Here is a 142,522-nt window from a genome sequence, read left to right as displayed (position 1 = left end):
CTTCCACTCATCTGAGCCCTTTGTGCTTTCAACATGATGAATACGTTTCAGTAGTGCTGTCCTGCAGAACAAACAAGAGAATTAAAATAAATCTGGTGTATTGTTGTAAACAATGACCTGTTTCTGGTAGTCACTCCTCAAACCTCATAAACAGTTGTTTCTCCCTCAGCAGCTGCTGTGTTCTTAATAACTTGCGACAATAAGATGATCAATTTAGTAGAAAATATCTTGACAAAATTTTTTATAAAAAAATGTCATATTTGATGGATTTGCTTCAGTTTTTTCACCATAATTACAATTTTTGCATTAAGTAATCTTGACTTTATTTTGAAAATCGAAACAACTAGATTTCACTTTCACTTTTGCTCAGAATATCAGTAACATGTTTAAATGGCTAAGAGCATTTCTTTCTTGCATATTTGACGTTAAACGTCTAGAAACTCACAGAATCACATATTTTTCCAGCTCCTCTAGAGAAGTCAACAGTTCTTGGAGTAGATCAGTTGTTGGGTCGCTCATGGTTGGTGGATCATCTGGAACTAAAAACAAAATGTTTAATCTGACAACAAAATCATTTTACAATGAGAAAACACCGAAGTTCTAGAATTAACCAGTTTTTAAATTTTTTTTATTTTAACCTACATTTCTGATAGCTGTCCTTCCACTAAATAAGAGAAACTCTGTATGACTGAGCAAATTTGTCTGATATAAAATAAGATTCTGACACTTCAGAATAAATTTATTGCTAAATATTTAATAATAATATTGTGAGTTATTTAGAGCAAAGCTTCAGTTTGTCCTACCTGTTGCAGGTGAAATTGATGCAGTCATCTAACAGGTAAAAGACCAGCAGCCTTATTTATAAACCTTTAATCATATGACATCATGGGCGACACGCCTCAACGAGAAACAAACAAATAAGTGAAAGAGAAACTTCACAGCAAAAATCCCCTGAGACTCCAGTCTGTGACTATCAAGGTTTTAAAGGTTATTGACCTCAAAAATACCAGAGTTCATCCAACACTGAGCAGAAAAACCTGCTCATCCTGCAGCAGGATCTGCTCTGAGATGCTGCATCTGGGAGAAACTCAGCAAACAGAAATAATCATTAGCTTTTGTTTAGTGTATCTGTTTTATTTTTATCTCTGTCCTCTTCACATTATGCCGAGTTATAATGGAGTTTTATTCGAGGTAATCACGATAAAACCATCTTGCATATCAACAATAGATATGAAAACACACCCCTGTCCTGGTTTGGCAGGAATCTGCAGGACTTTCTAACAGCGTCTGATTCTTCCTGTAAATCAGCTGATTTACTGTAACTCAGCAGCTCTCCACATGTTTTACATGAAAACAGCAGAAACACGGCAGCTGCTTCACAGGCTCCTGGTAGCCTTTCTTTTAAATGTGCAAACCCTGAACTGATGCATGAATCAGTAAATATAAAGATTATGTTAAAGTGTGAACCAAGAAATACTTTAGACATGAGAGCCACAGAGGAGAAACACAGGACAGAACAACATGTCTGTCAGGTTATAGATTTTTAATTTGTGATTCTTCCTGTAACTTATTGTATTGTGACTAATTTCTTATATTATTCATCTCAGTCTCAGATTCTCTTCAGTTTTTATTTCTCCCATTTTACTGTTTCTATAAAACTGATGTGTTGCTTTCCTTCAGTAAGAGCTTCAGAGTTTGACTCGTCCTCTCTCTCTTTATGATGTCCAGCTATTTGGGAAGAGAAAACTGATTTTTAATCATTCACATTTCTCCATCAGCCATTGTGGGTGTTAAACACCAAACTAATTTATAAGTAAGTAATTTACAGAGCTCAATCTATGGCTCTGATCATCCAAACACCATGTTCTGTACATAGACAGAACATGTCTGACATCATCTTCCAGCAGGTGTTGAGGACAATCTGTCAGCTGATTGGTTAGAACAACAGTTGCTCTGGTATATTATGGACTGAACATAGTTCTGCTCTCCTGACTCTGATTAGACTGACCCTAGTAACACATAACTACTGAAATCTGATTGGATGAAAGTTTGCTGTTCCACACAGGCAGGTATGGGAAGCAGCGCAGTCGAGAGAAATGTTGCAAAAAACCAGTAGATTATTGAAAGTAAATTAAAAACATTTACTTGAACCAACATGAGAATGTAGGTTGTAAATATGTTATTGGTTCTGATTGTATTTAGTTGTGTGAAGAAAGTCTTGCAGGCCCTGAGAGCCAAAAACTGCTGGGAGACGAATTCAGTCTGGGATCCATAATGATTGATTTTGTTCTTTTGATTTTGAACAATTGAAGTTTTGCTTTCTGGAGGAACCAGTCTGTGGAAAAAAATGGTTATTATGGTCAATAAATTCTCCTTTGTTTACTTTGTTTTCAACAGTTTCTGTGCATCTTATGCAAACCCACTAACCTCTTTAAATATTTATTTTATCCCTTTTTTTGTAAATTATCTGAATCTTAGTCTAAAGTAAAGTTCTTAAGGAGATGCTGGTTTGGCTTCTGGTTAACCTGATAAACTAAGTTATTCAACTCTGAGTTTATCCTGCAGCAGCTTCATTTATACTCTGACAGCAACATTTTCAACAGGAAACCAGAATCTGTGCTGCAGTAAATCTCTGAGTTTACTGTGCAAAGAAAAGCTGCAGATTAAAATGTTTCTCTGAAATTGAATCTGTTCAGTAATCAGTCTAAATAATCTGAATTCACATCAGTGGTTTTCAAGAGAACTTTCAAGTCAAGTTTACACTTTTGAAAAACAAAGAATCTTTATAACATCATGTCTGCTGTTATATAAAGTGATTAAAATCAAATAAATGCAAATTATGAATCAATAACTCATCTTATACACAAACAATACAGCAGTTAGTTATTTAAATAATTATTTGAGTTGATAAAAACGGGAAATAACAGAACCTGAACCTGGACCACAGATTCAGGATCCTAACCTGCAGTAACATTTCAGTCAAAAACATGGGAACAATAATTTTTCTTTCAATGAAACAAAAGAGAGGAGATATTGGAGCATTTAGGCTCGATCACATATTTGAGTTTTATAATCCCTGAGGAGTTTTGTCTTCACTAGTTATTGTTCAGAGATGTTGAAAGACGTCTGGAGCTGAAAGCTGTTGGTCCGTCCAACCTGGAGCTTTTTCTGCCCCAAACGACTTATTTTATCTTTAATATTCTGCTAACAGCTTAAGATGTGGGGTGAACATTTCATGCCTGTTTCATCTGCAGTCCAGGCGTACTGCCGCTCCAGGTAACACCTGTCAAACTTCTGTCCAACAGAACTGCAGCCCAGACAGGCGTCCAGGTGGACGGTGGCTCTGAACCTGGACTGGAGCAGAACCAGAGACAGGGCCAAGGTGACCACAGAGAACGGGACACTGTCTGATTCTTTTCCTGGGAGGATGAAGGGAATGACGATCCGGTTTCTCCCAACAGGACCGTGTTGTTTGGTGAGAGACTCAAAGTTCTTCCAAACACCATCATCTGGTCGTAGAGGACTAACTGAGATGTTTGGGATCATCTGGTCTCCTGCCTGCCTCATTGAGTTCCAGCGGTCCGGTAGTTTCACAGGTCGATGTTTTTCATCAGGAACTGTACATCCATCCTCCTTGGAGCAGAAAAAGACTCTGTGCTGAGGCTTCAGTTTTCCTGTGGCGATGGCGTACGTTAGCTGTGCGCCGTAAGAGTCACAGTTCCAGGGAGCGTAGAGAACCACGTCCCTGATGGAGGCCAGAGGCAGCAGGCAGCTGGCTGGGATCATGAAGTCTCTGATTGATCCATGAGCCACTAAGGTGATGTCCACAGTGTCACTGTGGTCCTTCTTCTCCTCCTCATCTATGTGTTTTTTGAAGAAGTTGAAAAGATCCACCAGCTTTGGGATGGTGTTTTTATTCAGCAACTTCAGGGCCTTTCGATTGGCGCAATTCTCCTCTGCAAGCTTCATCAGCCTGTTCTTCTCGTCTCTGTGGACAAACGTCAAGAACAGGTATTTGTTGTGATCACAGTATTCACAGAACATGTTCAGACCACAGCTAACCATGTGATGAAGGGAGAAAACCAGGCTGCAGAGAGAAGCAGACCCTCAGACTGTGGCAGGCAAATTCATGCAATATCTGGAGAAATAGTTGCTTAGAGCCTCCAAATTATCAAAGCTTGTTTAGTAAGTTTTGGGCTCTGACTTCCTGACAACCGTTGCTTCGGTCTTCTAGTTCTCATAGTCTTGGGCTGGTCTGGGAGGTTCAGACTGACTCTTAGTGGCTTCCAGAGGTTCTCTTGCCCCCCTGACTGAGGTGGCTACTCTGGATGGACACCCCCTGGTGTCGTCGGGAAGCTTTGAGGGATCCAAGGTGTGAGACAGATGCATGTGGATCTTACATGCACAAGGGGAGAGTCTGGAAGAGACCCACCTTGCTTTGCTCAGTCCTTCCCTAATTAAGAAGCTTTTATCTTTTTCCTAAAACATGATTCAGGTGGGATTTTGTTCTAAACTGAATGAGATCCACAGATTTTAGCTCAATCTGCTACATCCCTCTGTGAGCTGGATGACATGGAGGGGTCCTGTGGGATAGTTAAAGTAAAGCTTCAGTTAGTCTTACCTGCTGTTGAATGAAGAGCTGTGCTTCATCGGATCAGGTAAGACCTGAAGCTCTGAGATCTTATCGCTGATCACCTGGTGACGTACCTGTTTGTTTCTATATTGAAACTGTGAAAGAGAAACCAAATGGAAGTCCCTGGGAAATCCCAAGACAAGGGGAAGGTTTCTCAGTCTAACGTTGGATTACAGTAAACATTATATAACCTGAGAATAAAAGCCAGGACTTTCTGCAGCCGTCACTATTTTACTTAAAATAAAAACACAGCAAACCAGTTAAATTACCTGCTGGGTGTTATGATGTAGTTTTAACTTTATGCTTCAGACTGAGGGAGGATCAAGGAAATCAGATTAAAATCATCCTACATAGAACAATTGTTATCAAATCCATCAAATTCCTGCAGACCTTTGTCATAATAGCAGATTATTTCTGTAAATCAGTTGATTTATTGTCACTGAGCTGCGCTTCACATAATTAATGTGTAGAAATAACAAACTGGAGTCAAAATAAAAAATGCTGCTGCACTGCCATGAACAAATTTCTGCTGATGTGTTTTAAGTCAATGTTTAACTATGACCAAGCAGCAGAGAAAACAACCTAAAATCGCCTTTTAAAGGAGATAAAAATATTTTTAAAAAGACTCAAAGTAACAATTTATCCATCCATCCATCCATCCTTCTTTCCTCCCTCACGTCCTCCCTCTGTTCATCCGGGGTCGGGTCGCGGGGGCAGCAGCTTCAGAAGGGAGGCCCAGACTTCCCTCTCCTTAGCCACTTCTTCCAGCTCCTCCAGGAATCCCAAGGCGTTCCCAGGCCAGCCGAGAGACATAGTCCCTCCAGCGTGTCCTGGGTCTTCCCCGAGGCCTCCTCCCAGTGGGACGTGACCGGAACTCCTCACCAGGGAGGCGTCCAGGAGGCATCCTTACCAGATGCCCGAGTCACCTCAACTGGCTCCTCTCGACGTGGAGGAGCAGCGGCTCTACTCTGAGTCATGCTCTTCTAACCAGTCTTCCTGCCTGTGAAACACCTGCAGATGGTCCTGTTTTATCCACCTTTGTTAAACTGAAGTGAGTCACTGTTGCGTAAACACATGTAACATCTTTATGATTATATTTCATTTTATTGGGTAGAATAACGTGTTAAGATAATTATTACTCAGTCTAATGTATTTTGATGACAAGACCCAACACAGCAGAATATTACACAGTAGAAATGCTGGAGAGACAAAGTTTATTAAATAATACCACAGAAGAATAAGAAATAGAGGGGAAGAACTGAAACTTAGTCACATTTCCTAAACATGCAGTAGTTGTTGCAATATTAAAAATAATAAAGAAGCTTGTTGTTAACCAGATCCCTGTGACCCCAAGCCGAGTGTCTCCCCATTCCCTCTGCATCCCAACACATGAGTGCTAATCTAAATTAGCTGCCTTACAGTCCTGGACTGTTTATAAAATGTCTCTGTAAAGGGAGAAACCACACAAAGTGTCTGCAAGATGCAAGATTTCTCATTTATTGACAGGAATTACAGCATATAAATAGTGGCACAAAGTCTCTCCCTTTCCCAAATGTGTGATTGGTTTATAATCTATTAGCAAATCACAAACAATTGTCTAATAAGATTCAACACAGCATCACATGAGAGTCTGTTGACTTTCTGACATTAGAGATTGGGCTGATGAAAACGGCTTTCTGCAGCATTTCTGCAGCTGTGATGCGTGAAAATGTTGCTTTATTGGCTTCAATAAACCAACATGTGAAGCCACTAAACCAACATTTTTAATGCTCCACTTGTCTCGGTATATATAGTGTGATATGAGAACATTTGATATAATTTTAATACAGACTAATAACTATAAAACCCAGAGATCTGGTACCTGAGGGAGGAGTTTCATGTAGATATTATAATTTCATTACATGTAGATTGACAGATCATATTTTTAACTAAATAAATTGCTAATAAAACATCTTCATAATCTTATCTCTATGCTACACTGAAGATGTTATCAGAACATTCCATTCTAGTCCCATCAATAGCGTAGGAGTACTGCTTCTCCAGATATTCTCTGTCAAACTTCTGTCCAATAGAATGGTCAGTCAGACAGGCATTTAGGTGGACGGTGGCTCTGAACCTGGACTGGAGCAGAACCAGAGACAGGGCCAAGGTGACCACAGAAAACGGGACACTGTCTGATTCTTTTCCTGGGAGAATGAAGGGAATGACGATCCGGTTTCTCCCAACAGGACCATGTTGTTTGGTGAGAGACTCAAAGTTCTTCCAAACACCATCATCTGGTCGTAGAGGACTAACTGAGATGTTTGGGATCATCTGGTCTCCTGCCTGCCTCATTGAGTTCCAGCGGTTTGGTAGTTTCACGGGTCGATGTTTTTCATCAGGAACTGGACATCCATCCTTCTTGTAGCAGTAGAAAACTCTGTGTTGAGGCTTCAGTCGTCCTGTGGCGATGGCATACGCTAAACCACTGGTGACACAGTTCCAGGGAGCGTAAAGAACCACGTCCCTGATGGAGGCCAGAGGCAGCAGGCAGCTGGCTGGGATCATGAAATCTCCGATTGATCCATGAGCCATGAAGGTGATGTCCACAGTGTCACTGTGGTTCTTCTTCTCCTCCTCATCTATGTGTTTCTTAAAGAAGTTGAACATCTCCACCAGTTTGGTGAAGGAGTTTTCTCTCAGCCACTTCAAAACGACTGGATTCAAACAATTTCTCTCTGCGAGCCTCATCAATCGGCTCTTTTCTTCTGAGCTCTTTGTTCTTTGTGAAAATTGAACACCTCTGTAGATGTTCCGCCTGTAGAAAGAAAATGATGAACATTTAGTCAGAATATGTGTCTGTTGCCTCCTTACTGTCACTATAAAGCAGCAGATATATTCCTATCTTTGCCAGATCATAATACAGTGGACTGATTCTTCCCTCAGTCTGTAAAAACAATAGTTATCATAACAATTTGAACAAATCTATATTCTCCCACTAGCTCAGATTATGATAAGTAATACCATTAGCTACCATAACTGTACAGATGGTCTGCAGCTCGGCGATGTCACCATCCAATCACTGAACAAACAGAACAGATAAATGTGCCACAACTTTCTCCAGATGACCAGAAACAAAACTAAAGTTATTTGGACCTAAAGATGAACGATCTATAGAGCTTCAGTTATTACAGCTGGAAACTAGAGATCAGGATGAACTTTGACCTGAACCTTTAAATCAAGGCTAAAATCCCACCTGTCTAGAGACACCTTGTTTAATAATAACTGGAACATTGATTAATTCAGGCCTTCATTCCTACATTTGATGATTTTGATGATGATATTTGACAACATATCTGGTTACTGTGTTGTTTTTAACAAAGTTAAACTTCCTTGTTGCTGAAATGTTCTGCAAATAGATTTGACTTCTTCATTTTAATGCATTGACCAAAACAAATACATGAAACTAATATTATTACTCATAAGAGCATTCTGCAGCAGAATTAGATGCTACTCAGTAATTTCTCATTAAACATTTGCCATCAGGAAACTCACAGCATCAGACTCTGTCTTTCCAGCCGTAGAGAAACCAGTCTGTGGAGTAGGTCACTTTTCAGGTCACTCATGGTTGGTGGATCAACAGGAACTAAAAATTAAACTATTAACCTGCAGAAGAAACAAAATCATTTCACAATAAGAAAATACTGAAGTTCTGTTTTTTTTAGTTTTGACCTAAATTCCCACATTTCTGTCAGCTGTAAGAATTTCTACTCAGTAACAGAAACTATCTATGACTGAACAACTTTGTCTCTAGTATAAGAACCAGATTCTGTTAGTTCAGAATAAATTACTACTAATATTTCACAGTAATACTGTTAATTTATTAGAGCAAAGTTTGTCCTACCTGTTGCAGGTGAAACTGATGCAAACATCTAACTGGTGAAGAACCAGCAGCCTTATTTTTAAACCTTGAATCATTACATCATGGGCGACACGCCTCTAAGACAAACAATAAGTAAAAGAAAATCTTCAGAGCCAAAATCCCCAACCAAACTGCACCTTTATTTCACCAGGAAAATCCCTCTGAGATTAAAGATCTATTTTCCAAGATAAGTCTGGCCAAAACTGGCAGAATCACACAGAAGTTATAAAGGCTTTAAAGTTTATTGACCATAATAAAAACCAGAGTCCAACCAAAACTGAGCAGAAAAATCTACTTATCATGCAGCAGGATCTGCTGTGTGAAGCAGCCATGGAGTAAAATCTGGTAGAAACTCAGAAAATAGAAATAAACATGTGATCTGAAACATGAATCCAGAATTTCTTTAACAGCAGATTGGGTTTAGTGCATCCGATGTTTCTCTTTGTCTTCTCACGTCACACTGAGTTATTTATTCACTGAAACCAGATTAGAATCACCACACAGACAAACAGGTGAAATGAAAACACCTCTGAACTGGTTTGGCTCAGGAATCTCTGCCAATCAGCTGATTCTTCCTGTAAATCGCCTGAGTTACATGAAACCAGCTGATTTACTATAAGTCCACAGCTCTTCTTGTGTTTTACATGAATTTAAATCCTGCAGTTGCTTCACATGTACCTGGTTGGCTCTACTTTAAAGGTGCAAACCCTGAACTGATGCATGAATCAGAGTAAATATTCAGTTTCTGTAAAGACTGAAGAAACGTCTGAACATTTAGAAGGAAAATACCAAGAAATACTGAAGACTTGTGAGCTGTAGATTCAATTCAGTTCATTTTATTTGTGTAGCACCAATTCATAACACATAGTGTCTTAATACATTTTACAAAAAAAATTATACATACATACAATTTGATCCTAATTATCAAAAAGTACAGAAAAAAACAAGAATGACAGAGTATCATTTCAGTGAAGAGAAACAATAAGGAATAAATCATTGTCACTAATAAAAACTGCATTTCTGCATATAGAAGTGATGTCTGCATAATCAAAACAACCGTAAACAAATAAAGCCAAACATATAAATATAACCAATCATCTGCAGCTTATGCAGTTTGTTGCCTGTTGCTGTAAATTAAATGACTTAATGCAAATCAGCTGAATTTTCTGATTATTTGATGTCCTGAATTTGAGTTTTGAATCTGTTTTGATTGGATTCAGTTAAACTGTTATTTGCTTTAATGTAAATGTGACTGATGCTGATTGTATTCATTATGACTAAATAAATAAAATAAGCTGAAGGTAAATTTCCTTTGCAGTCTAAGACCACTAGATGGCAGTGCAGTTTATAGAAGCTGAACAGAAAGTGGAATAATATGAATCTGATGAATATTTTCTATTATTGATAAAATAAAACCCGTTGAGATGGACCCAAAGCTTTAGACCAATACATCTACTTCATAAAACCAGAGATGTTCTGGTTTTATTGATATTTTCTCAGGACCCATTTTGTCTCAGAGTTCAACCGAACATGGCTTTGAAAGATTTGGCCAGCCTCTCATGTACTGTTTCTGCACTGCTTTCTTTTCTTCTGAAGAACTTTATCACTGAAGATATTATAGATTGGAACGTGGAGGCCAACATCTTCTCAGCTGAGGTCATTCCTGTGAAGTCGATGGTGCAGGCGTACTGCTGCTTCAGAGCTTCTTCATCCAGATTCATTCTTCTAGATAGTTTCCCCAGACAGACGGTGAGGTGGAGCGTGGCCTGAAACCTGGAGAACATGAGCACCAGCGACAGAGCCAAGGTGACCACAGGGAGAGGGATATCATCATCATCATCATCTTGTTCTGGGAGGATCAATGGGATGAGGATGTGGTTTCTTCCAGGGTTGCCATGTCTGCTTTCTAGCATTTCAAATTTCTCCCAGACTCCATCCTTAGGTGTTTTCAAAGGAGACACGATGATGTTGGGAATCTTTTGATTTCCAGCTTTCTTCATGGAGTTCCACCCATCAGGGAGACGTTTGGGCCGATGCCCGTTATCTGGAACCTTGCAGCCACGACCAGGTGAGCAGTAAAACTGTCTGTGGACAGGTTGAATCTTCCCTGTGGCGATGCCGTACGCTGCGGTAGCTTCAAGGTTGCAGTTCCAGGGCGAGTACAGGACAACGTCGGAGACGGTGGGCAGAGGCAGCAGGCAGCTGGCTGGCATCATGGAGTCAGTGATCGCTCCATGAGCCACAAAGCTGATGTCAACTTCGTTGCTGTGGTTCTTCTCCTCTTCCTCATCTAGCTTTTCCTTCAGGAACTGGAACATGTCCACCAGCTTGGAGAAGATCTTAGACTCTGTGTTTTCCCTGAGCCACTTCCTAATGGATTCATCTTTGCAGGTATCCTGTGCAAACGTCAGCAGAGTTTGACAGTCGTCACTGCTCTTGCTTTTGGTTTCAATGGAGCGTTTAACCTTAGCCAACCTACGGAAGATCGATCTGGAAGAGAAAACGCCAATCAGAACACAGTTAAAGGTTATGAATGTGACCTTTTTAACAACAGATTGTGGTAACTGTATTTCTTGTCAGATCTGATCAAAACGTTTTACACATTGGATGATTACATGTTGATATTGAGTCAAAAGCAAAGTGTGGGAATCATGTCTAGTTAACAGGACAAGATTTTTATGTCATTTTCCCCCTTGATTTTCCTTTTCTGACAATCTTAGTGATTCCCCGATTATCGGGATGACTCTTAAGTATCATCCCTCTTATTAAGAGATATTCCTGCTGTGTTTCATCCAACCCTTGTGTCTAAATGGCCGTTTTGGTCTAATTTTGAATTTACCCTTATATTTTCACCATAAAAACTATTTTCATTTCCTTGTTTGGTATCATTATTTTTAGCACAACCTAAGCTTCATGGTTTTACAGTGTTTGTTTCATTTTGACAAAATGCATTATACCACTGGATGAAAAAAACACAACAACAAAATCTAAGTAAAAAAAAAAATCATGATATTTGTACTAGGCACCAGCAACCCTCCCGACCCCACTGAGGGACAAGGGTGAAAGAAAATGGATGGATGGATATTTGTACTATAACATTCAAAAAAAAATATTGATTGAATCGTTTTTACAGCCTAAAATGAAACTTTCTTTTGTACATTTTAAGAATTTGTGTACAAACATAGCCAAAAACTAATTAGTATACATATTTTTACAGCACATTGCGGGCAATTTCCCAGGCGTCTTTTTTTTTTCATAATTTCCACGTGGTTTGCATTGAAGTCCGCCCGGTTACGAGTCACACAAAATGGCCGACAATGCTTTCTGATTGGTTGCTTCAGACATGTGGTACGTTTGAGGACATCGGGAAAATAGACTTCATGTTGCATTCATTCACTTTTTGATCATGAAACATAACTTATTGCAGTACATATTTGGACCACAAGGGTGCGCAAACACGATCGAACATATTTCTGGTTTTATCTGAAAGTAAATATAAAACAAAATCAACATAAAAACACTACTTTTAAAGTTAGAAGTCTCTAATGTCCGACAAAATTGAGCTAAACACTTCTCACGTGGCCTTTTTTTTTTTTTTTTTTTTTGAGTGGCTGAGGAGTTTTTGCCAGCTCCAGAGCGGGCGTCGACTTATAAGGGAGTGTTTCTCAAACTGTGGGCTCCTGGCGCCCCCTGTGGTCCAAAAGGTACTGCATGTAAACAACCGATTATTTTACGTGACATGAGCTCAGATTGTAATTCATGCTGTTAGTTTACCAAAGGATTGTGTTTAAAAATAATAATAATGGATGAAAGTGGCTTAAGACCTGGTCCCTCAATATACTGGTGGGAAGGAAACATGACTTGTTCGCATGAAGATGTTTACTGGCATGAATATGTTGTGTTTTTGCAGGAGCAATTTCAAGTGAGGAGGTCAATGTGAGTTTGTTACATGGGTTAAGTGGTCTTCAGTCTGAAACGGTTTGAGAAACACTGATGGAGTTATCTGTAAAAGTTCAGATTATGATCATCCAACAAATTAGTTTATTTCCATTATTTTAGTTTAGTGAGATGTTTCATCATTCAGACTTACTGAATGTTTTTCAGGTCGGTTTCCATCTGGTCAGAAGCGATCCGTATGTCCACAGCGTTCTTCCTCAGACTCTGACTGGCTTCAGTCTTACAGTTATTCACATCGATACAGTTGATCACCAGCTCAGGAACTGAAAATGCCAACCCAACCACTCCTGCTCCAACCTGGGAAAGGCAAAAACAAGCAAAGGAAATTAAAAAAGAGTTGATCAAAGGTCCTGCCATGTGGAAGCAGAGGCAGCTTTACTGGTCAAGATTTTGGCACAAACAGGGTCACATAAGTCACAGCCAAATAATATCCGGTAACTAAAAAATATATATTAGCATAATCTTTATTAACATCATAGTACTGAGCAGAAATGTCCAAGTTTTTTTCTCTCAAATTTATGAGTTCAAGTTCAAAATGTATGCTTTTTCCAGCAATTCTTTTGACTAGAAGTCAGTTTCTTGGAAGTTTTTTCTAAAACGTTTCAGAGTTTTTTGGTGGAACTTCTTTCTTTTTTCTGTCTTCAATGGCCTTACGCCGTCACACCACATCTGGATATTTCATATATTTAGTGAGCAGTCTGAGCTACTCACTAGAGATGTACCGATCAGGTTTTTTCCTGCCGATTCCGATCACCCATGAAGGCCGATCACCGATACCGATCACATTATTTTTATTATTTTTATCATAAACACTACCGATTACATTATGTGGAAAAAGGAACCATGAATTCACCTTAATTTAGACAAAAACTTATTTTTGATAACTTTTTCCAAGAAAAAAACAAAACAGGCATTGTGCAAATTGTCCTGCTATCAATGATACTATCTTTAACAGACTGAAAACATATGGAGGCTCTGAAGAGGCTAAATAATGCAAAGAGCCAAAATAAAACCTCTCAACATTGCCAAAAATATTCAAGTATAAAACTTAACATTCAAAGGAAAATACAGGATCCATTACAATAAACAATCCAGAGTTACTGAATGAAAACTTCCTGTTAGCATGGCGGCTAGCTGATTACTGCTAGTTCTGAGTGGCTGTTTCTGACTGAGCGGAGTAATTATGCAGAGCAGGGAGGAGATCGATTACTTTTTCAGAGATTTTCTGTCTCATGTTAGGACAGCGAAAGTTTTAATACATATGTAAAATGTATTCCTTTAGGTTAGATGCTGCAGCTTTAAGCAGAGGTTCGGTGTGAGAGTCACTACCAGGTGGAGCAGAAGCGGCGCTCCGTCTGTGAAATATTACTACCTGTAGCGTAGCAGCGGTTCAACAGCGAGAGCAGAACCAGCGTCTTACATCGCAGCTCCAAGACTTAAATAAGTTTGCGGGTTATTTGTTTAGCTTTCTGACCGTCATGCTAATCCGGGTGAGTGTTTGTAGCTGTGCGCTGCTTTACCTGCTATCTGATCCTCCATATGTATTTTTTACTGCAGTGAACCTCGATGTAGCCAAACTCCGTCAAATATGACATTGTTTTTATGTCGTATTAGTTTCGTCGTGTTGATGCATTTTGACCTGCTTCAATTTTCCGCCACAGCACGCAAACGTCCCCATTCACTCAGTGCGTTATAGTTCCACATCGCTTAGGATTTGTTGCTGCGCGTTTGTGCAGTGAAGGAAAGAGGAGACCAGCTGCACAGGCAGGCTGAGAAATGAGATGCAGGTGATCGGTATGTGTGATCGGCAATAAGAGACCGTGATCGACGATAACCGATCAAACACTTTTGCACGGAAATCGGTCGATTATGATCGGTGACCGATCGATCAGCACACCTCTACTACTCACCTGTCCGACTGCTTTGCCTGCAGCTTTTGCTCCCATGGACGCTGCCAGCTCTGGAAGTCCTTTTGACACCAAACTCTTCCCAGACTTTCTTGCTGCGATCATCGCAAACTTGGAAGCTAAAGAAATCCCAAGAAGAGCAAAATCTGCCTCCTTATCACTGATCAGTGTTTTGGAGAAACCAGACATCATGCTCTGCAGACTCATCCTGGTGTTCAGCATCAGTCCCTCTCGTTTGGCCATGGCCCTCATGATCCTTTCTACAACGTAATCTTCTGGAGAAAGTTTCTCAAAGGACGAAGCCTCTTTTTCCCTCCGCTCTCCTTCCTCCTTCAACGTTCCCATCAGTTTCTCAATCCCCTTTTCGAGATTCTCAATCTTCTCACCGATCTGTTTGGCTTCCTTCATGTTTAGGCTCGCCACAGTGATGTCCACAACGTCTGAGGTCAGGTTAGTGCCCAGACCGAGGCCGGAGGCCACGGCTCCAGCCGTGAACAGGAACGGGATCGCAGCTCCTCCAGTGACGAGGGCTGATATACCAGAAACTGTCATGGCTGCCGCTCCTCCTACAGACACTGAGCTGCCTACAACTTTGCTGATGTTGCAACCTTTCTTGGTTTCCTCCAGCTCAGTGGCCAGTTTGTCAAACTTCTCTGCACCTTCTTTCTGCAGCTTCACCCACTTGAAGATTTTATCTATCAGCATGTCGGCTTCATCCATGGTGGGATCCATGTGATTTTCCTGAAAAAAGGTTCAAGTTTAGTCACTAATTACATTAAAGCAACATCTGACTGCTGAACTCTCACCTTTTCCAAGCAAAAATTAGAAGCAGAGAGCGACTTGAAGGAGCTGAAGTTCAGATCTCCTCTATTCCTGAGTGATTCAGAAATACGTAGAACATTTTGATTTTACCAAACTGACTGAATAAATAACTAATGTTGCATTGAGGACATTATAGAAAGAAAAGAAAAATAAGTTAATTTCTGCCAAAAAAAAAACTGAAACATTTTTGGATTACTCTCAGAAATTTTCTAGAAAAAAGTGGAAATTTTCCACTTTTCAAACTCAGAAATTTCCAGGTTTCTTCCAGAACATTTCTGAGATTAATCTCAAAATTTCTATTTTTCAATTTTTTTACTTTTTGAACTCAGAAATTTTGTTTAACATTCAGAAAATTTCTCAGATTAATTTAAAAAAAATACTCATATTTGTCATGCAAATTTTTGGACTTTTCGAGGTGCTCAGAATTTTTATTTTTTTTGAAAAATTCAGAAATTAATCCCAAAATTTTTAAAAAAAATTTCATGCTAATTTTTGACTTTTTGAGCTCAGTAATGTTCTTGTTTTTTTCTTTAAAACATTGCTGAGATTTTTCTTGAAAGTTCTGAGTTTTTGTTTTCTCATTTCTTTTCTATCCACATTGTCCTAAGACATTGTTGTAAATAACATATAAATGCATGTAAAATGAAGATTCCAGTGTCTCACCTGTTCTGTTGAAATGTGAAAAGACTCCTGTCAAAGCTCAGCTTTTTATTGAAAGGAAGTTTATTGCCTGTTTCTCTGTTCTGATTGGCTGATTTAAAGACAGTCATTCAGAAAGTGAAAGTGTTTCTTATCCTGCTGACCCAAACTGATAAACTTTTGAGCTGACCTCAAACAACCTTTAACATCAGATCAGAACCAGGAGTCAGTCATAGTTCATGCAGGAAATTGAAAACTACTGTAAACGTCTTGATTTGTGAACTCAGACAGATTTTTGTCCTGATCTTCAGCTACCCTGGAAAAAGTTTGTAACAAAGACAAAGTTGAGGAAGAGGCGGTTTAGTCTGAAATCTTGATCCACCCATTAATCCTTAAGAAATAACAAACTGCATTTGTTCCCTGACATCTTCAGGTTTCACCACACAAGATGTGATCAAAGTTATGTGGATTTCACTTAAAATAATTTTTAAAAATCCTGCACAAAGGGAGATTTCTCTTGCAAAAAAGAAAGTAAACTCAACGAAAGCAGCAATTAAACTTCCCGTCTTATCAGCTATAAAGTATATCTTGGTTTTCTATGAAGCAACAGATTTATTGTCGGGCTGATGATGAAATAACTGGACCAGTTCCATTTATAAAAATAAACCTGTTCAGATTGTTCATAACATCCTGCTTTAAGTTTAACTCCAGTTGTTTCAGTACAGAGACCATCATTATCAGTCAGTTTCCTGGCTTTTTGGTTCAGTAAATATGGGAGGCTGTTTGTGACGTTACATTCACAAATTAAACTACAAATCAACACCACAAAAATTGTTTTGTTAACCTGTCACATAAGACAACATAGGACATAATTTTTCTATGTTAATGTCATTCATACATCTATAAATGTTGCCATTTTAAATAAAAAATTTAATTAACAAGCTAAACATTTAGTTTACAAATTAAATATTTAGCTAAACATTTAGTTAGCAAGCTAAATATTTAGTTTGAAGCCAAGTGTTGAGTTAGCAAGCTCAATATTTAGCTTGCTAACTACTAAATGTTTAACTGAGGTAAATATTTAATTTATAAGCTAAATAATTATCTTAATATTTAACTTAATAACAAAATAGCAAGCTAAATGTTATCCAAGTCAATATTGAGCTTTTTTAATTAAGTAGCAAGCCAATATGTAGAAAAGTATTTAGTCAGCAAGGTAAACATTTAGCTTGCCAACTAAATAGCAAGCTAAATGTGTTGCTAAATGTGTTGCTAAGTGTGACAGTTATGAATGAAAACTAAATAATATGGAGAAAATGGGACTGAAAGATGAACCTCCATATTTTTCTTATGACATTCTAAGCAGCCCAATCCAAGTATTTGCAGTGTTTCTGGGCCAAATGTGGGCGAACATGACATGATTGATCAACAAAGTGATACCAGAGGCAATTTGGTGACACACCCATAGCAGCATATTGTCTCTGCAACAAGGCCGCTGGTTTAAAGGCTAAAGATCATCTCATTGGAGGAGATCTTCTAATGCAGCAACTGTAACAACTGTTTTAGCTTATAAATCAGTTGTTACAGTTGAGGTTTGATACTTTGATAAATTACAAAACCTTCTGACAAACTGAACTTATTTAAATATTAAGATATTTTTGCAAAACCCTGAGGTTTCTAACTGATTTAGAAGATGAATTATTCATTGTTTCATGTTTAAACTCGATACATCTTCAACATTATTGAGTTTTTGTTACTGTGCAGCAGATTCTAGAAATAATTTTTTCTCTAAAACATTTTAAAAACTAGTTTAAAACTAAATAATTTACTAAATCTATACCTTTTTTTAGTATATTTGTACTATATTTGTAGTTAATATCTTCACTCAGATTTGGGTGTAATTTCTCTATCAGTCACTAGATGGCGCTGCAATGATTCAGAACTGATTCATCCATCAGCGCAGGGCTCATCTGATTGGCTGGTTTGCAGCCACGTTTCACAATGTTTCAATTCATTTTCAAAAATCCTTTATCACCAAGTAAAATTAAATGTTTTTGAAATTCATTTCATCTAAGTATCTTCAGGGAATCGTTGTGGATGATGATGCTGCGTGCAGGAAGGTTCTCCAGTAGCAGTCAGTCTTGCAGTGAATCTGGAGAGGCCTCTGACTGAAGATTGTTCCTGAATGACAAGATTATGCTAACAGAGAAGTTAGACCAGAAGAGAGAAGAGTCAAGAAGTTATTAAATTTTAATTTATCTGCAGGTAAGAATTTACAAAAATATGAAACTCATCAGGATTATTTTATTAAACCTTCTTAATGTTTCAAACTTTAAAAACTGAAGCAAAAACAACTTCCAGGTTTTATGTTCAGCTTCAGCAGCAATTCTTTAAATAAGGCACAGATGAGCTGCTGCTGTAACTTCAACCTGATGAGAAACTGAACCAGCAGCAAATAAATATCAACTTATTAATATTTATAAACAAGAGTTTGAGGAAAAATGTCACCATGGTGAAGCTTAGCAATAAAAATAAGGATAAAAAATGTAATAAAACAGGTTTAAAGCTGCCATCATGCCTGGAGCCTTCGTCACGTCCAGTTAGCTTCCAGTTTTTCTGAATCCTTTAAATATGTTCATGATGCTGAACGTATCGACCCGGTTTGGACCTGAAGGATCAGATCTGAAACCATCGGGTTGAATCTGCATGAAGCTCCGTTTCCTCCTGAGGAGCTGAAATGTGTCTGCAGCTCTGATGGTCTTCAGGTTCTTCAGCAGCTCCTCTCACTGTAAGGCAAAGGTCAGGGGTCAGGTATGGATCCTAAATCAGAAGGTGTTCATGTTCTCCATCAGCAATAACATTATAGACAAACAAACTTGGAATCATGTCAGAAAGTCTTTAAGTAGGACCTGCAGTTATTTCAGAGTTTAATTTTAAACTGTTTAAATGTCTTTAAAAAAACTTTTTTTCATAACTTTGTTCTCAAATTGGACACATGAGCTGACCAATCAGAGACAAGCATTTAAACTGCTCTGAAAATCTCTTAAGTAAACGTTAAACTTTTCTTTATTTTATTTTAGGTTTTCTGCAGGTTTCACCAACTCAAACTTAAGACTTTTTAAGACCATTATGAATGAAATTTAAGACCCGACAAAACGGTACAAAAGAAAATAGCATATTTTCTATAGTAACGGTGCTAATCTTTTTTTAAACAGAATGCACAAAGCATTGTATGGGTTAAAAACAGAAGTGAGTCAGTGATGAAGGCCAACGTCATCCAGTCAACTTGCAAAAAGTTACCAAACTACCAAGAGTTTATAGACAGCTAGTTAGCGGTAGCTGCAACGCCTCGAGTTGCTAACAGAATGAAAATACCTCAAACGTTTGCTTTACAGAAAAGTCCTACGAGGAAAATCAACATCATGGAAAATAACAGTTACTTGCAGCCCTGTGTTTCACACAGTAGAGCTGCAGACCTTCGGTTTTGGGAGTGGAGGTTCTCTGCTCACCATGCAGCTGTGTCCTGGAGCGAACGTCACTCCTTTCAGAACTCTGTCCTGAGATCCACTGCTGCTGCCGCTCACTGAGTTCTTCCTCATGATGCCTGAACACAAAACGGACCCGTTTCAGAAACCGATACTCTGTGTGCACAGTGCAGTGAGCTCATCTACCTGAAGGGGGCAGTATGTCCCGTCTCTGCAGGCTGTTTCTGCGAGGCAGGGTGTAGTTTGCTGGTTTGGAGAGACGGCGGTGGCGGTGTTTCAACATGGCCGCCGGAGGGATAATGCTGGGGGGCGGGGCTTTACCTTTCTGTCGATAGAGCTCCTCAATTTCTCGCTTCTGACTCACCTGCAGGCTCTGCACCTGCCCCAGGTGTCTGTGAGGAGGAGAGAGAGGATAGTTCACAGTAAACAGGCAAGCATTGTGAGATTTGGCGACACCTGCTGGCCAAACTCAAAACACTGGTCTTTATATGTCAGTAAGGTGTGATGGATTTGATTTTCCAGCTATTTGTAGAGCAAAAGATGATCACCGATCACCCAGTCACCTGTGACGAAGCTCCATTAGCTCCTCCCACATCTCCTCGCCCTCTGATTCGTCAGAACTGTAGGTGGCAGAGCGGCTCCTCGATTGGCTGCTGCCTGACCCCTCCCACAGACCGACGCTCAGCCTGCGGCTCCCCATCGTCTTCTGCTCCTGACCAGACAGGCTGTCGTAGTTACCAGGAGGGGAGATGGTGACTGTGGGGTTGCTGCCCTCTGATTGGCTTGTCTCTGTACTGCTTCCTGTGTGCTCTGGTGGATTTTTATTGGATGGAGTCGCGGACTGGGTGGTGTTGTCTTGAGTGGATGGTCCTTGATGACTGACAGAGGGATTTCCTGAAGAGGGTGACACCTGGAAGCGTCCAACTATGAAACCTGGTTCCTTTACTGTGAGAGAAGAAAAGAAGAGAAGATACCTTTGACTAACTGAGTGATAATTTCATTTTCAGCAAGTTCATCCCAAAGAGAGTAGAAATACCGACAAAACAATAAAGCCATGGTTCCAACACAGAAAAGTACAGCGGAAGAACAGAGGAAGAGAATGTCTCCCGGGTGCTTTCCTTTCCTTTGGAGGTTTTTTGGGGACGTCCTATAAGGAGGAGACCCTGGGGGGAAACCAGAACATCCTGTCTGGTCTGGGAACAACTGGACTCTCCGAATGAGAGGCATGTCTGGTTTCCTTTCTGAACATGTTACCTCCTCAACCCAGTTAGATAAGTGGAGGTGAACAGCGAGAGCAATGGAAAGGAAAACTCTGGGAGATGTAAAAATACATGATAAAGAAAACTTTTTTTCTGTTGTCATCAGTGTTGCTGGCTCTCTGGGCTTTCTCCTGTTAATGAAAAAATCTTGAGAATTTTCTTTGTCTTACAAATCAGAAAAGTAAATTTTACCTTTCAGGGAGGGAGACATTCTTCCTGATGGAGAAACAGGAGGGGACACCTAAAATAAAGTAAAAAATATCAAGTTTAATCAACGTGGTACATGAGTGAAGATGACCAACACAACTCAGCTGTAAGGACTTTTGGTCTAAACGTTACAACCATTTAAAAATATGATTTAATTTAACTGATCATAGACAACGATACGATCATGAGAAACTACAAGGCATTGAGTCACTGCCTTGTCATTGACCTGCTTGCTATTTGTGTTTGTGTATTGTGAAACAACACAGACTGGTGAATTGTAGCTGATGAACTTATAGTTCACTGAGCACAGGACGGATTCCCAGGGCTAAACTGATGTGACTTCTCTAACCAACGAGGCATGGAGAGACGGATGTATGGCTTGTTTTCTATAAACAGACATCAATGTGTTGATGAACTGCCACTGTTTGGGTTTAGTGTTTGAAAGTGATCACAGTCTCATTGGCCTGTAACCTACACCAGCCCCCAACAGGACAGAGACAAGAAATTCCTGGACCGATCAGGTATTCCTTGAGGTCAATGTGGGTGAGACATGTAAATCCACTGATCATAAAACAGATTAAAAACAAACATTTGATGTCTATAGGCCTCACCATTTTGCGAGGAGTTGATGTATGAGGAGATGATGTGGAGGAAGAAGTTGATGAGTCTGAGAACACTTCTCTGAGATTGGATCTACTGGTCAGACTGGGAGAAGAGGATGTGCCTGAACCTGCGAACCAGTACGATGAATGTTCAGTGTCTGATCAGCTGTGACTGAAGTCATTAAATCCACCAGGTACTCACCGTGAGGGGGTGAGGGTAAGTCAGCTTTATGGACAGAGCTGTTGAGCTGTGATGAAGGAATGAGAGGTTAGCACAAAACAAGATCAAAACCCAGTAACCCCAAAACTGATCATCACACCTCATAGTCCATAATACTCAGTTTGATTTGGGATCAAAATGTGTTACATTTTCAGCTTTTGCATTTTACTTTCACACCGAACTGTCTAACAAACCAATCTTGTTCCCCCCTTCGCCTGTGGGGGCGCTGCACCAGGAGCCACTGAAGGAAATGACAATGACATGAGTGGAACTTCCTCCTTCATAAAATGTAAACAACAACGGAGTACTGGCAAATTTTAGCAGTTGTAGGATTTCTCTTTTGTCATTGGCTAATTCTCTCACTAGCATTAGACTCTCGTGTTTGTTTTGGTTGTATTTACCCAGAATGCCCTATGCTACAGTTCATTTCCTGCTTTTGAACTGGTCTTCGGTCCACTTGGCCACACCAGAGTTCACTTCAACTGAACCGAGACGTAGTTTGTAGGTCTGACAGTTTGCTTTTTTGGTCTGCATTAGCATAATGCAGACCAAAATGCAGACCACCACATTTTCAAGGCAAATGACCTGGAGATCAAATAAAGTGGATTAAACAAGGCGGTGTTAATTAGTCTTAGTCTTACCTGAGGTGTTTCTGGGATTCTGTTGGGTGACGCTCCCTGCTCACTGTCCCTAATTGAGCCAGTCCGAGGTCTTGGTGGGGAGTATGTTTGTTGTATGGTGAAGGAATTGGAAAATGAGCCTTGGTTTTGATGATGGCGACCAGAGCTCAAAGATGGAGACCCAGAGGAAGAGAGGGGGTTTGGGGGGTTTGTGAATGGAGGAGATAGAGGTGGAGTGTGGGGGTATAAGCCCTGATTGGGGGCCCCAGATTGGGGCAAGAGGGACTGAGCCACACTCATTGCCACAGAGATGACGTTAGCTAGGGAAAAGTAAGGTTGGTCTGGGGAGGGCCATTGGGGAGGGTTGGGTGCTGATGGAGTAGAGGTGGGGGTGAAAAGGGAAGGGTTGCTTTGCACCCGGGGCAGTCGGGAGATGGGGGACATGTTTGGGAAGGAGGCAGTGTAAGTGGAATAGGGGTGAGTCTGGAGTTGATATTGAGCAGCACGTGGGAGATGAGGTTGGGGCGCCGAGTTGGAGTCTGGGTGGGGGTAGTGGAGGGAGGACTGAGGGTTCTGATAGGAGGAAGCTGGAGAGAGGAACATAAATGACATTTAGTTTGAAAAAAGGTAAACATCTTAGTAATTCACATGTTACCACCAGGTGGTGCTGTGCATCATATCAATAGTGGTTTCAATTTAGAAAACATGCAACAGAAGACACTTAGGTTGGATACCAACCAAAGTGTTTCAACAGTAGCCCAAAATGAAAATGATTACAGCCATGTTAGTCTGTAAATATGTTCTATTCAGAACTCCTCAAGTTGAATTTTAGCTTGTTCAGATTCTGTTAAAAATTTCCTATTAAGCACCTTTTACCATCAAATTATTCATCAGTTAATCCAAAAAATAGTCAACAGATCAACCCTACACTGCATTGATGTTAAAATTGTGACAACTAATCAAGCATATAAGTAGATATCCATGATCCCTACCAGCTGGTTAGACGATGTGAAGGTATTATGTAAAACACGACATCATGTCGTACCTGATGGAGTCTGAAAAGACTGTGACCTCAGCGGCCTGACGAGGGGTGTGGCCTCGGTGTCGATGCGGAAATCCACAGCTTTCAAAGGTGAGGGGTCACTGTTATCAATATCTGACAGGAAGAGACAACAAATGAATGAGTCAGAGATGCATCACATCAAAGTAGACCTGAGGTTCAAACCACCAGACTGACTTCACAGTGCAAATGTTGGTACTTACCAGTTAAAGAGGACGAGGACAGAGTCCTGGACAGGCCCTTTATTGCCTCGTTTAACTGTAAAGATTAAAGAACTCAGTAATCAGAGTATAATTCAATAAAATTACTGAAACCATGGAGTCTGACTCAGATGATTTTATACTGTAACTGTTTCATGAAAAGCTGCACCAGTTTAAACAATTAGAGGATTCAACTGTTTAACCAAAGGAGGGCAGAACTGAATCAGTTTTAGGCAAAATATTGCAGAACTAAACACAAAGATTCACACAAAAACATAAAGACAGAACCCTAAATAACCTATTTGACAGTTTAAAAGCAAAAAAAAAGTTTGATTTTTGGAGTTGGTTATCAGAAGAAAACCTTTTAGGGGTGAAATGAGGCACACCTGTGATTCGGGCAACACAGACGCAGTCAAGCTGGGCAACCTGTTGGCGCCTCCCGGATGCTGCTGATGCATCATTAACTCCGCCCTCTTTATGATTTCATACATGCGTAGAATAAACCCCTCCCTCTCTGATGGCAGGATGAAGTCTCTGTGCAGCTGAAAGTAAAGAGTTGGTTGATGTTGATGGAGGACAAGCTGGAGGAGAATGCTCAATGCTGATTGGTTGTCTCCTCACCATCACCGAGGCGATGTCCTCTGGATTGTCTCCGTCCAGGTCGAACTTAAAGGTCACCATCTTGTTGTTGTGAGTCTGCAGCTGACACTCCACCACTCGGTCCACCTTGTCGGACACCTGCATGCACCAAACACACACCAGCTGCGTTTGCATCAACCATAAAATTGCATAATTGGAATTGGAAACACATACATTTTTTTTAAACTCATGGTTTTCCTGAGGCGGGTTTTGACCAAATCTAAATTGGTTTATTTCCCAAAACTGCAATGGAAACACTATTTTTACATCACCCGAGTCACATGATCATCAGTCGGATCTTACTACTGGCGGAAACGCCAAAGAAGACAACAACAGGAAGTAGTAGGAGAATAACGATTTGTTTTTTTTAAACTTTAGTTTTTATTGCAAATTTCTTAAAACTGTTTCTTTCTGAAAAGTCGCTTTAGTTTTGTCTTATTTCAAGTGTATTAAGAAATAAAACTAGACCAAAAATACTTGGTATGATTTTGTGTTTTTGCAGTGTTGTAACTGTTTGCCATGTTTTTTAATAACTTATCATGGGATAAGTTTTACTTCTTAATTAATGGAAACACAGCAATTGTGAAATTGTGTTTTTCTACATCAGTAGGATATCGACAAGCCGTTTGTTGCCGTTTGTAATAGCAGCTCGGCTTTCGCCCGGGACGGGTCGACTCACCCCGAAGATCCTCAGCCGGGCTCTGGCTCTTCGCCTGGACTGCTTCATTGCTTCTCTCTTCGCTGCTTCCTGCTTGCTCCGATCTGATGGACCATCGTTGCCGTCACTCAGGCTGGACGTTATGTCAGAGGAGTAGCTGTAAACAGAAAACACAGATTTTAAAGTAGAACATATTGGAACAAAGGAGGCTGGTTGTTGTATCCTGTGTGTTACCTGTCGACAGGTGAGGAGAAGCCGCAGCTTGAATCAGTGGGATGTTTTTCCGAACTTTGGGAAACAGCAATGCTCTGCAGAACACAGTTTCAATTAGAGCTGAGACTAACAATTATTTTAATTATTGATTATTCTGTTTAAAAAATTGGCATAGAATGCACATTTTACATGTAATCCTTTTTTATATAAAATATTAGAAATATAATAAAAGTTGCAAATAATTTGATTGCTTTTTAAAATCAGAAAATAAACATTTTCTTGCCTAAGATTTACCAAAGGATGCATCTGTAGGTAAAAAAAAACTTCTAACATCAACATGTGGAAAACACATTGCTTTATTTAACATCAGTACAGTGAAGAGCTTAATAATGATTAATGATATGATGCAAAAGATGCTTACTAGGAGATTTATTTGCACAATCTGAACCAGGAGATTGTAAAGAAGATCTGAACATATTTAGTTTTTTTAATTTTAAATGAAATTTTCTGCATAGTTAGGCTTAATTACTACTCTGAATATATTATTCTTTCAGCAAATTGCTCTTTTTTTAAGTCTGTATACTCCAGTTAACAATAATAATCGATTTATCTGATCAATTATTTCAGCTTTTCAGATTTTAGAGATGTAAGTATTTTATAGACTTATTTAAATTAATCCCTGTGATGATTTTGTTGTTGTTGTTGTTTGGACTGAAGCAACTAAAGTAAATTGTATCTGTTTTTCTCCTGCTGACCTTTGGGAAGCGCAACACCGGGAAGGGCGGAGCTTTGGACGGCGTCCGTCGTAAAGGAGGCGGGGTCCCTGGATTGGGGGCGGAGCTTAACGAAGGAGGTGGAGCCTCAGGAGCCGCTGTAGGGGTGTTGAAGAAGATTCCTGTCTCACAGTCAGCTGCCATAAGAAGACGCAGTTATTAAGTTGACCAAGCCATCGTCCAATCAGACGTTGAAACACGTAATTAAATGTACTGACAGGCAGCTGAGGAGTGAGACGCGGGTCTGGTTGTCTTGTCTTGGTCCTCGTCTCCATCTTCTTCCGTTTTGTTGGACAGGACGCTGATCCCAGAATCTGCCGGGCTGCTGCTCGCCACCAGCATCCCTGCTGGGCTGGGTGCCGGGGGCGGGGCTTGTATGTCAGCAGGAACATCATTCTGTGAGTTTATTGGACGAGAGTTAAGGCTCCCACGGACTCGGTGTATTTCACTACGTGGAAGTTTGAGCAAACTTTCATTTTTAGGTACGTGTTCTCCGTGTCGCACAGAAAACTGCTCAGCAGAAAACAGTGTTAAAATCAAACTGCTGGCGCCCTCTTGTGGACTTAATTATGTCAGATTGTCAACAACGTTGTATGAGACATAAAATTTAAAGACTTGTGCATATAAGGACTTTCCAAAGCAGTAATTAGATTAAAGTTACTTATTCACGTCAATGTGTGTTACTATTTCTGTCATCATCCTTTGTTTAAAAGAAAAAAATGTATTAGTGATTTTCTTGTGTCACAGTGATGTGACAAGTCACCTTTTCAGTAATAAGACAACGTTGACCTTTGGTGGATGGAAGGGCGGATGTGCGGCGCCAGGTAAAGTAGCTAAGTTACTTGTTAAAAGATAAATCAGTAATCAGTAGTCGGATTACTATATCAAGGTAATTGTGGCTGAATTTGAAGGAAGTAAAGAAATTTGTTTTGAGAAATGTAGGAAATCAGTATCCTTGACAATGTAATCAATGGGGACAGTAAAGGTGGAGTCTGCGTGGATCACTGAATACACGAAGTTCGGCCGAGTTTGTGGGAGTCTGTAGGCTAAAACTTCATAACAAAATTAGACAATGAACAAACTCAATAAATTAAATAATAAACAAAATTTAATTTGTAAATAAAATGTAATTTGTTGCTTCAGACTCACCTGACTCGCCACCCTTCCAGAAGCAGACGCATTCAAAGCGGATGCAGGCTTCTGATTGGACAGTTTGGACTGATCGGGGGCGGGCTCAGTCGCCTTCCTGTTAACAACAGCTTTAAGGTTGTTCAGAGCTTCCTCCAGCAGGCGGCGCTTTTTGTCCCTCTGCTGCTTTATGGCAGTCACTCGGTTTCTGATCGCCTTGGCGATCACCTTGTAGTCGGCCTTACACACAAACCCCAGGATCACCTGAGGGACAAAGACGGACAGGTGAGTCCAGCCGGCAGCGGGCTCTTTGATGATGTCACCAGCGTGGCGATGAGGCTACCATCTCCTGGGCGACCTCTTCAGGGACGTCTTTGTACAGCTCAAAAAGGAACTCAATGGCATTGTTGTCTTTGTATTTGCCCAGAAGTTTCTTCTTGTCTTCCACCCTGAGCCAGAGCTTCAGCGCCGCCTTTGCACCATCATCTTCCTCAGCGAGCTCCACATAGTAACCCGTCTTTTCCTGGAAGAACCGGTGCCCCAGCAGATCCTGAACCATAAACCTACCAAACAAATCAACCGTCAGTAGGTCGTTCACTGACCCACATTGATGAGAGACACAAGTGAATCATATGAAAACAATTCAGACACAGTTATATTTTAAAGCTTCTAGCGTAAAAAAATGTTAGTTTGCTTTAATCGAACTCTAGTTTTCTTATCTACAAAGTTTGGTTCATTTGGGGAGGTGTGGATGTTTAATCGAACACACCATGACTGAGTTTTCCCAACTGACCTCTCGCTGCTGTTGGTTTGGATGCAGCCCTCGATTATCTCTTTCAGCTCCTGGTTTTGTACGTTAGAAAAATTATCCGGCTTGATTCCCTGGAGGACAGACGGTGGGTCAAACACGGAAACACAACAGGAAGTGTGCAGGTGTGAGGTGGACATGGCCTTACGTTGGTGACTTTGCGGTAGATCTGGGCTGCGTTTTGACACTCGGAATACGGATACTCTGAAGTTGCCATCTCCAGCATGCACATACCGAAGGCGTAAACGTCCACGGCCTCGTCATACTTCTCCTCATACATCTCAGGAGCCATAAACTCAGGAGTTCCTGAACGCACCACGAGTCACAGTGTGAGACACTCAAACAGACCCCTTTCCTCCCGTCATCCTGAGTAGATGCTTCTTACCAATGACGCTCTTGGCGAACGAGGCCTTCTTGAGCGTCGCGAGGCCCAGGTCCCCAATCTTGACCGAGGCGGTGGGTCCGTTGATGAAGACGTTGTCGCATTTAAGGTCTCGGTGGAGAATGGGTGGCGAGCGCGAGTGCAGGAAGTGGAGACCTTTCAGGATTTGCAGGCTCCATCTCTGCAGCAGCTTCAGCTTCATCGGGCGGAACCGGCGCACGTACCTGGATGGTTTAAAGGAAAACACGCAACAAGGAGGGTCATGTACAGGATACTCTCTGGTGCCAGACAGTGTTAGGGAGTGAAAAAGGGGCAAATACATCTCACAGACAGTTGGAGGTTCTGTAAGAATTGTGTGAATATGGAACTTGTGTGAAATGCCATGTTGGCCCAAATAAAGCAGACAGAAACGGCATCCGGTGTGATGATTTTTGTTTGCTGCTTTTTAACATAATTGGTGCCCAACGTGGGACGTATTTATACTCAGATCTGACCATGTCAGTGTGTGTAGAGTTCTGCACCAGTCCAGACTGTGGTTTGGTTGACACCGATCTCTTGGCTTGCTTCATACCGGACTTCATGCTATCCACAGCTGGAACATTTCAACTGTTATTTTCTCATCTTTCCAAACTCCTTCCTGACTTTCCAAGTCAGATTGACCCACTATGTTTGACAGTTTTTCTGAATCCAAACATGGGAAAAATGTCTCATTATGATTGAAATAATCTGGTAGAACTACCAATATTAAGGAATTATTAACTTATCTTGCTGAAAAGTTGCTTGTAAGTTAGTTTTGTCTTATTTTGTCAAAATACTAGGTAGGATTTTACGTTTTTGTTTTTATGAGAGATACAGGTTGTTGTGGTCTGTTTTCCTCACGTTTTGAGCGTCCCAGACGTCATGAGCTCCGTCACCAGGATGATGCACTTAGCGGACTTCCATGAGTCGTAGAACCTCACGATGTTGGGATGCTGCAGGACTTTGAGCATCTCCACTTCCTCGCTGAAGCGCTGGCGCTCGGATCTGCTCAGACGGTGAGTCTGTGGAGCGTGAACACATGAACACCTTCAGCCGTTCACCTTGTGAGAGAGAAACCTGCGCCCTGAAGGACGCCGAGCCCACACAGAGCTGCTGCTAATGAACTGCTGACATGGCAACACAAACGCCTCCCTTTGCTGCCAAACTCGATTTTCTGTTTGTTTATTTATGATCCGGTGCTTCCTGTGTCTGAGTTCTGACTTCAGGCTCACAAGGTTGGTAACTAGATCACAGGACAGCAACCAGGAAAATGAAATTTAATCATTTTTAACACTTTAATACTTTTGATATTTATTTAATTAATTAAATACATCAATACATACATTTGAAAAGCAGATTTAATAAATTTACTTAATAAATAAAATTATATAAATACATAAATAAATACAAGAATTTAAATGATCAAATTTTTAAAAAATTTATAATTAATTGAATAAATATATATCAGAAATTAAATTAAATGTTATACATTTATTTAGTCAATTACATTTTGTAATAAATATTTAAAAAACATTTAAATTTGATGTTTAATTAAATTGAAAAATAAAATGTAATACATTTGTTATTTACTTAATCAAATTAAACTATAAAAAGACATCAATAGAATTGGTGTTAAATAAAATTAAATATGTTATGGTATTTATTAAATTAAGATATATAAATAGATACATTTGATATCGAAAAAAAACTTCATAAATTACTTCACTTTAATTTAGTTTTACCCACGGCAACTATGGGAAATGTGAGTACAGTAAACAAAATCAATAAATGTATAAAAATATATTTAAATGTAAAATTTAAAGCCTAAGTTTGCTGTATTTGTCTTCTTATTTTGTTTTTAGAATATCATTTATTTTTTTATTTCTCTCTGATTTTATGCTGCTTATTTAAACAACCTGTAGATTTAAACAGAAAAAAGTCCCATTAAGACACAAAACACAAAAAATAGCAACATGTCGGACGTGTTTCTGCACCAAACAAACAGATGGGAAGGCAGAACGTGTGTGTGTGTGTGTGTGTGTGTGTGTGTGTGTGTGTGTGTGTGTGTGTGTGTGTGTGTGTGTGTGTGTGTGTGTGTGTGTGTGTGTTATCACCAGTATCCAGCCGCCGTGCGCTGACTCAGATACTGTGTATGTTTCAACAAACTGCTGACTCATGCTACATCACGTATGTGTGTCTGCAGCCTGCAGTGAGGAGCTGAAGGAGATCAAACCGACCCAGAAACATGTTTTACCTCCATGTTTCTGGATGCTTGAAACGACGTGAAGGGGAAAAACTCCAATCCAGCTGGGTTTGATGGGACAACGTGTAACAGTGAACATAAAAAAATTAGAATATTGCGTAAAAGTGCAACATTTCTTCCCAGTCATTTTAAAAAGTGAAGATAATGTAGAATCGCCAAGCATAGAGAGAGATATCTAACTCATTTGTTTCTTGTTATTTTGATGATCAGCTAATACAAAATGAAAAAATTATAAAACTTAAAAGATCACGTATCACCTTCTAATCAGCTAATTAACTCAAAACTCTTGCAAAGATTTCCTGAGCCTTTAAACACTTTTCACAAGGAGGAGAAGTCATAAAACGTTATTGCTAAAGGAGCTGGTTGTTCACAAAGTTCTGTATCCAAGCATATTAGCAGAAAGTTGAGTGGAAGGAAGAAATGTGATTCCACTATTTTTGCTTCCATTTAGGTGGTGCCCTCTTCTGAATTGAACTAGTTTTAATGTAATAAACCATTAATTGACAATTAATAGTAAGATGGTTAATTGGTTGCATCTCTGTGTGGTTCTGATCCATCAGTCCTTGTTGACACTTGTAGTTCTGATAAACTACATTCATCCGGATCAGACAACCAGTGAAGATGCTGTAGATAGAAAAACAAAGAGGTGTACATTTCTGCCAAAAATCCAGAAATTTTGAAATTATTCTGAGAAGATTTGTAGAAGAAAAAGTTTGAAGAAAACTTGGAATTTAAAAAGTTGAAAAGTTTTGAAAACTACTCCAACCAGCCCAAATTTTTTGAAACTCGGAAACTGAAATTTCCGATTTTTTACAGCAAATTTCTGAAATTGATCTAAAAATCTCAGAGATTTTGTCTTGCAAAGTTTCAGATTTTTGAACTAAGAAATTTTCGGTTTCTTTTTTTTTTTTAGAAAATTTCTGAGATTAATCTAAAAATTTCTGAGTTTTTTTTTCTAGCAAAGTTTCAACTTTTTGAACTCAAAAATTTCTGATCTCTGATACAAATTTCTGATTTTTTTGGCAGAACTTTCTCTTTTTTCTCCCCGTCCCCGTCGCCACGGTAACCGGACTCCCTGACCCCGTGACCCGGTGGTTACCTGCAGCTCGCACCAGGCCACCTCCACCGTCTTCTCCGTGTCCAGGCCTTTGTAAACCGTCTTGAAGGAACCTCGTCCGATCTCGATGTTGAATTTCAGGAATCGCCCGTTGGGAGACGATCCCACCGCCTCCGTCTCCTCCTCGTCGCGCGCCTCCTGCTTCTGCCGTTGCCATGGCAACTCCTCCCTGGTGGAGTCGGACAGCGTGACGCCGGACTCCTCGGCCGAGTCCCAGCCGATGCTCAGCCCCGCGGCGGTTTTGTCCCCGGCGTCTGATTGGCTGGCATCTTCATCTTCATCTTCCTCGGTTCTCTTCTTCGCGTCGCTCTCAGGTGTCGACGTCATCGCGGCCCACCTGGGGTCTGATTTAAGGTGTGATTGTGACGTCATGAAAGGTGGGCGGAGCTTCAATAACCTATAAATAAAGAAAGCATGCAAATTTTTCACAATTAACACGTAATGTGTTGGTTAATTTCCCCCATAAACATGTTAAACAAAAGTTTTATTATATCAAATAAATGTTTATATTTAAAGGTTGTTAATATTAGTATTTAAATTTCTATTATTTTCACATTTAAACTGAAAACAAAGACAATCAAATAAGCATTTATAGAGCTGTTTTAAAATATAAATATATATACGTTTCGCCAAAAAACTCACTAAGTTGGAATTTTTTGTAGATTCAGAGGTTGAAAATGTTCTACTTTTGAACATTTTTGGGATTCAAAAGCCAAAAAGGTGGGCTTTTAAGAGTTTGTCACCTGACATAAAGGGGTGTTGTGAGTTTTATTTACTTTGTTTTTAGTATATATTTTTGTTTATTTACTTTTCCAGTTATTTTCTCAACTGATTTCACTTGAAACACTTTTTATCCTTCTTTATGCCAAAACATTAAACTCTGAGTTTGTTCCTCCAACTGCAGCAGACCCAGAATCTGATTATTCCTAAACTTTAGATTTCTGAAGTTATTATGAGTTTGGTGTAAATAATCTTAATATTTGTGTTGTACTCACTGTGTTTGTCCGCTTTGATCAGCTTCAGACCGGAACCGGTAAATCCAGCGCACCTGGCGGACCTTTAAAGTTCTGGCTCAGGTTCGGTTCCTATCTGAGTCCAGATCCTCCTCCTCCTGTTCTGCTCCTTCTGTGATGTCATAGCCTGACATCCGCGCGCGCTATCAGCTCAGAGCAGACTGCACGAGCTGGAAGGAAGCCCCGCCCACCGGACACCTGGCTGAAAAAGAAATGGGTCACGTGACTTGTCAGAAACGAATCAATCAATTATCTGCTTTCTATTTATTTATGTTTTTATTTTGGTCAGAAGCATGTTTCTGTGTTTTCTTGTGTGTGTGTGTCTGTCATATTTGAATTAAAGTGAAAATTCTTATTTTCTTTTTCCTGTAAAAATACTACATTAATTATACAGAAACTACACTTTTACAGAACATTCCTTAGAAATAAGTACATAAATAAATACTTCTTTTTAAGTATTTGTTATCTGATATATATTTTGCATTTTAATTTTCGTCACAAGTTTGTTTTAATATTTTTTGTGTCATATATGGATTTTGTATTATTTATTGAAAGTAAAAATTAAACTTTGACACCGCATTACTGTGTGGGATTTTAGGAGTTTGTCACCTGAATTACTAATAAAGGTGTCTTGGGAGTTTTATTTATTTTCTGTTTTTTATTAGATATTTTAGTGTATTTACTTTTCCAGCTTTTTATTCTAATGCAGAATATAACCAATATTGTTTAAATTAAATTTATTACTAATGTTAACCTTTACAGATTTGTAACAACAAAAAAGTCAGTAACTAAAAGATTTAAACAGGTTCTTTAACAAATCCTGCTCCTAACAGATCTTCAGCCAAAAGCTAAAGGCAAAACAAAACAAAAACAAAAAAACAATGACGTGCAAACTATATATTTTATTAATTAAGGCAAATTTTATTTCCGCAAAATAAAAATAAAAAACAACCACAACCTGCATTCTTTCTGTATTTATTGTTGATTCTGTTATTCTGATTCGTGCTGTAATGTTGCCCTCTGTCCACCAGAGGGCAACATTTTCTTAACTCCACAGTTTCATTAATTTAATTTTTGAATTTTTATTTTAATTATTTTCTACTCAAACATGTAGGTGATGCATTTTACCATGTTTTGAAGAATTCCGTGAATGAATCAATACATTTATTTATTTATTTATTTATTTATTTATTTATTTATTTATTTATTTATTTATTTATTTATTTATTTATTTATTTATTTGTTTGTCAAATCTCCGTCTGTTGCTGCAGTTCTCAGCTCTGTCCTCCGCTGCAACGACTGTGAGTATGAACAACCTCCTCTCTTTTGTTAGTCTATTTATTTAGTTTTTTTATTATTTATAATGTTTATTGTTTAATATACTTTAAGATGTTAGCAAATGTGTTTGTTTTAACTATAAGCTTAATGAATGATGTCCAATCTTTAATATAGTTCATGATCTGTTTTTCCTGTCAATTTTCATAATAAGAATAATAATAAACAACCTGATAATTTGAAAGAAACCCAGTTAAAGTGTTTTGTGGATAAAATCAGAGAATAAACAGGCAAATTGTGTTTTAAATGAAGAGATCTACTTTATGTTAATATTTTTTTTCCCTCCTTGAAGCAGTAAACCTTTGATCTTTAATCCCAGCAGGAGGATTAAACAGATTTTCTCCTCATTAATCCGTTTCTTATCTTCATCTTTCCACCTTTATCCCTTTGTCCTGTCGTTCTTCCTCCTCTTCTTCTCTGTTTAATTTCCTGTCTTGTTGCTGTGACGTCATACGCAACAGGCAGATGTAATCAGTGATAAATGATAATCCATTCTGTTGCTCGGGGAAGTCAGAGAATCGCGTCATTTTACGTCATGTCCCGCTGTTTGATGCTCCTCCTTTTGATCCATTCATCATCCCTCCAGCGGGTGGCGCTGTGGCGCCGGGGGAACCGAGTGTCTTCCATCAACGCCTGTCAGCAGAAGGAGGCGCCGGACGGAGGACTGATGGTTCGCTGCAGCGGACTCCGACTGACCCAGGTCCGTCTGCTGGTTCCAGTTTAACCGATAGATTCTCTGGTTGAGTTTTTAAAATGTCAGATTGATCAAACTCGTCTTTTATCGCGATATTTTCAATCAATCAATCAACCAATCAATCAATCAATCAATCAATCAATCAATCAATCAATCAATCAATCAATCAATCTGATTTTATTTGTGTAGCACATTTCAGCAGCAAGGCATTTCAAGGTGCTTTACATAATTAAAAAACTAAATATAAACAGCATGTGACATTGAATAACAGTAAGAAAGAGAAAGAGATTTTGGAAAAAGAAAAAAGATAAAAAAAGAAAGAAGATAAAAACATACTTTTGTTACAGATTTTAAGCACCTGTCGTTGCCGGACTCCGCCGTCCTTACCACAAAATAGTACCATTTTGTAATGGTACTATGTAATGACGACAAAAAAAATGAATAAAACTGTTTTTTATTACGTTTTTAGGTAACCGTGTGGCTCTGACTGCATTCATAGCCCTACAAACACAAATATTGTTCTTGGAAAAACATTCCGATTTGAAACAGACATTTTCAGGACGCCAGTTACTTAAAAAGTGATACATTTTTGCTAAACTGCACATGCATTTAATCGTATTTTTAATTTTGATATTTATTCAGAGAGTTGGGAACAACAGCTACATTTACTCCTAAAAATGTACTTTTAGACATATTTTTACTACGCTGCTCTTATCATAAAGTATCACTACTCTTACTTGAGTAAAATTTCTGGATACAAGCTTGTTTTAACAAAAAAAAAAAACATAAAACACCAGACTCAGACACACGTCTAGTTTTTCTTAAAGTTTTATAATTTTTATATTGAAAGAAATTGATTTGGAAAAAGCTTCTTTTAGCTGATTTTTTCTTACAGTTAAGTAATTTCTTTTAATTATCTTTTATTTTGGTCCATCTGGTTTTTAAATATACATATAACTTATAAGTACTTGAGTAAACTTGTACCAAATACTTTTGTACTTTTATTGAGTAATTTTTTAGGCGGCTGCTTTTTACTTTTACTCAACTAAAAACATGTTGAAGTGGTAAAACGTTTTGGCTCCTCTGTATTTATTAAGGCTCCCATGAAACAAACAGTGGAAAAAATAGTAAAATGTAACATTTTTGATCACACTGGCAATTTTGATTCTTCGTTTACCAGTAAATGAAATTTGTGTTGACAACAATAAATCAGAATCCTTGTTGTGATAATATATTTTTCATAATAAATGATAAACGATACGATAAAAGCTCAGTTGTGTTTGTCTCTCCAGATTCCTGCCGGTCTGTCCAACCACACAACCCGCCTGTTTCTGAATAAGAACCGGCTCAGCTCTCTGTCGGCGTTCTGCTTCTCGGACCTGTTCCTGCTGGATGAACTTGACCTCTCACACAACCAGGTCCGGCCAAAATTAGCTTATTCTCAACAAACAGAAACACAAAACTAATATTATTGTCAATTATTTGTTTTTTTACCCAACAACAATAAATTAGTCATTGTGATGAAACCAGCATCACTATGATTTTAGCCTTAGTTTTTAAAGTTATTTAACTTCTTTTGCCTATTATTGGTCTATACAATGTTTATAAAACAGGAATTTTCTGTTGAAGACTTTGTTGTGTTTAGCCAAGTATAATGAATAAATGTGTTCGGTTGTGTTTCTGATGTTTGTCGAAGGAAATGTAAATAATCATTATTTTGAACAAGTAAAATTAAAAGCACATATATATATATATATATATATATATATATATATATATATATATATATATATATATATATATATATATATATATATATATATATATATATATGGATAAGAAAGACTTTCCCCCCTCCACCAATCACAGCCGCTCTGTGAGGAAAAACCCGCCTGATAAAAGACACTTTGCGGCCGCATTTGCGCAGAATCGCGGTGCCGCGGCTGCGCAAATGATCCATTTTCTGGATCGTTTGTAGTAAGTTCGGTTATTGAAGTAATCTGAAAACAATGCTGCTTGTGTTTACTGCTGCTGTGTGTCAGTCTTGTCTCAGTCAAGCACTTAAATCTTTTTTTCGCGCTACATCATGGAAAGAGTGGAAGTATTCAGTGAGTGGCGGAGTCCTTCTCAGCCTCAGAGCCTCTAAAACATGTAAACTTTCACTTTTCCCCCTTTAAATTAGACTTTATTTCTCTGAGCTGCACACAGCTGGTGACACCTAGCAACGGTTGCTGAGGTGACGCAACGTTCTTGGATGGAATCTGGTCCTTTATGACATCACAGAGTTTTCTGAGTATTTTGTCTTTCCTTCTGCCACTTTCTTTGTGAGAGACAGTTGAAGTTTGGTGAGAGACTGAGATAGTTTGCGATTTAAACAAAATTTGCTTTACCTTCAGTTACAAATCCAAGAAGCTATGAGCCACTTAAAGAATCCAAAGCCTCTTGCATTACCGGCTTTAACCGGGAATATGATCACACCGATGATGGAAGAGTTTCTTTTGTCCTTTTCATTGAATCGGATAATGGATTTGGCCATGGGGAAACCTGATTGTGACACAAAGTCCAGCTTGAAGGATCTGCTGTTGAAGTTACTGGATAAATGTTACACTTTTATTCTCTGCAATATCCCTAAACAGGACATCAGATCCCAAGATGTGGACACGATCTTGGGCAATGCGCTCCTAACATCATTTTCAGACATCTTTTCGATTACAGGGAAGATTCATCCCATGAGCTTTGACATTTTCAATGAGTTGTTCATTAAATATGTCAAAGAATCGTTGAGCTCTGTCTGCTCCACGCACGATCCTGATACTTCTGTGGTCTGCCACTTGTCTTGGTCGGAGGCCGTGGATTCCATCTTTCCACATGCACTCCAGCTGATAGAGGAATTATCACTGATTTACTTTGAAGAAAATAGTGAGACAGAACCAGAATTTGCTGAATACCTGCAACGGAGAAACGACCACCCAGGTGCCGGCTCTGATGTTGGTAATGTCCAAGCTGTGGAGAAATTTCCAAGCCCTGAGAAATTAGACTCTGAGGAGGCAACGGATGAGACGTGTGACAGAAATCTTGTTTCTGAAAATCAGGAATCAGACTTGAAGATGGTGGATGAATTCATTTTGGAGGAACTTTCAAAGACCGCGAAAGCAAATGATTTGATCTCTAATGAGAGGGAATCAGATTTAAAGATGGTTGATGAATTTATTTTGGAGGAACTTTCAAAGACCACTAATGAGAGGGAATCAGATCTAAAGATGGTGGAGGAATTTATTTCTCAGGAGTTTTCAGATCCCAGTTTAGAGATCTCAGATGATTCATTGGATGCTCTTCCACCAGCTGAAAACCGAGGGTCCAGAGATGAAGAGGCTTCTGTTGTGCTATCGGAAGAGGCACCAGCTGAAAACCCAGGGTCCAGAGATGAAGAGGCTTCTGTTGTGCCTCTTCCTATAGCACAACAACAGAACGAAGCAGCTGGAGTCAAAATGAAGAACCACCTTCAAAATGACGGAAAAGATCAATGCGAGGGAGTTTCACCAGCACCAGGACATAAAGAAACAAGAGTTTCATCAGTAGAAAACGTTGTTTCCACTGAGCAGCATCTCTCAGAGGAATCAACCCTCTCAAAAGGGAGACAGTTAGTTGATGCAGAGCTGGAGTCAGTGGTTACCACAGAGCTTGAGGAACCGCTGCCAGTGAGCTCAGACGCAGAAAAGGAGGAGCAGCAGTCATCCATCATGCTGCTTGTTAATACCATCGTTACCAAGGCCCTAACAAAATCTAGGATAACCTGCAAGTACAAACACCTCCAAAAAATCACAGAGAGGTTGTCTGAGAAAATCTGGGCCCAGGTCAAGGAGCAAGACCTGAAGATTATTCAAAGTAAACTGGACAGTCTCAGCAAAGACATTCTGAGAGAAGTCACCAAAAAGATAGGCTGCTCAAGAAAAGACATTTTCTTACTGTTGGGCTTAAACAACTCCGTGGTAGATGAGACATTAATTTCTATTTGTAAAGAAAAAATAGTAAAAAAAGCCAAGAAACCCAACCTCATCAAACGTTTCTGGACCTCTATAGGCAAGACTTTCAAGTCCCTATAGATAATTTTCTTATTTTTATCCCATCCATAATACAAATGTATGTTGGTGTTTACTGTTTCCCCTGAGACAGACTGGCGACCTGTTATGTAGCGACTTGTTATGTTTTTCTCATTTGCACAATATTTTGGTCAATTCAAACACAAAGGGTTCAATTGTTAGGGGCTGCACAGTGGCACAGTTGTCTTGCAGCAAGAAGGTCCTGAGTTTCATGCGTGGGTTCTCTCCGGGTGCTCCGGCTTCCTCCCACAGTAAAAAAAAAAAAGCCTGTCAGGTTAATTGGTCTGTATAAATTCTCAGTGTGTGTGTGTGGACATTTGTCCAGACTGTCTCTGTGTTGCCCAGAGACAGACTGGTGACCTGTTATTATATAAATCTAATTTGCCCAATTTTTTGGTCAATTCAAACAAAAAGGGTTCAATTGTTAGGGGCTGCACAGTGATGCAGTAGAAAGAGCTGCTGCATTGCAGCAAGAAGGTCATGGGTTCAAATCCTGGGCCGGTGTATTTCTGCATGGAGTTTGCATGCGTGGGTTCTCTCCGGGTGCTCCGGCTTCCTCCCACAGTAAAAGAAAAAGCCTGTCACATTAATTGGTCTGTATAAATTCTCAGTGTGTGTGTGTGTGTGTGTGTGTGTGTGTGTGTGTTTGTCCAGTCTGTCTCTGTGTATAACCAGCAGAGCAGGAGTTTAAAATAAACTAATCAACCACCGCTGTGTTCAGGGAGGCTTATTAATAATTGGAAAATAATATCAAATATATATACTTTTCTACTTATGTATATAAATAAACTGGCTGAAATATTTGCCAGCTACTATGAAAGTGTGTATATATATACACTGCTCAAAAAAATAAAGGGAACACTTAAACAACACAATATAACTCCAAGTAAATCAAACTTCTGTGAAATCAAACTGTCCACTTAGGAAGCAACACTGATTGACCCGACGAGGGTCCCTGTTGTCAATCAGTGCTGCTTCCTAAGTGGACAGTTTGATTTCACAGAAGTTTGATTTACTTGGAGTTATATTGTGTTGTTTAAGTGTTCCCTTTATTTTTTTGAGCAGTATACTTATGTATATAAATGAACTGGCTGAAATATTTGCCAGCTACTATGAAAGTATATATATATATATATATATATATATATATATATATATATATATATATATATATATATATATATATATATATATATATATATATATATATATATATATATATATATCATTTTCATAATAAAACAAATTTATTATGAAAATAATTAAACATAAAATAAATACATTTCTATACACAGTTTGAAAAGGAAAATTTTATTAAATCCGATCCCCAGTTGCCTCATCTAAATCTGCTCCACATTATACAAATTTACACATAATGTGAAATAAAAATGAAATAAAAATAACATTTTATTTAAAAATGGTAGTGAAACATATGTAGCTAGCATTTTCTGTTCAAAAAGATATAAACTTGCCATCGTAATCTAATCCTAAAACAGTTACTGCAGTCAGGGGTCAACCAAAATTTTTCCAAGGGCCATAAATGGCCCCTGGGCCACACTTTGGACATCCCTGTACTACCTAGTAAGTAAGAAAAACAAACAAAACAATAAAAAAAGGAAAGAACATTTCAGAAGGGCTTTTTTTTTGCCCAGAGGGAGAAAATGACAGGTGCTCTAGCACCACCTAGTGTCCACCTGTGCATCCTGCCTCCCAGTGAACCAGTAAAGCCCAGAGTCACCCACTTCCTGTTTCCTGTCCCAGCTCTCCTCTCTTGAACCCGGGTGTTTCTCCGGCCTGGCGTCGTCTCTCCGGTTCCTGGACCTCTCCACCAACCGGCTCACCACATTGGACCCGGCGGTTCTGGGTGGACTGCAGGTCCAAGCCAACCTGAGCCAGAACCCGTGGCACTGCGACTGCAGCATGCAGGTGGGCCTCAGGGTGGCGCTGGTACCAGACACACTGCAAAAACACAAAACCTTACCAAGTTTTTCTGGTCTCTTAGTTCACTTGAAATAAAACAAAACTAACTTGCAAAAAACTTTTCAGCCAGAAATGTGAGTTTATTTTAAGCCAATAATTCCTTAATATTGATTAAAAAAAACTTATTCTATTGGCAGATTAATTCACTTAACATTGTTAAAATAACTCGTTAAAAGTGAAATAATCTGCCAATGGAATAAATACTTTTATAAAATAAAAAGTAAGGAATTAAGGACTTAAAATAAGTTCTGAAAAGTTACTTGTAAGTTATTTTTGTCGTACTTCAACTGTACTGAGATATTAGAACTAGACAAAAAACTTGGTAAGATTTAGTGTTTTTGCAGTGAGGGACATGTTGATGACTTCCTGTCTCTGTCCAGGTGTCCATAACTCAGCTGGACATGGACAAGTCCTCTCTGGAGAAAGTCATCTGTGAGACTTCGGACCTCCCGAACCTCGGTACGTTGAGTCCGCCTGGTTCCTCGCGACCAAAACTTCCGGACCTGCTTCTGGTTGTAACCGTGTGTGTTTCAGGAGCTACTGGGCTGCCACTGGTCTTACTGGTGCAGGACTGGGACCTGTGTCAGTCCGTGAGGAGAACCACCGACTTCCTGACGTTGATCACCATGCTCCTCTGGTTCATCATGCTCCTTTCCTACCTGATCCACTACATCCGTCATAACAAGGTGGTGGCCCGACGACACATGGAGTACCTGAGGTTCCTGGAGAGCCGGGACCCATGGAGACCCCAATGACCCCAGATGACCCCGGATGACCCAAGAACCCTCAGCAAACCACCTGAAAGGCCTTTAAAGCTAAAGTTTGTAACTTTTATAAAGAAGATTTGTTAAAACTGTCACCATGTTGTGACTGTTATGAGACAGATAATTTGTGAAAAGATTCATCTCTATCCACTTATGAAGAAATGAACTGCTTCCGACCAAAAACAACCAATCAGAGCCAGGAGGAGGGTCTTAGTGCTGTCAATCACCTCATGTATTTACAGAGAAGAAAAGACTCACTGTTACAGGAAAACCGTTTATCCGTTGTCATCTGTGGCTACGCTAACTAGCTTTAGTATTCACGCTAGCAGAGAGCAAAGGGGAAGAGTTGAGAGGTGATTGACAGCGCTAAGACCCGCCTCCTGGCTCTGATTGGCTGTTTCTGGTTAGCACTGGGAGATGGCAGAAGAGCTCTAATTTTTTCACAGATTAACTCTCACATTATACAGTCACAACTTAAAGACAGTTTCAACAAATATGTTAAAAATGATTTATAAAAGTTACATTCTGCAGCTTTAAACCTGATTCAAAATTATTCTTTCTGATCCAAAGAAAGAATAATTTCTTTGGATCATTCCAAAGAAATTATCCAAAGAATAATTTCTATCCGGATTTTTCACGACTGTCTGAACAGTTTAGTTCTGATTTGTTCACAGAAAAAACTACATGAGATGTGTTCCACTTCCAGAAGTTTTCCGTTCACACAGAAGTTTGATTGTGATCTCATTTAATTAGTAACACGAACAACCACGCAAAAAAAAAAATATAAGGATTTTTTTAAAAATTATAAAAAAATTGAAAATGAGCATCAAGAGCCGCTGTGGGAATGTAGGTAAAGCTATGATTCATGCAGAACCTTTTAGAGCCATAAAACCACAGGTCAAAGGTCAAGGACTTACCAGCAGTTAATCCCTAGCAGTTCCGTTTATTGGATGTTTTTTATAGAACCTCCTCACCAAGGATGTTAATGATGATGACAACAAACCTACAACTCTGAAAGTCTTTCCTTGCACACATCATCCTTTCAGAGCTCAACCTGTGAACTGTATACGTGCTGTTTCCATGGTAACTGCCTCCTAGCTCAGGGTTTACAGCCCCCTGACTCAGTCTGCGTCTGTTCACCTAATTTATGTGCTAAAAATGTCAAATAAATCCTGTAAAGTCAGTGCAGGTTGGGTTCTTTGTGTCTTCGAGTCGGATTTCTGTTACCGACCTGAGCTGAAGTCGACATTTAAATGATTTGGGTTTAATTCATCCAAAATGAGTGTGTTTGTGTTGTACAAATGACTAAAACTGGTAAATATGAGTGAAACCAGACCAGAGGCTGCTGAAAGCATTGTTTTCCATTTGTTTCCTCAGAATAATTTTAACTTTCGTCACTGGAGAGAACGAGGTTTTATAAAAGAATCTTAAGATCCACTTTTTTACTTCTTGCTTTTATTGAGATTGTATTTTTTATTTGGACAGAATCCAATTTATTTAGTATTAATTTTGAAAACTTTAAAAATCTATTGAAAATGTGGTTATCATTATTATTAATAATATTCCATTATTTCAGATAATCTCTAAAATAGACATTTTAAAATAATTTGTTGTATAATAGTGAAGAATTCTTATTAATCTTATTGTATTCCTCATCTAGAGCCCTGACATAAAAGGTGAGATTTACCAATAATAATTCTCTAATAATAATTAGATAATTAATCATCCTTTTTTCTAATATGTAAAATTTGGTTTGTTTGTTTCTAATCTGCACTTGTGAATAAAATCAAATACTAATTAAAATTAGTTTACTAATCAAAAAATATATTATTTATTCAAAGTAAAATCATCAACGTTATGTATTTTCACCGGCTCTGTTGCTTGTGACTGAGCGAAGCAGGATCGAGTCATCTGGGATCGACTGCCTCCGCCTGCTGTTTTCTCTCCACCATCAACTGCTCTGGTCTGCAGAGTGAATACTGTCCAGTCATTGTGAGGATCAGCTTCAGCTGCTCCGAACATCGAACCCCTCGGAACCGCACAGTTCGGCCCAAACACAGTATGAAGGAGACAGCGGCCAAGCGAAGAGACAAGGCTGGCGGTCGGGACCGGGACAAGTCTAACAAGGAACCCAAAGAGCCGAAGGAGGTGAAGTCCGCGATGGCGGCCGCGGAGCCGCAGGACGTAGAGATGCCGGAGGAGGAGACTACTAACGCGGTTAAGCTGCCCAAGGAGCAGGACAGCCTCACACTAGAGGGTAAACCTGGGTCTGATGTTCGGGAAGAACCAGGGGAACCAGTCCGGTACTGAAGTCACTGTGATTCAGGACGCTTTACTGGAGTTGTTAGCTTTAGCCTGTTAGCATAAGACCAACTACTGCTAGATGCCGTAAAACAGCAGAAGGGGACGTAAAATCCTCCAAAAGGCTGTTTATTTTACGTTGAACAGATCAGAACCAGTACAGAAGTACTTCATGGCCTGACCCAAACAGTTTTGGAGTGCAGCTGGTAAACAGTGAGACAACAGAAAAGAAACATTTCAGTGTTTTGGCCTCAGGACAGAGTTGGATGCTAATGTTGCTTCTGCTGCCGAATCATTGTTTATCAAGGTATCAAATCTCCTGAAGAACTGTTTACGGTTCTGCTGGGACCGGTCACTCCAGAATGGACCAGTTTAAGTCCATTTTTGTGGTCCGTTTGTCTTCAGATCCTGGAAAATTCAGTGATCAGAGATTAAAATGCAACTTTTAGGTGAAATCCACGATGTTCCTGTTGTGAAAGGCTCACAGAACCGGACCTGTCATGGTTTGGATCTGACCGAACCAGATGCAGTGTCCCAGTCCAGTTAGGAGATTTCTACTTACCTACAGCTCCGTGTTCCTCTGAAGTCCTGCGTCCTGGACCCGGTGCACATTTTATGACTCAACTGGGGTTGATAAAAAAAAACAACTTAATTCTCATTTTGTATTTATTCTCGTGATTTTACGACTTTATTCCTTTAATATTATGACTTTGTTCTCGTAATTTTATGTCTCTAGTGTTGTAACGTTTTCATTATAATTTTATGACTTTATTCTTGTAATTAAAACCAAAAATCTCTTAGAGTGGACTTTGTCATAAGTTAAGATTAAGGCCACTGAAAAAAAAAATCTTTATTTTTCCTAATATTTTGTCTTTTTTTCTCACAGTTTTGACATGAACTCAAAATTCTTTTGATCTCAGAAGCTTAAATTCAGAGAGAAAATAATATATTTTTTTTCCAATTCTCTTCTGTAAAATTGTCCATTGTGGATTTTAAATCTGTTTGCTTTTGGTTGAGCATCAATTCCATAATATATAATTATTTTTCAATGCTTAAACTAGTTTACACTTTTTGTCTCTTTTTTCTTCTTCTATATTTTATGTCTTAATGAGCCTCCGACTCGTTCGGCTCTGGGAATCTGCGCTGACTGGACTTGTGTTCAGAGTCGGATGTTTGTGAAGCTGTCAGTGATCTGAGCTCCTCCCCCATCTTCATCCTCTCCTCCTCTTCCTCAGACATCAAGGAGCATGTGAAGCAGATCGAGAAGGCCGTGTCGGGGAAGGAGCCGCGCTTCGTCCTGAGGGCCCTGCGCGCGCTGCCGTCCACCAGCCGCCGCCTCAACACCGTCGTCCTCCAGAAAGCACTCACCGGCTTCTTCACCAGCAACACCTCCACCAGAGACTTCCTGCTGGGCTTCCTGGAGGAGGTGAGTCGCTCTGATCCGTTAACGTCCGGATTCCTGCTCACACAGTAGCCGGTGTTTTCACTGAGCCGTCCTCCGTTTGTGTCTCAGCCCATGGAGACGGGCGACGGAGACATCCAGTTCCGCCCGCGGACGGGGAAAGCGGCGTCGGCTCCTCTGCTGCCGGAGGTGGAGGCGTACCTGCAGCTGCTGCTGGTCGTCCACCTGACCAACAGCAAGAGGTACACCGAGGTGAGGAACACACACTGCTACTGGACCGGACCTCTAAATCATGAATAGATTATTGATTATGGGCTCGGATTTTCAGATTTTGAAAAGAAATGTTTGAAAATTATGCTTGTCAGCCAAATAACTTTATTTTATAAATTAGTCCGTTTGTTTTTGAAGATTACATTTTTATAAAAACTCTACAACAAAATACAACGATCGGATTTAGTTTGGCCTTTTTGGAACAAAAACAAAGTCAATGACATTCTGAATATTTCCAGAATAAAGTTGTAATTTTATGAAAACTCAAACAGAAAAATAAAAAAAATATTATTCAAGATTTTTTCTTATTTTTGTGTTGTGATTTTAAGACGTTAATTTGGTAAAATTGCGTCTTTATTCTGCTAATATTATAACATTTTTGTAATTTCTCAAAAATTCTAATTGTGTGGCTCACAGAAGGGTTGATTTTAATTAAAAGTGACTTTTTGAAAATATTTTGTTATTTAACATTTTTATTTAGAAAAGAAAGATAAAGAAAAAACATAAAATAACATTGGAAATCAGAAAAAAATAATCAGATTTTTTTTTTAGCCATGTCTCTCAGCCTGTGCAGAACCTGTTGGTCTCTCTGACCCTCCGTGACCCCTGTGACCTCTGTGACCTTGACTGCTGCTGTTCTGGTTTCAGGCCCAGAAGGTTTCTGATGAACTGATGCAGAAAGTCAGCTCCAAGAACCGCAGAGCTCTGGACCTGGTCGTAGCCAAATGTTACTATTATCACGCCCGAGTGTACGAGTTCCTGAACCAGCTCGACACCATCCGCAGGTACACACACACACACACACACACACACACACACACACACTTCAGTGCAGATGCAGTCCAGACCGCCTGGTTTGAGACATAAAAGTTTCTTATATTGGTTTAAGTCAGGAGTTATTGTGAATGAACTGTTTTAAATCTAAATAACAGCAGGAACCATAAAGTCTTTAAACTCCAGAACCAGACATGAGGAGACGTTTCCTCTGGGTTTGAACTTTTAAATTTACTCCTCTGTCCTCTTAAGGTTGTCGTGTTTTACAACCTTAACAGATAAAAACAAGATTAACATTTTTTAAAAATGTCAATATGCTGACTTTTTTTTCTGATTAAAGTCAGAAATTAAAATGAAAAAGATTCAAATTCTGAGGAAAAGTTGGAATTGTAAGATTAAACTTTTAAAATGGTTTGAATTGAGATAAAAAATTTGAGATTAAAGTCAGAATAATGACATTAAAATTGAGAAAAAAGTCAAAATTCTCAAAATTCTTCAAAAATATTCTGTTCTGACATGATAAAATTATAATTATGAGAATTATGATAAAATCTGAATTAAGCAATTAAAGTTAGAATTTTGAGAAAAACATTTTATTTTTTCCAGTGCCAATAATCCTCTTTCTCATAAATGTCATTTAAGGTGGCATTAGAACGTCATGTGACCTTGTGCCTCTGTAATCCCAGCTTCCTGCACACCCGGTTGCGCACGGCGACGCTGCGGCACGACGCCGACGGCCAGGCGGTGCTGCTCAACCTGCTGCTGAGGAACTACCTGCACTTCAACCTGTACGACCAGGCCGAGAAGCTCGTGTCCAAGTCCGTGTTCCCAGAGCTCGCCAACAACAACGAGTGGGCGCGCTACCTCTACTACACAGGTGGGACACGCACCTGCAGGGGGGCGGGGCCAGTGGGGCTGCAGAGGGCTCACCTGTGTGTCATGTGACCCCTGCAGGTCGGATCAAAGCCATCCAGCTGGAATACTCAGAGGCCCGCAGGACTCTGACCAACGCTCTGAGGAAAGCTCCGCAACACACTGCAGTGGGCTTCAAGCAGACCGTACGAACACACACACACACACACCAAGAGACACCAACAAACACTGATAATCAGAACCTCCAAGGATCGGTCCGTTCCACAAAAACTTCATTTGAAGCTGTGTTCCCCAGTTTAACCAGCAGGGGGAGCTGTTATGTTAGATGCTGCAAGGCCTTAAAACATTTTATTTTTTCCAGTGCCAATAATCCTCTTTCTCATAAATGTCATTTAAGGTGGCATTAGAACGTCATGTGACCTTGTGCCTCTGTAATCCCAGCTTCCTGCACACCCGGTTGCGCACGGCGACGCTGCGGCACGACGCCGACGGCCAGGCGGTGCTGCTCAACCTGCTGCTGAGGAACTACCTGCACTTCAACCTGTACGACCAGGCCGAGAAGCTCGTGTCCAAGTCCGTGTTCCCAGAGCTCGCCAACAACAACGAGTGGGCGCGCTACCTCTACTACACAGGTGGGACACACACCTGCAGGGGGGCGGGCCAGTGGGCTGCACAGGGCTCACCTGTGTGTCATGTGACCCCTGCAGGTCGGATCAAAGCCATCCAGCTGGAATACTCAGAGGCCCGCAGGACTCTGACCAACGCTCTGAGGAAAGCTCCGCAACACACTGCAGTGGGCTTCAAGCAGACCGTACGAACACACACACACACACACACACACACACACACACCAAGAGACACCAACAAACACTGATAATCAGAACCTCCAAGGATCGGTCCGTTCCACAAAAACTTCATTTGAAGCTGTGTTCCCCAGTTTAACCAGCAGGGGGAGCTGTTATGTTAGATGCTGCAAGGCCTTAACCTCTTACCCCCTAAGGGGGTATAAATAAATTTCCGCCTGACAAAAACACACAAAAGTAAATCACTTATAGCCTCACAGCTATTAGATTTAATAAGAAACTTTTGGTACCTCTGTAAAGGTAAGATGTCATAGAATGGTTTTCTGGTGTCAGCACCATTGTAGCTTTGACCCTGCCTGAAATATTAGGGACAAAATACAAAATATTTTGCATTTTTTTTAACCTCGCCAAAATTTTCTTTGAAATAAACATTGAAAACACTACCAAAATATAATTAGTAACAAGAAAAAGTAGTACAAACTTATAAATCTAAATGTTGTGTAAAAGTATACCAAATTGGGACTCAATCAGATGAATCATATTTATTTTAGAATGGTATTAGTGAGAAATTTCTTAGTCGGAGAGGCCATTTTGTCACATTTATCCAAAATGTCACCAACTGTGCCAATGTGTTTTTTACATCAATACTGGGGGTTTGTTAAAATTAAATAGCTTATTACCACCTAATGACACTTTCTACATTAATATAACCATTGGTCATGACATTACCCCATTTATATGCAAAATGTACCATGTGCACAGTGTAATATGTATAATAATGATGATGTGAAAGCTCTTTCTTTGACTCCAAATAGAAAACTTTTATTGAAACAAGATAAAACAGTCAAAAATACTTTTTGAATAATTTAAAAGAGCAAATAAACAATTTTGAAAATCCACCACCACCATCACCACCAAAAAATGGACATCTTACCTCAAAGAAGGTGAAGAATCATGAGGGTGGGGGAGGTGGGGGAGGTTCAGCGTCACCCGAGCTTGATGGTTCGGCTTCCACTCGACTATAAATAAAAATAAAGTATTTGAAGAATTAGAGGTTTATTACAAAGTAATGAACCAAAGTAAACATGAAATCCTTACTAGTAAAATAAAACATATTTTAGTAAAACATAAATAAACAAATAACCACGTGGTTTTACTTCCTGCCGTTATTACAAGCATATAATCACTGAAATAAATAAATAAATAGAACCAAAACATCAAATATATTGTGTGAAATTGCGGCGGAAAACTTACACAACACCGAGATCAAGTCTGTCTGCTGTGTCCTGCTCTTCCTCTTCCTCCTCGTCCGAATCCCACCAGCTATCAGAAGAATCTTCCAGCTCAAATCGCTCCGAAATAGTTCTTCCAGCGCCTCCACATCGGACACTTTCCTCCCGCCATTGAGAGAATTTTTCCAAGATTTAGCTCCACTCCTAGCAAATCGAAAAACCGTTGTTGTTCAAAGCCTCTAAATCGTCAAGTTTCTGCTGCTATGATCGATTTATCATAAATAAATCAAAACTGAACTCACGGAACCGAGATAACTCCACGTGCTCAGACTCCGTATACCACACATGCTTACGCACGGAGAACGCTTGGAGAGCGCAAGAATTACGCATTCATTTAGATGGGGTTCCGGAAAATACGTTATGATTTTGCGTAGCCGAATCTTGTGCCATACTCTGAGAGTCTTTCCACTCTCACGTGAAGCCATAAAATGGCCGTGATGATCAGCTGATCGGGTGTTTTCCAGCAGTTGCGTCATCGCCCGAGGACCTTTAATCTCATCAGCTGTTTTTAAATAGCTCTAAAATCTTAACATTTGGGCAAAACCTTTATGCGGAATAGTTTTTGAAAGATTAAAGCCTCTTTTAGCGGATAATAATAAAAAAAAAAATTTAAAGGCACACGGAGCCTTTGTTTACAGAGCGAGTCGAGGTCACATGGCAGCTGGAACCCTCGGAGGGTCCGTCGGGCTTAACAGGTTAAGACACTGGAAAATCCTTGAGTTTTCATCAGGTGTTTTTCAAGGTGTGCAGAGCGTTTGATATTCAATCAGTTCAAACTAAAGTTTGATTTAAAAAAGCCAAAATTTCCAAAACATTTACAGATATTTTCATAAACCAAATAGAAAGAGAGGCATATTTTTTCTCATTGTCTGACTTTAAATCAGATTAAACTTTTCTTGCTTTTCGGTTTGTTTGAATTCCAAAATTAAAATTAATCATGATTAACTGATTTTTGAAATAATTGTCTACTAATTTTTCATTTTATTTCTAATATTTTATAAAGTGAATGAAAAGTCTGCAGAATTTGACCAATTTTTAAAATTCAATAAATCACTATTTCTATTTGTTAAATGCCAGAAACATAACTAGAATGTGTTTTAAATATATTTTAATAAAACTTTCCTTGTATTTTTGTATTTAAACATTTAATTTAAATATTAGTAATTTCTCTGAACATGATTAGTTTGAATTGTTTCAATGTAATAAATATTTATTGTTTCTAATGGCTCATTTACTTTTTGATCTGTGTAGTTAAAATAAAGATTAGCTTATAATTCATATATTAAACATTAACATTTTTGATTTTCATAGATTTTTTTTTTATTATTAATGTTTTGCTGAAAGTACAAGGTGTGTGTGAGACATTTCAAAACATTAAAGTTTCATATATGAACACTTCACCCAGAATGTGGAATACAAATCAAAAGATATTATTAATGACGGTAATAAATAATATAATTTAACAGTGAATCGAAACTCTGTTTTTATTTAATTTGTGTTTTTATCTCCAAATTGTGGCATTGAAAACATGAAAACGTAACATGATTGAAAAGTGTGTGATTTTTACTGTGGGTAAATGTTTGGGTCCGGTTCTGGTTCTGTTTGGGTCCGGTTCTGATGGGCCGGTCTCTGTTTCAGGTCCACAAGCTGCTGATCGTGGTGGAGCTGCTGCTGGGAGAAATCCCTGACAGACTGCAGTTCAGGCAGCCGTCGCTCAAACGCTCCCTGATGCCGTACTTCCTGCTGACCCAGGGTCAGTACACACACACACACACACACACACACACACACACACACACACACACACACACGCTGCTTTCAGTTCCCCATCAGAACCAGTACCAGGCTGTTGTTAATGACTGAATCAGCGTTAAACAGAACGATGTAACGTTACGTCTGAGCCTTGGAACTGGACTTCCGGTTTCAGTTCCCGATCAGAACCGCGGCTCCATTCCAGGGTCCGGTTCTGAAACAGGATGTTACATCAGTGTGGTGATGTAACATCGTACATCTGAGCTGCAGCAAAACCTGAAATCTGAATGTCAGATGCGTTAAAACATTTCGTAAGAGGAACGAATCGGTTCAGCTGGATTCCCTCAGTGGGGAGTTTATGAATTAGTGTCGGAATGTAAATTATCATAAAATGTAGAAAAGTTTTGGTCGTTTTTTTAAACAGGTTGGTGCAAAATTACAGGAGGAAAACGTAAAAATACAAGCAGCAGAGAAAAAGTCGACACAAACTCTGACTAAAGTGGATAGAAGATGAAAAATGTAGCAAATTTATGGTTGTAAAAAATAAGAATATTAAACTTGGGATGATGATTTGAGGTCACACATGCAGAAATCGGCTTTAAGAGGAGAATAAACTGAAAAATCTGACCAGTTTCTTCTCCAAGGAAACGTCTGGAGCTACAACTGAGAGCGGAGCAGAGAAACGGCTGATGGGAATTCATAAAAAATTACAGTACAGATTCTATAATTGATTTCCAGAAGAGGGCAGAGTAACTAGAAACTGTAGTCAAGAGAACTACTTCAGCAAATCAATAATTGATCAAATTATCAACCATTTAATATTTAAAATTACATCATCAGACTGACCAAAATGTAAAGTTAAGTGGAAATTCATTTTCTTTCAATAAAAAAATTTGTGTGTGTGTGTCTGATGTGTGTGTGTGTCTGATGTGTGTGTCTGATGTGTGTTTTCCCTCAGCGGTGAGAACCGGGAACCTGGCCAAGTTCAACCAGGTGTTGGAGCAGTTTGGAGAGAAGTTCCAGGCGGACGGGACGTACACGCTCATCATCCGACTGCGACACAACGTCATCAAGACCGGTGAGCCAATCACAGGCCTCCGCTGCTCCCAGCCAATCAGAGCTCTCCAAAGTGTGACGAAAAAATTTGAAAACGTACCTTGAAAAGTGCTTGAGTTTTACTGTGTGTGTGTGTGTGTGTGTGTGTGTGTGTGTGTTCAGGTGTTCGGATGATCAGCCTGTCATACTCTCGGATCTCTCTCGCTGACATCGCTCAGAAGCTGCAGCTCGACAGTCCCGAGGACGCAGAGTTCATCGTTGCCAAGGTAACTGGGATAAAAATGACTCTTAAAGGGGCGGTATTCTGTAAAATTAACCTTTTGTAGCTTTCTACATCACATAAAGTCATTCCCTCGTTAGAAACATACCTGGAGGTAGTGTTGCTTTGATGATTTTCATGTTCCATCTCCATGGCAACCATTCAGTCAGCTCCTTCAGACTAGCCAGCAGCAATTAGCAAAAACCTGCTGAGCTGAAACGCTGGTAAAAACGTTGCTAAAGGGTTAACAGAGGAGCCATGTTGTCTTGGCTTCCTGAAGGTGGAGTTTCAGAAAGAGCAGGAGCTTCTTAAAGAGACGGGCATTAAATTACAAAATCAAATCATTTTTATAACACCTGGTTTTGCTATAAAATATACCTGGAAGAAATAACCGCCCCTTAAAGGTGAGGCTGCTTTAATTGGACCGTTTTGCGCAGGCGATCCGTGACGGCGTGATTGAGGCGAGCATCAACCACGAGAAGGGCTTCGTCCAATCAAAGGAGACGATGGACATCTACGGAACCAGAGAGCCTCAGCTGGCGTTCCACCAGAGGATTTCCTTCTGCCTCGACATCCACAACATGTCTGTGAAGGTAATCCAGAGGTTCCTCCTGGCTGAAGCCAATCTGAGGAAACTGATCAGCTGCAGCTCCGGATCTGACTCTCTGTCTCCCCCTGCAGGCCATGAGGTTTCCTCCTAAAGCGTACAACAAGGACCTGGAGTCGGCAGAGGTAACGCAGCTTCACTGTTATGTAAAATCAACATTTTAGAGCTTAACATTAGTGATTGGCATTTATTGTATCGTTTTTTGTTTACTGTGATACATTTCTTATATAAGATTTAAATATACCGTCGATGCTATAAATTTAATTGATGTTGAAAAACTCTTGAAATTTTATTTTTACAAATTTTCCTCCAGTTTTTCGCATCAATAAAAAGCAATAAATTAGAAAATATGATTAAATGCAGTTATTGTTTGCAGTTTAGTAATAAAAGTCACACTTCTTTATGTAATTGGTGTTTTGATTCATTTTTAGAACATAAACCTTGTAAAATAATTGAAACATTAACGGTTAAAATGTGTAAACGACTGATTTCAATCTGTCTCCGTTTCTCTCTGTGGTGCGTTCAGGAGCGTCGGGAACGGGAGCAGCAGGATCTGGAGTTCGCCAAAGAAATGGCCGAAGACGACGACGACAGCTTCCCATGAGCCTCTCTGCTGACTTTCTGTTCAAACAGGAAGTAGTTGTGTGTTAACAGATCACTTATTACCCACAATCCCCTCTGTTCCCTCCCTGTTTTCTGTGTTGCAGCTTTAAACTCTGCTGCCGTTTCTTGTTCCTGACACAAATAAATCCTGTTTTTGTTTAATCTGCTGCTTGTGCTCTTTACTGAGCGCGCTCAGAAACAGTGAGAAGGCCGAACCACCAGGGGGCGCTGCAGAAAGAGAAACTGAAAGCATGATTAGTCAGAACTTGAGGTCAGAGACGAGTAATGCTGCTGCAGACGGATCATCGTGTCGAATCAAACCAGCACACGATGAACACGCATGACGAAAAGATCATGTCAGAACAGGACCAGCAGGAACCCGAACCAAAAGTTCAGAGATAAAAATCAGAACAAGACGGTCGCAGTCAGACGGAACCAGATGGATCACCTTCTGGATTTAAAACCAGAAATAATGAGAAGAATCACAGTTCTGGAAGAAAAATGTTTAAATAAATGAGGAAACGGAGAAGCTGGATTAATTATGACGTGTCAAACTCGAGGTCCAGGGGCCAAATCTGGTTCACCACTGTTTTTTAAGCGGCCCTCCAGACTCTGGGGGAACACATAAAAAACTTTTAAGCCAACAGTGTTTTTTGTTTTTAAATACGTTTTTTTCAGCTATTTTTTTTTTACTTTTTCATACACAAGTCAAAAAGAAAACAAAAAAATAAACACAATACTGAAAAAAAAAAGTACAGAAATAAATACTGAGGTGGCCAGAGTACCCAAAACTGACTCTAACAGTAACACTATTTCAACATATTTTTACTCAGGTAAAAAGTAACCATCCAAGAAATGGCTCTTACTTGAATAAAATTTCTGTATTTTCTACACACTGTAAAACAAAACTTTTAACCAAAAGTTCACCAGACACAGACACACAGCTGCAGTTTCTGTTAAAGTTTCATAAAATTTTCATTTAAAGAAACTGATCGGAAACTGAGTTCCACTGGGGTTGCTAGGTGACGGACAGAACTCTGCCGTGGTTGCTAGGTAACGGGCCATGACTGCTGATTTGCTACATCCTGGAAGTTTTCGAAACGGCTCATTTTCACCAACAAACATGAATTTATAGCCGAAAAACGGCTGGGTGTTTTTTTTAAAAGTTGTTTTTAGAAGCAGCCGTGATATGGAAGTACAAAAACGTGATTTTTTTTTTTCCCACTTTGAGCTATGTGAGGGGGTAAATACTTTTTCAGCACTCTACTGTATTGTCTGGGATCTGAACCAACTAGTTACATTTACAGCTTTTTTTTTTTTAAAGAAATGTACTTTTAGGAGTATTTTTTTATTATCTTGCACTTTTTACTTTTACTTGAGTCATTTCTTGGACAACAACTTTTTATTTCTACTCAAGTAAAAGTATGTTGAAGTAGCTCTACTTTTCCCTCTGAGCTTAAATAAGCAGATGGTTCTGGTTCTGCAGGTTCTGGTGCGTTTCATGTTTTAATCGGCGTGAAAGAGAAACAACATGTTGAGCCCAGTCTGAAACAGAAGAAGCTTCCAGGAATCTTGTCTACTAATAACTTGAACTTTTCCTCCCTGGATCCTGGAGCCCAAACACCTCCAGGATCCAGATCCTGGCCCGGATCCAGTCGTCTCACATTAACCACGTCTGGTTCTGGACCGGCTGAACTTTCTTGTAAAACGTAGCTGTGAGTCAGCTGATCACTTCCAGGATCCAGGTGACGGTGGGAACTTCCTACCTTTTTTTCTCTAAAAGGCTGAAGAAAATCCTAAAATTAGGAAATTCCTGTTGTGCCAAATCCAAATGATTTCTCACGTCTCTTCTCAAATTATATAAAAATGTGAAATAATTATTAACATCTTCCAAGAGCTAAGAAAGTTCCTCAGACTTTATTTTGTTTCAGAGGTTTTGAGTTGACAGAATATTTGTTTTTATTAATGTGTTTATTAAAAAGTTCTGTGGGAAGATTTCATTTAATCTCTGGCCGTTCTAATAAAACTCCAAAATTAGTTGGATTTTCTAAAAATTAAATAATTTTTGGGACCTGGAGGAAAGAAAAGAGACATGAAACGTGACTGAATGTAAAAATATCATTTTTTAAAAACAAAACTATTTCTTTCCCACTTTTCACGAGGAACTCTGCCACTTCTTCTTATCCGTAAAATATATGGTTAAAAAACAAGATCTGTATCATATGATAAACAAACTGAAAATCCCGTAAAACCCCCGTTTTTCATTTTCATGTCATATTTTACTGCTGGTTTGTTTTTATGTTCCTGTTTTTGATGTTTCGTTTCTTTCACTTCTGGAAGCAGCTGGTGCCGGTTTTAGTTTTCAGATTGTTAGTGTATCAATATCAGATACACTATTTGTTGATTATGCGGTTAATAATAAAAAAAACTATTTGGCTTGCTAACTAAATAATAGCGAGGAAGCTAAATATTGAATTTGAAATTAAAATAAATGTTTAGAAATTAAGTTTTCAGTCTGAGGCTAAATATTTAGTTATCAAGCTAATGATTTAGTTTGAAAGATATATTTAGTATGAAGCTAAATATTTAGTTAGTAAGCTAAAATTTTTATTTTACACTAAGTGTAAATATTTATACTAAATAAGTCTTTAGTAATCCACATAATACGTATAGTATGAGGCTAAATATTTAGTTATTTTTATTCTAAAAATGCTTAAGCCAAAACATTTAATATGGAGTTAAATATTTAGTTTGATGCTAAATATACATTAATATAGTATATAATGTAATACTACATTAAATACGAGTAACATAAATACAATATTTAGTTGATACAAAATATTTAGTACCCCAGCTAAATATTTAGTTTCACTAAGTATTTAAAAATCCAGCTAAATATTTAGTTATCAAACTAAAAAATAGTTTAAAGCAAAACATGTAGTACAAGGTGAAATATTTAGTTTGACAACAAATATAAATAGATAGCAAGCTAAATATTTATTTTGAAACTAAAAATTTAGTTGATAATATATATTTAGTATAAATATGAGTATCATAAATATAATATTTAGTGATCAAGTTAAATAATTAGTTTAAACCAAAACATTTAGTATGAGGCTAAATATTTAGTTAGCCAGAAAAATAAGTAAAATTTAATAGAAATTTCCTTTATTGTCCCATAAAGTGAATATTTCTGTGCAACAGCAGCAAACGGCAATTAAAAGCAAAAAGACAGAATATAAATGATAGAAAAACAGAATAAATAGTGAAACCCAGTACAGTCAGAGCAACATTTCGACATACAGTGTAAACTAAATAATGAAGTCCAGTCCAAGGGAATGTGCAACTGGTTCATAATGGTCACTGTGCAGAGAAACCAGTGAAGGACGTAAACACTTACTGGGTTTATTGTAACTGTAACGCTCCTTTGAGAAGCTTAAAATCTCCTGTTTTCCTCAGAAACTTTTACTGTAAACGCAATAAAACCAGAAGGAAATGATGGGATTTCATTTCTCCGACTCAGGATTAACGGATCAGCTGGAATCAGCGTCGAGAAGGAAACGATCCGAGTTTCCTGCTGACTCACAGGCTTCCAGAATTACTTAAAGAGCGACACACATGATGACACACAGGAAGAAAAAGCACAGTCACAATAAAAACACGCCCAGCTTGATACTCAAACACGCCTTCGGTACATTTCCACGGGTTCACCTGCAGGAAGTGAGGCGCCTGGATGGAGGTCCAGGTTCGTCCTCTGAAACTCCTGCAGTCAGGATGATGCAGCCTGCAGGGTTCCCCCTGTACAGGAGCAGCTAAGATGGAAAACACTCAAATAATTCACTTTTATGACGCAAAACCTCTATTTTCACATTTACTGAATAATTAAACCTGCAGAAGAAGGCAAATTAAATGAAAACACAAAATATTGAAGTAAGATAAAACTAACTTAAACTTTTCTGCAAGATGCAAGAGCTTGTTTCAAGTCAATAATTCATTAAAATGAATAAAAATGTTTTACTATAAGTGAAATAATCAGCCATTGGAACTTGGGCTCTCATTTAAAGTAAACTAAGATGTTTGCACAAATAACCAGACAAAAATACTTTTTGTGGTTTTGCAGTGTAATCTGATATATTAACAAGATATTGTAAATCTTTTTGATTCTCCACCTTCTTCAAATTAAGCAAAAATAAATGTTTGTGCAACAAAAATTGTCATTTTTGTTGCTCTCATTTTTTACAAATATTAATGATTCCAGGTCCTTCATGTTTACAAAATCAAAAGAAATATGGTGCCAGTCAACTCTGACACATTTGTGCTGTTTTCATTTTAAGATTTAAAAAAAGTTCAAAAGTCATCATAAATTAATTTAACCCTTTCCCCAGACAAAATATATAAATACATTTTTACATTCTTGTGCAGCTACAGTTTTTGCAGAACAGTCGATTGATACCAGATTTGCATGATTTTTGTAAATTATGCAAAATCAAACAAAACAATTCACAAATTTTGTAATTTGCACAAATGCTTTTTTTTTTCTTTTTTACACAAATTTACCAATTTTTTTTGTACATTTTGTAATTTTTGTAAGGAGGGAGGCTGGTTCACCTGCATGACTTCTGGAAACATTTATTGGTGTATTTATTATTAGCAGTTGAAGTTATGACTAACTAACTAACTAACTAACTAACTAACTAACTAACAACCAGACAGTGGCACAAATGAAATAAATAAATAAAATATAGAAAAATTATTGATAATAAAAAAATGAAATAAATTAAAAAGGATAATAATTAATAAAAAACAGTAACAAAGGAAAGTTGCACAAACAGCAGCACCAACTACAATAATACATTAATTAAAAAAACTTTTTAAAAAAAATAGCGGCACAGATGTCTCATTGTCTCATGTCAGTTTTGTTTAATTTGAAAAGGGTGCGGTGGATAATTTGACCTGAATACTCAGAAGTGCCTCCCAGAAAAGGTGCGCGGTCACGTGGTTTACCTAAAAGCTCCCTCCCTGCGCGGGTCTCCGTGCGCGTGCACAGCTGTGACGCATCCAGGGATTCAGAGACTTCGTAACTTCGGGCTTACTGCATGACTCTCCGTCCCCGTCAATGGGAAACCCCGCGGCGAAGCAGAGCGCAGATAAAAGGTCCAAACTGGTCCAAATGGAAGCTGAAAGACAAACTCCGGAGCTGCGCAGCGGACACGCACTGACACACGCACACGCACAGCCACCCTGACAGACATGGACACCTGGACAGGTAGGTCCACACCTGGAGAACATGCCGGCCACAGAGCTGTCAGGACTAGCAGAGACAGCCGCTGGTTCTGGACTCAGCTTGTATGGGAGGCTGGTGGTGTCAAAATAAGGAAATACAAAGTAAAAATGTTAATTGAATTAAAGCCTTAAAAGTGATTAATTGGTGGTTTATTAGCATTAAGTCAGATTTTGGGCTGAAATAAACAGTTTCCAGATATTTTCTGGGTACATTTGTATTTATTTAGCCAAAAACTGAAAGATTAGCAAATGTTAAAGAATTGAACGTCATCCCTCTGTCTTCAGCTTCGCTTGGAGTTCAAGTGGAACAAGAAGTTAAATTAGAAATGATCTAAAGTAGGGGTGGACAATCCTTTTCCTGGAGGACCGGTGTCCTGCAACTCTTAGACGTCTCCCTGCTCCAACACACTTGAATCCAACAGCTGAATCACCACCTAAGTCAAGTTCTCTGTTAACGACCTCATTATTTGACTCAGGTGTGTTGAAGTATTTATACATCTAAAAGTTGCAGGAGACCGCCCCGGAGGCCTGGAGTTGCCCACCCGTGATCTAAGAGATCCAAGAGTTTTTGGTCAGAATATACAAAAATACAGAAATTCAAATTCAAAGTTTAAGAATTTCCCTAAGGGAAATTAAATAAAATGTTAAAGGGAAAAGACAGAAAGATGAAAATACAGAAAATGTTTTGTGTAAAAGTTGTAATGACTAATGAAAATTGTCACAAAATTTCCAAATGATTTTGAAATCATTCACAAATTTAGCAAATTATTTGCTAAATTTGCTAAATGAATTCAGCTAAATTTGCAAATTTAGCAAAAAACCTTTTGCACAAACTCATCTAAAAATCAACTGAAATTAGATATCTTACACCCAGAATCAAATAAGTCTGCATTTCAGTTTCAGTTTCAGTTCTGGTTTCTCATTTTTATTTTTGTAGTCTTATTCCTAGATACATTTGGCACTAACCTACGGAGTTACTTTGTTTCTTTCCTTCAGTTATCATCCTGAAGTACTTCCTCTTTGCATCTTTGGTCCAATCGGCTCCGGTCGGCTTGCCATCCAACCTGCCGCCTGCGTTCAGAGAAACGGCCGTGGAGGCCAAGACGCTCGGCGACAAAATCCTCAAGGACATTTCTGCAGCGCACGCTGCCACAGTCAAGGTAGAAACAATCGGTTTGGTTGGTCCAGATTGGTTGGTGTTTTCTTCTTCTCCTTTGGTTTTTAACGCGCTCCTGTCCTCCTCAGGCTTTCAGCCTGGATTCGCCAGCATCCAGCCTGCAGTTGATGGGAGCGTCGATGAGAATCCAGCCCTCTCCTGTAATGAAGGCGCCGTCTGAGGATTTTCCCCTGGTCAGTCTAAGGTCGGGTGGGTCGGGTGGGTTGGGTCTGTTGGGCGGTTCCGTGTTCTGACTGCAGGATTTCAGTCCTTCAGTCTGGGAGTTCAGGCTCTTGTAAAGGTTTCTCATTGGGTGTTAATGGGGAAAAAAGGTAAAATTTCTGTGTATTCAGATCCTCAGGCTTGTTGAGTTGTAGTCAGAATTTTGTCTGATTCTAAGAAAAGCCTTTGGGATGTTCTTTGGTTTAAGTGGCTCTTCACAGCCTTTGAGGCAGTTTGCACAAAGACTCTGTTCTTGACGGTTCAGAGAGTTTGACATCTCTGAGAATTTGATGTCTGAATGATGAAATGGTTCCATAAATCTAAATCTGCGACTTGTTGAGTGAGTCTTCATGTTTGTTCTCTTGTGGTTTGGTTTTGTGTTTGGTTTCTTTGTGGATGTGTTGGTTTAAAATAGTTTGAGGCTAACTAACAGCATTTTACGAGGTTTTAGGAATCCTAGAGGTAGCCAGGGTTGGGACTTGCCTCTTCTTCTTTCTTGGTTAATTATTAGACAATGAGTCATTTTTTTGTTTGAGGAATTTTGTAGTTGAGCTCCTGGTATAAAGAGAAACATTAAGGATCATAATACGGTGAATCTTTGTGTTTCATTTAGTTTCTGTCAGGTTTTGGTTACAGTGGTTCAGTGGTTTTAAGGTTGGGGGAAACTTGAAACTGCTACTTCGCATGTTACTCACCAGCTTGTTGCTAGGTAACCAGAGAGCGAGTGAGGCTAAGCTAGCCACCAAGTTAGCTTAGCTGACCATGAGGGGTTGAGATTTAAGCCTTTCCTCTGCCTACCTTCCCCAGAATGCAGTGCGGTTTTTGTTCAGTGAAACTATTGAATATTGTATTGGATGTATTTTCTATTGATCAAATGTCTATTGCGTTAGATATCGTTATTGTTTAATTGCCCAGCCTTAAAGTAGAGGTTCAGATGGTCCGTAGGAAGATTTACAGTGAATAAAAGTGAGATTTCTGAATCCTAAAAGCTTTTATTAATCAGTAATTACCTTAGATTATTTTTGTTATTATGGTGTTAATGCATGAAGTTGAGCCTTGTGTTTCCTGGAGGTTTTATGGGACATTGAAGGTTTTTGAGCAAAAAAATAACATCTTACCAAGTATTTTGGTCTATTTCCTTGTGTAGATATGCCAGTAAACTTTAAATAAAACAACGCTAACTTACAAGCAACTTTTCAGAAAAATATATGAGCTTGTTTTGAGTAAATAATTTCTTAATATTGATGTAAAAATGCTGGTATGTATTTTTAACCAATATTACAGAAATGTTAGTTTTCTTTTATTTCAAGTTTTCTAAGATATTTGAACTGGAAACAAGACCAAAAACAACTGTTTAGGTTTTGTTTTTGTCAGTGTTCATGTTTGTGAATATTTCCGCTCTAAACTTCTGTAGGAGTTTCATCATATTTTTGTTTGTCGCCCCCTACAGGAGAAATGTGTTAGCCACATGCTAGCAGGTGTTCAGATGTACCAGAACCTGCTGGAGGTTCTGTCCAGCAAAGTGATCGGTCTGGATGACCTGAGAGCGGACCTGCGCGACCTGCTCAACCACATCAACAAGGTAAAGCCTCGCATCATGTGACCGACCGCCATGTGACCAACCGTAGTCTGATTGGCTAACAGCTGTCTGCTTGTTGCAGCTAAAGGAGGTGGCGCAACTTACGGCGGACGCTTCGGATCAGAACCTGAGCACGGACCTGGCCTCTCACCTGCAGGACAGCCACAACGTCCAGGTGGCCCTCCAACTGACGCTGACTCAGCTGCGCTCCTTCTGCCGTGACCTGAACCGGACCTTCAGATTCCTCTCCACCAACAGGCCCTGAGCTGCAGCTGCACACTAAGCCCCGCCCACCTGGGACGACTCGATAGCTGTGCTTCCATTGACTATAAAATTGCACAATTTCACATTTTGAAATATTTTCACTTATTTTGAAAAAACTTGTTTTTTGATAAAAACGTTGGCGCCAGGATGAGGCATCAAAATTAGTTTATTTTGCAAACCTGTAGTCACACAAGTCACATGACCAACAGCAGGATGTTACCGCTGGTGGAAACCGTGAAGAAGACGATGACAGGAAGTAGTTCATGGCGCTGAATGTTTTTAAATAACTTACAGCGTGAGCAAACGTATTCATGTGTAATTTTAACTGCATTTCTTAACATGTTTTTGTGATTATTAGCTGAATTTCAATAACAATTCTGCACAAAACTTTTAAAATATTACGCTAATGTAAAAAAAAAAACACTTTGAAATTAAATAAGTATAGGAACAACAGGCCTTCACAGCGCTTTGCTGCTCGGGTCTCATGAAAATCACACATGAATAAGGTTGTTCACCAGATAAGTCATTAAAAAAAGATGCAGCATCGTCATCCTCCAACAACTTCCTGTTGTCTTCTTCGTATTTTCCGAAAGTAGTAACATCCTGTTGTTGATCACGACTCCTGTGACTCAAGCTAATTTTGCAAACTGCATTAACTTTTGATGCAGCTGAAAACCCCAAAATCCTAGCAGTAAAACTTTATCAAAGAATTTAAGTTTTTCCGAAATTATCCAAATTTATTTTTGCAATTCCAATTTTTCTACACTCGGTGAAGGCACAGCTACAGACAAAGTTTTGTGCACATCAGAGCTCAATCAGAACGGACTGAAGGATCCGGTGCGGTTTGGTTCTGCTAGATAAAGACCCTACCCGGTTATCGGACCATCTACGCTGAATCAGATCCAGAAGAATCCTGAAGCTCGGCGTCTGTCCCGACATGTCGGGCCGCTCCACATGTCGAGAATTAGCAGGAATGCGAGCGCTGCTGCAGGGACAAACGTGTTTACAAACCTTCTAAGAAGCCAGAAAGAACTGACTGAGATTCGATGGGGGTTCTGCAGGTCCGGACCCGCTCGGCGCTCGGAGGAATCTCTCCTTCTGCTGTTTATCGGCCTCATTAGCGGAAAAGCTGCAGACTGACGGCAAGCAGTTTGATGAATGTTGAAGTTTCTTGTCACCTGATGCTGAAACGGATCAGAGTTTATCTTTTGTTACTGCAGAGACAATCGGATCAACCACATCTTACGTTTGTTTACTTACAGTTACTGTAAACAACCTCCGGACTACACGAGCATGATGCTGCCACCTGCCTGCAAAATGAGAAACATTTTTTACTCCCCCGCCACCAAAATATCAATTTTTGTATGAAAACATTCATCACCTTCAAACAACTGAGATCCAGATGTAATGTCCTGTTTATCAACATGCTTTTATTCTGAAGCAGCAGCAGGAAGTGAAAGTATTAGGATCTCTTTTTTTATGTTTTCAAGGTAACAGAGACTTCATTTCTGAAAATCCTGTTGACTCCAGTCACCAAAAGAAGCCTTTATTTGTTATTTATCAACTGCAGATGATTTATGTTGTTTTTTATTTATTTATTGATATTTATTAGGTATTTATTGATGTATTTATTGACATCACTGACGGGTTGTTGGATGTTTTAATCGTTATTTATTTATTTGAGTCGGACTGAATCCAGGTCAGACGGCTGGTTAGAGGTCACTGAGGGCGAGAGAGCCTGACATCAAACACTGATGATGTCATCACTTCCTCATGTCCTCACCTGACCTCAGGAATTTTATCAAGACTTCAAAATAAAATCATTTTGTTTTTAAAAAAAAAAATTGATTATTGATTGTTTTTATATTTGGAATAAATTTTGATCCAATTTTGGAGAAATTGAGATGAATAAAACCATATAAAATCAACTTTTTAAAAATGTTCTTCCCTCATCAAAAACAAACCTGGTTGCTTTGATTCTTTTCTGCATGTTTCAAAAATCCTTGAATCTCACGTTTCCCCTTCAGACTAGCGGCAGCAGCAGTTAGAAAACACATGGTGTAACTGTGCTGAGCTCTTATGAATGGTTGTAAATGGCATAATGAGGAGCATTGGTGGATTGAATGATGTCAGAAAGAGTGGAGCTTCTTAAAGAGACAGCAGCCCAATTTCAGGTCCTCAAGTTGCGAAGTTAAATTTAATTTCAGTTGTTTGTAATGCAGAGTTGGGTCGAAACTAGTTACATTTACTTGAGTAACTTAAAAAATATTTAAAAAAAAACATCTCTAAAAACTCTGCTGTACTTTTCATTTTATTTGAGTAACTTATTAAATATCGTTGCTACTCTTATTTAAGTAAAATTACTGGATTCTCTACTTACTGTAAATTACAAAAATTCACCAGACACATATGCAGTTTTTGTTAAAGTTTCATAAGTTTTCTTTTGAAAGAAATTGTTTCAATATATTTATTTTATTCATAATTATTTCCATTTTGGTTTCTAAAATGCTCAAATTTCCTGATAACTTTATATTTTGGTCCGTCTGATGCTGTAATTTTTAATGTTAAATGATTTATGTTTCATTCAGTTACTCAGCACTTTAGTCGCCTTTTTACCAAATAGTATTTTTTTTACTTCTGAGTAATTTCTTTGATGGCTACTTTTTACTTTTACTTTAGTAAAAACATGTTTATGTAGAGATACTCTTACTTGATTTCAATCCATTTTTACACACTCTGCTCTCCTCTGTTGATAAATACAACATTTTTATAATAACTGAGGGCAACAGTTACTCGATTGTGTTTGGAAAATATGTAACACCGCCCCTTTAATACACCTTTTCTGTAAAAACTACGTTAGATCCTGAAAATAATAGGAAAGTGATATTAATTAATTTAAACACGTTTCTGTCCTGCTCAAGTCCAGCCAGCAGAGGGCGCTGCTGCTGCAAAAACCGCGTAGGGATCCTGATAAGGAAGAAAACAAGGTGACACTGCAGAGGTTTTTATCTCTGAGATAAACTAAAACATTCAGGTTTTGGATCAGAAAGTCTGATGTCAGCATCCTGAAATGATTTAGAAAGAAAAGATGAGAAACCTGAAATAATAGTTATTATGATTTATTAATGTTTTCTATTGTTTTTATGTATTTTTATTTTTAGCCTCAAAGCCTAAGAATCAGCTGTTTTTCTGATATATTTCATAATGTTTTTCAGTCTCATCATCCTCTGCTGTCTTTGTCCATCCCTCCATCTCCTCCATCCAATCCTCTTCCTCCTCTTCCTCCTCCTCCTCCTCCTGCTGTCCTTGGAGCTGCTGTTTCGGGTCCAGGCTGCAGTGTTCTGCTGAGTAGCGGTGAAACAGCACTCGCTTGTCAGCAGACAGCTCTCAGCTGAGTCCCAGAGCCCCTCAGGAGGGAAACTACGGCTCCCAGAATCCTCCGCTGCAGCCCCAAAGTCGGTGCAGATCCGAGAGGAACCCCAGAGCAACTCTGGGAGACGTGGTCCGACTCCATCAGCTGCTCCCGGAGGCAGAGGGAGGAGAGGCTGACGTGCCATGACAACAGTCGGAGGGAGACGCGCTGAGAGGTGAGACCATCTGTTTGTTTCTCTTTCTGTGTCTCTTCATCGTCCTCCGTCCCTCCTGTCTGCTGTCCAACCTGTCCAACCCTCTGCGTCTGTCTGACGGCCTGTCTTACAGCCGGGAACATTGTGTGTTTGTCTCAGAACTGCAGAGACAGTGTGCGTGCGTGCGTGCGTGCGTGTGTGTGTGTGTGTGTGTGTGTGTGTGTGTGTGTGTGTGTTAAAACATCTCCACCCAGCCTGTAGTATCTCCCAGACCTCCTGAGATGATGCAGCAAACAGGAAAACACAAAAATCACAGAAATGAAAGGAAAGACGTTTGAACACCATCTGCTACAGCGGTGTTCAACCTGTGGTCCGGGGCCTTTTGTGGACCCTGAACTGATCTTGTGTGGTCCAGCGTTTTATTTAAATTTGTATTTATTGCTGACAAATTAAAATCTTAAAATAGAAAATATTGGCAACAGTACCGAGTATTTAGAATCTGAGCTTTTTCTTGTCACAATAACAGATTTTACTGGACGATAAATCTTCCCAGAACTTATTGCGATAAACAATAACATCGTTTATGTCAATAAACGATAATATCTATATGGTTGGTGATAAAGCCAACCACATAGTTGACTTTATCACCAACTATATGGTGATAAAGCAACAACACATAATCAAATATCAATCAAACATTTAGCACTGGAACTGGAAGACATTTTAAAAATTCAGAATAAATAAATAAAACAACATTTTGTTTCAGTTAATTGAGACCAAAGCAGCAGACTGAAGACTTTATTTCTACCAATAATCTCCCAGTTATTGGTAGAAAGAGAGAAAACCAATAAACCATGTAAATGTAAATAACTTTGTTTTAATTTATGATACGATTTATTGATTTATTGCGACAGGCCTACTTGTATCCAGATCTTAATCAATGTATTAAACTTGTTTTAAGTTTCAATACTGGTGAATTAATTTCTGCTTTTATTGATCACAATGAACAATTTTTATTTTTATTTTCAATCAACACCTTTTAAAATTTGCAAGTTATATTCCTTCCTTTTAATGAGGCAAATATGAAAAACAGTTTTATAAATAATTACACATTCCTTTACAAAAATGTAACTATTTTACTAATTTAATTAAAATATTGCAACTTTGTTGATGAGTTATAGAAAAAGTGAGTATTTTGTTTCTTAAAGCGTCTTTTTTCCCCTTATTTTTAGTCTTTTTAACTTGAAAATTTTGACAAACATGACAAAAAGTTTGGACACCCCTGATCTACTGCGGCTCATATTCTGGTTTCTCTCTCCTCATCTCAGTATTTGATGACATTTTTGACTCTTATTGAGTTCCCAGCAGGAGCTGCAGCAGAATCTGAGTAAACTTCATCCATGGTCAAGTTTATGGCTGCAGCCAAGGATTCATTTAGTCATCGATTCTTCTATTTTGATGATTATTGGTAAAAACATTGGCACAATCTGTACATTTTTCATTTATACACTTAAATTTGTTTTATTCAATATTACAAATGCATTAAAATATGAAAGTAAGTAATTTGGTTCATTTTTAAATCAGAAAATAAAAAATTTACTTACAATGCAGTAACATCATCCTTTTGCAGCAAAGGATGCATCTGCAACAAAAAAATCTAATACGTGAAAAGGTCAACTTAACATCACTGTTGGACTGATTTGGTAATTTGAGATTAATCAACTGATAATTGGAGATTATCAGGTGATCAATATGATTTTTGTTTTTCTGAATTTGAATCAGGTGAAACTAAAACTGAGGAAGATATTCACAAATATATTTTCATCTTAAGTGCAAAATTTATATAATTTTGATTTAATTACTGCTGTATGTTGTTTTTTCAGCAAATGTACTGCAGTTAATAATTTATTGATTATGATTATTGCCTATTCTTTTAATAATAGATTCATTACAATTAATCAGATTAATCTTTGTGAAATGCCCTTTTTTAGCTTTATATTGTGTTATAATGTAATTCCCTTGTCAAAAACATACATAGAGTCTTACTTTGATTCTCTTTGCATGTTTGAGGAATTCTTGAATCTCATTAAGCTCCTTCAGACTAGCAGCAGCAATTAGCAAACACCTGGTGGAGCTGTGCATCTGTTGAGCTCATAGTACAAACTACGTCTTAGTTCAACGCTCCTAAGAACAATAATACAGGATTAATGGTGAAACATTGTTGTTTTAGTGATGTGCTGAATTTGGCGTGTCAGAAACAGCAGGAGTTTCTTAAAGAGACAGAGACCCAATTTCTAGGTGTCAAATTACAAAGTCAAATTTCTTTTAAGTCAGCAGAAACCAAAATCGATGATCATAAAATGTCACTTTGTCTCTGAAAAACACATCTTTAAGACATTTTTTCTGTAAAAACTAGATTAGATGCTTTTGCTCTGGAGATTTTCTCTATTAGGGAGTCATCTTTCAGAGCAGAACCCTGCAGATATTGACCCAGACGAGCGTTTCCTGCGTGGAACATCAGGTTTTACCAGAGCAGGACGAAGTGGGTCAGTAGCATCAGCTGAGAGACGCCGTCTCCCTGCTGACTTCTTGCCTCAGGACTTTGTGTGTCTTCACACAGCAGCCGTGTGTTTCAGCCGAATCCTTAACGAGGCTGTGCAGAGGTCAACTGCTCTGGGAGTTTGGAGGAGGAAGAGGAGGAGGAGGAAGAGGGAAGCTGAATGTTTCCTGTGGACCAGCTGGTCGTTGTGGCGCCTTATTTATCATGTCAGGCTTTGATAAACGCCTGATATTGCCTTTATGATGCAGTTTGGATCAGAAACATGACAGAAATGGGGAAGCTGAGTGTTGACGTGTGACATCATCAGATCCAGGGTTGAAGCTGCTGGTCAGTTTCAGGGCAAAGATCAGATTCTGGTGGAACAGGATGAAGACGGACATTCTGGAGTGAGAAAACCTGAAGAACAACGCTCCTCCTCATGCTGTTATTAAAGTATTACACTGAGCAGTGGTTTGTGTGACGAGCTCAGCAGACTCTCGGTTCCACCAGGTGTTTGCTAATTGCTGCTGCCGCTAGTCTGAAGGAGCTCCGTTTAGGTTGAGGTGTTCAGACACCCCTGAATGGCTGCCACAGGAGATTCAAGGATTCCTCAAACATGCATGAAAGAATCAAAGCAACACTCCAGGTTTTTGGAAATTATAACATGATCTAAAGCTAAAAAAAGGTTAATTTTACAAAACACCTCCCCTTTAAAAACTATCAGGCAAAGTTAAATCAAAACTGTCCCAGTGCAGATCAGATGGTCATAGAATGTTTCTTAGCCGTAACATAAACTAGCATGCATTAGCAGCTTGAGCAGCAGAGATAATATGTGTTTGATGCTGTTTGACATTTTGTCCCTTCTGTCCCACCGTCCTCTGTCTGTCTCCTGTCTCTGAGCAGATAATCACAGAGCCATGTCTGCAGGCCTGGAGGACACAGACAACGTGTTCGGTGAGCCTCACAGAACCACTAATGGACTCATTTACACGTTAATGATGATTATGCGCCTCGTTCGGAGCACACCAGCACCCCCTGCTGGTCATTATTAGGCAGTGATGATTTATCTACATGAAATAACTGAACAGGAAGAACTCAGCAGCTGGTAAAGTCAAAGAAATCACTTGAAAACATCTAAAAGTCTGCAGGATTCTGCTTTCCTTCTCTTCCTCGTTCTTTGTTCTCCAACATTGCCTCGTTTTCCTCCCCCACCCTCCGGTCCATCCATCCATCATCCCTCCATCCTCTGTTTCATTAAATCTCCATCTTCTCTCTCTCCGTCGCCTCATTTTACTGCCCGACACATCTTCCCTTCCTCCCCCATCAAGTTTACCTCCCCCATCCGTCTTCCCCCCTGGGAAATAAACCTCCCATCAGCTCAGTGTGTGTGTGTGTGTGTGTGTGTGCGTGTGTGTGCGTGTGTGTGTGTGTGTGTGGGAACCCTTTATTCCTCTGAGGAGGTTGTTCACATCCTGAATAAGAGTCCTCCTAACAAGAGAGCAAACAGACGTGCACTGCTGCCACGCTGGTCGTCATGGAGATGGGAGGTTAATACATCAAGCGGCAGATGGTTTAAATAAGTTTAAATTATCGACAAAACCGAGACGAAATGTTTCAATGCGGAGATATTTTTACACTCACAGAATATCAACAAGACAAAAGTTCCTGCTTGTTTTATTTGCCTTTTAGAGGCCATTTAGTCTAGTGTGTGTGTGTGTGTGTGTGTGTGTGTGTGTGTGTGTGTGTGTGTGTGTGTGTGTGTGTGCGTGTGTGTGTGTGTGTGTGTGTGTTTGTGTGATGGTCAGCATGCTGAATATTTGATGGCGCTCTGATGGACTGAGTGGGAGGAGGAGGAAGAGGTTATTAAGTTAAAAACTTGATGCATCATCAGAGCAAAACTGTGGAATAAACATGAACTGATGTTACACAGTCCATCCATCCATCCATCCATCCATCCATCCATCCATCCATCCATCCATCCATCCATCCATCCATCCATCCATCCATCCATCCATCCATCCATCCATCCATCCATCCATCCATCCATCCATCCATCCAGGATGGATGTCCAGTATCATGGCGGTATTGAAGCAGGTCATTAAATCACCATCATATCTTTCCTTGAGGTTTTTTTAAACCACTTCCTTCCGGTCTGGGCTTCATGGCGTCTATTTATTTTTACAGATTAATTTTTTCACCTCCGGTTTTCTAGAGCTGCTTCCTGAAGCATCAAGCTTCTCCACAGTAACCGAATAAACCCGTCTCCTGTCGCAGACCTGAACGAGGCCGTCCCGGAGACGGAGCTGCTGGACAACAGCATCCAGAAGGGCCGGGCCCAGCTGTCCGTCAAAACGCGCCGCCACCGGCCCTCGCGCTCCCGTTACCGTGACAGCGTGAGCTCCACGGAGGGAGACGACGGCTTCGACAGGAAGGTAGAGTCCAGCCTGAAACTCTGGTGTGTTTTATACCAGCCATGATCCGATCGGCTGATCTTCTGAGTGTGTTACCAGGAAAGTCCGGTACAGTCCGCGCGTTCACCTCTACACCTGGCCATGAGAGGCTCCTCCCCCTCACCTGATTTACTTGTATCGTCCCGAAGCCCTGCATTTTCCTTCGACGCATCGCTGGTGAGACCAATCAGAAGGAATCATACAGAGCTTTTATTTTGAAAAAGAAAACATGAAAAAGAATCTTCTTCCTGTTCCACCTTGCCGTCTCAGGGGCGTCGGTCTCCAGAGGACGAGGGCGCCTCATTGGTCGCTCCACCACGGGGGCGGTACCATCAGTTGACCAACGCCACGTCACAGGAAGCGCTGGTAACGCCGAGCAGCTCGCCGTCTAAATCCTGCCCCTCCTCCGACTGCTCACCTGTATACATGAGGAGGAACAGGAGGCCGGACAGCGAAGGTACACACACCTGGATGCACACCAGGACACACACCTGGATGCACACCAGGACACACACCTGGATACACACCTGGATGCACACCAGGACACACACCTGGATACACACCAGGACACACACCTGGATACACACTTCAATACTTTAGCTCAAGACTTAATTACAGGAGCTATAAACACAACTTTAACGCACCTGGATACACACTTGTAAATACAGTGAATCAGCTCATATTTTCAAAAATGGGAGCTTCAAATCTACCTGGATACACACAAAAATTCATAATTGCATGCAGATACAACTGGTAAACACAATTCATTTCATTCATCTGAGAGTTGTCTTTGCTTTTGATATAAAGAGCTGAACAATTAAACACACCTGGACACACACCTTTAATGCAGCTGTAAATACGTCTCTTAGCTTATGCTGATGATTATTGGAGCCATAAACGCAACTGGAAACAAGGACACAAAACAATTTAATATTGTAAATGCACAATCCTGATAGTGTGTGTCATAAACACACATGTAACTCTCCTGTAAACAGGTCATCACATGTTCCTGCTCCTAATTTATGATCTCTTGTTTGTTTCAGTTCTGGTTTCTGACACAAGCCGAGACACGAGTCCAGCCGATCCCGGCAGTCCGACCGTCGTCTTTGATAAGAAGACAAAGAGACGTTTCCTGGATTTAGGGTGAATAAACTGAGTTCTCCTGCACCTTAAACATAAAAGCTGCGTTTCTGTCCAACCGTCTCAGTCGGTGATGTTGTCCTTTGTGTCTCAGGGTGACGCTCAGACGTTCCTACATCAGAGTGAGGAAAGATAAATCCAACAGGCTCTCCGTGGGCAGCAGGTGGGTCATCACCAACATAACCTTCTGCTTCCTGCAGAACCACATGATTAACCGGTGTTGGACATGTCTCCCATCCTCAGAGAACCGTCTGAGAGTCCGTCTCGGTCCTCTGGATCCTTCGTCTCGTTTTCCTGGTTCACTGAAGGTCGGGGGTCCTTCTCATCCTCTGGGACTCCTCCATGTTCCCCTAAAATCCCCCCGCTGGGCTCCCAGAGACCCAGGAAGTCCCACTCACAGGTACTTTCTTCTTTAGGCCTGAAGTACGAGGTCCAGAATATGGTTCTGAACGAGAAGTAAAGAGTTTTTGCAGTTTTGGATGTATTGAATGCATCATTTTGCAGCTGACTTTTTTTCAGACCCAGACTAAATCACAAGAAAACATTTTAATCGCTGGAAGGTTATTTTGCCATTACATGAACATGTATTACTGAAAGCAGAGCAACACAAACAGCTAGTTTAGAGAACTATTATGTACAATTTACATTTTGGATGTTTTTGTTCTTCTGTTTGGGTCACAAGTGCTTCTAAAACAACCCAAGCAATTAAAAAATCTCACATAGCCATTTTGAGGCAGTAACTTAGTGTTTTTTGGTGTCTGGAAAATGAGCCGTTTCAAAAACCTAGTGATTGTTGAGCCACATTCAACAGGCAACGTGCCGTTATCTAGCAACCCCAGATGAACCTAAGCCAACCCAAGCTGACCTGCAGCACATTTGGTCAGCTAGTTTTACAATTGTATGTATGTGCGGTTGTACAATGGCTGCTGGAAAAGACAAGTGTTTTCTTGTTGAAACCACTTGCTGCATTCTGGTTGGTTGTGGAGAAGGCTCTACTTGCTTTTCAAAGATGTATGATTATATAATTGTGTATCTGCTTGCAGCCATTTTCATGTGAGTAAAGGTTGAGTTGGGGGCGTGGCTAGCAACAGCTTACTTGGACTTAAAGTGACCGAATCCCTGAAACAGATCATTCTGACCTAAGACATAAAAATCTCATTATCTAAGAATGATTAGTGGAAAAAAAATTAAAATAAAATAATGAACATGTTTTGTATAGTCCATAAATCTATCCTGACCTGATCAGGGAAGCATAATACAATTTTAGGCTGCATCAATGTTTAGTGTGCTTTACTTGAACTCTAGTTTGTTTGTCTAGAGGTTCGTTTGGGGACGTGCGAATGTCCAATCAAACTCTGATCTGGACAAAAAACAAAAAAACTCTGCTCTCCCTACAATCCTAGGTCTCAGTTCGGTTGAAGTGAACTGATTTGATGGAGCAGTGTCTATTTGCAGCAGGTTCTGATTGGTTGACGGGGTCACATGACCCACCAGCTGCGGTTTGCTTTGCGGTCAGTGAAATATGTGCTGGTCAGATTCAGCAGGAAGCTCCGGTTTCCGACTCCTCTCCTCCTCCGCAGAGATCCTCCAGCAGGAGCCGCAGAGCGATGTCTCACTCTGAGGCGAATGCTGGAGTCTGTCTGCTCTGCTGGGATCCAGGAACCATTGAAACCCACCAGTGGGCTGCTGAAGGTTTCCTCTGACCAGGGCCGGCCCAAGCCTCCATGGTTTTGGGGCCCTCTAGTTCTGAATCAGCAGTCCGATCATTAGATCATTCACACACCTACTATAAACTTATTGCATCTCTGGCTGTTTACATTATATACATGTATAATAGGACACATTTATTGGCCAACTGATTTATCGACCAGTTGATTTCTGGGCGCTGATTTCCTTAATTTTGGGGGATCGTGTTTGGCCGATACTTACATGTGAAGCCCATCTTATCCCCTAATCTTATCTTTGTCAGCAAAGGTTTATAAATCAGCCTCTGAGAGGTTTGACTGAAAGACCGGCCCACCAGGTCATATCTGCATGTTGACAGGTAACAATATTCACCCCACTGCTGTAACTCAGTGACTTTCTTGCTATATTTAGCGACATTTCAGACAAAAAAAATTATATCAGCCAAAATCAAAATCAGCAGGTCAGGCTTTTTAAAGGTCGGTAACGAGGGATCGGCCAGAAAACTGCAATCTGTGCAGCCCTACATACATATTCATGATATTCTTTGATTAAATAAATTAAATTAAGCGTTACTCCAATAGCTAAAAATGTAATTTATACCAGGTGAGTCTTTCTCCCTTGAGAATGTGGGCCGGTGCCGGTACTGGACTGATTTTATGCCTTCAAATGATTTTAACAGAAGTTTCACATAACTGAGAAGTTGAAAAAAAATTAAATAATGTTTGTTTTAGCCACAAAATGATTTTGCTCAGCAGTAAACAACAAATCCCCAACTACAGCATAGAGCAGCTCGTCGATGTAGCAGCCATGTAGCCTGACGTGAAAACATTTTGCTAGACCTTGTCAAACATTGAGAAGTTTCAATTATTGTTATAAAACATTATCAAAGCCAAAAATACCTCAGAAATATACAGAGCCACCATGAGAATCAACTCATTTAGAGTTTAAACTCAGTCTCACACAAACACAAAGACCCTGGCAAAAATGTTTGGCTGTTGAACTGGACCCTGAAAGCTAATTGGACCCTGAAAGCTAATTTTCTATCAGCAGCTTTACTAATCTTTTACAAATCATTACATCTTGGCTTTTTTTCTATTCTTCCTCTTTCTTTTCTCCCTCCCTGGAGGATAAGCCCCTTTTTGAGACATTGTTTTGCTTTCTTAACTTCCGACTTGGACGTTTGGATGCTCCACACGTTGCACGGCAGCTTATGAAACCGGTGAAGCGTGCGGTACCTACCGCGGCCACCAGGGGGACCCAAGAGCAATTTATTTTTGTTTGTTTTATCAGTAAAATAATTTCTACATACATTATCAAATATATATTGTAAAAAACAAATCACTTAATCGCGAAATTGTGTGTTTTTTTATATTATAATGACATAGAAATTATTACTAAAAAAATAAAAAATTAAATTAAAAATTAAATGTATTTCTAATGTTGAGTAAAAAGGCAGTCAATGAAAAATGTGGAGAAAATTCCAACTTTTTTTTTTAAAGATTAAGTGATTAATCGTCAGAATAATAGATTAATAAATCACCAAAATAATTTGTTTGTTTCAGCTCTAATAAAATAGTTTTCATGCAGAAGAAATTGTGATTTTTAAATGACTTGCAATTAAAAACTGAATATAATTTATACTGATGTTGTTTCTGCTCTCTGTCCAGGAGTCGGCTCTCAGTGAGGAGTTTTCTCCTCCTCCCACCTCCTCTTCCACCTCTCCTCCTCCAGAGTCGTCCTCCAGATCCTCCCATCCGTACCACACCCTGTCCCAGTCCTCTGATGAGGTGACGCTCTGAAGGCCAGGCCAGGATTTTTAAATATATTTATTTATGAGAATAACGTCATAATATAACAAGAATACTGTCATGTGATAATGGAGTCAAAATGATAATATTAGAAGAATAAAGTGGTAATAAATCAAAATCGAGAATGTTGAGCATCTTATGTTGGGATAGTTTGATATAAGTTTGCAGTTAATATTAAATAGAAATACTAAAACTTTTAGCACATCAGCATGAAATGATTATGATTAGCTGGAATCTGAAACAAACAGCTTGAAAACTAAGTATTTAGCTCAGATTTAAACCCTTAGCTGGAAACTAAAGAGTTTCCTAAATGTTTGACTGGACAGTTAAATGTACAGTTTGTAAACTAAATATTTAGCTTGTGAATTAAATATTTAGTTTGGATTTCTGACATTTATAAATGTAGGAATAATATGGTGAAAATATGACTTTGAAAGATGAACACTGACATTTTTTACTCAATGACAGAATGACAGACCCTCCATCCGTCTGCACGCATGCACACACGCACGCACGCACGCACGCACGCACGCACGCACGCACGCACGCACGCACGCACGCACGCACGCCTGTCCCTAGTGGACTTCCATTCATTTCTACAGCCTAAACCACCTTTGCCCTTTTCCTAACCCTGACCAATTCCCACCTTAGTCCTAACTTTGACCCCTGACCCAAAAACAGGGTTTCCCCTTGTGGGGACCAGGCTTCGGTCCCCACAAGGAGCAACTGGTCTCCACAACATAGTATGTGTCAGGAAAATCATCCCCACAAGGTATTACAAACACACACACCTAGAGAGAATTTATACAGACCAATTAACCTGACAGTCATGTTTTTGGACTGTGGGAGGAAGCCAGAGTACCCAGAGAGAACCCACCATGCACAAAGACGTTGGCCAGGAATTGAACCCAGGACCTTCTTGCTGCAAGGCAGCACCAACTGTATAAGTGTAACTGTATTAGTGTGTAACTTTACAAACCTCTCCTCTTCCTCTTCCTCCTCCTCAGCCCTGTGATGAGCTTTCCTCCTCCATCTCCTCCTGGTCGACCCAGGAGGTTTGTCAGTGGCTCCGAGGACTCCACATGGAGCAGTACATCCCAGAGTTCAGCGCCAGAGACATTGATGGAGAGCAGCTCCTGCAGATGGACAGCACCAAGCTGAAGGTGACGATGAGGAGGGTGCTGATGATGTGATCACCCCTCCAGAGGAACTCTGACCCTCTGCTGTCTCTTTCCCCTGCAGGGTCTGGGCATGCTCAGTTCGACCGACCGCAGCGCTCTGAAGCGCCGCATCAAAGACGTCCAAACTGCGGCGGAGAAAGAGAGGAAAGCTCTGGACAAACTGGAGAAACAGAAGGAAAAACAGCGCAGAAAAGACCAGGAGCAGCGCAGGAACTGACAACCACCACCAGGGGGAGGCAGAGGATAGTCCACGGATTCCTGTCAGAGTGAGACGTCAACCCCAACGAACTATCTGTGGTTCATGTGGAAAACCTGGAATTCCCGACTGCAGATTTCCATACCTGGAAACTGGTTTGAGGAAATGAGACTGAGAGAAAGTTCTGGAGAAACATGAAAAATGATTAAATCTTTCAAACATTTCTGGCTGCGTCTTTATTTATACAGACCAATTAACCTGACAGTCATGTTTTTGGACTGTGGGAGGAAGCCGGAGTACCCGGAGAGAACCCACTATGCACAGGAAGAACATAAAAACTCCATGCAGAAAGGCGTTGCCCAGGAATTGAACCCAGGACCTTCTTGGTTCTGGGCATATTAGTTATAACTGGCATAACTAATATGCCAGTTATGATGGCATATTAGAGCCATAGTAGATAGAGAAAAAAACGCCTGCCAAAAACTCAGAAATTTTGAAATTAATCTCAAAAAAGGTCTAGACAAAACTTAAAAACTGAACCCATCCATTTTCTGTACACCCTTTATCCCTTAATAAAGTCTGGAGGCGCTGGTGCCTAATGTTCCAGGCAGGGGTGAAAGTAGCTTTAGTGTGTGTGTATATATATACACACACTATGAAAGTGTGTGTGTGTGTGTGTGTGTGTATATATATATATATATATATATATATATATATATATATATATATATATATATATTCAAAAAAATTCCCTTCTCACCCTCCGCGGGTGGTCTGTTTCATCCTCTGAGCTCGGGTCCTCTACCAGAGGCCTGGGAGCTTGAGGGTTCTGCGCAGTATCTTGGCTGTGCCTAGAACTGCACATTTCTGGACTGAGATGTCTGATGTTGTTCCTGGGATCTGTTTGAGCCACTGCTCCAGTTTGGGGGTGACTGTCTGCCCCGAGGGCCCCGATGACCACAGGCACCACTGTGGTCTTCACCTTCCAGGTCTTTTCCAGTTCCTCCCTGAGGCCCTGGTATTTCTCCAATTTCTCATGCTCCTTTTTCCTGATGTTGTAGTCACTTGGTATTGCTACATCCACCACAACGGCTTTCCTCTGTTCTTTATCCACCACCACAATGTCCGGTTGGTTCGCCATTACCATCTTGTCTGTCTGGATCTGGAAGTCCCACAGGATCTTAGCTCGGTCATTCTCCACCACTTTTGGGGGTGTTCCCCACTTTGATCTCGGGGCTTCCAGTCCATATTCTGCACATATATATATGACCTGAGAGAGAGAATCATGGCCCGAATGAACACCAGACGACCCCGACGCCAATTACAACGGCTGAGTGAAGTACCATCAGAAAGTCTCATTGAAGATGTGAATGCAGCATTGAGAACGATCCCTACCAACACCATAACAGAAACCAATGAGCTGATATACAACTCAGCATCAGTGATCCTTGAGATGCTTGGTTATAAGAGCAACCATGAGACCCAATACCCACCATGGAAAAGACGGTTAGAGGCTAAGATCAAGATAACAAGGAGGGAAGTGAGTCAACTGTCAGAGCTCCAAAGGGGTGCAATGAAAAGATCAGTACCCAAGAAGTACAGCCAGATGCCCATACCTGAAGCACTCGAAACTACCAAACAAAGGCTCCAAGCCTTGGCCAGCCGCCTAAAGAGATACACGAGAGAGAATGAAGCCAGGAGGATTAACCGGCTCTTCGCCACCCAACCAGCTAAAGTGTACTCTCAATGGCAGGGTAATAACAACAGAGCAGACCCACCCAGGCTGGAGACTGAACAATACTGGAAAGGCATATGGGAAAGGGAGGCGTCCCACAACAGCACTGCACAGCAACCTCCCGGAACAAGCCCCGGTAACCATCACTGTGGCAGATGTCCAAGACAGAGTCTCGGGTATGAAAAACTGGACAGCACCAGGACCTGACATGATCCATGCCTACTGGCTTAAGAAACTCACTGCCCTCCATGAGCGACTGGCAGCTCAAATGAACCAGCTTCTACAAAATGGGACTCACCCTGAATGGTGAACTGAAGGGCGCACAATCCTGATACAGAAGGAACCCTCGAAGGGTTCAGTCCCATCCAACTATCGGCCAATAACCTGTCTCTCTACAACATGGAAGCTCATGTCAGGCATCATAGCGGCTAAGATAAGCGGGCACATGGATAAATACATGAGCAAGGCACAGAAGGGCATAGGCATAAATAGCAGAGGAGCCAAACACCAACTCCTTGTAGACCACACAGTCGCCCGAGACTGCAAAACCCGACACACCAACCTGTGTACCACTTGGATTGATTACAAGAAAGCCTATGACTCAATGCCACACACTTGGATCATTGAATGCTTAGAGATGTACAACATCAATAGGACTCTAAGAGCCTTCATTGCAAACTCGATGGGGCTGTGGAAAACCACCCTTGAAGCCAACTGCAAACCACTTGCACAAGTGTCCATCAAATGTGGCATATACCAAGGAGATGCTCTGTCCCCACTGCTGTTCTGCATAGGCCTGAACCCTCTCAGCCAAATCATCAACAAGACTGGCTACGGATACCGACTCAAGAATGGGGCCACGATCAGTCACCTCCTCTACATGGATGACATCAAGCTGTACGCCAAGAGCGAGCGAGACATCGACTCACTGATCCACACCACCAGGATCTACAGCACTGACATTGGGATGTCATTCGGACTAGAGAAGTGTGGTCGGATGGTTACAAAGAGAGGGAAGGTCGCCCACACAGAAGGGGTCTCACTCCCAGAAGGAACAATAGCAGACATAGAGCACAGCTACAAGTACCTGGGAATACCACAAGCAAATAGCAACCTCGATGAGGTCACAAGGAAAGGAGCCACAGCCAAATACCTCCAACGAATAAGGCAAGTCCTGAGAAGCCAGCTCAATGGCAAGAACAAGATCCGTGCAATAAACAGCTATGCCTTACCAGTAATCAGATACCCTGCCGGAATAATTAGCTGGCCAATGGAAGAGATGAAGGCCACGGATGTTAAGACTAGGAAGCTACTAACCATGCATGGAGGGTTCCACCCCAAATCCAGCACCCTGAGACTGTACACGAGCCGTAAGGAAGGAGGCAGAGGACTAGTGAGTGTGAGAGCCACTGTCCAGGATGAAACATCCAAGATCCATAAATACATCAAGGACAAAGCCTCAACGGACGATGTGCTCAGCGAATGTCTCAGGCAATGGGGAACAGAAGACAAGGTGCTGGAAGTACCATCATGGGAGGACAAGCCCCTACATGGGATGTACCACCGACAAATAACTGAAGTGGCTGATGTCAGGAAAACCTACCAATGGCTGGAGAAAGCTGGACTCAAGGACAGCACAGAGGCTCTCATCCTGGCCGCCCAGGAACAGGCCCTAAACACCAGAGCAATAGAGGCTCAGATCTACCACACCAGACAAGACCCAAGGTGTAGGTTGTGCAAGGAGGCCCCTGAGACAGTCCAGCACATAATAGCAGGGTGCAAGATGCTGGCAGGGAAAGCGTACATGGAACGACATAACCAAGTGGCGGGCATAGTGTACAGGAACATCTGTGCAGAACATGGATTGGAAGCCCCGAGATCAAAGTGGGGAACACCCCCAAAAGTGGTGGAGAATGACCGAGCTAAGATCCTGTGGGACTTCCAGATCCAGACAGACAAGATGGTAATGGCAAACCAACCGGACATTGTGGTGGTGGATAAAGAACAGAGGAAAGCCGTTGTGGTGGATGTAGCAATACCAAGTGACTACAACATCAGGAAAAAGGAGCATGAGAAATTGGAGAAATACCAGGGCCTCAGGGAGGAACTGGAAAAGACCTGGAAGGTGAAGACCACAGTGGTGCCTGTGGTCATTGGGGCCCTCGGGGCAGTCACCCCCAAACTGGAGCAGTGGCTCAAACAGATCCCAGGAACAACATCAGACATCTCAGTCCAGAAATGTGCAGTTCTAGGCACAGCCAAGATACTGCGCAGAACCCTCAAGCTCTCAGGCCTCTGGTAGACGACCCGAGCTCAGAGGATGAAACAGACCACCCGCGGAGGGTGAGAAGGGAATTTTTTTTTAATATATATATATATATATATATATATATATATATGTGTGTGTATATATACACACACTATGAAAGTGTGTGTATATATATATATATATATATATATATATATATATATATATATATATATATATATATATATATATATATATATATATATATATATATATATATATATACACACACTTTCATAGTAGCTGGCAAATATTCCAGCCAGTTCATTTATATACATAAGTATACTGCTCAAATAAAGGGAACACTTAAACAACACAATATAACTCCAAGTAAATCAAACTTCTGTGAAATCAAACTGTCCACTTAGGAAGCAACACTGATTGACAACAGGGACCCTCGTCGGGTCAATCAGTGTTGCTTCCTAAGTGGACAGTTTGATTTCACAGAAGTTTGATTTACTTGGGAGTTATATTGTGTTGTTTAAGTGTTCCCTTTATTTTTTTGAGCAGTGTATATATATACACACTTTCATAGTAGCTGGCAAATATTTCAGCCAGTTTATTTATATACATAAGTAGAAAAGTATATATATTTGATATTATTTTCCAATTATTAATAAGCCTCCCTGAACACAGCGGTGGTTGATTAGTTTATTTTAAACTCCTGCTCTGCTGGTTATACACAGAGACAGACTGGACAAACACACACACACACACACACACACACACACACACACACACACACACACACACACACACACACACACACACACACACACACACACACACACTGAGAATTTATACAGACCAATTAATGTGACAGGCTTTTTCTTTTACTGTGGGAGGAAGCCGGAGTACCCGGAGAGAACCCACGCATGCAAACTCCATGCAGAAATACACCGGCCCAGGATTTGAACCCATGACCTTCTTGCTGCAATGCAGCAGCTTTTTCTACTGCATCACTGTGCAGCCCCTAACAATTGAACCCTTTTTGTTTGAATTGACCAAAAAATTGGGCAAATTAGATTTATATAATAACAGGTCACCAGTCTGTCTCTGGGCAACACAGAGACAGTCTGGACAAATGTCCACACACACACTGAGAATTTATACAGACCAATTAACCTGACAGGCTTTTTTTTTTACTGTGGGAGGAAGCCGGAGTACCCGGAGAGAACCCACGCATGAAACTCAGGACCTTCTTGCTGCAAGACAACTGTGCCACTGTGCAGCCCCTAACAATTGAACCCTTTGTGTTTGAATTGACCAGAAAATTGTGCAAATGAGAAAAACATAACAGGTCGCCAGTCTGTCTCAGGGGAAACAGTAAACACCAACATACATTTGTATTATGGATGGGATAAAAATAAGAAAATTATCTATAGGGACTTGAAAGTCTTGCCTATAGAGGTCCAGAAACGTTTGATGAGGTTGGGTTTCTTGGCTTTTTTTACTATTTTTTCTTTACAAATAGAAATTAATGCCTCATCTACCACGGAGTTGTTTAAGCCCAACAGTAAGAAAATGTCTTTTCTTGAGCAGCCTATCTTTTTGGTGACTTCTCTCAGAATGTCTTTGCTGAGACTGTCCAGTTTACATTGAATAATCTTCAGTTCTTGCTCTTTGACCTCGGCCCAGATTTTCTCAGACAACCTCTCTGTGATTTTTTGGAGGTGTTTGTACTTGCAGGTTATCCTAGATTTTGTTAGGGCCTTGGTAATGATGGTATTAACAAGCAGCATGATGGATGACTGCTGCTCCTCCTTTTCTGCGTCTGAGCTCACTGGCAGCGGTTCCTCAAGCTCTGTGGTAACCACTGACTCCAGCTCTGCATCAACTAACTGTCTCCCTTTTGAGAGGGTTGATTCCTCTGAGAGATGCTGCTCAGTGGAAACAACGTTTTCCACTGATGAAACTCTTGATTCTTTATGTCCTGGTGCTGGTGAAACTCCCTCGCATTGATCTTTTCCGTCATTTTGAAGGTGGTTCTTCATTTCGACTCCAGCTGCTTCGTTCTTTTGTTGTGCTATGGGAAGAGGCACAACAGAAGCCTCTTCATCTCTGGACCCTTGGTTATCAGCTGGCGCCTCTTCCGATAGCACAACAGAAGCCTCTTCATCTCTGGAACCTTGGTTATGAGCTGGTGCCTCTTCCGATAGCAAAACAGAAGCCTCTTCATCTCTGGAACCTTGGTTATCAGCTGGTGGAAGAGCATCCAATGAATCATCAGAGATCTCTAAACTGGGATCTGACAACTCTTGAGAAATAAATTCCTCCACCATCTTTAGATCTGATTCCCTCTCATTAGAGATCTTTGAAAGTTCCTCCAAAATGAATTCATCCACCATCTCCAAGTCTGATTCCTGATTTTTTTTTCTCCGCTGCAGGTATTCAGCAAATTCTGGTTCTGTCTCACTATTTTCTTCAAAGTAAATCAGTGATAATTCCTCTATCAGCTGGAGTGCATGTGGAAAGATGGAATCCACGGCCTCCGACCAAGACAGGTGGCAGACCACAGAAGTATCAGGATCGTGCGTGGAGCAGACAGAGCTCAACGATTCTTTGACATATTTAATGAACAACTCATTGAAAATGTCAAAGCTCATGGGATGAATCTTCCCTGTAATCGAAAAGATGTCTGAAAATGATGTTAGGAGCGCATTGCCCAAGATCGTGTCCACATCTTGGGATCGGATGTCCTGTTTAGGGATATTGCAGAGAATAAAAGTATAACATTTATCCAGTAACTTTAACAACAGATCCTTCAAGCTGGACTTTGTGTCACAATCAGGTTTTCCCATGGCCAAATCCATTATCCGATTCAATGAAAAGGAAAAAAGAAACTCTTCCATCATCGGTGTGATCATATTCCCGGTTAAAGCCGGTAATCCAAGAGGCTTTGGATTCTTTACGTGGCTCATAGCTTCTTGGATTTGTAACTGAAGGTAAAGCAAATTTTGTTTAAATCGCAAACTATCTCAGTCTCTCACCAAACTTCAACTGTCTCTCACAAAGAAAGTGGCAGAAGGAAAGACAAAATACTCAGAAAACTCTGTGATGTCATAAAGGACCAGATTCCATCCAAGAACGTTGCGTCACCTCAGCAACCGTTGCTAGGTGTCACCAGCTGTGTGCAGCTCAGAGAAATAAAGTCTAATTTAAAGGGGGAAAAGTGAAAGTTTACATGTTTTAGAGGCTCTGAGGCTGAGAAGGACTCCGCCACTCACTGAATACTTCCACTCTTTCCATGATGTAGCGCGAAAAAAAGATTTAAGTGCTTGACTGAGACACAACAGCAGTAAACACAAGCAGCATTGTTTTCAGATTACTTCAATAACTTACTACAAACTATCCAGAAAATGGATCATTTGCGCAGCCGCGGCACCGCGATTCTGCGCAAATGCGGCCGCAAAGTGTCTTTTATCAGGCGGGTTTTTCCTCACAATGCGGCTGTGATTGGTGGAGGGGGGAAAGTCTTTTAGGTTTTAGGATCTGATCTAACAAAAAAAGAGAGATCAGGATAATGAAAACGCATCTGGTGGATCATCTATTGAAAAAGTCACAAACTTACATTTTTGTTATTTTATCTGAAAATGTCCTGCAGTGCTGCAGTTTAATCACTTGATGGCACTGCAGGTTCGTTTGTCACCTGGTTTGTTACAAACGAAATACATTATTCTGTCATTTTTTTTCTTTTTTAAATCAGCATTTTTTAAAAATAATTTAATGAACTCATAATTAAAACATTAAATAAGCACTAGTTTTTTGTTCATTTATTGAGAAAAAACATTTCTGGTAATTAATTACTTTATTTTTGTTTAATTTTCCTTTATTGTTATTATTGAACAAAATGTGATTTGTTTACATATTTTTTCTACTTTGGAGTAATTCTATTAAAGATCTGGTTTATTAACTCCGTCTTATAAACTTAAACAGAACCAAAACCAGGTGAGCAAAGAGACATTCAACTTAAATATTTGCATTTAAATGTGTTTTTATTCAGAATAAGCAGTAAATCATCAATTCAGTCATTTATTCAGAATTTATTCAGAAACATGAGTGGTTCCTGTCAACAAAAAAACAGAAGATTTCAGTTGTTGGTGAATATTAACATAATCTGAAACGTGACTATATTCCAACTGGCAGGACTGAAGTTTGGCGCCATCTGGTGGTGATGTATTGAATCACAGTGGGATGCGCTAGGATTCTGTCGAGCCATGGTTTCTTTCTTCTTCCAGGATTTTGTGAAAATCTTCTAAAAATTGTGACATCTGAGTTCTTTCAGGCCGTCCTCTAGGATTTTCAGCCTGTCCTGTACAGTTTTAATGGGGGGAAAGATGGCGTCCGGTTTCGGGATTATGCTTTTGTCGATGCACTGCTCACAATATTCTCCATAGAATCCAGTGGGACATCGACAAACATATTCGTTTGAATCCAGAAGTCTGTTGATATGGCATAGATAATCTGTGCAGGTGGGCAACTTCCTGGAGAAATGTATGGAAATCCTTACACATCCCACCTGATGCAGAGGCATCGGCACCTCTGCAAAGTCCTCATTGTAGGTGACATGTGTTGCCTTGGCATATTCAGTGAATTCGGGATATGCGGCTCCATAGCGTTCCACACATTGGTCTATTTTGATTTCTGTGGAGTATTTATTGCTGAAACATGTTTCTGTAGTTTCCCTAATATGTTTCATTTGACAGATTAGCAGTGTGAGGCTCACAAGCAAATTGATTTCTCCCGCTGCATCAAACACAACATGATTGTTTTTGTCTGCCTTGTTGTTACCATCACCAGTCAGTTATATCAGTGATACTTACTGTCCAGAAATGTTTTCACCTTAAGAGCAATGGCCATTTTGTCATCAGCACTGAGTCCTTTGGCTGTCTCCTCCACATCTTTCTTCATGTAATCTGTATAGTTCTGCAGGCAGAAGTCTATGGCTGCATACTGAGCTTCATAAACCTTCCTGAACATCTCTACATGTTCATCATCTTTGTTCATTGTGTTGAAACCCATCAGTTTCCAGTAGAAGTGGTTGACAAACATCCCCTTCCAGAACAAGCCGCTAAAGAGACGTGCTGTCCACTGTCAGGTAGCGGTGAAGATTGGACACACTGGACTCGGCTCCTGAACTTTCATAGAGGCTGGCAAATATTTCAGCTGAGTCTGAGTCTTTCTTCATCATCACTTGATACCAAGTTACGGTTCTGATGAAGACCATTTAACTTATTCCAGTTGATTTTATTCTTATTGTGTTGAATTAGATGTTTAACAGGAAGCATCTTTAACTTTTTCTCCACATTTAGACGTCAGACGTCGTCTTTAAGTGAACGAACTTCCAAGACAAAGTTTTCTTCTCCTGAAATCTTGATCAAGCAAAAACACCAATCATAAACAACCTGGTGAGTTACCTGCTGCTCTGATGGTTTTATTCTCTGTCAGCTGGAACTTCTTCTTATCTCAGGATCAAAATAAAATAAACCATGAAAGCAGCTGCAGCCAAAGACCTGATTAAAATGTGAATATAAACTCTGCTGACCTGAGAGATGTTTGAGGAGCAAACAGAGGTCCGGATGGGTGAGCAGAACCTGTCAGAGGAAACCTTTGCTCTCTGCTGGACTGATGCAGCTGACCTTAATGTAAAGGACTGACAGTCGCTCCTCCTTCCCAGATTCAGTCTGGAGCTGGAAATGTTCTGATTGACGTGTTGATTGATTAAAGCTACTGTTGAGTCCAAGCCATAATAATCAACATTTACTTAATCTTTCAATAAAGTCTGTAGAGCTAAAGCCACATAAAAGTATTCGTACTTTGTAAACTTTTCCTCACTTTGGTCCTTTGAAATCTCTGCAATAAAAAAATCCATCACTTCCACATTTTTAAATAACAGATAACAGGCTTGTGACACTTTGTGGATCTTTCTGCTTTTTAATTTTTACACTTTAGTTGCTAAATATTCAAACACACTTGAGATAAAGAGACATTTTATTTGATCTGACTGAGAATCTTTGGTAAAAACCAATAAGATTCAGACCTGATCACAAAAATAAATAATCCAAACCGTGGAGAGGAGAAAGATGCTGAGTTACAAGAAATCATCGGATTTATGGGAAGGTTCATTCGGGAATTTCTTTGGAATTCCAACATCATCATCATCCAGTTTGTTTATATCTAAACCTGTTCAACCGGATTTCAGCCTCCAACATAAAACTCAGCAAAGAGGAATTACAGAAAGATTTAAAAATTTATTTATATAAAAAATAAAAAACCAACAAAAACCAACATGTACAGTAAAGACAAAGTTATGATTTTATGTTATCAGATACTCAGATCTAAGGAATGTGCGACTATGTAGGATTTTTTAAAAAACGACATAATTTAAATACATATTTGTGCATAAAGACAAAAAGACAATATTTTATAAAAAATAAGAAAATTTAAAATTAAAAGATTAATTTTCAGCCTTTATCTGACCTCTGGTTCCTCTGACTATACAATAAATAAATGTTTTAGGTTTTTTTTGTAAATGTATAATATTGGATTATCTTCTATTCATAAAATAAACACAGAAATCAGTTTATTCTGAGTTTTACTAAAAAACAAACATTAAAAACACGATTTAACTTCTTATTTTCTACAAAACATGTTAATAAGAAAGTAAAACTGTTTTCCATCTTCAAAGATTTAAATGAAGTCAGGGTAACACCCACTCAGGTGTTTCCCTGACTGGGTGTGTGCCCACTCGGTAAAGTGGGTAAATACCCACCTGTCTGAACCGTTTTCAGAAACATTTTATCATCTGGACAGAAGAGCAGCTCCAGGTTTTCTCCTCAGACTCACCTGAGAGGTAAGAAGCTCTCAGACTGCAGCTTGTCTTTTAAAAACTTTATTTTTCTTTAGACATTTTTTAAAATCAGTCTGTTTTTATTGATACATTTTGCGTCATATTGAGACATTAATATTCAGAGTATTATTATCTCCTTTACGTCTGTTGAATGTTAAGAACAATAATTCATCCTGAGATGATTATACTTCAAGGTTTTTGTTAATTATTTAGACATTTACTGATGTGTAAACTGATATTCTGTTTGTTTTCTTGTGTTTCCTGATGAAAAACCAGCTATGAGTGATTTTTACATCCACAACCTGATTCAGCTTTCTGCTGCGATGGACGAGCTCGAACGGCTGCTGCAGCATCTGTGAGTCTGCAAACACTTTGATTTTAAACGCTTCAAATAGATCTTAATAAATACATAAATAAACATTTTATAAAATTTCATTTTTATTTATTTTTTTACATAAAAACAATCCCTTTGTTTTTGGAATTAGCTCCAATATAATTAAACTTCTGGGTTCAAGTTTATCATTAAAAACGCAGCTCTCTGTCTCCCTCTGCTGGTTGATGGATGGAATCAACATCAGGAAGTTCTGAAGGCAGAACAACAAACCTGATTCAGCAGAAAAGGGACAGAAATTAATTTTACAAGAAAAATATTCAACATATTTGACTGAAAGAAAGAATAAATAACCTGCTGGGAACCAGGAAAATTAGAGACTTTAAAAAAGTTTGTTTACCTCAGTTCTGCAAATGTATATAAACTCCATAATAAAAGAAACCTTTAAAATGATCCTGGTGGTCTGATCTCCAGAGGAACCAACAATGAAAAGGATCCATTTTCTGAGGAGATCTTCTGGTTAAAACATGTTTTCGATGAGCGTTTGCAGCGACGACGCTTTAAATGAAAACAGAAACTAAATGAAAGCAAAACTGTCACCAAACAAGAGGAGGGGCTTCTGTCAATAAAAAGTCTTTGAGGCCTTACAGTATCTACTTTAATATATACAACATATAATCCATCAGATTTAAAGGAATTGCTGGTAAATGTCACTAAAATCAACAAATGAGCATTTCATTAAACCTGCTCCTTTCGTCCAAATAACAAATAAAGCTGTTTAACAATAAAAAATGTTCTACTTCAGAATTCCAGAGAGATTTAGGGGGGTTGGACATTTGACTCAAAGGAGGGAAAGTTTAAAGTTTAAACCAGATGGAGCATCCAGGCTGAAAACCATCCGGATCTGGATTAACCTTCAGTTCACGCCCAGCTGCCACAGGAAATCCCCTCTGACAGGGTTACAGCATGAAAACAGGGTTTTTAAAACTTTCCCCTAAAAGTGAAACTTGTCAGGTTCCTCCTCTCCAGGATACTGAGACAAACAAAGAGAGCCGATTTAAAAAGGGAAAAAAATCCTTTCTGCTTTTGTTCCTTTTAGGGGAAAGTTTAGGGGATTTTTCTTATGTTTATATTTCTAATGTAGTTATTTCGGTTCTGTGTTGCCAGAAGGTTCCACCAGGGGGCAGAGTAGAGGCAGAGCGGTTTCCCTCTGGCAGGACCGAAAACTGAAATTATAAAAAAAAAATATGTAATTATATGGCGGCGGATTATGGCTATTGTTCTACTTTTCAAATTCAGAAAACTGAAAATTTCTGACATTATTCTCAAAACATGAGAATTTTTAAAATTTGTTTAACTTGGTTTTATTTGCAGGATATTCCTGAGATTAAGCTCAACATTTCAGATTTTTTTTTGTCGGATATATTTTCCTCTTTTACTCCATGTAAGGGGAATTAAAAAATGACCCGTTTTTAGGACAGTCTGCAGTCACATAATGACTGCAGACTGTCCTCCATGTTTGCTCTTCTTGCTGCTCTGCATCTAGCTTTGATTTATTCATATAAAACAATATACAGAATGAAAGCAAGACACAAATAACCCATTTGTGTTTTTGTGCTTTTTTGTGGTCGACTCACAGAAACAACCAGATTATCTGGATTTTCCCTCCACCTTCTGTTCAGACCCGCAGCGCTGCTGCTGTTGGAGGATCACAAAGAGTTCAGAGGTAGGACTGGCTTTCTGATTAATCTACAGTCTGGGGGGTCCAAAGTGGTGGTTTGGGGGCCATTTGGTCAACATGTTTGACGCTCAGTTTGCTGGTTTCTCCAGGAGGAAACGCCTCAGGGGAGTTCATCGCTCTGACATCGTCACGATTCCTGATGAACGCAGCAGACTGATGGCGCTTGCTGTGGAAAACTGTGGCGACCAAACCGTCCTGACGTGGCTGAGACAAAACTCTGAGTCCAGCACCTTCAGCAGGCTGGCAGACATGTTTAACTTCCTGCAGACACACATCGCTGCAGAGGAGAAGAAGGACCACAGTGACACTGTGGACATCACATTTGTGGCTCATGGATGTATCAGAGACTTTATGATCCCAGCCAGCTGCCTGCTGCCTCTGGCCTCCATCAGGGACGTGGTTCTCTACGCTCCCTGGAACTGTGTCACCTGCGGTTTGGGGTACGCTGTCGCCACAGGACGGCTGCAGCCTCAGCACAGAGTTTTCTACTGCTCCAAGAAGCTCGGCTGCATAGTTCCTGATGAAAAACATCGACCCGTGAAACTACCGGACCGCTGGAACTCAATGAGGCAGGCAGGAGACCAGATGATCCCACACATCTCAGTTAGTCCTCTACGACCAGATGATGGTGTTTGGAAGAACTTTGAGTCTCTCACCAAACAACACGGTCCTATTGGAAGAAACCAGATCGTCATTCCCTTCATCCTCCCAGGAAAAGAATCAGACAGCGTCCCGTTCTCTGTGGTCACCTTGGCCCTGTCTCTGGTTCTGCTCCAGTCCAGGTTCAGAGCCACCGTCCACCTGCATGCCTGTCTGGGAGACCAATCTACTGGACAGAAGTTTGATAAAAGCTACCTGGAGCAGCAGTACGCCTGCGCCATCGACGGAACCGGACTGGCATGTTCTCCTGAGGTGTTCAGTCGGGTCCAGTTGAACATCCCTGAGGTGTAAATAGCACAGAGTTCTTCCCCTCCATCACTCCAGCACTTTTATTTTCTAAGCATTATAACTTTATGTCTGCAAACATAACGACAGGTTTCAGTTTTCAGTAGCATTAAAAACCCATAAATGAAGAATCTCATACTCTTTTTTTGTGTCTTCAAGACAAACTTAAAGTCTGAGTAACCGTTAGATTTCTCAGGTTTTATAGTTAGATCATGCTGAATGTCATCGGCGTAAAAACAAACATTTATCCTCTGGAAAAACACAAAATCTTACCAAGTATTTTGAGTCTAACTTCTAGTGCAAATATTGCAGTAGACTTGAGATATGACACAACTAAAAATGTACTTTTACCAAGATATAGGTGTTTATTTTATTAAAAAAGTTAAAATCCATTGGCAGATTATTTCACTTATAACATCAAAAATGTCTTGTTTTAAGTGAAATAATCTGCTAGTAGCATTTAAACTCATAAATCTGGCTGAAAAGTTAGTTTCATCTTATTTAAATTATGTTAAGATATTTGCAACAGGAACTAAATCAAAAATACTTGGTAATATTTTTTGCAGTGCATAAATGTTTCTTGAGTTTATCCAGAAAAACACAAACCGGGAACAGAACGGGTCTTAGTCCAGAACCCTGTGGAACACCAGAACTGATTGAGGAACGTGTGGAAAAAAACATTGTTTACATCTAAAATCCTTAAAGACTTGAAGCCGTCCTGAGGGGTACTGGTTCTGGTTTAGCTCCGGTAAACGGGTCAAATGTGACAAAAATAAATAAAATACAACACTACTGTGTGTTTTTTGTGTTTTTACTGTGTTCCTAGTTACTAAACATAATAAAAACAACATTATGAAACATTAAAATCATGAATACGTAAAACATATTGCTCAATTTCTGTATTTTCTGGATGCTACCAGAACCTCTGGGCTGTTCTGTTGCCTAATAACCTTGCAGATCTGTTAGATCTAACCCAAGTTACACCAACTGTACAAAAAATGTGCAAATATGCACATCTAATAACACATAAAAACCAGTAGTAATAATGATATTTTACTATGTTTGGATTTGAGTTCAGGTTAATTCATTTAGACCTTTTTAATGTATTCAAATAGAAAATATAAATTATTATTTAAACTTAATTGGAAAAACATTAATATTTTTTTATTTTCTTGATATTACATTCTTTCAAACAATTAAATGCTTCAGTTTTCTATATTTTACATCCGACTGCTGCTTTAACTCTTCATCTTCACATAATTGGCTACATTTCCATTACCAATGTGAGCAAAACGTCAATATTCGGTTATTGTTGATAAAATACTATTTCTCAGTTGTGGTGTTTCCATTAAATAAAAACCAAAACCACACGCGAATAAGTTTGTTTATTCAATAAATTATTAAAATACATCATCCTCGTTCCACTTCCTGTCATCTTCTTTGTCGTTTCCAGCAGTAGTAACATCCGGTTGTCTGAACAAACTGTTTTCATTGCAGTTTTACAAAATACAGTAATTTTGCAAAACTTTGGGTTTTTGTAAAATTGCCGAGTTTCAATTAGGCACATTTATTTTCATAATTCCAATTTACACAATTTTATGGTCAATGGAAACGTAGCTGAGCTCACAGATGGTTGAGCAAAATGATGGAGCAGAACAATAAAAACGCTTCAAAGCCGCAGTTTCCTGTTCATGTTGAGAACCTTTGAGCTCCATTTCCTGTTTTTGCGTCGATTCCTCTATGTGAACGTTGGTTGACCCTGAACCACCCAACACATGAGATATAAATAAAGAGAGACATGATCCAGCTGGAGCAGACCAGTGATATTCTGTGCTTGTTTTCCTAATGCATGAACTTTCACCTCATTGAGATAACAGTTTTCTACAGCAGCTCTTCATCTGTGCCATCTTTCTTTTCTGCTCATTTTAATTCAATGAGTTCAAAGTTGTAATTTAATTATTGCAGCACATGCTGCAGTATGCTTGCAGTGAAGTAAAAATGTTTAAATTCTTCCCAAGGTAAAATTCAAACATTTTTTAAGACGTTTTCAAGGCTATAAATAAACTAAAAAAAGACCCAGAGAAACTAGAGGCTGCAGTTAAACATGGATGACCTCTGTCTGGGACTTTCACTTTCGTTTTCCTGGAAATAATCTGATCCTGAGAAACGCACAGCCTGAGTTCACTGACAGAAACAACGACACACATCATGTTCACTGGAGAGAGAGAGAGAGAGAGAGAGAGAGAGAGAGAGAGAGAGAGAGAGAGAGAGAGAGAGAGAGAGAGAGAGAGAGAGAGAGAGAGACCCTCCTTTGCTCCTCCCACTTCCTGATTGCAGGCCCGTTATAAACAGCTGAGGGGACAAACAACTGGACTTTTCTGAGGAGACCCGTAACTCCGTGCAGTTTTAGAACAGAAGCAGGACCGAACAGCAACAAACAGTGAGTAAAGTTTTTTTTGTTTCCAGTCTATGAGTTGGACTTGTTCTAATCATCAGCGTAAATGCCGTCAGCTGTATTAAATACTGACTGAAAAAAACATGAAATTGTGGGTTTCTTACATTACTGAATTTATATTTAATAAATATGACAACAGAAACCTCTTAAGTTGATTAATTAAAAAATAAAAGATGAGTAAAATGTGAAATTTAATCCCCCACAAATAGAGAGACGTTCATACAAACTGCAGCTGCGCATGAAGGAATGTTAAAAGTTTGGACCAAAATCTGCCTTGCTCATTGGCATCATGGGTTTTTCCCTCCCATCATGTTCCAACTTTTCCACTTTTTTTTTTAAATTAAATCCCCACCTCTTTAGCATTTCTTTTTTAAATTGAGAAGTTGACACTGTTCATCTAGCTTTATTCAGGTGAAACCTAAGACTTTGTAAAGTGTTTATATTTCTAACCAGAACCTCATAATGTTCTCATAACCGTGTGTTTGGATCGTTTCTATTTGCCATTCTATTTTAGCTCCGCCATCTTTGTTTGCTACGTTCAGCTGAATTCCTGCTCCAGCAGCTGAACTCTTTCATTAATAGTCACTCTGCTCTGCAGAGACCTGATCATAAATCATCCTTTAGATTCAGATGTTGCAGAAACTCTCCAGGACTGAAGTCAGGCGACTGCAGGCCTCCTGTTCATCACCCTGCTGAAAAACGGGCCCGAGTGCAGCCTGTTCATTTTTAATGTTACATTTTCTGCCGTAAATTGTGATTAAAATATTCCAAACCACAAAAAAATGTTGTTTTTAATTAAAAATAGCAATAATGATGTCTTCTGACGGTTATGTTATTTATAGTATTTTTTTCCTTTATAAAAACAAGTTCTATTTTAAAAGTTAAACTATTCTTTTTGTTGCTTTGTAACTATTGATATTCTAGCATATATTTATAGGGAATAAATTTTTATTTTATTGAGATAAAGAAGAAACACTTAAAATATGGGACATATTCTGATAAAACCCTGTTGGAAAAGAATCCAGTATAAAACGTCTTAATCTAAAATATTTAACTTAAATTTCTATGTTTGCAGAGAAAAGCAGCAGATTTATCCTCAGAAATAAAAACTTTGATTAAAAGGAGATAAAACGGGAAGCAAAGATAAAATTGAGCAATTTTCTTATGATTAGGATCAATAATTATACATGATTGTTTTCTTTTCTATTCTGAAGCAACATATTTTTATAAATGATAAAACTTTCCTGTTCACATTACAAACAAGGAACTTAAAACCAAAGGAATTAAAATCATCTCTCCTGCTGAAGTTCAGTATAAAGTCCAATCTGCACAGTTACTTTCTGTTTCTTAGAAGTTATGGGAGCACATAGGGACTCTATTTATGTTCTGCCGGGCCGAGTCGGTCCCGGTGGTACCCGCTCTGACAGGAAAGGGAAGAGAACATTTTCCTGTGTGATTGGACTCGACTGGCTCGGTTCTGCATTCCTCCAGAGAGGAAATGACTGTCTGACCAGAACCTGTCTGCAGCTCTGATAAACGGCAGATGACTCCCCTCATCTGCATGACATATTCCACGTTCTGGAGTATTTTTGTTATGGCTGATTTTTTATTTTTTGGCTACATATCAATTAATCGATTGACTAACGATTAATTGATATGTAGCCATTTTCTTAAAATCTTCTCTCAAGATGGCCGACTGGCCTTCCATAACACGAAGGGCTAAATTTTTCATGTTGATTTAAAAAAAAAAAAAAGAAATTAATCAACATTTAACGTTGTATTGTGTCAGATTTACTAAATGCTGACTGAATAAACAGGAAATTGTGTTTTTCTCACATTAAACTTAGACACAGTGATGGGTATTTTTCTCTAACCCTCATAAAAGAACCACAGACAACGTATATGAATTTTATGGCGAAGCTTTTGCAAAAGGAGACTCGGCAAACTGCTCCTCCAAGCCGTTCACTGAGCGTCAGAAAGACCTTTGCTTACAGTTTTGTCTTTTATCAAGCAAAAAGAGGGAGGAAAGACAGCAGAGACAAAATATTACTGCACACAGGCAGTTTCTAAGATAGGGAGTATTCCGGTTGATAAGAAGTCAGCTGTGGAAACGTAATTTAACATCTGGGAAACACAGTTAACTGTTTCACATGAAGACAAACGGGCAGATGTGGCCTCCAGGTCAGTTTATACACACAGAAGGAAGAGAACACTTTAAATTGAAAATCACAATAATCTGTAGACTGAATGTTGATTAATTATTGATTAACATTAGACTGACTATGAACTAAAGTAATAACAAAATGATAATACCAAAACTCTTAACACACATTTATTAAAATAACAAAAGAGGAACCAGATCATGAGCTGCTAATCTAAAGGTAGAAAAATGTCTTGAGTTCATGAATTGTTCACAGATGAGCTGAGATTAGCTGGGCTACAGTTTATTATGTCTGAAATGATTAACCAGATTAATCCTGAGTGACTATTAAAATCAACTAATTTAATTTTTGTGCATTTTTGGCTTATTTACTACTGAAATGCCTTTTTTAAAAAGGTTTTGCTGCAGTTAATTAATTGATTCCTAAATAAGATGATGATTATTTCAATAATGGATTAATTACAGTTCATCTGATTAACTGTGATTAATCAGCTTTTGAAATTATCGGTAACTAATTTATATTTTATACAGTTTTGGTGTAATTACTACTTTGAGTCTTGTTTTTCAGTGAATGCTTTTAGTTTGTCTCCAATTAATGATTACTAAATAAGTTGACAATTATTTCAATAATTGATTGATCATGATTAGTCTGATCAATTATCGAAATAATGGTCAACTAATTTAGGTTGTACAGTTTTTGCCTTAAATACTACCATCTCCTTTCTTCTTTCAGCAAATGCCTTTTTCTCCAGTAATTGATTAACTGATTACTAAATAAGTTGACAATAATCATAATTAATCACCTCCGCCTCATAATATTTGCTGCTCTTGTTGCAGATCTCCTTCCTCTCCTCAGTCACATCATGGATGATGCTGATGCTCTCGTACGCAAGGTCAATAAATGGGTGGCTCTTCAGAAGGAATGTTCCAGGAAGTTGAAGAGCCTGGCGGATGAGCTGGAGGAAGCGACGAAGGCGGCCAACGTGACCAAAGTCGTCGGCAGCTCGGTGTCGGTGGGGGGAGCAGCTGCCATGACGGCGGCGGGCGTGTTGACGCTTCTGACCGGCGGAGCAGCGCTGCCTGTTCTGGCTGTAGTGGCAGGCGCGGGAGCAGTGGCTTCTGGGACCGGTGCGCTAACCAGTGTTGGTTCTGATGTTTACAGCGCCAGCAAGTCCAAAGACATCATGGAGGAAGCCCAAAAGGTTCTGGAAGAGCTACAGAGTCTTGAACAGGAAATGAAAGACCTCATGAAGTCGCTGAAACGACAAGACTCCAGCTTCTGTTGCCATGGTGGCGCTGCTGGTGGTGGTGATGACGACGATGATGATGGCAACGTTATGGAGTTTGTCATGAGATCAATGGCCAGACAGGAAGGGCTGGAGCTCTCCAGCAGCATCATGATCAGATCGGTGTTTGGGTTACCGCATATCGACATGTTCAAGAGGATCAAGGCCAATGATATTATTCTTGCAGGATGTCTTATAATCCTTACAAGTGCTCTGATTGCAGTATCCAAACAAGGAGGGAAGAAAGTGGCTTCATCTCTGGGGAAAAAAGCAGCTTCAGCAGCAGCTGGAAGTGTAAGTATGAATCTAACACCAGTAGGAGCAGATCAGGCGGCATTAGAGGGCATTGGGGGGGCAACGGGGAGACATTGGGGGGCATTGCCCACCCACAGTCAGCAGTGCCCCCCTGGACTGGAAGCTGTTTATTATTATTTTTACCTCAGAGTGGACAACTTTCTATTATTCCTATCTTTACTTGTACAGTAGGGGATCCCACAGGTCCTGTATCTGTTCCCTCTGCACCTTTTTCACAACTTTTTCATCCATTGTTAATCCTAAGGTGTTTTTCCAAGCTGCCTCTAAACGCAGCATGAAAATTAAGATACTGGCACCGGTTTTACACCTGCAACAGAAACATGCTGCAGCTGCAGCAGGTCTGTGTTAGAATCATGGCAGCAAACCAGCAAAAGCCAAAAACCTTTGCAGTTTCCCCCCCAAAACCAACCGAGTTGAATAATTCTGTTGGATGCAGGTAATATTAGCTGACTTGAATATACTTTTAGACCAGTGGTTCTTAATCTTTCTTGCGGTACCGAACCCACCAGTTTCATATGCGCATTCACTGAACCCTTCTGCAGTAATGAATAAAATATGATTTTCCCCTTCCCCCAAATTCAAGACATATGGGTGACCCAACTAGAGTTTAGATCACAAAGTCTTCTTAAAGGTAGAGTCTCTGAGAACAGTTCTTCAAAATATAGTCAGTGTTTTCAGCAAAGTTGAGCTGACTGTCCAGGAACGACCCAAGGTATTTAAAATTTGCCACAGTTTCAGTTGGCCTTCAAGAGAAACTGGAACCACTTTAAGGTCTTTAGGTCATTTAATTAACTCTACATTCTTAAGAGAATGAAAAAATAATAAAGACGTCGTGGATTTCTGATTTAGTAATGTAATTATATTAGTTGTGTTACCACCCCCACACCACTAGAGGCAGTACCAACCCCGAAAAGATGCGACTAAGGAGCAGATTTAGAAGTTCACCGAAAGCTACAGAATTTGGTAAAAACTGTGAGCTTTGCTGAAGTAATTAAAGACACAAGTTCAAATCCATGCTGAGAGTGGAGCTCCTTCAATCAGGGCTCCTCCGCAGCTCTGATTGGCTCAGCAATGTAACGTGATCCTCTGATTGGCTCAGCAATGTAACGTGATCCTCTGATTGGCTCAGCAATGTAACGTGATCCTCTCTGCCATCACTTGCGGGGCGTCATCACGACTTTACACAGGTGTGTCTTTACCTCCGCGGCAGAGGCTCCGCCGAACCCCTGAGACCGACTCACCGAACCCATGGGGTTCGATCCAACCAGGTTAAGAACCACTGAGTTAGGAGTAAAGATACTTATAAGAGTAGTTTTACTGTACATTTCTTTTACTTGACTATTTTTATTATTTCTTCTCTTAGTTGAATAAATTGATTTTGCATTTAAAGAAATTGGAAATGTTACATTCTGCAATGTAATGAATGAGTTAATGTTTATGGAAGTTTGCGCATAATTACTCAACATTTTATACATGCCACTGTTTACATCCTTATTGTTTATTTTGCATTAATAAACATGGTTATGTTTTTGAGCCGCCTCTCCAGTTAGGAAAACATCACATTAGTTCAGGCAGTATATTGTTTTTAAGTCATAGAAAAAATATTGATATTTAAAAAAAAAAAAGATTATTAAGCTTAAGAAAAGTTTCTGAGAAGTGAACAGAGATGAGATGAAGGCGACGAGGCAACATGTGAATCTGTCCTCAGTTTATTCACACCAGATTAAACGAAATGCATCCTGAAGGAAGAGTGGAGCCACAGTGAGGTAGATTGAACTCCAGATTGCTAAACAACATTTCCTCTGTGCATCTGATCAATGTGAAGGAATGCCTGACGCCCCACTACACTGTAAAAACAAAAAACATCCTGAATCCGTTTGATTCAGTTTAGTTTCCTTGTTGCTTGGACTCAGTTTAGTTGAATCAACTTTAAACTTCAAGTTCAAAACATTTAATAAAAGCAACTTAAACTGAACTGATCTAACTTAGCAACTATAAGAGAAATGTTTTTACATTACATCAAGTTGAGTTATAATTTTCATTTTATTAACTTTAACATATTTCTAAATTAAGCCAACTTTGAAATAATTTTTACATTGAATTTTTGTACAACTTTAAAATGTTTATTCTTTTAAATTGTGTTGGTGAGCCTTAATGAGAGAAAGGTTAGACGGTATTTCAACCAAGTCAGGAAGATATTCAAAGTTCAAACAAAATTCGAAAAAAAGAAATGATTGTATTAATTAGAGATAAAAATATTTAATTATGAACTACAGCTGTTTCCATTGCAAAACTAATGTTGAAAAACCACAATTTCACAATTCAATCTGTAGAGACTCACACAGAGAGAGAAACGGCAATTAGACAATTTTATTGGACACCGGCGGAAGACGTGCGTGCTGAGAATCGCAGCGAGCTTGAATGATCGGCTCGAACGGAGCTCAGGTAGGTCTTCCCCTGGACCCAGTCACTGGTGGAGGAGCGGAGCTTGGAGAGAGGAGTCTTCAGGGGACCTGGAGGCGTCTGGGAGGCTGGTGGTGGAAGCGGGAAGGAGATGGGTTGAAGCACGACTGAAGCGGTGGTTTCTTCGTCTTTTAAAGGAGCTCTTGCCAGGTGATTGGATCAAGGTAGAGAGGTGGTGCGTCCTGATTGGCTGGGGTGAAGGCGTGGTAATAGGTGATGCTGGAAGAGTCTTACAGGTTGAATTTCCGCCTAGGGCTTCATTTCCAGTGTTTTAATAAAATAAGAAAATTAAAATTATACATGAATAAGTTTGTTCATGAAATAAGTCATTACAAAACTTGCTGCATTATCATCCTCCTGGTCCTCGTGATAGGGGAAAAAAACTGAGTTTTTGAAAAAAATGTTTCCATCAAGGGAATTTATTATTGTAATTTCAATTTAATTTCAACTTATGTGATTCTCCTCTTTACGGTGAAAACATGCTCTCTGAGATTCAGGTTCTTATAAATGAGGTCGAAAAACTGAGCACAGATCTATTTTAATCTATGAAAAATCTACAATGCTTAAAATGATTGTCACTTATAACAAGAAATTTTTTCCTTATATGTAAAATAATCTGGGGTTTTGTCAGTATTAAGAAATTATGTACATAAAACAATCTCCTGTAACTTAATGAAAAGTAACTTGTAAGTTAGTTTTTTTCTTATTCCAAGTGTACTAAGAGTTTTGCACTAGAAACTAAACTAAAAATACTGGGTAAGATTCTGTGTTTTTGCAGTGCAGCAGACTGAGTCTGATTTTATGGCTTCAGTTTTTTAGGCATCAGTGGAACAACTCTTAGTGCAGTGGTGCCCAAAGTGGGCGGCATCTTGCATGTTTTAGTTCTCTGCTGGTGGCAACAACCTACTCAGCAGGTCCATGTTCTTCTAATGAGCCCCCATCTGCTGCAGGTGATGCATGGAGAGAACTAAAACATGCAGGATGCCGGCCCTCAGGGACCGACTTCAGGCTCCACTGTCTTAGAGGTAACAACTGACGAACACTGTTTAATCAGATGTGTTGTTCAGGTTGCAGGAGGAGCGGTCGGGCTTTTCTTTTCTGTTCCTGAGCTGGTCAGTGATTGCCAAAACCTGGACAACACCGAGACAGAAGCCAGTAAGACTCTGAGGAAAAATGCCAGGACTATCCTGACCAGCGCCGAGGAGACGGAGAAAGAACTGCAGAAAATAAGGTATGAAAATGACAAAACAATATGTTTCAATCTGAGATTAAAAATATTTTAACTTCCTGTTTGAACGGTCAGCTCCTCAGATTTACATCACTGTAAACATTTTTGTACACAGCAAAATAAAGTTAAATCATTGTTCCATTTTGTTCTTATCTCTTAAAACTTACACAAAATATGTAATCACATTGGGGACTTTAACCACCTCTTGTTTTATGCCATAATTTCAGAATGATTATTAAATAATTTGAATGTTAAAATTTGGATTTAACAGAGATGGTTGAATGTTTGGCAGCTTTGTGCAAATTTTAACATTCTGTCAAAAAACCCAAGAATGTTGGTGGGTGATTAGAAAAACAAAAAGTTCTATGTTTGAAAATGTTTCACCACAAAGTTGTGTGCTTGCAAGAAAAAAATGGCAGAGTATTTAAAAAACACGCTACTTAGATAAAAACATGTATGCAAACCTAACGGGTTTCTTTCAATCTTTTTGCAGAGAAGCTCTTAAAAAGTTGGTGAGAATCAAATTCATCATAGAGAAGGAAACGAGAACCAGAGACGAGAAGAGAGAGCTGATCGACCACGCAATTAATAACACTCCTTACCCAGAGGTCAAACAGTGGTTGAGAGAAAACGCAGAGTCTGATGTCTTCTTCCATCTGGTAAACCTCACCAACTTTATAGCACAAAAGCTGAATGAGGAGGCAGAGAAGAAGAAAGGGAAGGATCGGGAGAAGAAGAAGATCGAGCTGGTCTTCTTGGCTCATGGATCGATTGTGGACTTGATGATTCCTGCCAGATGTCTGCTGCCTCTGCCGTCCATCACAGACGTCCTGCTGTATTCTCCCTGGAACTGCCTCCTGTATCCTGAAGCGGCCTACAGCATCGCTACAGGAAGCATCCAGCCTCACCACCGGCAGTTTGGATGCACCAATCCAGACCTGTGCCCTTTTCTTCCAGCAGCTCATACGTCATTTCGCCTTCCTCATAGCTGGAACTCAATGAGCAATACTGGACTTCAGTCTGTCCCCATCATCATGGTTAGTCCTGTAGCAAAAATAGGAGACCCTGCGTTCGCAGCTTTCATTGCTCTAGCAGCACATTTTGGTGAACCAGCAGCCAATCGGTATCTCATCCCGTACCTCGCTCCCTGGATCGGCAAAGTGCCCTTCTTCATCGTCACATTGGCCATGTCTCTGGTGCTGTTTTTCTCAGGATATGAAGCCACTGTCCACCTGGCTGCCTGCCTGGGAAAGTCACCTGGAAACGCAGTAATGCAGGAGGAGTATCTGCAGTGGCAGTACGCCTACGCTGTGGACAACACCGGCATGACCGTTCCAAGAGAATCGATTCGCTACATAGACGGCCCAGTGTTTAATATGTTCAAGGCTGTTTTTGGTGACGAGTCTCCATTCTTTTAATGATTGATCAAACTTGGAGAAGTTGATGGTCTGAATCACTTCACCTTACCCAAATTGATCCATTCCTTGAATTGATTCCTGCCAGATTTCTGCTGCCTCTACTGACCATCACAGACGTCCTGCTGTATTCTCCCTGGAACTGTGTCCTGTATCCTGAAGCGGCCTACAGCATCGCTACAGGAAGCATCCAGCCTCACCACTGGCGGTTTGGATGCTATGCTATTGATCTCCTGAGACTTCTCATGATGTCCATGAACCATTACATCTGCCCTCAAGATGGAACTCAATGAAGGACGTTGGATTTTAAAAAATCCCTAACATCTTGGTTAGTCCGTTTGTAAATAGAAACTCTGCATAAACCAACCAGTATCTCATCAGGTTCCTTGACGAGGAGATCGGCGCAGTTCCCTTCTTTGCCGTCATGTCTGCCCTTTCTCTGGTGCTCCCTCTCTATGAATATGGAGCCACCGTCCATCTGGCTGCCTGCCTGGGAAAATCACCTGAAGATCCGGTAATGCAGGAGGAGTATTACCGGATACAGTGCAGGTAGCCTGCACTGTGGACAGCACCACCATGACCTGTCCACCACAAACAAGTTGATGTTTGACGCTTTCAAGAAGGTTTATGGTGATGAGTCTCCGTCCTCCCAAAGGCGAATCCAGAGCTGGAGAACGGAAACCAGAGGGTGGACGTTTTACAGCATTTACTTTTTTCTAAATGGTTTTCTCTAGAGAACTGGTTAATTTCCAGTAAATTAATTTCCTGCATATTATTTCTCTCAATGGTTTTGTCATGATATAATTTTTTCTGATGGTTTTCTCAGAAGGTGTAAACCTTGAGAAAACATAGTTTGTCATTTAACACACACACACACCAATCCTCTCATTGTCTTGAGAAAACCGTAGGTAAAGTGTTTATGTGTAAAATATCTGGTCTCTGGTTCTGTACTGGAGAACTGAATGGGTTCACACAGCTCACATGTTTATTTCTTCTGTTTTCTCTGCTTGCAGCAGCCTGAGTTTCTCTTCTCAGTTCAGTTTTAGTAAAGGGGAGTTTGGTATTTTTATTATCATTTGATTCAGTATTATCTCCTGATTGCTGCTGCATCGAGCTGTGACTGCAAAACGTTTCCTTACTAATAAATATCAAGCATAAAAAAAATCTAAGACGGTGTGGACATTGAACTTACTGAGTCATGATAGTTTATGTGGTAAAATAGCTGCAGCGCATGGTTCTAGAGAATTAAAGGTTGATGGGCATAAACTGAAGAACAGTTTCCAGGGGTCAAAGGTGAGCCGTTCTGCTCAGACTGCAGTTGGTCTGATTGATCAGGATGATCAACCTGCATCAATCACTGATTTTCTCAAACTGTCAATCAGCAGCAAGAAACTCTAAAGACATTAAACTTGTTTCTGCTTTTATTTCCACTTTAATCTCAAAATAAATGTAACATAATGAGAACATCCTCCGAGACGTGAGGACGTTCCCCAGTGACGTTAAATATGACTATAAAACATCCAGACTTCAGTACATCTAGTGATTCTTCAGGTCCAGTTTGTTAAAGAGATTCTGATATTTGTTCATGTTTATTCTGGGTTTTTGATCAAATCTTTATTTCCTATCAAAGACCTGGATTATTCCAGCATCTGGAGATAATCTGCTGCAGGAATAATCCAGGTGTTTGAAGGGCAGCTGAGTGGATCAGAACCAGACGACAGGATTCTCAGGTTTAGAGTCTCAATAATTAAACTGAGATTCAAACTTTCCACCATGAATTGGAGCTGAAACTAATTGTTTAATAATCTATTCTAATCATTTATTCTGACGATTAACCGGATAAAAAATATATACATTCTAAAGATTTTTCATTTAACCACTCAAGCCTTCTTATAATAATTTTTAAAAACAAGAAAATTTAATTTTTATTGCTCAAAATGCAGTAACATCATTTCTTTAGTGAACATGTGATTTGTAGCAAATGAAGCATCTGCAGCTAAAAGTCATTAAGATCAACATGTGAAAAGATAAACCCTTTCAAAATGACTTGATATAGAACAGGACTGATTATTGATTATTTTGGATTAATCAATTAACAGCAAAAGATGCTTAATATGAGATTTATAATTATTTAAACCTAAAGTCTTTCAGTGAATCTTGAGTCAGATTCTCAGACTCTGGTCTCTGTTTACCATCTTCAGCTCTTCAAATTAAAAACATTCAAACTGAGACATTTTCTAATTAAAATGATGCAGCCATGTTGATCTGATATGAACTTTTCCGTTAAGCGACAAAGAATGAATTTTACTTTCAGTTTCACTTTAAACCAACAGAAACACAGAAATCCCACCTCTGCCTCCTCCTGCTCTTCCTGTTCCTGTTTCTATAACAAACCGTTTCCGTCAGATTGTTTTGGCTCTCAGTCGACCAACAGAGACGCTGCTCTGTGAGTTTGAACCAATCTGAACTTATTCAGCATTAATGTCTGATTTATTGCTCAGGGTTTTCATATCTGTGTTCAGGGTTGAATGTTTTCAGCGTTACAGCAGCAGTTCAGTTAATCTGTCTATAGCTTACAGTTGTAGACAGAAAGTGTGGCGCAGGGGCCATTTTAAGGTGAACAGGTGGTTGATGCAGATGAACAGTTTTTCATATTTTAGAGCAACATTTTCACAGACAAAACAACTCTTTACACCTTTAACAAGAAAATTATCATTTACTGGACATATTTATCTTAATTTGTAGTAAATAACATTTGATAACTTTCATTTGTAAGGAGACTTTGGTGCCTTCATCAGACCCAGCAGTGGTTCAACCAACTTCAGGAGAGAAACTCACGTCTCATTCATGATACCGAGTTAAAACCACAGAAATGAAGACAATCAACCCTCAAAATCTGACTTTAAATGTGAAAAACACTATTTATGTTTGAATCTACAAAGATTTACAGATCACTTTTATACAAATTTCTGCAGCTAACAATTATTTTACTTACCAATTAATATTTTAATTTGATAATTGGCACATTCTGCAGATGTTTTTGTCTATTCTATACAATATTTGAGGTACATTAAAAATACATACCGGTAGATATATTTTTTAAATTAAAAAATAAATGTTTTATTGCTTGCAAAACAGTAACAATTTTTTTGTTTATGCTTAATCATTTGTAGCAAAGGATGCATAAATAAATATGTCTAACATCAACATGTCAAAAACTCAGCCCTTTTTGATCTGTTGATTGTTTTGTTTTTTTAAACTGAGTAATAATTTTATATCAAAAGGTGATTAATGAGAGATTTACAAAATTTGAACCAGGTGGAGCTAAAATTATGTTTTGGTAGAACATAATTACAGACTTGTTGGTTTTTGTTATCTTAATTGCAAAATGTTTATATTTTTTGGTTTAATTACTGCTCTATTATTTCAGGAATGGATCTTTTTTGAGTAAAGATAATGATTAGTCGGCTACTCAATTTGTTGACAATTATTTCAATAACTGATTCATAATAACTAATCGGATTAATTGTTTCAGAATAATCAGATTGCAGAAGCTGCAAAAAGGTTTTCTGAGCAGATTATTATGAATCTGAGCCGCTGTGGGAGCAGAGAAACTTGAATGCTTTCGGTTTTCTCTGATTATTTGTTGAGGTTGCAGAGTCCTCCTCTGACCAGCAGGGGGAGAAATCGGCGCAGTAACTTCATCAGGAATCAGGAGATAATCAAACGTTGAGACGCTGAAACAACTGACTGAGATGTTTGATGAGATTGTTCTGTTATTGTGCTGCACAGTCCGTTGGTGGCGTGTGAGCTCCCTCTAGTGGTCCAACAGAGGTACTGTTACCACATAAAGGTTCTGGACTGACTCAGATTTTACATCTTTCTCTGTTTTAGAATTATCCAGAAACATTTGATGTTATCTGAGTCTGTTTGGATAATTTAACCTGGTGTGAATCAGAGAGGTTAAGTGTTGGTGTTCTTCTTTAAAATAAAGGAACAAGAATCTTGATTCTCTGATTTGACTCAGATTTCCTCTGGTTCATGTTTTCTGAAGTTATTCCTCTTCTTCACCCAGGAAATGACATATCTGAATGGTTTTATCTTCCAGATTCCTGACATCTCTCTCTTAGTGATGGCTACAGCTGACCAGTTTGTGAAGGAGATTTTCTCCTGGATCCAGCAGGGGGAGGATTATGCAGACAAGCTGAAGAAACTGGCAGGGAGGCTGGAGTCTGAAAGAAAAGAAACCAGTGCTGTTAAATGTTTTGGTGCCTCAGTCGGAGTGATGGGATCAGCCCTCCTGATTGGAGCTGGAACTGCCTCTGTGCTCACCGGTGGATTGGCTACTCCTCTCTTAGCACTGGGCGCTGCGTATACTGGTATCGGTGCTGGTGCCTGTGTCCGCGCCAGTCAAACCGAAGAGAAATATTCTAAGAAAATACTGAGAGAGGCTCGAGATATTTTAAACAGAAGCAACGAAATAGTGACTATTATTCAGGAGTTGTTTGAGAAACTGAAGAATGAGAAGAAGAGGCAGAACTCCATGATGGATCCAGAGGAGCTGGATATCCAGGTCCTGGCTGATGTTCTGATGGCTCTGGGGAGACACAGAGGACTGGACATGTCCAACATGGGCCATCTGCTTACAAGCCAGATAGAGTTCAGTCATGGTGATGGGGGAAACATGAGTGGACCACTGCTCGGTTCCTCATGCATCCTGATGAGTGTCGGTGCCGTTCTGTTGATCTTCAACCTAAAACTTGGTTCAAAGAGCTTTGGGCTTCTGGCAGCTTTTGGACCTGTTGCTCTTTCTGGAGGCGTCTTGGTAAGACTTTTCATCTACATATTAAAATCGGTGGATAGATGTAGCATCAATTCACAACACATCATCTCAATGGACTTTACAAAAGAAGTAATTTCAATGTAATCATCCATCAATTCCAATTAATTCCAGTTTATTCAAACCAGTTTAAAGGTTTTCTAGTTAAATAATCCCAGCAGGTTGCATCAAGTCATTCACTCCTGGATGAACATGTTGGATCCCTGGACTCAGATTATCACAGTTTGCTATTTAGCTTCGTCTTTGTTTAATAATTAATAACAGTGCTTTTGATTCCGAGTGAAAATTTAATCTCTTACTTTGACTAGACCTAATGCCATCTGTCCAATCCTGTACTGATCTCCTGATGATCCACAGCTTGCAGGGGCGGGGGCGATGGCATACTTCCTTCCAGAAGCAATCGACAGCTGGAGGGATCAGATCGAGAAAAACCATGTGACAGAGGTCAGTCGATCTCTGAGGAGCAGCGCTAAAGAGAGCCTGGAGGTCAACAGGAAGCTGAGGGATCAGTTCAACACCATTGAGTATGTTGGTCGGCTGTGAAATCACACAAACATTAATGGTTCAAGTTTTCCTCAAAAGCAGTCAGAATGTTGTTGAGAAATAAATCTTAAAATGTTGCTCTCCTACTTTTTCCCAGCAGGGAACCTCTCAGAAAACTCTCCAGAATCAAATACGTCATAGAGAAGAAAAACAGGACCAGAGATGAGAAGAAAGAGCTGATTGACTACGCAATTAATAACACTCCTTACCCAGAGGTTAAACAGTGGTTGAGAGACAACGCAGAGACTGATGTCTTCTTCCATCTGGTAAACCTTGGAAACTTCATAAACCAAAAGCTGAAGGAGGAGGCGGAGAAGAAGAAAGAGGAGGATTGGAAGTGGAGGAAGATCGAACTGGTTTTCTTGGCTCATGGATCGATTGTGGACTCGATGATTCCTGCCAGATGTCTGCTGCCTCTGCCGTCCATCACAGACGTCCTGCTGTATTCTCCCTGGAACTGCCTCCTGTATCCTGAAGCGGCCTACAGCATCGCTACAGGAAGCATCCAGCCTCACCACCGGCGGTTTGGATGCACCAATCCAGACCTGTGCTATTGATCTCCTGAGACTTCTCATGATGTCCATGAACCGTTACATCTGCCCTCCAGCTGGAACTCTATGAAGGACGCTGGATGTCAACAAGTCCCTAACATCATGGTTAGTCCAGTAGCAAAAGAAGGAGACCCTGCGTTCGCAGATTTCATTGCACTACAAGACTGTTATGGTGCACCAACAGCCAATCGGTATCTCATCCCGTACCTCGCTCCCTGGATCGGCAAGGTGCCCTTCTCGGTCGTCATGTTGGCCATGTCTCTGGTGCTGTTATTTACAAATCATGAAGCCACCGTCCACCTGGCCGCCTGCCTGGGAAAATCACCCAGAAACGCCGTAATGCAGGAGGAGTATCTGAGGTGGCAGTACGCCTACACTGTGGACAACACCGGCATGACCGTTCCAAGAGAAACGATCCAAAATAGAAACGGTCCAGTGTTTAATATGTTCAAGGCTGTTTTTGGTGACGAAGCTCCAATTTTTTAATGGCTGGATCAGTTCAGACAGTTTGAACAAACTGATCCATTACTTCAGTTTATGTTTGTTCTGCTTGATGATTATGAGGATTTCCATGACAGATTTTTTTTACAGAAAAAGCTCTGTGTACCTTAGAAAATTTAATTTCCTTTCTATTTGATGCACAAACCCTTAATGTTTTTGAGTAAAACAAAAACTAATGAAAGAAATAATTAATAAATCTGTATTCCCAACAAATTCCTTTACATTGTTACGTCTATTGATTTAATGTTGAATATATTTCATATGTCACTCACTGAAAATAAAAAATACATTGAAGTAAAATTATGTAAAGCTGTGTGATTATGATAAGCCATATTGCTCAAACTTAAAATTTATATCAGATTCTCTCCTTCACTCTCAATCAGGATCTCCTGTAGAGATTATTTCTATGAAAAGAGATCACAAAATATCGTCTCAGTTGAGAATTTATAGAAAATGAAAAATTACACGGATGGGGTTTTTCCGATTAACTCACAAAAGGAGAATATAAGAGAAAAATCAACAGGCATTCAATTCATACATGTTTTACACAATTGAAGACGTGAAGCAAAATTACAATGATGAGTTATAAAAGACGTAAAGGATCCGTGTAGTGGAGCACAGCAGGCACGTGCAGGGTGGGGGGACAGCTTGAGTCTATATATATACATTTTTGTTTGTTTGTTAGTTTTTCTATCTGTGTGTCAGGAGGCCTGCTTGTGCCACTCAACAATAATATTTAGCTAACTATAATAATTTAGCCTGCGACAGACTGGCGACCTTTCCAGGGTGACCCCGCCTCTCGCCGGGAACGTCAGCTGGAGATGGGCACCAGCAACCCTCCCGACCCCACTGAGGGACAAGGGTGTCAAGAAAATGGATGGATGGATGGATGGATGGACAATAATTTAGCCACATAAACTAGTCTGGCTGCCCTCAGGATTCTCAGTTCCTTCAGCTCAACCCCAAACACAGAAATGGTTCAGCTGCAGAGAAAACTTCTTAATTTTATCTTTCTGCCCCAGTGCTGGACTACTTGCCCGATTCGCTATAAGCAACCTGAGTTTGTCCCACTGATAGATATAAAAAATGTCTTTATATACGAGACATTCTGTTTCTTTATATCAGAAACAGTACTAAAGTCACCATGACGCACCTCAAAGCCCCAGTATCACTTGTTCTGGGAAAGGAATATGATTTCCTTACTGCTCTTTACTGTAAGAAAGTAGATTGCCATCATAAACATGTGAATGTGTGAACCCTTTGTGTGTCCTGATAAAGTGTTAAATAATTCATGAAACATTGTCCTGCTTATGTGAGTGTTTACATACTTGTTCCCAGCACCTTGACAATGCATGTGATATATTGCTTCATGGAAAAACGTATCATTACACACTGGACCTTGCACTTTCTACACACCTGTGGAATGCCCCAACACGTGCCTCTCTGAACGCGAGCGCTGCATGCAGCATCTCTTCTCCACCGTCAGATACAGTCCGGTCCAAACGATGGACTGGGGAGCCATCCATGTTACAAACGAAGCGAGTGTTTGCTCTGAATGGCTAGGCTAGGAAGGCCCCTGTGAGAGAATTCATGCTGCCCCAAAAGAGAAGCTGGGACGGCTGCCCATGTCGCCCATCAGAAACCACCACTGTTCATGAGAAAACGTCTGCAGAACTTGGTAGTAACTAGTTACATTAACTCAATTACATTTATTTCAGTAAACTTTTTGAAAAAATTTGCTTTTAGGAGTATTTTCTCTACACTGTATTTTTTACTCTTGAGTAAAATTTCTGGATTCTCTACCCCCGGGCTGAGGACCGGTACCGGTCCGTGGACCAATTGGCACCCGGCCACACAAGAAATAATTAAATATTTCCGTTTTATGTATTATCTGAGTCTGGAGGATCTTTTATTTTGAAAATCCTTTAACCGGATTCTCTCAGTTACTGGCGTGCCAACACTGAGTTGGTTTTGAAGTTATTGCAGAACCACAATTGTTAAAGGAAGATTTGGCCCACAGCATTTGGAGTTCACAAAATATGAAAGCATTTTGTGAACTCCAAATATCACATAAATATCAGCAAAAATACTGAATCAATGATTTGAACCACAGCATAAAGCCAAACATGCCACAATTAAATGAATGAAAAATGTCCCAAAAGCATCGGAGGTCTGACACTACTTTGGGATTCCAGGTAGATTCCAGCAGAGAGGCAGCGGCTTTAGCTCTTCAAGCAGGGCCGGTCCAAGATAACATGGGGCCCTGGGCAGATTCATGATTTAGCCCCCCGGCACCCTCCTACTAAGAACCTCAGTATCACAGTAAACTATGTCTAAATATAGATTTAGTGAAGTCTGTGATATGGGGCCCGGGTTTATTGGCTGAGTTTAAACTCAATCACTGATTATTGGTTATTATTTGCTGTGATGTATTTGTGAAGAAACCCAGCTCAAAGACAAAGATCACACCATATTGTAGCTGTGATAACACACAACCAAACTATCATGTCGATTCTTTAAAGTTTTACAAGGTAAACTTCCTAATTAAATCCTAAATGCACAATTTTTTTTATTCTCTACTGAATGCATAAAATTTAATAACATAATTTTCAATAAATGAATGCTGTGTTCCAATTCTTCCATAGGGGCCCCTGAATGTCTGGATTGGCCCTAGCACCAGTTACTGACTTTTATTTGACTTCATATCTCAGTCTTATAATTCCAGATCTCAAAAAGGTATGTAGCATTAACCCCTTTGAGCTTTTTTGATCTTTAAATCAGTCCGCAGCCAAATTATTATAGAGGTTAAACAGTCAGATATTAGTAGGGCTTAATTAGTATAATAGCAGCAAATTTGCTTATTTCATAGCCTCATAACCTTTGACCTTCTCTCCTGTGGTCTTTTTAACAGCTACAGTCTCAGATCAGCTCAGCCTCCAGGACTGTCAGCAACAGAAACAGCAACTTTATATCTGTTGGGGAAACATAAACTATATTTGCTTTGCATTGTTCCCACATGATGGCAGTGATATAGTAGGATTCACTTAAATATTAGATTCTTGATTAATATGGGTTGTTGCTATGTTGTTGTTCCTTCAAGATCTTGTTCAGTGTGAGCTTTTTGAACTTTGAGCCTTTGCTCAAAGTAAAAAAAAAAAAAAGTATCTGCACAGGTTTACTCCCTTTTATTAGGCAGATCTCTGATCTTTATGTTCAGAATATTATTTCTGGGAAATTAATATGATATCATTAATGCTCTACTGGAAGCACCAATAAAACACAACCTGTTAGCATTCCGGTCAGGGATTGGCCACTGACTGGCTGTGGGCTGTTTAAGAAGCTCCTCAATCAGTAGGACGCAGAAAGACTGTATGCGGTGAAAAACCAAACATGTCTAGACAAAGGTAAGCAAAATACATATCTACATTCATAGAAAATTACAGAGATTAATTGTGTTAACAGAATTAACACCAAAAAAGTGAAATGTAATTAATTCTGTCCAGCTGAAATCATTGAATTAAATTTGTGTGAATGCCTGAATTTTTATTTTTACTTTATTTATTTATTTTGCGTCTTTAAAATCTACAGAGCCCGAGCATAGGTCGCGTTAACGGAATATTTTCCGTATTTCACCGTTTTTGTTTGTTTATTAATTCGCAGCCTTGACTGGTGCACATGCGCAGATATTATAGATTTTATGCAAAGATTCAATCGCAGAATCAACTAAAATGAATAAAAAATCCTTCCTGAATATCATCTCATGGACTCTGAACTAAATGGGTCTTTCTGACCGGAGCTGACAGCGTGTTGAAGAGTTATGGGCCGAATGCTTTGGAGCGTCTGGTTCAGAAGCACATTTTAAACCTTTGGTTGAAATGGAGCCTTTAATTCTAGTCTCCATTACAGAACAGATAAAACCAAAGAGATGTTGTGTTTCTCCATTTATTGTCTAAACAGATTAGCCGGTGGTTTATCTTGAGGAAAGATGCAGAAGTTCATTAGACCGTAAGCAGTCCGCTGTACAGCCAATGCGGACGCGGCTCTGCCACTGCGAAGGATTAAACTTAACTCTGCCTGCGGTTTTAACAAATGGAACAGAAGACGTGACCCTCCCGCTCCCAGAAGGAGAGTGCATTCTCGCCATGGCGCTCAGGAGCGCGACAGCCTGCGTAACATCTGTTTTCGGAGAAGCGAAACAGATGGGTTTCACTCCCCTGTAAAACGCGCACAAGGTGGAAAAACTAGCAGAGTTCAGTTGATCGGTTTGAATCCGACAGATCCAACTGACTGATGAACCAGCTCAGATTTTTCTGCAGATGCGACCAGGAAGAATTTGTGAGGCTGTCCGTTCAGACCACATCAGTTGCAGTGTTGTAATTTAAATGGAGTCGTTTAATTTCATTTATCATAAATTATTGGATCCACAACAGTTTTTGTCACTACGGAGAAAAAATAGATGCGTCTATCTGCTTTATGTGTGATGGGATCTGGATTCACGGTTCAGCTAAGTGAATATTAACTAAACCGCATAAAAATGCGGCTAAATAGCCAATATGATTATAATTTGACGGGAAAACCATGACCGATTTTTTTTAATGCTGTCGGTCAAGATGACGGATAACAAAACAGTCTGTCGCGACCTCTGCCCTCTGCACCAGAGCAGCTGAAAGAACTCTCCTTCTGGCTAACATGTTGATTTAGAAAAATGATATTTTATTTTTGTTAAAATTTGTCCAGTGACCATGCGCTGTGTTTACTGGATGTTTTTGACCTTCAAATGTCTCTGCAGATAAAAACTAACTTCAGATCAGCTCAGCTTGTGCCCAAACAAGAATTCTCCCTAACAGTCTGAATGTAACTGGTGCATTTTTGGTTAACAGATCTTTGTTCTTCATTCAGTGAAGTTACTCACAGCAGACAGAGTATCCAGAAGTTTTACTAAAATAAGGGTAGTGATACTTCACAGTAATATTACTCAAGAAAAAGCAAAATATTACTGCTAACATTACAAAAAAAATTACTCAAGTAAGTAGAACTGTAAAGAAATTAGTGTTATGTTCTCCAAGACACTTTCAATTTGGCTCATGTGGATTGATTTAGAGCTGGTTTTGTTACTTATTATTTTTCTGCCATAAAACTACTGATCTATAGATCAATAGATCTAGATAGAAAACATGTTTCTGTCCCATATCACTATATTTATCTTGAAGTCAGTTTAAGTTATAAAAAAGATTATGTATGTAAGGTTATGTAACTTCCCTCTCGGGAATCGGTCTGCTTGACGTTTACCACCTGCCTTCCAGTAAATGACCAGACAGGAATTTACCAGCTCATGTCTCCTTAATCAAAACCAGCATGAAAAGTTTTACATTTCTGACAATTGAGAGGATTAAGAAGGAAACAGTTAAATACATTATTAAATTATTAATTAAATGTACCATAAAATAAATGGTTATTAAATAAATTATTGCAACGTTTCATTAAAGTTATTTTATTAAATAGTGCCTTGCAAAAGTATTCAACCTCCTTTGTGTTTTGCTACCTGGAATTCAAAAGGATTATTTTAGGTTTTGTGGGTTTGAACATTTTATTTTTATTCTGAAATAAACAACAAACAGGACAAAATAACAAAACTTCAATGTGCATATAAAATCCCCCCCTAATTGCAGAATATTTCGATCCCATTTCTGATTTGTGAATACTACAAATAAAATCTAAAAAATAACTAAAATTACCCATAAAGAATATCATTCCAATTAGTGATTTGCATTGTTTCTCCTCTCAGTGGCATCATGGTTGTCGTCTGGTGGCTTATAATGTGGTCCAGTGGAAGTCACCAATAAACAATTACTAATAGAAAATGTATTGATCATTCAAGAGTTCCAATAGAAATGCTGATCAACATACATCTTGTTAGAGCTGCTTACCTTAGTTTTCGTATTTGTTTTTGTATAAATAATGAAATTTTTCTGTCCTGCAGGGAGAAACTTAAGAGGGACTTGAGTGAGTACATCACAGATACTGAGGCTTGCATGGCAACAGTGAAATATTTTTATGGCAGGTTCTCTGAATGGAAGTATTGGAGAGAGGAAGAGTATACGCAAATGATGATCATCAAAGAAAAGACTCTCAAAATTGATCCCGGTTTCACCATGTCAGAGGGAAAACACCAAAAATTTTCTAAATACATGAAGAGCAAATTCCAGTTCCATAAAGACAGCAGACTTGAAAAACGAGAACATGAACTGACTGAAGTGCTACAAGGCACACTGAGAGGTCTGGAGGAACTCGACAGTTTCTTGGATGCAATAGAGAAGCTGGCGGTCACTTCACTCCATGTGTTCACTGAGAACCAGATTTTACGACTTCCTGGCTACTACAGGAACTACTACTTTGATCATGTTCAAGACATGATCATCGCTGCACAGCAAATCTGTCCTCTCCTCCTGACGTTCAAAAGAGATCCAGACACCTTCTTCCTCCCTAAAATTCAGAATGTGGAGATTCTTGCAAGCTGCCTGCGAACTTACATAGACATCACCAACAAGATATGTGTGGATCATGGATACAGGTAGAATTATGTTAAATACAGGTAAACTGCTGTTATTTTAAATAAAACAACTAAAAATCAAAAATGTATCAAACTGTTTTCTACAGCTTTAACTTTGAGATGTGCTTTCAAGTGACCGATGACAACATTGTGCTGGATGCTGATTATTTGTATATCCGACAAATGATAAATCACATTGAGCAACTTCACAAGATCAGGTAAGCTTTGCATATTTTGTTGCAATACAATTATATTATTTTGTGTTGTGATTCGTTTAAATGAAATCAGCAGCTTTTTAAGTATTTAACCTGGTGATATTTCACTACAGAATTTTCCACTTACAGCAAACAAAGGAGTTCAAATGACAAAAATACATTTTCACTTTACAAAGTTACATCACAATAAAATAAAATTAATTATAAATAAGTACATGAGGGGCTCTAGGCAGCTTGAGCCCCTGTCTCTTTTATCCTTGATGCCCCAACTTCCCTTTTTGATTTTCTCTTAACTTTTTTTTTAAATCTGTGCATCAGTGCTAGTCATGTTAGCTGTGGCCCATCCAGGTACTTAAAGTTCAGGTAAAACCCAGGATTCACTTTAAAATCACCGACCAAAAGCAGGATCAGCACAAGTTCAACTTTTCCCAGACAACTTTCAGATTGCTTCCTTGAAGTAGCATAGCCATAATCCAGCAGATTTATGAATAAAAGGTTTTGACTCCATTTGCCTGTAAAGAAGTTTAAACTATCCCTTGTACACAGGCATGTTAAACTAAATGCAAATAGATAAGTCTATGGCAAAATATGAGGTCTGTCTTTGAAGAATTCCATCAGCCATCTTGAAAATGAATCCATTTTCAAGACCCTAAGTGATTGCTTGGGGTCTGATCAATGCAGATCAGCATTGATCTGCAATCACTGTAAAAGGTAGGATATAAATAATTATAGAACCTCATCAGTACTTGTGGTGAGGTTCTACAGTACCACACCACATTTACAGTAAATGTAGTGTGGTAAAACTGTGGTGTGGTAACAGTTGATCATCCTGATGAACAGGATGATCAACCCTTTTATTGCTCATTTTGTGCCCACCTTTCTTCTCTTCTTGGTTTTGAACAATATTTTTGATTTGGTTCTAAATGGAAATTGCAAGACAATGGACATTGTGAATAAAATAATTTATGTCCAAATGATCAGCATAATATATCTTGATTGAGCGTACGTAAAACCATTTCAATTCAGTCAGACATCCTACAGTACAGAAAGCTCAATAAATTATTCAAGGTAAGAAAACCCAGCAGATTGGACTCCTCCCATGTGTCTGTGTATTTTTCCTGAAATTAACCTTTTGTCAAAAATGTTTGTCCTGTTTTAAAAGTGGTTACAAGTTTTAAATAATAGTGGTTGTTGTGAATTTTTTTTAATGAATTTTCATTACAAATTACCTTGTATAGAATTTTTACTCTGATTTTATTTTAATATTTTATATGGAATTAAGAACAAAAAATGTTTTCCACAGAATGGATGAGCACTTTCGGATGGAGTTCCTGTTCCAGAAAGTCTCTTCAGCAGGGTTCATTGATATGTTTCCTGATACATGGCGTAGAATGCAATACTTTCTTAATGAGCTGGAGCAGTGTGCAGCTCAGTTAGACAAGATGAAAGAAGGAAAAACCATCTCCAATGTGGTAGGAGGCACAGTCGCAGTAGCTGGGCATGGCTTCGCCATTGGTGGCATGGCGCTGGCGCCAATTACACTTGGAACATCTTTCTTACTGACATTCATTGGAAAGATGATGGCAGTAGCAAGTAGTGCCAACACTTTAGTAACCAATTTAACAAAGGTTGGGGTTAATCATACTCATCAGAAAAAGGCAAATAAAGCTTTCAAAAGTTTCTTGGAAGATTTCCAAAAGATCGAGTATTATCTTGATGGGATACCACATCCAACAGTCAATCTGAAGCCAAAGAAGATGGCTGTTGTTAAGGGAGTTGGCACTGGTTTTGTGAATGCAGCTGGAGTTGCAACCGGTGTCAGTTCCCTCATAAGAGTTGCTTCTTCTTTTAGGAAAAGTAAAGCATCACCACAGGGTGCAGTTAAACAGGATGTTGGTTTTTCCAAGGGATGTGGTAGTTTTTTAGCTGAGCTTATCTTTGTTGGTATGGATATCTCTTCTGTTGCCAAAGACAGCATGGATCTAGCCAAAGGCAGCAAGACTAAAGTCTCAAAGTTCCTGAGAGCCAGAATTGCATTGCTCCGTTCCCAGATAGGCTCATGGGATAAGATCTATAACTCTTTGTTGGAAAGCCAATGCACCCAAGAAGAAAACAGAAATATCCTCGAAGAAACATTTTATCGGGAGAAAAAAAGGCCGATCTATCCAGCCACCTATTATCTCACACAAGCACCGCTGCAAGGTTGGCCGGGGGACAGCTACCTATATCCACCAGTCACTGGGTATGAGGTGGGGTACACCCTGGGCAGCTCACCAAGCTATTACAGGGCACCACCAAGAAACACAGGACAAACATTCATGCACCCATATTCTTACGCCTAAAAATAATCTAGAGAGAGATCGAATCAGTGTTTTACTGATGCTGCTGACTCTTTCACTAACAAATTAAAAAATACATAAAGCAATCAGTTTGATGTCAGTTCTACATTAGGATCAATGTGTGACTTCCTGTATTTATTTTCCTCCAACCATCCATTTTCTTGCACCCTTTTTCCCTCAGTGGGGTCGGGAGGGGTGCTGGTGCCTCTCCAGCCAATGTTTTGAGCGAGAGGCGGGGTCACCCTGGACAGGTCACCAGTCTGTCGCAGGGCAACACAGAGACACACAACCATGCACACACACACTCACACCTAGGGGCAATTTGGAGAGGCCAATTAACCTAACAGTCATGTTTTTGGACTGTGGGAGGAAACCGGAGTACCCGGAGAAAACCCACCACGCACAGGGAGAACATGCAAACTCCATGCAGAAAGACCGGGGCCAGGAATCGAACCTAGAACCTTCTTGCTGCAAGGCAACAGCTCTACCAACTGCGCCACTGTGCAGCCCTTATTTTCCTTAGTCTATTAAGAATTTTGCAATGGCTGATTTATACATTGAAGTTAAAGCCACTTTAATGTTCACACAATTTAGTTTCTTGTTAACTTTTGTTAGTTTGCTTTTTCGTTCATGTTTTTCTGGTCCTCAATAAGCTCTTGTGCATCTCTCCTTGATCAGTTGAAGAAATACTTACAATAATTCACGAGGTTTGCAAGGTTTGATGAACAATAGACTTTTCTTCTGTCTTTGGACAGATATCAAACAATTATTCAATACCGCACACATTTCTACATAACACAATCAAAAAAACTGTACAAAACTAAGTTAACTACTTCATATACATTTTCTTTCTGATCTCCTGCACTTTTTATAAGATGTTTCTTCCACTAGATGGCGCTTTTCCACCAAAACATACAAAAAGAAGATCTTATTGTTAAAGAAATGTATAAATATACAATAGTTATGCAATAATCATACACAATGATAAACAATGTTACAAAATAATTTTTTTTTTTTTGTGTCCCTTATAACTGTAACTTGTCATTTTAAAACTATTCTGTTAAAAATTTCATTTGTTAATTTGCTGTAAAATATGTAGAGTCACATTCAGTAAATTAGCACATGTGTTAAGATGAGGCTTGGTAATCAGGTTAGCAGCATATTTGAGAAGGACAACCTTCAACCAGGAATTAAACACACATTTCATATCTGTACTAATATTTTTTAATGATCTTATGTGATATGGTTATCTTAAGTGTCATGTTTTTATTACCTGTAAAGTGGAAAATCAACATGACAGAAAAAAGCTTTCAAACCCAAATCTCTGTGTAATTAATCTATATATTTCAGTAAGTGATGAAGTTTCTAAAATAAATGGACTTTTCAATTAATATTCTAATTTATTGAATGGGTCTGTATTCTCAAATGTGCTTCTAGAATAATTTGATCAGCTTTCAATTTAACATGTTTAGTATTTTTGTGATTCTTTTATTATATCCATTTTACTGTATATTTGTTTTATATGCTTGTTGAATATCTTTGGCTGTGTTTATAGAGATGATAAAAAATATTTGCAAAGTTGTGTGCTTTACTGTAAACTTTATTTTCCTTCATGTGATTTTTGTTCATTTGTTTCATATAACTTTTAAACCAAGTAGAGAAATGTCTGGTGCATTTTTATGCTATTGAAACAATTTAAAACCATACAATTGCAGCTGGATCTCATTTCTTTTATGTATTTACTGATTTTAAAGTTTTTTTTTCAGTAAATGAAGATATTCTTTTTATATCGCATAAAAGATGCTACAACTGGACTGATTCGTTTGATACATAAGTCAATACATTTTATAAACAAGGCCAAAGTTGTTTAACGAAAGGCAGAGTTGCCATCTGTACTTCTGACACTAAAAAATGGGCCACCAAATTTAGGAATTAATTTGAAATTCTTAGTCTTTATCTATGGCAGAGGATTAGGGCCACTGGGAAAAAAAATAAAACAGTTCTGACTTTAATCTCAGATTAAAGTCAGAACTGTTTTATTTCTGACTTTAATCAGAAATAAAAGTCAGACTTTAATCTGACTTTTAGATTAAAGTCTAAAAGTCTTTTTAGAGATTAAAGTCAGAACTGTATTTTTTTTTTCCAGTGGCCCTAATCCTCTTCCGTATTTATCTAAACCCCAACCTCTGAATGTTTAGTGTGACCTTCGCAAGGCAACAGAGATTTCAAGGAATTAATGCTGCAAATGTGTAAAAATGTTTATATTTCACCCCAAATCCATCCACATTATCTAGGTATATTTGTTTTTCTTGTTTTATGAATTGTATTTTATTTTGGTGGAGAAGCTTTTATTTTCTTGTTTCCTGTTAACAAATTATGTTCTCTCTTTTTTTTTTTTTTTACTATAAATCAAAAATATAACAGTTAACCTATAAAAAGTAAAATTGAGTAGTAAAATAGAAGTATTCACGCCCCCTTAAAAAGATGAACTGTTTCCAGCTAACATGATAAAATTGTTTCTCAAGCATCTCTCTGTTTTTCTCTGCAGTCAGTTTGCTGCGACACAGTGAGTTACAGATTTTCTCCCAGGTCTCTATCTCTGAGCGCCACAGATCAGCTCTGGCTCTGAGGAACTTAGAGACCGTAGTCTCTGTCCCTTTAGCCAGGGCCATGCCGTCTTTAGTGATGAAGTAGATATCCATGCCAAGGAAGAGAGCATTGAGTGCAATAAAGCCAACTCTGGCTGACTTGGAGAGAGCAAGAGAACCTTTAACTGCTGCCTGACCAACATCAGGAACATCTGAGGCCATCCTGGATACAGTACCCACTGCTTTTCCTTTCTGTACTGTGGTTTTGCCTGCATTTGCAACCACTTCAATAGTTTGACAGGAAGCAGAAGCAACATCAGAGCTGCTGGAAAGACTCTGAACAGCACATAATTCCATTCTGTTCCTGACTTCCCTGTAAAGCACATCTTCACTGCTTTGTGTAACTTCAGCATATGGTATTTTAGCCGCCTCTTCCAGACAATCCTGGATTCTCTGAACACCAAACATGAATCTTTGAAAGGCTGTGTTCGCTTGTTTTGTTTGTTTTTTATTAACTCTAGACTCCACTACAGTGGTTACCAAGCTGTTCACTGCACTGGTTGCTCCAAGGGACGCACCAGCAATTGTCAGCCCCACAGACACACCAGCTGTAACTGGAATTAAAGCCAAACCAACAATGGACAGTATTCCTCCCACTGCTGCCACTGAGCTCCCAGCTACACTGGAGATCTTTGCTCCCTTATTCATTCTGTCTAACTGAACAGCACACTGTTCAATCTGATCTAGAAACTGCAGCATCTCAGGAAGCTCATCTTTGTACTTATTAACAAATTCTGAGTAGTTGATCCTCTGGAACAGGAACATCATCCGAAAGTCGTCGTCCATCCTGGGGAAGAAAGTTGTCAGTTTTAGTTTCCACTTGGTAAATGTTGGTAAATGGTAAACATTGGTAAATGTTTAAGGTCTACTGCTCATGAGGGAAGAGGTGGCACCTGATTTTATCAAGTTGTTTGACCTGATCAGTCATGTTTTGCAGGTCAGCATCAGATAAATTACATTCAACAGCAATGTCCTCTGTCATTTCCAGGGAAATGTTGATGTTGAGGCTGAGGAAAACACAGAAACATCTCTGAATGCTTATTTGTTTTGACAATATTTTGATGTGCCCTTTTTTTTTTTTTGAGCATCTGCCCCTTTAGTGGTCTCTGCACGGCCCTGATGCTACCCCTTCCAGATCAAAAAACACACATCCGTTTTTCTCCTTAAACCACCTGGATCTGCTTGAAATGGTTCGTTCCTGCTTGGAGCGCTTAACAGTGACGTAGTGACGTATGCAGCTGCAGTCAGTAGAAGCTGCGGCCACAAACGACTGAAGCAGTTACTGTGCTGCTAAGAAAAGTTATAAAATCAGGTATTCAAAAATAAAATAGAGGGAGGGAGAGAGAGAAAAAGGCAAGAGTGTTAATTTATAGCCCAGGACCTCTGGGTTATAAGAGAGGTGAGTAGACTGTGTGAGATTATCAACCATTTAGCATAATTAGCTTAGCTAGAAACTACTGTTTGCCTCCATTTCACTAGCATTTAATGAATTAAGGAAAAAATTACCAACATATTCATATATTTAACTTATTCCCTGTTCCTTTTACCACTTAACAATAGGTGAGTCAGTCAGCAGCAGTTATAACCCACGTCCCTCCTGACCTGTCCTCTCCTAAGTGAAATTAAAGCTGCAATATGTAACTTTTATATAAATATATTTTTTTCACATATTTGTTAAAACTGTCATTATGTTGTGACAGTATGGTATGGGAGGTAATCTGTGAAAAATCTACTTCCTCTGCTTTCTCCCAGTGCTGGAAACAACCAGTCAGTGGCAGGAGAGTTTTAGTGCTGTCAATCACAATCTCATGTGGTGCTGCTCATCCTTCCTCCTCCTCGCTTTGTGCCGTGCTGCAGCTAGCATAGCACAGATTCAAACTGGGAATGCTCAGTTTAGTTAGCATAGCTACCAATGGCAGCAGATAAACGGTTTCTTGTAATGATAAGTTGTTTCTCCACCATTGGCACATTTAGCAGTGAGTGAATGGGGCTAATTGACAGCTAAGACCCTCCTACTGGTTCTGATTGGTTGTTTTAGTTAGAACGGTGCATTACTTTAACCAGTAATAGTAATTCAGGGAGGAGATGGAGATTGATCTATTCACAGATTACCTGTCTCATAACAAACTGCTATGACATCGTGACAGCTTTAACAAATATGGAGAAAACATGGACCGTGGGGAGTATGGGGTACCGGGCCCTTTGATACGGGCTGTCAGGTCCCTGTATGACCGGTGTCAGAGTCTGGTCCGCATTGCCGGCAGTAAGTCGGGCTCGTTTCCGGTGAGAGTTGGACTCCGCCAAGGCTGCCCTTTGTCACCGATTCTGTTCATTACTTTTATGGACAGAATTTCTAGGCGCAGCCGAGGTGTTGAGGGGATCCGTTTTGGTGGCCTTAGGATCGCATCTCTGCTTTTTGCGGATGATGTGGTCCTGTTGGCTTCATCGGAACGTGATCTGCAGCTCTCACTGGAGCGGTTCGCAGCCGAGTGTGAAGCGGCCGGGATGAGGCTCAGTGCCTCCAAATCTGAGGCCATGGTCTTGAGCCGGAAAAGGGTAGAGTGCCTTCTCCGGGTCAGGGGGGTCGTCCTGCCTCAAGTGGAGGAGTTTAAGTATCTGGGGATCTTGTTCACGAATGAGGGAAGAAGGGAGCGGGAAATCGACAGGCGGATTGGGGCAGCGTCTACTGTGAAGCGGGCGCTGTACCGGTCCGTCGTGGTGAAGAGAGAACTGAGCCAAAAAGCGAAGCTCTCGATTTGCCGGTCAATCTACGTCCCCACCCTCATCTATGGTCATGAGCTTTGGGTCATGACCGAAAGAACGAGATCACGGGTACAAGCGGCCGAAATGAGTTTCCTCCGTAGGGTGGCTGGGCTCTCCCTTAGAGATAGGGTGAGAAACTCGGTCATCCAGGAGGGACTCAGAGTAGAGCCGCTGCTCCTCCACGTCGAGAGGAGCCAGTTGAGGTGGCTCGGGCATCTGGTAAGGATGCTTCCTGGACGCCTCCCTGGTGAGGTGTTTCGGGCACATCCCACTGGGAGGAGGCCTCGGGGAAGACCCAGGACACGCTGGAGGGACTATGTCTCTCGGCTGGCCTGGGAACGCCTTGGGGTTCCCCCGGAGGAGCTGGAAGAAGTGGCTGGGGAGAGGGAAGTCTGGGCCTCCCTTCTGAAGCTGCTGCCCCCGCGACCCGACCCCGGATAAGCGGAAGAAAATGGATGGATGGATGGAAAAAGTATACTTTAAGTACATTAAGTATACTTGAAGTTGTTCCCAAAAGTACGTATTGTATACTAAAGTATACTATTAATTGTAATTTAATACTATTTAAATACTACTAAAAGTATACCAAAGTATGTTAAAATTTAGTATACTAAAGTATACTTTTACCTGGGAGAGCAGAGCGTGACTGAGCTTTGTAAGGAAATAAACCTGATAATTACAGAGAACAATGATAAAAAATGAAAGTGGGAGAGAGACGGATAAAGATGGAAATGAAGGATAAATAAATACAGTAGGGGATGAATAGAGAACATTGTCAAGTTTTTCTTCCTTAGGATGTTCTATCAAATACGTAGACATATGCAAGATGTTCAAGTACTTTAATAACTACTAAATATATTTAGTTTGTAGTAATGGTTGTTAAATTGATTACAGTAATCCACTGTTATACAGACAGATCACTATTTTAAAAAGAAAGCAGCGCTGCACCGATTGCAATTTTCTGGCCAATAGGTAGGGTAGGGCCCCCATCCTCGTACGTCCGGCCCTGGGTGAGGTCATGTTGTTTTAATTGCATATGATATTTTCTTTCTAAGCAGCTTCAAACAGTTTAGTGTGTGGCAAAATAAATGTTAGAAAACCGCATCACCTCATCAGATGTATGAATAAATGTCTCTCTGTGAAACCAGATTTGGGAAACGGCAAGTTTGTCTTGGCCACAAGGTCAAGTTTGCTGCATACCTTCATACCTCTCCTTGCGGTCAGATGAGGTGATCTGACGTGTCGCCTCATCTGACGTGTGGATCCTCATCAGACCTACAGAAAGTAAGTCAGATTAGACTTCCTTTTTGATGAAGCGTACAGTTGGAGCGGCTTTGGTTTTTGTTGTGGCCATTTATGGTAAATTTTGTGAATTGTAATTTCTACCAATTTAGTTTTCTTCTTTGGGCAGTTAGAAAATATTTAAGTTAGTTTATAACCAAAATCTGTAATTATTTTTTTTCAAATGGTTTAGATTACTTTGGTAACTGTGGAGCCCAAAGTCGGTTCTGGAGGCCCGGCATCTTGCATGTTTTAGTTCTCTCCCTGGTTTAACGCACCTGCATCAAATAATGGCTCATTAGAGGCCTAAGAACATTGACATGCTGAAAAGGTTATTACCAGCAGAGAGAGAACTAAAACGTGAAGGATTCCGGGCCTCCAGGACCGACTTTGGGCTCCTCTGTGTTAGACCCGCACATTAATCTGAGTAATCAATAACACACCTGGTGATTGATGAAGGTTTATTGTTTAGCAAATGTCCGGTGTGATGACGGAAGGTTTTGTAAAATAATTTTCACAAAATGTCACTTTTTTGTAAAAGATGACTTTTACAAAAAAAGATGTTAGTCTTTTTTTTTTTACTAACATGTTAGTCTTGAAACATCAGACTAAGTTAACTTTTGTTTTCAACTAAGTTGTTAAAGGCTTTTAGTAATTATTTTGTTGATATTCTTACAAGAATTAAAGCACATATATTTTTTCAAACAATCAAGTCGGAAGTACTTTCAAAATCAAACCATCCATTTCCACCCACAGCCTTTGTTGGAAATGAATCTAGTGGACAGCGACAGTTATCTTGAGCTGTTCCTGTAGCTTTGCTGCTATCAGCTCAGGCTACTGGAGGATGAGGTATCACATCATGTGAGGTGGGAATGAATGTCTCTCTGTGCAAAATTAAATCAGATTTGGGAATCGCCAAGTTTATCTTGGCCTTGCTGGCCACAAGGATAAGTTTGCTGTGTACTTTCCCTTGCAGCTGAGCTTCCAGAGAAGTCACGAAGTCACTGAGTAAATATGTACGACAAATAAAATTCCATACAGAAATCACAACTTGGCTTTCAAAGCGCGATCTGGAGAAGAGTTATTGCTGATTTTTGTAAACCTGTAAAATTAAATACTGTAAAATTAACATCCATACTTTGACAGCTCCCTGCTTCTTGTTCAGCCCAGTAAACCCACACAAGCTCATCAGTACAGGATTAGTACTGTCTGGTTATCCGTGGCCATCTTTCCAAGAATATCGCGCTTTAACCGCCTCTGACTCCGCAGGCACCAGATCAGACACAGCTCCACGTTCTGGCGGACCGTAGAGCCGCTGTTAGCAAGGCTAACGTTTTAAGAAGCGAAGAGGGACGATGGTTCTGTTCCGTGTCCAATAGGAGGTTTAAGTTAGCTCAGATATTTTCTTTATCACCTCTCTGTGGCTCTTCTTTTCTTTAGTTTCTGCGCTCTGCTGTTTTGAGAAATTACTTTCTGATGCTCCCCAAAGCGTAAGACGGGTCAAACTTGGACCAGTAATAACCCAGCATTTATGATGGACGTTTGCCAGAACAAATCAGTTTTTCAACAACACCATCAAAATCCTCTTAGCCACTTTAAATTAAGGCATTCTGACCTTATTCATACACAAAAATACAAAGCATCTTTCGGGCCCCTCAAAGCGCCAGGGCCCTAAGCTGGTAAACCCATGCGTACCGGAGGCATGGGTTTACCGGACCTCCAGGGATTGTGGAGGTTACTGTCCTCCTGACACTTCATGCATTTTATAAGTCAACCAGGTCAGATGAATGTCAGAGTATCTTAAGTAGAAAAACTAAAATGTAGAAAGTGGTTTGTATTATTTTGTCTCCCACAAAAATGAATGCATTGAAATCAGAAATATTCTGTTAATCTGGCAAATTTAAAACCAACAACAAAATACAACATGCAGTAAAAGTGGAAACTAAAAGAAACTTTAGATACTGAGAACCATGAAAGCAGAAGAAAGTTAAGAACAGGAAAAAAAACCCTCTCAGCTTCTCAAAGTTTTATTCAGTTAGATCTTGCTTGTGGACCACCTCAGTACTTTCTGCACATAAGTTTAATTTTTAAACACCTTGGTAAATATTGGTGTTTATCACGTCATTCGTCCTGAATGGAAAGTGTGAATCAGAGGGAGAGGTCAGGAGATCCAGCTTCCTATAAAATGCCTGGTGGATTCCTGTTGAGCTCAACCTCAGGCTGCACAACTCAAAGGAGCTGCTGACCAAGTCGCCTCTGGAAAACCTCACTGGACCAAATCCCAGCTCTGCTCTCTGCACAGTAAGCCTTTTGAAACCTTGTATCTGAAACTAACACAGACATGCTGCATTAGGCTAAATAAATTATTCTGCTGATGTCCTATCAGTGGAAACCTAGGTTAGCAGTGTTAATTTTGACAGCAACTTTTTAATTCAGTTTAGTCATAATTTCATCAGAATTGTTTCAGTCTTAGTTGATTAATAACATTTAGTTGAAAAAATGTAATGTAAAATATAAATACTTTCGAATCAATTAACTTGAAGTTTTAAGTATTAGTATTATTAGGATTATTAATAATGATAGTTTTAACCAGTTATGGCATAACGTTCTTGCCTGATTATGAAATACAAAAAAGAAAGAAAAAACACTTTTAACTTTTTCAAACATCTTTATTTTCTGACCTTCCTTTGAATAACAACATATTCTAATAAAGCTGGCCTGTTCTGCCTTAAATTATATAAATTGTCCCTAAAAAATTGCATTTTTATAATTGTTTTACATATAACCTATAAAAAGTAAAATTGACTAATGCTGCTGTATTAATCATATTCACTGTGCTACAAAAACCAGGACAGGAAACTGAATCAATCAAAATGTTCCGTCTCTAGGGAACAACGATCTTTGGCAGTCTTTCCACGCTGCCCTAAATATTGCCCATGTTTCAGCAACTTTTAATTGTCAAATGAAGAACGACTGCGCATTTTGCAAGATGGGTGTCTCTCATAGTGAAGCCATAAATCTCTGCATGTTCTACACATAGTAAAGCACATCAGCCTGAACTGACGTTATAGTGCAACCAAGCAAACTTTAGCTTGACGTTAGCGTCGTGTGCGCCAGGAGTTATGAGAATTTTTATAGCTTAGCATGAAATTTATCAGAAGCCAATTGTTGGGTAAGATTTTATGCATAACGTTTGAAAAAATATCAGCACAGTGAATCTTCAGCTGCTGCTTAAGATTCCTAGAGTTTTGTCCACCAAGTTTAAATCCATATTTACCTCTGTCTCCCTCCACATTTCCGTTCATTTTTCAGAAGAGTTTAAGATTCTTTCTGGGTTTGCTTCAAGCAGCAGGGGGCGGGTAGCAGGCATGGGGTTTGAGCTCCTGCTCCTTTAATCCTTCGTGACCCAAGTGCCCGTTTTGGAAGGGTTTTTTTAATATATTTTTTATTTTTATTTGTGCAACAGGAGGCCTGTTTGTGCAAAATAAATTAGTCTGGCTGCCCTCGGTCTAATACTCAGGATTCTCAGTGTCTCCATGTTGTTAAGGCACCGGGCCCATGGTAAGGGGGCGGGGTGGACGGTGACCTCTAACTATCAGATTATGGACGAGAATTTTTTTTTTTCCAACATACACTGATTTGTAAATAAAAACGTAGGTCTGATGTTCAAATTAGAAAAAAACGTAATTTATTTTCAAAATTGTCCTCACAATTGCAGAAAAACTCCCCCAAACACAGAAATGGTTCAGCTGCAGAGAAAACTTCTGGCTTCAGTTTTATTATTCTGCCCCAGTTCTGGACTAAATACTCGGTTCGCTAGAGGTAGCCTGAGTTGGTCCTCCCGCTGTGGGTCAGAACCAGATATCCTGATATAAAGAAACGATACGGCGCAGCTCAAAGCACCGGTACCACCTGCTCAGCGCTCGCTCTGCTTCTTCTTAACTTAATGATACCACCAGGCAGGTTAAACCCGCTGCTGACGGGAGCCTCTGTGGCTCAACGGTAACGAAACAGAAAAGCCGGATCTGAAGGTCTGTCTGTGCTAGCGCCTCATAAATTAAATCCCCCTGTTGGTCTCAGCAGAGCGGCTATTCATGCAGGGCCGGCCCAAGGTAAATGAGGCCTTAGGTAGAATCTGAGTTGGCCTCCTGCCCCGTCCTGCTAACAACATCATTATCACTAACAGAGTTTATTATTAAATTATGAAAGAGGAGGCCAAGGTTTATTGGCTGAGTTTAAAATCAATCACTGATTATTGGCTATTATTTGTTATGATGTATTTGTGAAGAAACCCAGCTCAAACACAAAGATTAAACCATATTGTAGCCATGGTAACACAATAATCAAACTATCAAAATGACTCTTTGCACTTTTACAAAGTAAACTTCGTAATTAAATCCTAAAAGTACAATTTTCATTGTATCTCTGCTGAAAACATTAAATGAAATTCAATAACATTGTCATTCTCAATAAACAAATGCTAAAGTTTTAGATCTATAATCTGTGTTACAATTCAGCCATTTATTTCTAGGGGTCCCTGAATGTCTGCAGGGCTTCTGAATGGCCCCTACCAACAGCTACTGCGTTTTCTTTGCCTTCATATCTCAGTGTAATAATACTAGATCTCAGAGGAGCTAACATCAAAAAATGATGCAGAGTTAATTACTCTGAGCTTTTTCCTTCTTCAGAGCAGTCTGCAGCCAAGTTTCTATGGAGGCTAAACAGTAAGATATTATCAGGGTTTATTTAATCAAATATTTCATTACCAGCTACATTCTCTCCTTCAATCTGCTTAAAAACTACAGTCTCAGATCAACTCAGCCCTCCAGGACTGACAGCAGCAAAAGCCCCTCAACAGCACCTTGATACCTATCAGGAAAAACAAACTAAATTTGATTTGCATTTTCCCCACATGATGGCAGTAATATAGCATAATCTGATTAAATATTAGATTAATGATTAGTATGGGTTGTTGTTATGTTGTTGTGTTTTAAGATCTTGCTCAATGTGCCCCTTTTTAACTTTGAGCCCCGGCCCTCTAAAGGTCTCTGCACGGCCCTGTGGAGATGAGTTCTTATTCCGTGGATTACATCTGCTTCCTGAATATTTATGCAATAGATCAACAAAATCCAATTCCCTTTTCATATTATTAAGGTTCTCAACTTGTTTTTCTGAATCCAGTAATTCCTACAATGCAAAATAACATGTTCTAATGTCTCATCTCCCTTATGATCAAATTTCCCTGTCTGATGTTTCCCTATCAAAAATAGTGAGATATTCAATCCAGTGTGTCTGATTCTAAGTCATGAAATAATTACCTCTTCTCTCCTGATTCTTTGTTCTTCTCATTTCTCCAGTTCTCTTTTGGGTTTTATCAAACCACCATCCTTTCTTTTCTTCTACTTTTGCCACTTCTCTTTCATTTTTTGTTTAATTATACACTTTATTTATGTTATACTAAAACCAACATTAATATTCTTACCAGATTGGTCCTTAGCCATCCTTAAGCCTTAATTCCCCTTAAGACTGTGATGTGCTGGAAACAATAAAAAAATTAGTGTTAGCCTCATTATATTGATTCTATAAAGTATTTGTTGTATTTCAATTAATATATCTGGTCGACTATCTGACTGATTATGTGCAAACTGCCTAATGATGAACTACAATCTGGACAAATAATTGATTTAATGGTCTGCAGGGTTGGTTCTTGGCATGAATACATGAGGGGACAGGCAGAAATGTGAAGAGGGCATCATTATCCTCCATGATAATTATTAACATTGTTGACTTGCGTTTGCTTCATGGTATTGAGGTAAACTGTGTCCAATCCAACAACAACAAAAAAATCTCATACCCTAAGACCTTGAAAATGAAAGATAGTCTTCATCCAAGATTGAACAACCAACAACATAACATTTATCTACTTGGATGGTTTTTATGCAGCTATACATCTTAAACTAATTTGAACCTAAAAACAATAACCTAAATTTCAAACAGGATAAACAAACAGTACTGCTACAGCAGTCTTTGGTTAGAAACCGAAAGGTTTTTCTTACCACTCATATTTTTCTACTTAGTCTTCACATCTTGCATAGCAGAGGACTCTAGCCATGTTCATGTACGGTAGCCGGCAGGAAAGAAATATCTTAAATATGCACCGAATGGACGCTTTGGTTAGCTGCCCTGCATTGGCTGAGGTGGTGCACACAAATTTAAATCCACATATTACAGTGGAATACAGCTACATCCGGTGGGCACTAGAAAAACGACCTATAATCGTTACCACAGCAACCCTCCCAGGATAAAGTTGGAAAGTAAGTTGGTGGTGTGTGAGCTCCCTCTACTGGTCACAGTGGTACTGTTCAGGTTCGGTACTGTTCAGGTTCTGTACCAGTGGTCTCAAAGTCCGGTCCATAAGGACAGGTGTCACCTGGCTCCAATATCCGCTCATTAGCAGAGCTCTATAGAGCTGGACCGCATGCTGGAGAGGCAACTTAGTAGAGATGAAATGATTAATCATGATGACTTGATTATGGAAATAACTGATTTAATAAGTGATTAATTACTAACTGGAATATATAGACTCAATAAAAGGCAGTCAGAGCAGTAATTAAGCCAAAACTGTACAAAATATATATAACAAATATATTTCCCAAAACTCCTCAGGTGGCATTGATTTAGTTTCACTCGGTTCAGATTCTCTGAATAAATCTCCAATTAAGCATTTTTTGCATCCAATTATTAATCAGTTAATCCAATAAATAATAAACAGATAAGTTGAGCAGAACGGACTGAGCTCGTTATTTTATAAGTATTTTTTATAGGAAATGATGAAGAGTTCACTAAAGCAATGGTGGTGTCACATTATAATTCTTTATTTTCATCTTTAAATGTATTTGTGATAATAAATAAAAAGGCTTAAATGAAACTGTAAAATGTGCCATTTTTGTTCTGATGAATTGATTAATTGATAATTTAATATGCAACTGAAATAATAGTTGCAGCACAACTCCTCCGATATTTAACTCCAGTGTGGAAGACAAGAGTCAGATCTAAGAGCATTTACTGAACTTGGAGACGTCTGTTCTGCATTGACTCAAACTTTGCATTTTTCAGTGTTGTACTTTTATTATCCTCAAAAGCTTCCAAATATCAGTGGGACTGTATGTAAATATATGAGCCTATTTGAATAATTTGAACCGTTGTAAATCAGAGAAATGGTCAAATAAATCAAAACTTTTGTCTGATTTGACCCAGACTTCCTCTGATTCATGTTTTCTGAAGTTATTCCCATCTTCTTCGCCCAAAAAATGACATATCAGAATGGTTTTATCTTCCAGATTCCTGTAACATCTCTCCCTTTTTGTGATGGCTAAAGCTGACCAGTTTGTGGAGGAGATTTTCTCCTGGATCAAGCAGGGGAAGGAGTATGCAGACAAGCTGGAGAAACTGGCAGGAGAACTGGAGTCTGGAAGTGGGGGCAGAACAACTCAAGAACATTTGACTGAAGCTGAGAATATTTTAAAGTCAAGCAATAAAACAGTGGCCAGCATTCAGAATTTGTTTGAGGAATTGAAGGGTGAGAAGCTGAACTCCAACCCGGATCCAGAGAAGCTCCATCAGCACATCCTGACTGATGTTCTGGTGGCTTTGGGAATCCACACACAACTGGACATGTCCAACATTGACCATCTACCTGAAAAGCTGATAAAATGTCTTGAAGAGCTCGGGTTCTCACACATCCTGAAGAATGTCTGTGTTGTTCTCATAATCTTCAACCTGGAAACTGGTTCAGAAAGTTTATGGAGTCAGATCGGAATTAGTGATGTGGAGGCTTCTGAAGGCGTCACGGTAAGACTTTTACTGTAGCTACATCACATCAAATATATGATTCAAATACATATTCAGTTCAGTTGACACATGTAGTATCAATTCACATTACAACATCAAACATAAATATATTTCACTGGAACTCGATGTGAAAGACCAACAAATTGTTATACAGCTGCGAAGTAGAAAGACTCAAAACATTTTTTACAAATAAAACCTGAAAAGTGCAGTGTGCAAAAGTATTCAACCCCCTGAGTCAATATGTTGTGGAACCACCTCTTGCTTCAGTCTCAGTTTCTTGTCTTTCAGGGTTTTTCTCCACCAGTTTTGCACATCCAGACTGAAATTTTGCTCATTCTTCTTCACCAAACGGTTCAAGCTGAGTCGGATTAGATGGAGAGCTTTGTTAACAGCACAGAGTCATGTATAATTTTATATTTTACAATTGTTTACAACCTGGTGAATAATTTTGCAAGCAACTGGACATCATCTCTCTGCAGTTTATAAGTCCTTTCAAATGAATCATCAATTCAAATGAATCTAAATTATATTAAACATTAAACTAAGATCAGTTCATTCAAACCAGTTTAAAGGTTTTCTAGTTAAATAAACCCAGCAGGTTGTATCAAGTCATTCATTCCTGGATGAACATGTTGGATCCCTGGACTCAGATTATCACAGTTTGATATTTATCTTCATCTTTGTTTAATAATTAATAACAGTGCTTTTGTTTATGAGTGAAACTTTAATCTCTTACTTTGACTAGACCTAATGCCATCTGTCCAATCTTGTACTGATCTCCTGCTGATCCACAGCTTATAGGAGCAGCTACAGAATACTTTCGTCCAGAAGAAATCAACAGCTGGAGAGATCAGATTGAGAACAACCATGTGACAGAAGCCAGTCGACCTCTGAGGAGCAGAGCCATGGAGATCCTGGAGATCATCAGGACGCTATGGAAAAAGTTCAGCATCATTGAGTATGTTGGTCGGCTGTGAAATCACACAAACATTAATGGTTCAGGTTTTCCTGAAAAGCAGCCAGAATGTTGTTGAGAAATAATCTTAAAATGTTACTCTCCTACTTTTTCCCCACAGGAAATCTCTCAAATATCTCTTCATAATCAGAGGCATCAAAAATGTGAAAAAGCAGACCGAACGTGAGAAGAGAGCGCTGATTGACTACGCAATTGAAAACTCCCAAGAAGAAGAGGTTAAACAGTGGTTCAGAGACAATCCAGAGTCAGATGCCTTTTTCCATTTGTTAAATTTTGCATGCATTATACAACAAAACCTGAGAAGGGATTTGGTTAGGGAGAAGGAGGGAAAGAAGATTGAACTGATCTTCTTGGCCCATGGATCGATTGAGAACCGGATGATTCCTGCCAAATGTCTGCTGCCTTCGACGTCCATCACAAACGTCGTGCTGTATTCTCCCTGGAACTGCAGCCTGACTACTAGAGCGGCCTACAGCATCGCTACAGGAAGCATCCGGCCTGATCACCGGCAGTTTGAGTGCAGATTCCCAACTAACCAATTCAGCTGGCCTTTCAGGTGGCTTTTGAGATGGTTTTACCCCTGTCGTTATCCTGAGGAGGCCCATACACCACCCGATCTGCCCCGTAACTGGAACTCCATAAACAGTTCTGTAACTTCAAAGATCCCTAACATCATGGTTAGTCCTGTAGGAAAACCAGGAGACAGGGCATTTGAAGATCTCATTGCTCTAGAAATGTATCTTGGTGAACCAGCAGCCAACCGGTATGTCATCCCCTACCTTGCCTCCTGGATCGGTGAGGTGCCCTTCTTTATTGTCATGTTGGCCATTTCTATGGTGGTCTCTTTCTCTGAATACGAAGTCACCGTCCACGAAGTCACCGTCCACCTGGCCGCCTGCCTGGGAAAATCACCCAGAAAAGCTGTAATGCAGGAAGAAGAGCTGAGGCGGCAGTACGCCTACACTGTGGACAACACTGTCATGACCGTTCCAATAGAAACAATCTCTACCAAACTCCGTCGCGTGTTTGACATGTTCAGGGCTGTTTTTGGTGATTAGTCTCCATCTTCCTAAATGCCAATCCAGACCTGCAGTACAGAAGCACAGAGCAGACGCTTTCCCACATTTATTTTATCTGAATAGAGAACTGGTTAATTTTCCAACGATATTTTTCAAGATAAATTAATTTCCTGTTTTCTGCGAATCTTTTTCTCAGTGGTTTTGTCCGGATATACATTTTCTGATGGTTTTCTCAGAAGGAGTAAATCTTGAGAAAATATAGTTTGCCATTTAACACACACACCAATCTTCTTGTTATCTTGAGAAAACCATAGGTAAAGTGTTTATGTGTAAAATATCTGGTTTCTGGTTCTGTACTGGAGAACCGAATGGGTTCACAAGGTTCACAGGTTTTCTTCAGTTTATTTCTTCTCTGTTTTCTCTGCTTGCCTGAGTTTCTCTTCTCAGTTCAGTTTTAGTAAAGTGGAGTTTGGCCTTCCTCACACAGGAAGACCAAATTTAAAGAGTACTTAAAAACTGAACTGTTGAAATAATTAAATGCTATATAAAACTCTGAAATGTTTTAACAACTGGCTTAAAGTAAAGGAGGATTAGGAAGCAGCTTTATGTACTGATAGTTTTAACTGTAATCAAGTTATTATCGTGTTTTTGATGTATTTGTAGTCATAAAATAAGTCAGTCATGTGATGCAGGTTGTTGATGGGCTAGAAACAGAGGAGACGTTAACTCACTGACGGGTCAGGATGTGAACCGAGACAACAGAGAAACTAAGCAGGAGCCCGAGCTGATCACTGGGCCTTCAGGAAGCAGACGGCAAAGAAATAAGAAAAGGAGCTGCTGAGAGAAAAGGATGGAAGGTGACCTTTGACCTGCCTCAGGTCAAGATCAGAGCCTAAAACTCCATCTAATGCAGGCCTGATGTCTAACTCCAGCTGGTTAAAGGTGAAATCCACCTGATTCTGCATCTACTTGATGCTTGGATAGACCATAGCAGCAGCAGAGCCCATAAATCTGCCACTAAGCAGAGGAACAGCAGACAGGCAGCCGTCTCACACAAACCCAAACATCCTGAATCAAAGAGGATCCAAGGGCCGCAGAACAGCAGAGGGAAACTTCCCAAAGTCTGCAGTTAAATCAGACCTCTAACGTCGGCGAAGGCCTGGACTCCAACATTCAAGGCAAAGAGGGAGGGAGGGAGGGAGAGAGAGAGAGAGAGAGAGAGAGAGAGAGAGAGAGAGAGAGAGAGAGAGAGAGAGAGAGAGAGAGAGAGGGAGAGAGGGAGGGAGTCTCTCCTCTCTCTGAAGAGGATAACAGTCATCAGCTGGGAACAGGAGGAATCAGAGAAACCAACCTGAGGACGGCAGCCTGACCTGCAGCTGCTGCTCCATCCCACCTCATCATCATCACGTCTTGAGCTGCAGCTCCTACTGCTGTCAGTGTCAGACTGAGGGAAATATATTTAGATTTATTTAGCTCTATAATCATGTGCATTATATTATCTCCTGATTGCTGCTGCCGCATCAAACTGTAACTGCAAAACTTTTCCTTATTAATAAATATCAAGCATAAAAAAATCTAAGACGGTGTGAAACTCACTGAGTCATGATAGTTTATGTGGTAAAATAGCTGCAGCGCATGGTTGTAGAGAATTAAAGGCTGTAAAAGTTTGATGGGCATAAACTGAAGAACAGTTTCCAGGGGTCAAAGGTGAGCCGTTCTGCTCAGACTGCAGTTGGTCTGATTGATCAGGATGATCAACCTGCATCAATCACTGATTTTCTCAAACTATCAGCAGCAAGAAACTCTGAAGACATTAAACTTGTTTCTGCTTTTATTTCCACTTTAATCTCAAAATAAATGTAACATAATGAGAACATCCTCCGAGACGTGAGGACGTTCCCCAGTGACGTTAAATATGACTATAAAACATCCAGACTTCAGTACATCTAGTGATTCTTCAGGTCCAGTTTGTTAAAGAGATTCTGATATTTGTTCATGTTTATTCTGGGTTTTTGATCAAATCTTTATTTCCTATCAACGACCTGGATTATTCCAGCATCTGGAGATAATCTGCTGCAGGAATAATCCAGGTGTTTGAAGGGCGGCTGAGTGGATCAGAACCAGACGACAGGATTCTCAGGTTTAGAGTCTCAATAATTAAACTCTGAGATTCAAACTTTCCACCAGGAAGTAGAGCTGAAACTAATGATTGTTTAATAATCGATTGTTCTTTTACTGACAATCAGATAAATATTGATACATTCTGCAGATTTTTCGTTTAACCTCTCAAGCCTTTTTATGCAATATTGGAGAAACAAATAATGCAAATAAAATCATTTTTAAAAACTAGAAAATTACATTTTATTGCTCAAAATGCAGGAACAACATTCCTTTAGTGAACATTTAGCAAATGAAGCATCTGCAGCTAAAAAGTCATTAAGATCAACATGTGAAAAGATCAAACTGACTTAATACAGAACAGAACTGATTATTGATTATTTTAGATTAATCAACAGCAAAAGATGCTTAATGTGAGATTTATAATTATTTCAATCTAAAGTCTTTCAGTGAAACTTGAGTCAGATTCTCAGACATCAAATCATGTTTAGCAAATAAAACAACTGCAGCTTGATATTTTTAAAAAGCAGGATTGAGACATGAGTAGCATGACGTCATGAACGGTTAGCTTTCACGCGCCCGGTTCAGTTTGACTTGAAAAAATGGCCGGAGTTCGGTAAAATACATAAATAATAGTAATACAGCAACCACCGCGTTTTACTTTTATAACACACAAGCAAACACAGGATTGTAAAAATAATATATACCATTTTGTAAAAAAAAAAATAAAAAAAGACTGCAAAACAGTTTGTAATTACAGACTGTGCCAGGAGTCTCACGAAGTCAAACGAAGTAAACTACAAATATTTCAAAACATTATTCACAGAAAAGAATGTGTTTTTGTTTCGCGTTTCGCGAAAACTGGCAAAAAGAAACTGAGACTATAAAGAAAGTCCAGACTAAATAGGTAGAAACTGAAACTGCTCTGATTTAATTATCGGACGGGTCTTTATCAGTAGCTCTGGAGAGCTGAAGACAGCAGAACCGCACGCTGAGAATCCAACAACATGCCTGGAGAAAGGTAAAGAAATAACTCATTTACACTATTTATTTACATCTGTGATTAATTAATCAACAGCTTCACAGCATAAGTAATAAAATGTACTTGCTTCTGTTGGTGATGGCATGAGGCTCCTACTCAAAGTGCCCAGATGGAGTCGTGCTAGCCGTGTGTTTGTACATGATGCTGTTCCACATGTGCAGCTGTGCTCAGGAATCTTATGTATAAATCATGTGTAGATTATCTGTGTCATGCAATAATGTAATTGCAATTTTAGTAAATCCTGTTTTTAGTACAGTGAGATTTTCTTCAAGATTGTAGAATCATTGGCGTCATCATTTATTTGTGACTCGGTGAATAATTCATGTTTAGTTTATTTTTCTCTTATTTTGTTTGTTTCTTACCTTTTTTCACTATGGACCTTTTTGTGTCTAGAGTAAAGATTTATTGATTGATTGATTGATTGATTGATCTGTTCACTTGAAATTGTTTAACTGAAACTGTGAACACAGATCCATCATTTTTAAATCTCTTTAAAATGAGAAGCAGAGAGCAGATGCTTTCTAAACAAATATATTTAATGTATTTTTCTCAAGATAAAGAAAGAAATATAGCCTGTTAATAATGATTTGATTAAACATGATGTGAATGTTTCCGCTTTATTTACTCCATACTGGAAAATAACTTTTAATGTGTCTAAAATCAAGCTTTGTTTTAGCCAACAATCTGCTGTGATATAACATCTATCTGACACAAAGATACTGAACTTGATGTAAGATGTGCTGAATTTAAGATCATTCAAATGGTTAAAATTACATTTAAATAGGAGAATGTGCCATGCTTGAAAAGGTACAAAGTTTATTTTAAAGGTGCAGTATTTAGGCTGTGATGACTTCCTGATGGCAGAAGAGCAGGAGTTTCTTAAAGAGACAGAGGCCCAATTTCAAGGCATTAAATTTAAAAATCCAATGTATTTTAAATCATGTATGATGTAAGTAGCATTTTTAGAACAACTGAAGATAATATAACTACTGGATTTTGCTATAAAATAACACTATTTGGTTGGAAAACACATAATACGTTTCCTTTAAAATAATTTGTGACATTAAAGTGCTTTCAGCTTTCATGTCCAAATATTTGGACACCAGACTTAACCGTTCCTAACAGCAAACAAGCTAATAGTTTATATATTCTGTTAGACACACTTTTTATCTCTAATATATCTAGTATTAGAGATGTTTGTCTTTGTTTTGCTCATTTCTTTTGTTTTCTAAAACAGAGTAACTCTTCCTGTCTTACAGGTGGAGGCTACAGCGCACCTTGTGTCAGTACGTCACTGATACTCTGACTTACATGGCAACGGTGAAACATTTTTATGAGATATTCTCTGAGTGGAAGGACTGCAGGGAGATGGAGTATGTGAAAATGATGAGTATGAAAGAAATGGCTGATGAAATTGACCCCACTTTTGCCAAGTCAGAGGGCAAATGGCCGTCTTTTTGTAAATACATCAAGAGCAGCTTCCAGCTCAAGGCGGAGAGTAAACTTTTAGATCTGGAAAAGACGCTGGCTGAAGTGTTGGAAGACACGCTGGGAGGTCTGGAGAAACTCAACACTTTCCTGGATGCAGTGGAGAAGCTGGCGGTCACATCTCTGCAGGTTTTCACTGAGAACCAGATCATCTACCTTCCTGAAAAGATCAGTTTTGATGATGTTCAAGCTGTGATCAGCTCTGCACAACAAATCTGTCCTCTCCTCCTGGAGTTCAAACGAGACGCAAAGACCTTCTTCCTCCCAAAGCTTCACAATGTGGAGATTCTGGCATTCCAGCTGCAGAATTACATAGACACCGCCAACAGGATATGTGTAATTCACAGCCAGAGGTAATTTATAAACATAAAGAATGAACTGTGATGTTGTTTTGAATAAAATAACATTTTAAGCTTTTATCTTTCACAGCTTTAACGTTGACATTTGCATGGAAATGGCTGAAGATGAAGAAATTGCAGTGAATCCTGATGACCTGTGTGAAAACGACATGCAGAAGATGACAGATCAGATCAAGCTACTTGACAAAATCAGGTAATTTTTCACTATTTTTTCAGTTGAATATTTGCAAGGAAGCTGGAACCTTTGTAGATTCTTTTAACATAAAAAATACAAGTAGAAAACCTGAAAACATCATTTTACAGCAGGGATGGCCGTTTAGATTCTGCAACTTGAAAGCTATAACATGTAATTTTCATTTTAAAAAAATAAAAAATTCCACACATTTGTTCAAGCTGGAGCCTTTTAGATCTGTCAATCAGGAAATAATAGAAACAACTTACCGTTCCAGAACTAACCTAGCACACCCAAGAGTGATTGACAGCGCTAAGACCCGCCTCCTGGCTCTGATTGGTTGTTTGTAGTTAGCTTTGAGGCAAAGCAGAAATAGATTTTTTTTTTTATAGATTATCTCATATTATATTGTCAGGACCAGAGTTGGGTAGTAACTAGTTACATTTAATTGAGCCACTTTTTTTTTAAGTAGTCTTAGGTGTATTTTTACTATGCTGTACTTTTTACTTTTACTATAGTAAAATGTCTGTATTTTCTACCCACTGATTGAAAATAACATGTTTTAACCAAAAATTCACCAGACACAGAGACACACCTGCAGTTTTTGTTTAAGTTTTATAAGTTTTTTATTGAAAGAAACTGATTTGGAAAAATATTATTTTTCCCAAATTTGTTATTTATTTGAATTATTGTCATTTTCGTTATTAAATTACAAAAATTTCCACTTAACTTTACATTTTGGTCTGTCTGATTATCTAAGTTTTAAATATCAAATGATTGATAATTTGATCAGTTACGCAGTACTTGAGTAGACTTTTTACCAAATACTTTTTTAGTCTTCATTCATTTCTTGGATGGCTACTTTTTAATTTTACTTATGCCAGGTAAGATATGTTGAAGTAGTGCTACTTTTACTTGAGTAATATTTTTGGGTTTTCTACCATTCATTCTCAGAACTAAGTGCTCCTCTTTCATTGTGTGTATTGGACTTTTTTTGTCACCGATCCTATTTGTTCTGTCTATTCACCAGATTTTTAGCAGATAATGTGGCCCTGTTCAGGATGAGTCCATATAGTTCCTAATGGGAAAAGGTTAATCTCAGAGTCAGGGATGAGGCTTGGCCTGAAGTGGAGGAGATGAATTAACTTGATGTGCTGTTATTAAAGATGGTGGAAATGACAGAAGAGTTGTCTGCACTAAGGTGTGGCGTTATTGTCATGATGAAGAAAAAGCTCAACACAAACACACCAATTTTCCACAGCAGAGTATTTATAGTAGAACAGTTTGTAGAACAATAGTCTTAATTTACTACAGTCAGTCACGAAATTAGGATTCTGTATTAGGTGCGTTGTGTTAGATTAGCTAATAGCAGCGGTAGCTAATCAACCGCCGCTGTTATAATGGCTAATAGCAGCGGTAGCTAATCAACCACCGCTGTTATAATGGCTAACAGCAGCGGTAGCTAATCAACCGCCGCTGTTATAATGGCTAATAGCAGCGGTAGCTAATCAACCACCGCTGTTATAATGGCTAACAGCAGCGGTAGCTAATCAACCGCCGCTGTTATAATGGCTAATAGCAGCGGTAGCTAATCAACCACCGCTGTTATAATGGCTAACAGCAGCGGTAGCTAATCAACCACAGTGATTGCTTATTAATAATCGCAAAATAAACACCAAGCCTAAAAACATAACATTCTAATTCACTGAATGTTCTGTTCTCTGTTCGGAAAATGTTCGTCTTTTGGGTTGTTGAATCCTGAAACGAGCGTTGTTATCGGTTGCTATGGCAACGAGTGTGCGTGTAACGTCGTCAACGCAGAGAGCGATAAATAAAAAGTAATTTTGAGTTGTCCTTTAACGGGTTTTTTACGTTATTCTCCCCTTTGCTGTGGCGCCCTGCATTAAATTAATAAATTAATTGTTAATTAATTTATAAAGAATCGTCTTTCTGCCCATAGTGTGGTGCGCATGCGCAAAATTTCCGGATGTCCTTATAACAGTGTATAACATGCATTTGTGTCAAAACATTTTTTTCTTGTTTTAATGTGCGCTAAAAGTTTTAAATAATCTTCTAACAATACATTTCTTGAATGAATTATAATTATCTTGCATATAATTTTTATTTTTTTTTTTTTTTCTTTTCCATTTCATGTTAGAATTATTTATTGAATTAAAATTTGCTCCACAGGATGGACGAGGACGTCCGGGTGGAGTTCCTGTTCCAGGATGTCTCTTCAGCTGGTTTCATCAACATCTTTAATGAGCAACAACCCAAACTGCTAGAGTTCCTAGATGAGGTGGAGCAGTGTGCCGTTCAGCTAGACAAGATGAGCAAAGGAGCAAAGATCTCCAGTATCACAAGCAGCTCAGTGGGAGCCGCTGGAGGAATCCTCTCCATTGTTGGTTTGGCCTTAATCCCAGTCACAGCCGGAGCGTCTGTAGGACTGACCATCGCCGGTGTGACGATGGGGGTAACAAGTGGAGCCAACAGTGTGGTAACCACCTTAACAGAGGCTGGAGTTAATTCTACTCAACAGAAAAAGCAAATCAAGTCTTTGGGAAGTTCTATGAGGATTTCCAAAGGTCCAGGATTCTCTTGATGAGGTGATGAAACAAGTAATTAATCTGGAGCAAAGTAACATAGACGTGTTGCTGGGAGTAGTCAGGAGTGCTCATAAACTATATAGCATAGGAAAAGGTATTGATTCCATTATTGATAGTGCTGATGTTGGTCAGGCAGCAGTTAAAGGGCCTCTCGCTCTCACCAAGGGAGCCAGAGCTGGTGTCATTGCCCTTAAAGCCCTCTTCCTCGGCATGGATATATTCTTCATCGCCAAAGAAAGCCTGAGTCTGGCTAAAGGCACCAAGACTAAAGTCTCAAAGTTCCTCAGAGCCAGAGCTGCATTGTTCTGCTCGCAGATGGAGTCATGGGAGAAGATCTGCAACTCTTTGTGTCAAAGCAAACTGACCAAAGAAGAAAACAAAAATATCCTACAGATGGCATTTTTTCAAGAGGGCATTTAAGAAACTAGATCTGAAGGGATAAAGAAAATAAAAGTATGGATGACATAGAAAACTGGTGACCTGTCCAGGTGACCCCGCCTCTCGCCTGGAACGTCAGCTGGAGAGGCAGCAGCATCTCCTGACGCCATTAAGGGACAAGGGTGTTAGAAAATGGATGGATGGATGACATTAAAAAAGGTACGACATAATGGAGGACCACATGCTGAAGGTGGATTGTCAGAAAGAGCAGGAGCTTCTTAAAGAGACAGAAACCTAATTTCAAGGTGTTGAATTGTGAAGTTAAATTCTTTTCATATTTGATATAAACAGCATTTTTATAACAACTGAAGGTAATTGATTGTATCTTGTTTGTGCTATAAAATGGCAACTTGTGCCTGGAAAATACAAAATTTTGCCTCTGTTAGAATTTAGTTCATTCATTTGAAAATGAAACCATTTAAAATAATCTAAACATACATTTCCAGATGTGTTTCCAGAAGGAATTGATTAGTTTTCATTTAATGTTTTATGTTGTTGTTTCTTCCTTATTTCTGTTTTAATGTTCACTG

General features: G+C 39.4%; 9 protein-coding genes, 2 long non-coding RNA genes and 2 pseudogenes across 13 annotated transcripts; 8 read left to right on the top strand and 5 right to left on the bottom strand.

Moving 5' to 3' along the window:
• Positions 1-9,245: 9,245 nt before the first annotated feature.
• Positions 9,246-16,860, bottom strand: LOC103469008 (uncharacterized). Its single transcript, XM_081610307.1, has 3 exons — positions 14,402-16,860; positions 12,625-12,788; positions 9,246-11,024 (listed from the first exon to the last, which is right to left on the bottom strand). The coding sequence occupies exons 1-3, from the start codon at positions 15,128-15,130 to the stop codon at positions 10,055-10,057; spliced, it is 1,863 nt and encodes a 620-aa protein (XP_081466433.1). The 5' UTR covers positions 15,131-16,860; the 3' UTR covers positions 9,246-10,054.
• Positions 16,861-18,086: 1,226 nt separating this feature from the next.
• LOC103469007 (serine/threonine-protein kinase WNK4-like) lies at positions 18,087-32,628 on the bottom strand. 2 transcript variants are annotated; one of them, XM_017306042.2, is made up of 25 exons: positions 32,507-32,628; positions 31,494-31,908; positions 28,993-29,153; positions 28,117-28,337; positions 27,880-28,037; positions 27,717-27,805; positions 27,267-27,486; positions 26,945-27,187; positions 26,014-26,191; positions 25,778-25,932; positions 25,044-25,117; positions 24,831-24,966; positions 24,134-24,250; positions 23,899-24,054; positions 23,516-23,570; positions 23,298-23,408; positions 22,274-22,839; positions 21,615-21,660; positions 21,422-21,540; positions 20,796-20,844; positions 19,908-20,289; positions 19,666-19,736; positions 19,531-19,590; positions 19,369-19,463; positions 18,087-18,645 (listed from the first exon to the last, which is right to left on the bottom strand). In XM_017306042.2, the coding sequence occupies exons 2-25, from the start codon at positions 31,881-31,883 to the stop codon at positions 18,643-18,645; spliced, it is 3,855 nt and encodes a 1,284-aa protein (XP_017161531.2). In that variant the 5' UTR covers positions 31,884-31,908; positions 32,507-32,628; the 3' UTR covers positions 18,087-18,642. The 2 variants fall into 2 exon arrangements, with proteins under 2 accessions (XP_017161531.2, XP_017161529.2); XM_017306040.2 differs by having other exon boundaries at positions 19,531-19,736.
• Positions 29,080-30,638, top strand: LOC145552634 (uncharacterized). Its single transcript, XR_014088755.1, has 2 exons — positions 29,080-29,147; positions 30,335-30,638. It is a non-coding gene; the product is annotated as an uncharacterized LOC145552634 (long non-coding RNA).
• Positions 32,629-34,307: 1,679 nt separating the features above from the next.
• On the top strand, positions 34,308-42,585 carry LOC103469006 (leucine-rich repeat-containing protein 3-like). The gene is made up of 5 exons (XM_008416454.3): positions 34,308-34,559; positions 35,846-35,971; positions 40,415-40,579; positions 41,014-41,092; positions 41,168-42,585. The coding sequence occupies exons 1-5, from the start codon at positions 34,341-34,343 to the stop codon at positions 41,386-41,388; spliced, it is 810 nt and encodes a 269-aa protein (XP_008414676.2). The 5' UTR covers positions 34,308-34,340; the 3' UTR covers positions 41,389-42,585.
• Positions 42,586-43,337: 752 nt separating this feature from the next.
• Positions 43,338-53,551, top strand: psmd3 (proteasome 26S subunit, non-ATPase 3). Its single transcript, XM_008416453.3, has 12 exons — positions 43,338-43,654; positions 44,934-45,124; positions 45,212-45,352; positions 46,019-46,155; positions 46,831-47,021; positions 47,099-47,202; positions 50,751-50,865; positions 51,823-51,942; positions 52,083-52,186; positions 52,617-52,772; positions 52,861-52,911; positions 53,313-53,551. Exons 1-12 carry the CDS (start codon positions 43,459-43,461, stop codon positions 53,388-53,390), a joined length of 1,584 nt encoding a protein of 527 aa, XP_008414675.1. The 5' UTR covers positions 43,338-43,458; the 3' UTR covers positions 53,391-53,551.
• Positions 53,552-57,985: 4,434 nt separating this feature from the next.
• LOC145552628 (uncharacterized) lies at positions 57,986-65,480 on the top strand. Its single transcript, XM_081610295.1, has 5 exons — positions 57,986-58,655; positions 59,669-59,832; positions 59,918-60,022; positions 61,501-61,632; positions 61,712-65,480. Exons 1-5 carry the CDS (start codon positions 58,640-58,642, stop codon positions 61,892-61,894), a joined length of 600 nt encoding a protein of 199 aa, XP_081466421.1. The 5' UTR covers positions 57,986-58,639; the 3' UTR covers positions 61,895-65,480.
• On the top strand, positions 65,244-76,682 carry samd14 (sterile alpha motif domain containing 14). Its single transcript, XM_081610294.1, has 11 exons — positions 65,244-65,480; positions 68,902-68,952; positions 70,273-70,430; positions 70,509-70,625; positions 70,719-70,905; positions 71,492-71,591; positions 71,683-71,751; positions 71,832-71,988; positions 74,942-75,061; positions 76,090-76,245; positions 76,325-76,682. The coding sequence occupies exons 2-11, from the start codon at positions 68,916-68,918 to the stop codon at positions 76,478-76,480; spliced, it is 1,257 nt and encodes a 418-aa protein (XP_081466420.1). The 5' UTR covers positions 65,244-65,480; positions 68,902-68,915; the 3' UTR covers positions 76,481-76,682.
• Positions 76,683-84,371: 7,689 nt separating this feature from the next.
• On the bottom strand, positions 84,372-86,027 carry LOC145552694 (uncharacterized; annotated as a pseudogene).
• A 6,628-nt stretch (positions 86,028-92,655) lies between these two features.
• LOC103469003 (uncharacterized) lies at positions 92,656-102,861 on the top strand. Its single transcript, XM_008416450.3, has 4 exons — positions 92,656-92,809; positions 95,823-96,565; positions 100,117-100,280; positions 100,771-102,861. Exons 2-4 carry the CDS (start codon positions 95,849-95,851, stop codon positions 101,693-101,695), a joined length of 1,806 nt encoding a protein of 601 aa, XP_008414672.2. The 5' UTR covers positions 92,656-92,809; positions 95,823-95,848; the 3' UTR covers positions 101,696-102,861.
• Positions 102,862-102,969: 108 nt separating this feature from the next.
• LOC103469081 (uncharacterized) lies at positions 102,970-108,389 on the top strand. 2 transcript variants are annotated; one of them, XM_081610292.1, is made up of 3 exons: positions 102,970-104,138; positions 105,801-106,517; positions 106,890-108,389. In XM_081610292.1, exons 2-3 carry the CDS (start codon positions 105,825-105,827, stop codon positions 107,073-107,075), a joined length of 879 nt encoding a protein of 292 aa, XP_081466418.1. In that variant the 5' UTR covers positions 102,970-104,138; positions 105,801-105,824; the 3' UTR covers positions 107,076-108,389. The 2 variants fall into 2 exon arrangements, with proteins under 2 accessions (XP_081466418.1, XP_081466417.1); XM_081610291.1 differs by lacking the exon at positions 102,970-104,138 and having other exon boundaries at positions 104,850-106,517.
• An 11,271-nt stretch (positions 108,390-119,660) lies between these two features.
• LOC103469080 (apolipoprotein L3-like) lies at positions 119,661-120,928 on the bottom strand. Its single transcript, XM_008416571.2, has 2 exons — positions 120,773-120,928; positions 119,661-120,666 (listed from the first exon to the last, which is right to left on the bottom strand). Exons 1-2 carry the CDS (start codon positions 120,859-120,861, stop codon positions 119,661-119,663), a joined length of 1,095 nt encoding a protein of 364 aa, XP_008414793.2. The 5' UTR covers positions 120,862-120,928.
• A 5,065-nt stretch (positions 120,929-125,993) lies between these two features.
• Positions 125,994-130,175, bottom strand: LOC145552668 (uncharacterized). Its single transcript, XR_014088815.1, has 3 exons — positions 129,980-130,175; positions 129,406-129,459; positions 125,994-126,253 (listed from the first exon to the last, which is right to left on the bottom strand). It is a non-coding gene; the product is annotated as an uncharacterized LOC145552668 (long non-coding RNA).
• Positions 130,176-136,894: 6,719 nt separating this feature from the next.
• Positions 136,895-142,133, top strand: LOC108166475 (uncharacterized; annotated as a pseudogene).
• The last annotated feature ends 389 nt before the right edge of the window (positions 142,134-142,522 follow it).

The sequence above is a fragment of the Poecilia reticulata genome, chromosome 8, assembly GCF_904066995.2.
Source record: "Poecilia reticulata chromosome 8, P_reticulata-male-v2, whole genome shotgun sequence".
Lineage (NCBI taxonomy): Eukaryota > Metazoa > Chordata > Actinopteri > Cyprinodontiformes > Poeciliidae > Poecilia > Poecilia reticulata.
The sequence above is the reverse complement of the archived record's forward strand: the minus strand, read 5'-3'. Positions and strand labels throughout refer to the sequence as shown.

Bases quoted from the DNA above. Each gene is read 5' to 3' on its own strand.
- LOC103469003 (XM_008416450.3), top strand. From the start codon at position 95,849: ATGGATGATGCTGATGCTCTCGTACGCAAGGTCAATAAATGGGTGGCT. The intron at 96,566-100,116 runs GTAAGTATGAAT...TGTGTTGTTCAG, and splicing joins CTTCAGCAGCAGCTGGAAGT to GTTGCAGGAGGAGCGGTCGG. The intron at 100,281-100,770 runs GTATGAAAATGA...ATCTTTTTGCAG, and splicing joins AAAGAACTGCAGAAAATAAG to AGAAGCTCTTAAAAAGTTGG.
- psmd3 (XM_008416453.3), top strand. From the start codon at position 43,459: ATGAAGGAGACAGCGGCCAAGCGAAGAGACAAGGCTGGCGGTCGGGAC. The intron at 52,187-52,616 runs GTAACTGGGATA...CGTTTTGCGCAG, and splicing joins CAGAGTTCATCGTTGCCAAG to GCGATCCGTGACGGCGTGAT. The intron at 52,912-53,312 runs GTAACGCAGCTT...TGGTGCGTTCAG, and splicing joins AGGACCTGGAGTCGGCAGAG to GAGCGTCGGGAACGGGAGCA.
- LOC103469080 (XM_008416571.2), bottom strand. From the start codon at position 120,861: ATGACAGAGGACATTGCTGTTGAATGTAATTTATCTGATGCTGACCTG. The intron at 120,667-120,772 runs GTGCCACCTCTT...TTTCTTCCCCAG, and splicing joins AAACAACTTGATAAAATCAG to GATGGACGACGACTTTCGGA.
- LOC103469081 (XM_081610291.1), top strand. From the start codon at position 105,771: ATGACATATCTGAATGGTTTTATCTTCCAGATTCCTGACATCTCTCTC. The intron at 106,518-106,889 runs GTAAGACTTTTC...GATGATCCACAG, and splicing joins CTCTTTCTGGAGGCGTCTTG to CTTGCAGGGGCGGGGGCGAT.
- LOC103469006 (XM_008416454.3), top strand. From the start codon at position 34,341: ATGATAATCCATTCTGTTGCTCGGGGAAGTCAGAGAATCGCGTCATTT. The intron at 35,972-40,414 runs GTCCGGCCAAAA...TTCCTGTCCCAG, and splicing joins TTGACCTCTCACACAACCAG to CTCTCCTCTCTTGAACCCGG. The intron at 40,580-41,013 runs GTGGGCCTCAGG...GTCTCTGTCCAG, and splicing joins ACTGCGACTGCAGCATGCAG to GTGTCCATAACTCAGCTGGA.
- LOC103469007 (XM_017306040.2), bottom strand. From the start codon at position 31,883: ATGACGTCACAATCACACCTTAAATCAGACCCCAGGTGGGCCGCGATG. The intron at 29,154-31,493 runs GTAACCACCGGG...CACGCTCCACAG, and splicing joins TGGCCTGGTGCGAGCTGCAG to ACTCACCGTCTGAGCAGATC. The intron at 24,967-25,043 runs GTAACACACAGG...TTCTGTTTACAG, and splicing joins TTCTCCTCACCTGTCGACAG to CTACTCCTCTGACATAACGT.
- samd14 (XM_081610294.1), top strand. From the start codon at position 68,916: ATGTCTGCAGGCCTGGAGGACACAGACAACGTGTTCG. The intron at 71,752-71,831 runs GTGGGTCATCAC...TCCCATCCTCAG, and splicing joins AGGCTCTCCGTGGGCAGCAG to AGAACCGTCTGAGAGTCCGT. The intron at 71,989-74,941 runs GTACTTTCTTCT...CTCTCTGTCCAG, and splicing joins CCAGGAAGTCCCACTCACAG to GAGTCGGCTCTCAGTGAGGA.
- LOC145552628 (XM_081610295.1), top strand. The intron at 59,833-59,917 runs GTAGAAACAATC...TGTCCTCCTCAG, and splicing joins CGCACGCTGCCACAGTCAAG to GCTTTCAGCCTGGATTCGCC. The intron at 60,023-61,500 runs GTCAGTCTAAGG...CGCCCCCTACAG, and splicing joins CGTCTGAGGATTTTCCCCTG to GAGAAATGTGTTAGCCACAT.
- LOC103469008 (XM_081610307.1), bottom strand. From the start codon at position 15,130: ATGGATCCCACCATGGATGAAGCCGACATGCTGATAGATAAAATCTTC. The intron at 12,789-14,401 runs GTGAGTAGTAGA...TGCCTTTCCCAG, and splicing joins CAGGCAAAGCAGTCGGACAG to GTTGGAGCAGGAGTGGTTGG. The intron at 11,025-12,624 runs GTAAGTCTGAAT...TTTCTCTTCCAG, and splicing joins ACCGACCTGAAAAACATTCA to ATCGATCTTCCGTAGGTTGG.